Source organism: Lacerta agilis, chromosome 1 (genome assembly GCF_009819535.1).
Source record: "Lacerta agilis isolate rLacAgi1 chromosome 1, rLacAgi1.pri, whole genome shotgun sequence".
In the NCBI taxonomy this organism is placed as follows: domain Eukaryota; kingdom Metazoa; phylum Chordata; class Lepidosauria; order Squamata; family Lacertidae; genus Lacerta; species Lacerta agilis.
The window spans coordinates 110,639,139-110,783,317 of NC_046312.1; the positions used below are offsets into that span (position 1 = coordinate 110,639,139).

At 45.2% G+C, this 144,179-nt stretch overlaps 1 protein-coding gene across 4 annotated transcripts; it reads right to left on the minus strand.

The window, feature by feature from the left end:
• Window positions 1–573: 573 nt before the first annotated feature.
• On the minus strand, window positions 574–93,574 carry UBE2E3 (ubiquitin conjugating enzyme E2 E3). Of its 4 annotated transcripts, none has more exons than XM_033167092.1 (6): window positions 93,448–93,574; window positions 91,585–91,787; window positions 88,969–89,019; window positions 7,716–7,848; window positions 1,977–2,124; window positions 574–1,091 (listed from the first exon to the last, which is right to left on the minus strand). In XM_033167092.1, exons 2-6 carry the CDS (start codon window positions 91,776–91,778, stop codon window positions 994–996), a joined length of 624 nt encoding a protein of 207 aa, XP_033022983.1. In that variant the 5' UTR covers window positions 91,779–91,787; window positions 93,448–93,574; the 3' UTR covers window positions 574–993. The 4 variants fall into 4 exon arrangements, with proteins under 4 accessions (XP_033022983.1, XP_033022967.1, XP_033022958.1 ...); XM_033167076.1 differs by lacking the exon at window positions 93,448–93,574 and adding an exon at window positions 92,797–92,952 and having other exon boundaries at window positions 574–1,076; XM_033167067.1 differs by lacking the exon at window positions 93,448–93,574 and adding an exon at window positions 92,797–92,951.
• Between the last annotated feature and the right edge of the window lie 50,605 nt (window positions 93,575–144,179).

Below are 144,179 nucleotides of genomic sequence, written 5' to 3' on the forward strand. Positions count from 1 at the left end.
GTGCTTAAGACTTAACATGCAGAGAACTGGAACAGCAGAAGGTTCAGCATGAGATTTGTCCCTCAGGAGCACCAGTCAGAGGCAAACTACAAGTCTAGACAAGAGCAATAGACCTCATGCTCGGGTTTTTACTTTTCCCCTCATGCTGGCTTTCTGCTTGTGGGTGGGGGCAGGGTGGGCACCTGTCTCTAAACAGCCCTGCATTCTAACCTGCTGCGGTATGCTTTAGATTTTTAGCTTCAAATACGAAAACAAAGAAACTATTCCTTTGGGGGGGGGGGAACATGTTTATTTGTGTTTGAGATGATACAGTGGATGCTCTCTTCTGAGCTACAAGGTGGGGGCGATGGGAGGGGAAGGGGGCGAAAGGAAAAGAAAGAAAGAAAGAAAGAAAGAAAGAAAGAAAGAAAGAAAGAAAGAAAGAAAAATAGAGGGGAGGGGGAACCCTTTCATTACAAACCGACAAAGGTAGAAGTTTAAAACAGTTTTCACAACAGCATGTACCACATATCGGAAATAGATCTGGGCTTAATACAAATGACGTAATTTCCTAGTAATCTACAGCTACCTTTAATAACTTCATACAGATAATGAATTAGGCTAAAATGCACTATAATATTTGGTTGACTTCAGGAACGGTATCCTTAGTTACATCACAAAATACATTTTGATATCCCAAAGAAGCAAGACTTGCAAGTAGGCGTTTTAAACATAACTAATCTACAGCTACAAAGTTCTACTCTGGATAGCGTTTACCTTTTCCTTTCTGTTTCCTTTTCTTCCCCCCCCCCTCGTGGTTGGGGAGGGGAGGGGTTGGGGGGGGGTCAAGGGAAAGCGATATCCCCGTCTTCGAAAGGATAAAAGCAGAGAGTAGAATCAGTATAACATATACACAGAAGTCCGTATTGTAAAGGCTATAAAGATCGGTTGCACACTGCAGGGGGCTGCCTCCGTGCACCTTGGCGCCGCACACCAAGCAGTCGGGGGCGTGGCTTATGTCGCGTATCTCTTGGTCCACTGCCTGGCTATCCTGTCATGCTCGGCTCTGTTGGTCAGGTACTGAGTAGCTATGCTTCCTACCAGAGGATCAGCTGCAAGAGTTGGGTGCATGGGGAACGGGGTGGGGAGAGACGACCGGGGAAGAAATGGGAGAAGAAGGAGGGAGAAGTCACGTCAAGATCAGAGACACACCATCACAATATTTCGTCTCACCACACTTGTTTCCAACCTAAGCTGCAAGGCAGAACCTCCTCAAGCATGCATTGTTCAAAAGATAAGGTGCCGGGAGGAGGATGTGGACCCTTCCGGACAAGAAGCAATTTTTTTTGTGTGTGGTTTGGTTCTCCAACAACCTCTTCCTTTTCTCTCTCAAAACTCTCCCCTTCCCCTGAACATTTCAAACTGCAATTTTGTGGAATGGTGCCCCCAGCACTCTCCCAAAATTCAAAATGTCCCCACTGGTCCAAAATGGTTGGCAATCCAAGTCAATCATCTACAGCAGCCTTTCTTATTCCACCTTTTTAAAGTAAGTTAAGAGCTGGACAAACCTAGAACTTGGTACATGGGAAGGTATCTCAAAGGCTTTGCAAATTTTGTGATTTAATCTTGAGCAAACTGGGAGCGCCGAGAGTGCATTCTGCCATTAAACTGAATGCAAAGTCTGAATCTGCAGCCAATTCTACTTCAAAGTCCAGGTATTCAGAGGTTTAAACACAATCTGAACAAAGAGGATCCGTTTCCAGGCCACCCTGTGTAAAAGGAAAACAACCCACCTTTTCAACCTGAATTTATCTCATCCCGGTCTGATCCCACATTTATGTAATTGTTTACACAGTCAATGTACTTTGAACAATCTCCACCCCCCCCCTTTTTTTACAACTGAGGGTAGGAATTGTTTTGACTCTGCTTACTACCCAATTAGTAATTCCTGTCCTTTCAAAAATAAAAAAACCAAACCAAACAAACCATTGCCTTACCAGGATTGCAGTCTGTCAAGAGAGAACAAATAGACAGCAAGACCTTTGAAATAGTTAAAGCAGGGCTCCAGTTGTCTTTCAGAATATCCAGACAGATGACTCCTTGACTGTTGATGTTGCAGTGATAGATCCTAGTGCGAAACGTAACCTAGAGGTAGAAGTGGGGGGTGGGGGTGGGGTGAATTGCAGGTGGGGGGGGAGAGAGAAAGAGAATCATTACACGCTCTTCATGCACAGCTTGTCGCCAGCTTTTTGAAACCAGCCTTGAATTATTCACCCTCTGTGGGAGAATTTTTTTCCCCTATAGACCTTTCATTTCATTTCATTTTTTTGTTGCCGCCGCTCATTCTGTGAGGCTCATCTGAAAAGTGGTTCCCCGCCACTGCCACTTTTTCAAGCAGCTGTCTTGACTCATGTTTGCCATGTAGATCTCAGTGTTAAAAGCTTTATTGCGGTCCCCCCTTCCCCTCCCTGGCAGGCATACAGCATTTTGAAACTCCACTTTGAAACCACCACCACAACATCATCATAGGGAAATTTATTTTGTATTGTCCTTCTGTGCCTGGGAGGCAGTCAAAACTGGCACTCAGATGACTAGCTCCGTTCCATTTCAGTGCATGTTAAGGCCAAAACATCAGAGAGAGAGATAAAGTTATATAAATTTGCTGTATGATCGCTGCAGAGGAGTCTGGGGTTTGGGGAGAAGTGGGTTAAGGAGCCTGTGTGCAACTAAGCCAGTCCATTTAAATTGTTAGGGGAAGTTTAAGTCAATAGTTCAGGGTGGCTAGAAAATAGCTGAAGACAATACAGTCGTACCTTGGTTCGCGAACGCCTTGCGAGTCGAACATTTTGGCTCCCGAATGCCGCAAACCCCGGAAGTGAGTGTTCCGGTTTGCAAACGTTCTTTGGAACCCAAACGTCTGATGCGGGTTCCGCATCTTCCGATTGGCTGCAGGAGCTTCCTGCAGCCAATTGGAAGCCACGCCCTTGGTTTCCAAACGTTTTGGAAGCTGAACTGACTTCCGGAACGGATTCCGTTCAACTTCCAAGGTTACCACTGTAATAATAATAATAATAATAATAATAATAATAATAATAATAATAATAATACTATTTTATTATTTGTATCCCACCCATCTGGCTGGGTTCCCTAGCCACTCTAGGCAGCTCACAGCATATATAAAAAATTGTAAAACATCAGACTTTAAAAATTTCCCGATACAGGGCTGCCTTCGGATGTCTTCTAAAAGTCAGATTTTCAGTTGTTTATTTCCTTGAAATCTGATGGGAGGGCGGTTTACAGGGTGGGCACCACTACTGAGAAGCCTCTTTGCCTGGTTCCCTGCAACCTCACTTCTTGCAGTTCTGCCAGAAGGTCCTCAGAGCTAGACCTCAGTGTCCAGTGACAAGCACTCCAGGCGGCTAGAACCATCAGGGCTGAGGGAAAGGGCCAACTAAGGTTAGGTGTGCCTGCCAGGGGGCAAGGACATTGGAAGATTCAGGGCGGACAAAAGGTAGAATCATAGGATTGTAGTGTTGGAAGGGTTCCCGAGAGTCATCTAGTCCAACCCCCTGAAATGCAGGAATATTTTGCCCAACATGGGGCTCAAACCCACGACTCTGAGATTAAGAGTCTCACACTCTACTGACTGAGCTTCATGCAGCACATAGTTGAACTGTGGGATTCAAAACCACAGTATAGGCAGTGATGGGCACCAACTTGGATGGAGAGCAGAGGAGCGAATCAGGCCAACATAGGTGCTTGTCATGGGCTCTGGAGGACGACTACATATTTTCCAAGTTTCCCTAGAGTGATCTAGAAATGAAATGAACATAATACTGTTCACAATACTTTGGAACAGGAGATCACACACACACACACACACAGACACAGAGGTTTGCATGGGCATAGGGACTATTCTACTGAACCCTGGATAGTCTAAAACTATCACATGATCTGTCTGGAAAGAATTTTTTTTTATTTTATTCCCATGGGGGACTTTCACAGATGGAACAGGGAGCTGCTCGTCTTCAAAGGACTTCAAGAACACTTATGTTTTCCCATTAGACGGCATCATTATGTGTGAGGCCCACCACGCTCTAATTTGTGTCATCATTCTGCTTTAATTGACTTTAACATTCTGTACAAACCCAGCGCAGAGTTGAAATGCATTAGTTACAGAAGGAATACTTTATGGCACAAAGGGTAATCCAAACTCTTAATGGCACCGCACGCTGAAGGAAACAAACAAACCGAAACAGCAGTCCTTTCAATGGTTCCCCCTTTTTCTTTTTGCAGAGAGCGGTGCTTTGTAAAATAGTAATAGTAATAGTAATAATAATAATAATGCGTAACTCTGAGCAACTTCGTTCTGTTCCAAATTCAAGACCAGGCTCTTTGGCTTTTGAAGAACTGTGAGGACAGAATTCATTTCCTCCCTTTGCTAGGCCACGTGGGGACAGATGGACAGAGAAAAAGATCTACTGTACACGATCCGGATAAACGCACAATTAGTTCCACACACAGGCTACCCTCTGCTGGAACAGACCAAAGACCTCTCTAATTTACCATCCTGTTTCCTCATTTTTTGGAAGTTCGCAAGCAAGAAATGATGGCAGAGTCACATCTAAAGGGGCCTTTGGGTTGGGGTCCCCCCAAAAAAAACCCAGTAGCACTCCATGCTGCATGGCAAACTATCTAGGAACTTTTGAAAGCAAGCTTATGTGTGGAGGGTTTTTTGTTTGGTTTTTAAATCAAAAAGCCCACTGGGGATACCAAGTCTCTTGGGTATGTCAAAAATAGCTCTTTGGATTTCAGCCAGAATATACAACTTGTTAGACAAGGCACAAGACGGCGGGGGGAGCAGAGGTGAGGAGTTGGGATCTCGGTCCCTTGATTTCTGCGACGTGTCTTTCAGCAGATTAACGAGCTCCGCAAACCTAACATTTTGTCTTATTTGTACAACAGCAGATTTCTGAATCTTCTTCATCAAACATCTGCTACGCAGCTGCAATTTTTTAAGCAAACATTTGTGCTGGCATAAATATCTATACGATATGTGCGAGCGCATGAAATTACACTTGGGACAATTTTGTGTGTCGTGTTTTCCATATTCCCAGCCCCCCCCCCAAAAAAAACAGGGTTAGACAAACAAATCACTAGCATAAACATCGTTTTGCAAATGATAAGTGATTCCAGCACCAAAGACTTAAATGCACACAACTTTAGTCTTGTAGCTCTGCACAGGGTTGGGGGAGGGGACAAGTATCTTCGGGGGGGCATGATCCATATTGTGTCCCCTGCCCCCCTCCCCGCACCTAAGATGGGTTTCCAACTTGGAACAGGCAATAGCCATTTCTCAAAAAGTATGCTATACAGTGGTACCTTGACTTACGAATTACTCAACATACAAATTTTTCAACTTACGAATGGACATCCGTTGGCGGTTTTAGATGGGGTTTACTCGACTTACGAATTTTAGATGCGGTTTACTCGACTTACGAATTTTTCCGAATTTTTCGTTTCCAATGCATTCCTATGGGGAAATTGCTTTTTCCGACTTACAAATTTTTCGACCTATGAATGTGCATTCGGAACAGATAAAATTCCTAAGTCGAGGTACTACTGTACTTAAGTGTAGAGCTATTCAAGCATTATTATATGTAGTTTGGCCCTAATTTTCAATTGGTAGAACAGCATTAAGACCAGTATTCCTTTTCAATTTTTTTTTGATAATTAATATCAAGATGCAGTTTTTGAAATAGAAGGTTCCATTCGTTAGACCTTGCTCTTCCAAGTGATTTAACCCGCCTTGTTGCAGAAGCAAAACAATGATGACAGATTTTGACAACAGTTACCAGAAATATGGGTGGAAGTCAAGCAGTTCTCCATAATCAAAAGCACATTATTTGAGATTAATGAACAACTTTACAATTCAGCATACATGTCACAAACCCTTAAATACTACTGCAACCAGTGGGACATAAGGGACTATACAAGATTTCACAAAATATCCTATTGTCCTCAACCTCTCAGTTTGCTAATTGCTTCGTTTGGGTTTTCCTAATTCACGAGTACTTTCGAGTCTATTCACACTGGTACTTTTCTGTTCAGGTCACGTGAATGCCAGCTAAGTGCCAACGAATTGTGGTCAAGATTGCAGCAGGTCAGAGTTACTTTCAGTTTTAAGTTAAACTGCCTAAAGGTAAGAACTGGCTTTCAACACCCTCCTTATACGTTTATGGGAACTTATCAAAATCTCTGTAATTGGATCAAGTGGTCCTACGATGTTGCTTATGCAGAAAACGATGATGATTGACACAAGTCACTGCATAACCTTCAACGGGCCACTGCAGAAAACCAGGATGTGTGTCACATGCACAAGATTACACCCCACATCTTTCGGGGCTGTGGCAAAACATGTGTTTTTGGGCACTGTGCTCTCAAGAGCACCCCCCCCCCCCCAAAACAAGATGTCCCGATTGAATCAGTGCAGTTGAGAGGTATGGTCACTCTACTAACTTCAGTTGCTGAAGCTGCACTTTAGCTTGCTAAACCAAGAGTTTGACTCCATTCTCACATGAGGCCGAGGCTCTTGGTTTAATAAACTATACTTGCACATGAAGCCTGATCGCTCCTCCCCTAGAGAGAGGTGTGGGTGGGAAACAAACCAGAAAGGATATAACTTAATGCTACAGCCGAACCCAGCATTGCGGTTTGTTTTGCCCTAACAAACCACTATTGCTTGCCTGCCCTAAGCCATGGCCTGGTGTTGACTTATTGATCGTATCTTGTTAGAGTGGAGGCAAACCTCATGATCCCAGGGTTCAGACCTAACACTAAGCTGTCCCCTTCCTGCTTTACTTACCTGCCTGTGTCAGATAAAGAATGAAGTAGACGCAATTGGGACTGTGTGCACAGCATGGTTTATTTATGCTAATAAACTTAGCTTGCCATTAAGTATGATGGCCACAGAGCACAAAGTTAGCTTAGTTCAAGCTGGCTGTTACACTTCATTTCATCTCAGAATTTCCCTGCTTTATGTAGTTAACTCGCATCGCTCTAATAAAGCAACTGCTTCTTTGCAACGGTTAATTTTCTGTTTCAGTTCGAGGCAGCCGAAACACGGAGGTTTAGACCGGTGTTTCCCAAACTTGGGTCTCCGGCTGTTTTTGGACTACAACTCCCATCATCCCTAGCTGGCAAGACCAGTGGTCAGGGATGATGGGAATTGTAGTCCAAAACAGCCGGAGACCCAAGTTTGGGAAACACAGGTTTCTCAGGGACTCTAGCACACTAGGCAGTATACTCACCTGATTGAAGGCTGGTAGGAGATGGGGAACTAAGAGGATATTATTAGCCATGGAATAGAATCACAACCATAAACATTCCCTAAACTATCTAAGGGGGGTGGAGGGAGATTAATAGCTACTGGCACACTAACAAAATCCATTCCCCCCCCCCTCAGGAAATTGCCAACCCTGAGTTGTAAGTTCTGCAACACACTGAGTGCAAGTTAAATGTGGATTCTTGGGTTGCATATTGTACAGCTTGGCATGGTCACCGGTTTATTTGAGATCCTGGGCTACGCTTGAAACTTCAGAGCTGCGGAGTCTTCTCTTTCCCCGACAGTCAAATGTGCAGGCGTCTCATGAGCACTGGTACAAATGTGAAGAGTGGAGATACATTCAAGGATGGAGAAGCTGCATATAAAAATACAGAGAGCCACAAATGCTTACCTTTGGTGGTTTAAATGGATAATCGGACGAAAACGTGATATCCAGAAAGAAGACACCACCTTCATACACAGAACCCGGGGGACCGAGGATAGTAGATCTCCACTCGTAAATGTTATCGCCTTTAGGCCCAGCACTGTTGAAATAAAAGAGAGAGGGGGATAAACAGAAAAGTGATCTGGATAGTTCCCAGGTATTGATAGTCATTACTCATTTCATTCTTAAATTCTCATCAATGACATCTGTTGTCATTGGTGTGGAGCTTTCGTATGAGTGTGCTATGAATGAAGGAAGGGCGCGTCAACTGTGCTTCTGCCAATGTTTTCAAACACAAAACCCATCTTTGTCTTTTATGATATTTAGCTCTGTGGCCTTTTCGTCTGCTGCATTTTCCGGTGCGTGGGGCATTCATGAAAGAAAGCTGGGGGGTGTGGTGTGAGGAAGAGGGAATGCCTTAAAACACAAGGACTACAATCCAACACAGGGAGGGGTTAGGCCTACTTAAACCCATTCATCCACCCCTCACCATTTACGTCCAACCTTTTCTTCAAGGAGCTAGCGGCAGCGTGCATGGGCTTATCCCAACTTATCTGCACAATCCTACAAAGCCGGTTAGGCTAAGAGAGAGAGTCACTTGCCTACGGTATATCCAGCAAAGCTTCCAAGCTGAGAAGGGATTGCAACCCAGGTCTCTCTGCTCTGGTCCAACAAGACTGCAATCCTATGCCCATCTGCCTGAGAGAAAACTCCACGAAACACAGCAGTACTTGCTTTTAAGTTAACTTGCCTAAACCTGTGCCAAAAGGTGCAAACCAGACACAACTGAACGGCAAAAACAACAACCTCCCTTCGAATGGCTCTCAGCTGTAAATTAGGGCTCAAAGGCAACGATGGGGAGCCAGTGGCCCTCCACTTGTTACTGGACTCCAACTCAACATCATCCCTGGGAGATTTGAGTCCAACCAGATCTGACATACCAGGGATATCCCAGTCCTGCTCCGAGGTAACCAATGCAGACATTAAAAGAAGGTTTTCTTGCTTGATCCTGCACTGCTCTTGCGGTTTTGCCATACAGTCAGTTCCAAGTAGTTTCCCTCGGGTCCTAAAATACTACAAATGCTTCTTGAATTTGTTCACTCGCTTCCTGAAAAGCCTCCCTTGACCTCCAGAACGAAGATCTGGAAGAGTGGTGGTCAGATTCCTCAGACCATCGCATTATCTGACAGTGAAAGCACCGGCGGTGGGAGTGGGGATATTATACAATCTAATATAGTTCCGCAGGCCATTTTGGATCCCAAGTGCCTGTATAATATAGTTGATCAGTTTTATAGATATGGACAGCTATTAAAGGATCCGCCCAATACTTATTTTAAGGCTTAAGTGCTCACCGCATTACAATAATGTAGCAGCAACGATACCACTGTTAAGCTACCCCCCCCCCGAAAAGCCTATTTTGACAGAGGAACCACTATTTTTATAAAGGAGGCTGCAAAGTTACTGAAAAAGCAACTTAACATTGTAAGAACATCTACATTCATAAGAGGGCCAAATGTCCGCTCTGCTTCCTTCCTTTTTAACACTGATTCAAAAACAGTTTCCAAAAGACTTCACCAAGTAACCATTTTTTTTTAGAATAAGGCTTCTAAAGTATTGTTTATCACAAATTTTATATGGAAGCATCAAGGCGGTCTTACGAAGCTCCCTGTTCAAGATTTTTTTACACCTCTCCCTCCTTCCCAAATAAACTCTTCTGCTGTTATGAAATATGACTGGCCCTCCATGGCCCTGATGCAATCATAGTGCATTAGTGACAGATTTCATAGAATCAGAGAACTGGAAGGCACCCTGAGGTTCATCTAGTCCTTGGCACTATCAGGAACATGCTCTAACCAACTGAGCTTCCCCAAGTGAGCCAGTGTGATGTAGTGGTTAAGAGCGGTAGACTCGTAATCCGGGGAACCAGGTTCGCGTCCCCGCTCCTCCACATGCATCTGCTGGGTGACCTTGGGTAGTCACACTTCTCTGAAGTCTCTCAGCCCCACTCACCTCACAGAGTGTTTGTTGTGGGGGAGGAAGGGAAAAGCGAATGTTAGCCGCTTTGAGACTCCTTCGGGTAGTGATAAGGCGGGATATCAAATACAAACTCTTCTTCTTCTTCAATGCCACCCACCCTGTTGCTGATCGGAGGGGTTATAGCACAATGAAAGCAGGACAAAAAAAACACAAAAAACAGAACGAACCCAGAACATTTGTGGTATGCAAAGTTATGGGATTTCTGCACCAAGTTACAAGATATGTTTTGAAGGGAAATGAAGCAGTCCAACTGCCTCAAAAAAATAGTATTGAAGGCAGGATCATGAGCATAAATCATGAAAAAGATGTCTGAAGGAAAAGGCTCAAGTGTTTTATTTCCAGGAGTCATTTAGAGAAACCTATCTGGGAACAGAACTAAGTTGATAGTGAGATGGGAACAAAAGGTAGTTGGAACGGCATAACAATGTTTATTGGAGGCGGGGGCAAAAGACGAATGGACTCCTTTACATGGATTTGCCATCCCAACCTCTAGATCAGTGGTTCCCAACCTTTTTTTGGCCATGCCCCATCTAAGCATCTCTAAAATCCTGATTCCCCCCACCCCCTGGCATATAATTTTTATTATTCAAAAAGTGAACTCCTATTCCCATGGAGGAAGTCTAAAAGGGACTAAACAAGCTTCCAAAGAACATGGCATCCATGAAAGAGAAAAAATAAAAGAACGAAAGGACAGTTGCAAAAAAAAAAAAAAAATCACTTAATAACTCATTCTCAAATTGCTCCCTGTGGGGCGTGTGCCCCACGTTGGGAACCACGGCTTGAAATCTAGGCTCGAAATCTGGAAAGAGAGTGGGGTACAAAACTCCTGCAAAATGACTTCTGGGACACCTTGCTGTACCCTGTTATTCCACATACTTTCAGGAGTGGGTGATCCTTTTGTGACCCGGACGATATTAAGACCACAACATCTGGTAGTACAGTGGTACTTAATTCGTTCCAGAGGTCCGTTCTTAACCTGAAGCACCACTTGAGCTAATGGGGCCTCCCGCTGCGCCGCCAGAGCACGATTTCTGTTCTTATCCTGAAGCAAAGTTCTTAACCTGAAGCGTTATTTCTGGGTTAGCAGAGTATGTAACCTGAAGCGTATGTAACCTGAAGCGTATGTAACCCGAGGTACCACTGTATTTCAGAGCAATCAACAGTTGCTGTTTAAACTGTGCAACCTTGACAACAGAGGTGATTCAAATATACTCAAGGAGAATTAAGACGGAGAAGGGACAGCAGGGCACAATGCCTAAGTAATTCACAGGTTGCTCGGTTAAATTACCGTATTTTTCGCTCCATAGGGCGCACCTCATTTTTAGAAGAGGAAACAAGGGAAAAAAATATTTTTCTGGTTTTCTCCTCTAAAAGCCCTGGTTTTTTTGAGGATCAGCTAAAAGTTTTGCAGCTTATTTTGCAAAGGGGGAAAAGCAAAGAGGAAAGGCCCCATTTTTAAGGGGTTGAACTCACATTTCTGCAGCTTCTAAAGGAAAGGGAGCCTTTTCTACGGTTTCCAGACAGATAATCTAATCAGCCAGTCACATGTCGCTGGGGAAAAAAACAACCTCCCTCTGCAGCACATTCAACAAAGCAGGGTGGGACTGAAAGGCAGCTGGGGACTCTTTTATCTCTCTCCCGATCTCTTGCTGATCAGCTGCTGAGCGGGGTCCTTTCAACACTCCCTTTTCTCTTTATAAAATAAAAAGCATGGTCCTCTTTTGGCCCCCGGTCAATTCAGCTCCAGGGACCACCATTCGCTCCATAAGACGCACAGATATTTCACCTTACTTTTTAGGAGGAAAAAAAATGCGTCTTATGGAGCAAAAATACGGTATTCCACCCACGTTTCTTAAGTTTGCTAACAGAACAAAACAGCAGAAGCAATAATGCAAAAAAAAAAAAAAGGTTGGAGAAATGTAGAAATATTTAAATCCCATGCACAGGCCATCCGGTGCTCCAATTAACTCTTTGACACCCATTAAGCATATATCGTTTAATTAGCATTAGGCTTGGAAGTCAAATTTCAGTGGAACAATTCAATTTTGGCACAGGTTTCCTTAATGGCTATTTTATAGCTTAATGCAGAGGTTCATGCTCCTATATCATCTGTCAGCTACCTTTCCTTCAAACACACCTCTAATAGCTGGATGCAATTCAATCAGTTTAACGAAACAGCTGAATTGACTTAGCAACATATTTCAGCCAAATTAATCAGTCACAATTAAGGTTACAGCCTCTAGCCGTGTGCCAGACTACCTGGTAATCACTCAAAGAGTCAGAACAAGGGCATCTATCAATTAAATAGTCAAACATCTAAGAGCAATAATTCCTAAGTTACTATTTACAGTCATCTACTGCATTACCATTAGTGCCACTTAAAATTACAAGGGTTGTTCCTAGAGGGGGAAAGTCTACTGGGGGGGGGGGAATCCATGTATTCTAACCTGGCAGGTGCAGAAGGCATTTTTTTCAGAAGCCTGACACGTCTGCCTAATACCAGACCTGTCTTCAGATGGATCAGGGTGATAGTATTCTTCCCCACTGCACCGTGAAAAAGGATGCAGGTGGCGCTGTGGTCTAAACCACCGAGCCTCTTGGACTTGCCAATCAGAAGGTCGGGGGTTTGAATCCCCACAACAGGGTGAGCTCCCGTTGTTCAGTCCCAGCTCCCGCCAACCTAGCAGTTCAAAAGCATGCCAGTGCAAGTAGATAAATAGGTACCACTGCGGTGGGAAGGTAAATGGCATTTCCATGCGCTTTGGTTTCCGTCACGGTGTTCTGTTGCACCAGAAACGGTTTAGTCATGCTGGCCACATGACCCGGAAAGCTGTCTGTGGACAAACGCCGGCTCCCTCGGCCTGAAAGCGAGATGAGCGCCGCAATCCCACAGTTGCCTTTGACTGGACTTAACTGTCCAGGGGTCCTTTACCTTTACTGTGATTTCTGTGGTAGTGGGAACCAGGGGAAAATTGAGGTATTTGAAATATCCAAAATGCAATAGCCCCTGATCCCCAAAAGTAGGATTTTCCCTCGCCCTTCCCAACTGTAGTCTGAGGCACCCTTGGGTTCTCAAAGCTTATCATGGGTCCTTCAAGGAGAACAAGGGTAAACCTCCTTAGAAAGAGCTGCTGCCCAATATTCCTAACATCCCTCAGTAATACACAGCTGTAGGACGTGTGCCCTGGGGTGAACTCTCAAAATGCATGTGTCAGGGACTGGCTGGATGAGGAGGAGTGGTGGAAGCCGCCTGAACAAGAGCCCCCCAGGGAAAGCGCAGAGGAAGAGGATTCGGACCCTGGCTCCTGCTGGTGGGAAACCAGTCAGAGGAGGGGGGAAAGCTGGGAAGGGCTGGAGGCTGGCAGCTTGGAGGAGGAGGAGGAAGAGGGGGAAGAAGAGGAGGAGGAGGAGGAGGAGGAGGAGGAGGGGGAGTTTGGATTTGCTATCCCGCTTTATCACTACCCGAAGGAGTCTCAAAGCGCTAACCTTCTCCTTTCCCTTCCTCCCCCACAACAAACACTCTGTGAGGTGAGTGGGGCTGAGAGACTTCAGAGAAGTGTGACTAGCCCAAGGTCACCCAGCAGCTGCATGTGGAGGAGTGGAGACACGAACCCGGTTCACCAGATTACGAGTCCACCACTCTTAACCACTACGCTACACTGGCTCTCAGGAATCAGACTTGACAGCTCCACCACAGAGCCACCCTGACAGGTTCTCTGCTGAAAGCCTGCAAACACCCCTTCCCTCCCCAGAACAGGGTATCTGTTGCATGCCACAGAGCAGAGAGCCAGGCGGAAACAGAGAGGGTCCCTTGGGGCTCGCCGTAGACGGAGGGAGGGGCCTGATACACAGGGTTGGAGAGTGAAAGTTGGGGGGGGGGAGTCCAGGCAACTGCTTCGTCTAGAGAGAAGCAACCCTTAGGAGTCTCCATGGGTTCTCTGTTCTGCTTCCTTAACTGTAAGTTGACCGGCGTGTCACTGTCTTTCTCTGTTCTGCGAACGGCCTGTTCTCCCTGTCGGCTCCCTGACAGCATGCAGGTCGCGCCAGCGCCTTGTGTGAACTGGGTGTGCACCCCCAGAACCCTCTGCAATGCACAGACAAGTGAATGTGGACATGGCTCCCTCGAGGCAAAACGTCAGCCCTTTAAAGCACAATGAAACGGCACCGGATTCCACCACACAGTGAGCTTGATCAGGCTCGGCTCTTTGCCCATGTAAGCCCTGCACTGCCTACCCAGACTTGGCAGTGGTTTTCCAGGGTCACATGCAAAGGTCTTTTCCATCACCAACCACTGGAGATGCCGGGGACTGAACCCATGTGGTCCCTCTTCCTGCTCCGCGTGGATCCTATTTGATTTTTATTGATGTAACTTATACCCTGCGTTTGCTCTCCGTTTTTAGGAGGCCTTTGCAGGTTCATAGAAACGCTTCCTAATTCAAGGGAGCTCAATGCTGCCTTTTCGCAACCGAGCTTATCTCCCACAGAACCATTCTCTTGCAAATGCCTGCTGGGATGGGGAACCGGAGACATTGTGTGCCAACCCAATGCAAAGAATAAGATGTATCGTATGAAGAGGTGCCACAGAAAATCACTGCCATTCTAAGAAAACCAAATACACTCCAAGGCTTAAATCTTTACTTTGGAGGTTTTTTTTTTTTTTTTTGGTTTTTTTTTGCCTCTTTCAGGATCTCTTTCTGTCTGCTGAGAAAGAGTGCAACTAAGCCTAAATCCATGCCTAAAAATACAGACAATCTTTGCTTTTAGGGAGACAACCGTAAAACCATAACAATGAATGCAGCCTCCGTACCTTTCCTATCCCTTGCTGTCAGTGGTGTGGCATGGGAAGGGCCAAAGGGTCAGTTGCCCTGGGCACAAAATCCCTAGGGGTGCGGAATTTCAAAAGAAAAAGAAAAAAAGTATCAATAACAAATAAAAAATAGCTCTGAGAATGGAATGGAGTGTCCTGGAAAGAGGCATGGAACTGGCTGGCTGGGAGTCTAGAACAGAAGCATGAAGCGCTGCAACATTTAGTTGCAGGCCCTTCTTATAAAGGGGTGGTGGTGGTGGGGCAAAGCTAAGGCCTATTCTGTGGCCAGGATAGCAAAAATCAAATGCGTAAATCCGACGGCATGGTGGAAGTGTCAGGCTTTTCCCAGGTCAATCACAAGAATCTTCCTACACTCTCTTGTTCCAGAGTCAAACTCACGGCGTGGATTCGGGAGCTGCTGTCTTGGAAATACTCCGAAGTGCAGAAGCTCTCTCTGGAAAAGAGTGTGAGGGTTTGTTCCCAGTTGCTGGGCTGTATTGAGCTGGTGTGATTCGGGTGGTCTGAAATATTATTAAGACAGCTGCAGCTTGAGTGGCTTACTGGACCTTGGCACATGCTGGAAAGAACAGTTTCTTGTTACAAGAGAGCTTTTTCCAAAGGAAACTTGTAGGATATATATATATATCCCAAGCATTTAGAAAGACTGTAATGTGTGCTTGTAAAGCTCTTAAGAATTTTCCACTTTTTAAAATGTTCTTATTCAAAAACCACTCCTGATCCCAGAATTCCTTAAGCACTTAAGTGTTACCTTACTAGGTTTAGCCTAACAATCAATCTGGTTCCATTTCTGACAGCAGTCGGCTAGATTCACTTGGGAAGCTCACCAGCAGGGCGTGATTTACTATGTTTGTATTTATTTTTTTACAAAATCTTCAAATTGCAGAGTTCGAAGGGACCCCAAGGGTCATCTAGTCCAACCCCCTGCAATGCAGGACTCTTTTTGTCCAACGTGGACAAAAACCTACAACACTGAGATCAGCAGCCTCTTGCTTTACCAACTGAGCTATTCCAGGTCGATGGGATTATAACTCACTTTACTAAGAAATTGTACAGGGTAAAAATCGAAACATTAGAAACGAATGCAAAGCAGGCAGTACGTTCAAAGTACAATTAAAAACATTCACAAAGCAACGAAGTCAGAAATGAGGTTCACAGACCAAGGCTGAATCGAGACAAAATTTAAAACACTGTGAAAATGCTTTTTAAAAAGTCTTAAAATATATATTGAATTTGCCATTAGCTCACCATTGCCATCTAGTGTCACGTTTGTATAATGCGCTTAAAACACACTTAAAACTTTATATTTGCAGCTGTATAGCTGAGTCCCCAGACCTAAAATGCTGAGAGAAAGGGCAAAGTATTTGTTTTGGAAGGCAAGCAGCAATTGGGACAGGCAAACTTCTTTTGCCACATTCTTGTACTCTTTTTGTAGGCATACTGTGATCTGGCTGCCAACACAGAAAAGGCTCTGCCCACCATGCATATCCACCGCAGCGCAGATGTCATGCGGGAGGGAGACGTGCAACAGGCTTCAGAAAATCATCGCAGAAGACGGGCAAATCCATATTCTTTGTTGCATTTATCTCCCCGTTCCTAGTTCATCCCGAAACACAGCTGAGAGACGGAGCCTGGCCCAAGGTCACCCAGTGGGGATTTGAACCTCTCCCAACTCTTAACCCGACACTCTAACAACTACAGCACACCAACTCAAGGGATCAAATTAATATGACTGCAACAGCACACATGTGTTTTTGTCCGCAGCATCTGGCTATCAGATCTGGTTACACTTCCTCTGAACGCAGAGAGTCTATATAACAATCAGGGCTAGCAGTCAGGCAGATCTATCTGTAAACCTGCTTAATCCTTTTTTTAAAATGCCATCTATTATGGTGGCTGTCAGAACCACCTGTTGCAATCTGATTGAACTGCAAACGGTGTCTCCCCCACCATCCTTTGAAGCATCTATCCCACTTCTTTTTATTTTGCATTGTTTTGCTGAATATAAAAAAGGTAAAGGAGCCCTGGACGGTTAAGTCCAGGCAAAGGCGACTATGGGGTTGCGGCGCTCATCTCGCTTTCAGGCCGAGGGAGCCGGCGTTTGTCCACAGACAGCTTTCCGGGTCACGTGGCCAGCATGACTAAACCGCTTCTGGCGCAACGGGACACCGTGACGGAAGCCAGAGCGCACGGAAACGGTGTTTACCTTCCTGTCGCAGCGGTACCTATTTATCTACTCGCGCTGGCATGCTTTTGAACTGCTAGGTTGGCAGGAGCTGGGACAGAGCAAAGGGAACTGACCCCCGCCATGGGGATGCATACCGCTGGCCTTCTGATCGGCAAGCCCAGGAGGCTCGGTGGTTTAGACCAGTGTTTTTCAACCTTTTTTGGGCAAAGGCACACTTGTTTCATGAAAAAAATCATGAGGCACACCACCATTAGAAAATGTTAAAAAAAATTAACTCTGTGCCTATATTGACTATATATAAAGTAATTTTTCAATTTTTCCCACGGCACACCAGGCAACATCTCGCGGCACACTAGTGTGCCGCGGAACAGTGGTTGAAAAACACTGGTTTAGACCACAGCGCCACCTGCACCGAATGTGCTGGATGGATATGCCAAGGAAGAGTTCTGTGGCATTTAAAAGCTTGCTGAAACAAACTACTATCATAAAACAAGGTAGCATATTGCAGCCACAATAAGGGACCAGCCAGAACCAGTCCTGTATGGGCCCAGTGGAGGGCTGTGCAGACAAGGCAGTGTTGGAGAAGACACTGGGTAAAGAGGCTGGTGGCCGCAGCATGGGTCGCAAACAGAGTTTCCCGTTTTCACTCCGGTAGCAATCTCACTGTCTCACTTAGTCCCTCTCCCTTGCGTCGGCATGAGCGCTCGGTTGCCTGCGTGATGACAGACCAGTGCAAATACAGTATTATGTGCGCACACACATATGCATGACGGGGGCGTCCAGTGCATGGTGCTTATCTTGGGGGTTGACTAGTAGACTGGGGCAGAGATCAGCAATAAAAAGCATGCCACGCCAGACAGGTTACCTTGCGATAGCGCAATTAAACGCTTGTCAGCTGCGTTTCATCTTTAATAATTAGACTTAAAACCCAAGAACGTTTCATTATCACATAATAGCTGGATTAGGATAACAAAAGGGTTGAAGAAAGAAAGAACGATTCAGCCCTGTGACCTGACAAAGAGGTTGGAGGCTTTGACGGCAATTACTATTGTGAGAACCTGCCTGGGCCCAACAGAACGGGAATAATCCGGGCAGATGTCAATTGTGCAACTACAAAGAGGCTGCTGACCAGCCCCTGCCTCAGATGCAGAGACTGAAAGCGCCCCAAAGCCATCCGCAGATCGTCGCTGGCTGCGCGCAGGCCTCATTCACTGAAGGCCGGTGGAAAGGTCAGGATGTGATCTCCTTCTTAGCTGTAGTTAAGAAATTGAGAGAAGGCCAATGGAACATGTGCTTCCTCCCCGCAGCCCACGCACAAGCCTTCAACAGCGGGGCCAAGTGCAAGTATGTATGTATGTATGTATGTATGTATGTATTTATTTATACCCCGCCTAATCTGGCTGGTTTTCCCCAGCTGGCATGCATACTTTAGAACCCCTCCACGTTGGCACGTTCTCTTTTTTTCCTACTTCCTTCAAATCTCTCCTCGAAACCTACCTTTCCGATTAAACCTTTGACTCAGCCCCTTAATGCTTACTGGCAATGAAGAATGACTGCCCTAACTAACTGCACATGCAATTCATTTGATCGGATCAGCTTTCCAATTTCTCTTTATTTTTCCTGCCTCCCTTGCCTTCCCCCAGTGTTAATTTGGACCTATGACAAAGCCAGTGTGGAGTGCTCCTGTTCAGGTTTCCCGCTATCTAGCTACAACCTTTCCCAGGATACTCCATTCCCTCTCTTCCTATTTGACACATGCCAAATAGCCAGTCAGCATTCCATTACCACAGAGCATGCTTAGTCTCGGTTGCGCTGTTTGGCCTTCTCCAAAAATGGGGATTCCCCAGAGCCTACTAGTACTTCCATGAACTTCTGTTTTTGCTATGTAACCAGTACTCAGAAGATGAGTATGCCATTAACACGGGGCAGTGTTCAAAATTCGCCAGGCACCAGGTGCAGTTTGCATCTGGCTGTTGGCCTCCTGCGACCAAGTGAAGATGCCTGGGTGCCAGGATAGCGCCTGACATCTCCACCACCTGAAGGCGTATACGCCTGGGGGGTCCTTGGATCTTGACTGTTTTGGCACAATAGCAACACATCCTGCAGAATTCTATCCGTTATATTTTATCTGCACAGTCAGAATGAATTTCAGGAACCAAAAAGTCATATTGAAAAATACGGCTTTCGAGCCGTCTGGCCCCCAAATGGCAACTCGGCATTCCGTTTTGGTGACTGTGATCCTGGTTTCAGGGACCATTTGGAGCCTAACTTATATATATATATGAGTTTCTAACACTGGTATGGGGGTAGCCTGCATCCCCTCCTGCAAATAATTTGCACTCCAACTCCCATCAGTTTCAGCCAGGAAGGCAAGTGGTAAGAGATGATGGGAGCTGTGGTGCAGGAATATCTTCTGCAGGGCTACCCTTGTGGGGATTCCAAGCTTCTCTGGCAGTACTGGGCATTGCCATGTGGCAGCGGCACTCACCTGACCTCTGGTTTGTGCGGTCGCTGAGGCCACCGCCACCCTACAAAGCCATCTGCCGCTGCGGCTTCCAGAGCAGGGACCCGTCCTCTCATTCTTCGCAAAGTGCCATGCACACAGATGGCACCCTATAAATAAAGCTTGTGCCGGGAAGCTGCTGCCAATAATGCCTTCCCAGAGCATGTGCTCGCAATGAGAAAGACACACATGCTATCATCAAAAACTACAAGCAGCTCTCCTTTATACATTACACTCGCCATGCAGTCGGACTTGTTCCGCACAGGGGACAAAAGACGTTTGCAGCATCCGACATAGATGGTCCTCGCAGTGTCTCACTTCCTAAAATTAATTAGCCTTCCTTAAGCGGACTGGTAAACATGTGTTTCATGCCGGTCACTTGCTGTTGTTATTACCACCACTCAATATATTTATTAGCCACTTTTTTGCCACGGCAACTCAAAATGACTTACAATTATTTCAAACAAATAGCTCAGTCTAGTAGAACGTGAGACTCTTAATCTTAAAACATCCCCGCCCACTTACAGAGGCCATGGATAACTAAATGCCAGGAAATGATTTTGCCTGGTACCTAAAGATATATGACAACGGAGCCAGGCGAGCTTTCCTGGGGAGAGCATTCCAATTTGCATTCCTGATTGTTCAGATGACCTTAATAAAGCCCTTTCCTAAGGCACATTAGGGACGTGGGTGGCGCTGTGGGTTAAACAACAGAGCCTAGGGCTTGCCGATCAGAAGGTCGGAGGCTCAAATCCCCGTGACGGGGTGAGCTCCCGTTGTTCGATCCTGCTCCTGCCAACCTAGCAGTTCGAAACCACGAAGTGCAAGTAGATAAATAGGTACCGCTCCGGCGGGAAGGTAAACGGTGTTTCCGTGCGCTGCTCTGGTTCGCCAGAAGCAGCTTAGTCATGCTAGCCACATGACCCGGAAGCTGTACGCCGGCTCCCTCGGTCAGTAACGCGAGATGAGCACCGCAACCCCAGAGTCATCCGCGACTGGATCTAACGGTCAGGGGTCCCTTTACCTTTAAGGCACATTAATAGCCCCTTAGGGAAGCTACCTATAGCTACTGTGTTGGAGGCTGTATGCCTCTGAATATCAGTTGTTGGGATTCACAAGCAGGAAAAGTGCAGTTGAGCTCTCAGGGTCCCTCTTGTCCCACATGCATCAGGGTCCCACATGCATCAGGCTGGCCATTGTGAGAACAGGATGCTGGACGAGACAAGTTGTTGGCCTGATCCATCTTCCTATGGATTCTTAACTAGTTGTTGTTGTTGTTGTTCAGTCGTGTCCAACTCTTCGTGACCCCATGGACCAGAGCACGCCAGGCACGCCTGTCTTTCACTGCCTCGAGAACACTGTCCAACCATCTCGTCTTCTGTCGTCCCCTTCTCCTTGTGCCCTCAATCTTAACTAGTAGGAAAGGTTGAGAAGTTCAGCACAAACTTCAAGCTGCATGAGGTCATTTCTATTTTGCTCACAGTAGAAACTTGCACCCTCCCCTAAAACATGGTCAAATCTACCAAGGGACCCTTTCTGTTGAGGACAAGGGGAATATAATGGCATGTGCTGCTTGAAAAAAGAGCAAATATGACTGCTGATCGTCAAGTTTTGTTTATTTGCTTATGCATGTCAAATACGGTGTGGAATTATCAATATACCAACAGCAAAAGGGAAGTATGGGAGTCAATATACATGCATATAAATGTTGTCTTTTATTTTTTAAAGAGAGAATAAAATAATCCACAAAGATTAAAAACCCAGTTTTGACCCAGAAATCATCTTCCCTTTAATAACTGGGACCTAGTTTTTACAAATAAACTTGGCCATGTTTTCTGTGTTGTTAGGGTTTGGATCTGCCATGGAAATCGAGACAGAGAAAATTCACACAAGTTCCCCAAGTGTAGGCAAAGCAAACTTGGGGGAGATAAGACTGCTAATGACCAGAAGATTGTTTTTTTGGGGGGTATACAATTCACACACACGGGGTGTGCCTGACCTAGGAGCTCTGACCCGAAGAATCCATGGTAGCAGCCACAAGGAATGATGAATCGTGTTTCAACAAGAGCTCCAAGTTGATGTTATCTCCGGGCCTTCGCCCAACCGCAGATTACACAGAGTGTTACGTTGTTAAGCAAGAATTCTTGGAGGAAACAGTGCTGGTGTCAGTCCTTTAAGCTAGCAAAGCTGTTGCAAAAGTGTGTGTGTGTGTGGGGGGGGAGACGTGGTATTTTGGGATGTGCTATCAGCGGCAGTAACCTTCTTAAAATAAAGTTGCCTCTACAGCAGGAGGAACACAAGGCCAAACTGGTTGGGGGTGGGGGGGAGGTACAAAGGAAAAAGAATGATTATCTCTGAATGAAAATCAGAGGATAAAGCTGTTCCACAACATTTCCCCTTGACTCAGCTTAGTCTACGCACACTTTCTGTTCGTTAGCTGTTGGTGTGGATACAGCTGACCAAGTCAGGCCCAATATCACCAGCTGGCACATTTGGGGAGCTGCCGGGTCCCCAAGAGGGCCCATTCGCACTGAATCCAGCCCCAGACCCTCCAAGTGGTCATCCCGGTTTCCGATTAGATCGCAGAATGTCCCACTTTTTTCTTCGGACGTCCCTATTTTCATTGGAGAAATGTTGGAGGGTATGGAGTTATGTGACCCCCCCCCCACAAGCCAAGGAGTTAAGTAACTCTAAAGCATTTAGAAGACATCTGAAGGCAGCACTCTATAAGGAAGTTTTTTTAAAAAATGTTTAATGTTTTATTATGTTTTTATATATGTTGGAAGCCACGCAGAGCGGCTGGGGCAACCTAATCAGATGGGTGGGGTATAAATATGATGATGGAATAGGAAGTCTCTTATTTCCATCAGAGAAATGATGGAGGGTATGCAGTCCCAGGTCCTCCAAACCATGTAGGTAGGTCCTCAAACCGCCATGTAAATTTCCCAGAAGCACTATGCTGGGAGCTCTAGGGGCTTCTGAAAAACCCCAGCTCTTTGCTACCCTTAGTGCAGTGCTGCCACAACTATGCCACAGGAAGCCCACAGCAGAGCAATTCCCTCAGGGCTCAAATTTGGATACCAGTAAGTCAAATGTAAAGGACCCCTGGACAGTTAAGTCCAGTCAAAGGTGACTCTGGGGTTGCGGCGCTCATCTCACTTTCAGGCCGAGGGAGCCGGCGTTTGTCCGCAGACAGTTTTTCCTGGTCGTGTGGCCAGCATGACTAAACCGCTTCTGGCGCAACGGGACATTGTGACAAGTGCCGGGGCGCACGGAAACGCCATCTGCCTTCCTGCCGTAGCGCTGGTATGCTTTCAAACTGGTTGGCAGCAAAATTTGGAGCAAAATAGACCCCGTAAGGTAGGCCCACTCTCGCCAAGGAAGCAGAGTTGTGCAAGGCCAGAACTCCTGAAACAACTGCTGAAACTGCAGTCATCTGAACGTCCCATAAATGTACATAAATTCATTCCATTTATATCCATTTGTTGTTTTAATGTGTTATAAACTGCTTAGAGATTTTTTTCTTTAAAATATAAAGTGGTAATGAAAATAATAACAATAACAACAACAATAATGATAATGATGATGATGATAATAATAATAATAATAATAATAATAATAATATTTTTATTATTATTATTTCACTGAGGAAACATATGGCCCCTAGACATTGTGTTGTGGTGACCGTAACCCAGGTTTAAGGTGCCATTTGCTGATTAGCTTATATATTTGAGTTTCTAACGCTGCTCAAACCTTCCAACAGCTTAATGCCACCAGCAGGTCTCGTTTTATGAGCCCAAAAGTGATTTTAGTGCTAGGTAAACGACAGGATTTTGTAAGCATCCCAAGCCTGTTTGGATGCCAGATCTAATAATTACTTTTCAGAAATGTGACCACTAAAGTATATGTTTAAGCAAGCAAGATTTCAAAATACCAGTATTACAAACTCCCGGCTCGGGGCTGCTTCTTTAAATATAACATTCAGCAGTTCTTTATACAGCTGGCGCTGTCTATTTAAGTCAAAGGCGCAACACAAACAGCAGCTGAACAGGAACAATTATTTAGCATTTCTAAATCATTCATAAAAGACGCTGGCATATCGGAGTGCCGTTCAAAATACCACAGTGCTTGCACATGGCATTTAGCTAAAACGTCTAGAAATTGTTGCTGGGAGGGTGAGAGTGGGGAATCCCATTCCTTCTCCTTATTTATGTTATCCGCACAGGTGTTATTGTTTCTAACAATGTAGAATAAGTTTCAGCAAAACACATTGGGGAAACCCTAAAGACCTTCCTTGGTTCTTACAAAGAAAGACACACACACAAAGCAATCAACCCTACAGTTTTTCTTCATTCACAAAAAGAAACCATAATATATTTGACAGCTCAGCTCTGCACAGCAACCGACAGGAATGTATTATGTAAAATGCACACACTGCTATCCATTAAACCAATTTTTTACACTAGGAATTTAACCCATTTAGTAATATTGTAGTTCTTCAGGTAGTATTTTGGTTTATTTTCATTTTCTTGTTTCCCCAGTCATAAGGTCAGTTTGCATTTTTTTGCATTTTTTTTAAAGCCATCACACACACAAAATCATTTTTATGCACTTTTTTTCCTAATACACACATTTTTGTATTTAATTTCCCTTAAAAAATACATTTTAGCAAGCTTCCTAATATAATGCAGGTATATATTATTTTCACGAATGCATCCATTTTTATGTGCATTTCCTCCAAATGAATGTATTTGTTTGTTGGAGAACCACGCTGCAAAATTTTAAGGGGTGTGAATTTCTAAGCATTGCCACATTTCCATTCCCATACAGTTTCGGGATGTGCAATAAAATGTGAACTGAATCAAATCTCTCCCTCATTGCTAGAAATAGCCCATAATTTCAAGATGCGCCAGTACTGTCAGTGTAAGGCAAAGCATGGACAAGATTATGCGCTGTGGCATTTTCACTAGTGCAAGCAAAATGTCCTGGGATACCAGGGCATTTGAAAACATTTTTCACTGAAGCTACAATTCAACCACAGCACAAATCAGCTATGGGTGGGAAGGTACAAGGGTTTAGAGCAGGGGTCGGCAACCTAAGCCACATGGGCTGGGAGCGGCCCACAAGTCTTGTCTAACCGGCCCGTGGTGACCCCTGCCCCCCCCACCTACCACCCGCTCTTACCGGTGCGGCGTGGCACAGGGAATGACTTCCAGGTTGATGGCGCCTGTGCACATGCGCATAGACGCTCATCCGACCCGGATGTGCGCCGGAAATAGCGTGTGTGCACACGCTCTGGCCCATCCTCGGACGGACGGAGCGTCGACCGGCCCATCCTCTGATAAGGTTGCCGACCTCTGGTTTGGAGGCTCTTGGCAAACCCCATTCAACACCCACAGCATTCTACCCCGACTACAGTAATCTCCAGCAATGGTGGACACCAGGAGCAACAAAACAGAGGTCTTGAAACCAAAAGACACGAAAATGACATTGGTCAAGGCCCCAAACACCCACAAGCTGACACCCAGTAACATGCCATGCACTAACCACTCAGTAAAGGTAAAGGGACCCCTGACCATCAGGTCCAGTCGCGTCCGACTCTGAGGTTGCGGCGCTCATCTCGCATTACTGTCCAAGGGAGCCGGCGTACAGCTTCCGGGTCATGTGGCCAGCATGACTAAGCCACTACTGGCGAACCAGAGCAGTGCACGGAAATGCCGTTTCCCTTCCCGCCGGAGCAGTACCTATTTATCTACTTGCACTTTGGACGTGCTTTCGAACTGCTAGGTGGGCAGGAGCAGGGACCGAGCAACGGGAGCTCACCCCATCGCGGGGATTCAAACTGCCGACCTTCTGATCAGCAAGCCATAGGCTCTGTGGTTTAACCCACAGCGCCACCCGCGTCCCTTATCTCCTGGTGGTGCAACTGCACATCACCACACCCTTTAACTCACAGACATCCGTTTGCTCGTGTATCACAAAGGAAACAACAGAGGAAAGACCCCTAAACAGAGGAGCGAAACTGAAAAACTTAGGGCCACCAGAAATCGCAAAATGCTGACTAGGGACAGGATATTAAGTTGCTCATGCTGGCATCAAGTGTCACGACTCCAACAGCTGTCCTCTTGCAGGTGCACCTGCCTCGTGTTTACAGGTATGTTTCCTTCCTGCAAGGTGTGTAAAGGACAGGTGATATCATGCCAGCATCTTTAAACACCTGGGCGCATAACCCCTGGCAATCCTGGCTGCACCTGGGTGCCCTGATGCATTCATAACCAGAGTTTAAAAGTTCTGGCAAGTTGCATGTTTGTTGGGAGAGGCGAACCCCATCACTGCAGGGTTATGTGGCAACTGTTGTGGATAAAGTGTGGAGCTCATGGAACGTGTTCTGCGTTTGCTATGCTGATTTCTGGACACTCATCAATAAGGAATGAGACAGCCATAGGGGCAATCAAGTTTAGCTACCCCTGGTGTTTACAATTAATGGGGTTTTGCATCTGAATCTGTGATTGACAGGTTTTTTCAAGCAAATGCTCTCCTCTCCTCTCACCTCCCTGAAGTTAAGAGGAACAAATCTCCCTCTTGCCAGTTGCACCAGCACCTAAAGCTAACCCCAAAATTTCAAAATCACGATGATGCTACAAAATGCATGGTGGTTCAGGAAACAGGGAGAAAACGAAGCAATATAAAACAGATGAAGATGCGTCAATTAGGAGATGTTTTTCACCCCGCATAAATCAATGGTTATGTTGCATTTAGTGGCCCTTTGTTGACGCCTCTCAAATGTGGATGCTGGAAAGAGTGGCTTTAAAAGGTCGGCTGTTGGATACAGTCAGGATTAACAGCATACATGTCAACAGAACGGGCGAGTGGTTTCTCACACAGACATTGGGAAACACTGATCCAGCCAATGATGCCAAACCTCCTGACTCTAAGGTGCTACCGAAAGGAATTTATTTTTTTATTTTTTTATCCTGCTATGAAAATAGTTCTGAAGCTGCACTTGTGTGTGTGTGTGTGTGCGCGCACACACACACACCAATCCCCCTCCACTACACAACCATGCCCAATCCTGACACAGAACCTGTGCCGAATCCTTCTAGTTTTGCTTAAACTGCTTGAGCGGTTGTAAAGTTGTCTGTAACCACCCAGGCTGGAAACATGCCTTTTTTTGCGGGGTGGGGTGGGGAGGGTTTAAAAGGAGGGGAAAGGAAATGAAAGCTGACATATCCAGCACTGACAATGACACAGATGCCTTTGCTAGAAAGCCAGATGCTGTAATTCATAGTACAATCACAGCCACAGAGATTTCTAGATACCCAATGCATTTTTTTTGCCTCTCTCAATATAAAGAGAATTTTGCATCAGCATAATGTAACCAATCTTACATGATCTTTCAAGAGCTCCCTTAACAAAGCCACCCTCCAACTTCATGTTCAGCTCCACATTAAGATCAAGCATGAGTAGAACCTATCCAAATAATATAAAGGAAGTAAATAATTAGAATAATAATTGTGTTAGATGGCTCCCCCTGGGGCATCATATAAACAAAGGGCTCACTAACTAATATTAATGCAACTTAAAGGAAGCACAAATAGGCACTTTAGCAAAGTGCGGCAAAGATATAGAGTTTAGCGTTCATTCCCCACGTGGAAAACAATTTGTCACCACGTTCCCACAATGGATTCAAGTTGCTACTTGTGCGAGCCTCCAGCCAATGCATCACGTGGGGCAGAATCCAACCAGATGATGAGCTCAGCACTTCTGAGGCAAACTAAACAATGCTTAACTTTGCTCTTAACAACAGATAGTCGTCAACTAAGTTTTCACTCAGAGCAGACGTACTGAAATTAATGGACCGAACGTGGTTATTTTAATTAATTTCAATGGGTCTACTCTGTAAGTAAAACTTGGCTGAATACCACCCGTTATCTGCCGCTTAGTAATATACTTATAATTTTTTAAAAAAATAAATCCTGTATAAATTGCTAACTTAATCCCTCTTTCAAGTCTATCTGCATGGGCAAGTACTTAAAGACAGCTGACCAGCATTCGAACACAGTACTGGCCTTTTAGATTTCTTCTCCTCTTAGCAGTCCTTTTGCCTTCTTACATTTTGCTTTGCTTTGTTTGCAAGTCCCATACTTTATTCCACGAATGCGGTGGTGTTTTATGTCCTGCAAGCTGCTGCCTCTCGAGCGTGTTAGGAACTTGTGACCAACCCTCGCTTCTCAAAACAACTTGGGAGGACGGCTGCCTTCATGCCTTGCTTTGCAAGCTTCCCATGGGTAGAAGCAGAAAGGTAAGCTGCAGTTTATGGCTTGCTGTGAATGTGTTGAACACACACACACGCTACTCCCTGCTAGCACAGAGCTACGTCAGAACCAAGAACAGTGGTTTGTTTTGCTTCAAACCATGATCACAAAAACTGGCCGGCGGAAGGAAGATGTTGCAGCTGTTTGCAATCTGCTTTGCGGGGAGGTTTCTCCCACTTTGCACGTGGACCACCTGAAACCCTTTAAAACTATTAAAATATACATCTGTTCAAATAGGTGCGGGTAACACCTGATTCTACCTGGAAGTACCAGTACTGATATTCTGGCAAATTGGAGCTGTTCTTAAGTAACATTTATTACAGCATCGGGGTGCATTCCAAAACCATTAAAAACAAACAAAGGCACCTGGAGATCCGTCATTAACATATCTGCTTCATTAAGACTTTACATTATTGTCCCGCTAAAAGATGAGGCCAGAAGCACAGGTGCTCAGAACTAAACAGAAGAATATTAGCATTATTTAGATAGGTTATTTACTATGATATTTTTTTAAAAAAACAAACAAACAAAAAACAACAAAACAAAAACAAAACTCACTTGCCTAAGTTAGGCATTCAGCTTATCACAGCTATTTTGCTTGCTGCTAAGAAAATCCAAGTAGTCTATCAATACCGTCAGCTAAAATTCCACCCCAAACTAATGGCCTACAGCCATCACAGCAAATTGAAGGAGTTCCAGCTTCTACAGCCAACGTGTGTGGTTTTCTGCTTTCCAGAGACACTGAAGACTGTCTGTTAGCTTGGAGCCTACCTTTCCTATGGGGCTACGTACAATCTTATCATGCACTTGCTATGAACTGGCACGTCTGACAATCGCATCCGAGTACAAATGTGCAACCGGTGTGCACAGAATTATATAAAGATTGCACGGCCTTTTGCAGACGTAAGTACTTTCTGCATTAGGGAACACACTCCCCCTTCCAACCTGCAACACCCGAGGTTGAAAGGGGGAGCACAGGGGAAGGCTTTGCAGGCTTCCCAAGCACTTCTCCTTTGCACCTCTGGGTGCCTGATGTGCAAAGGAGAAGGGAGGTGTTTGCAAAGCCCTTTACAGTGGTACCCCGCTAGACGAATGCCTCGCTAGACGAAAAACTCGCTAGACGAAAGGCATTCGCTAGCGGAAGGCTGTCTCGCAAGACGAATTTTTCAATGGGCTTGCCTCGCAAGACGAAAAAATTTCCGATTTTTCTTTTTTCTTTTTTTCGTCAAACCGCTATTCTCTCGTTGGTGCTTCGCAAGACGAAAAATTCGCTATACGACAGCACTCGCAGAACGAATTATTTTCGTCTTGCGAGGCACCACTGTATTATCCTCCTCTTTCTCCGCAATGCTGGAGGTGTAAAGAAGAAGGGGAGAGAACTGTAAAGGGCTTTCGATTCCTCCTTGCATAGCTGCTTTCTACCTCCTAAATCGGAGGTGGAGTCAGCACATAGCTGTCAAGTTTTGGATTTGAAAATAAGGGATCAGCAGTCTCACCTATCCTGGGGACAGTCACATGTCAGTGGTGGGCGGAGCCAGAAGCAAAAGTGGGCGGGGCAGCAATGTAAACTCCAAGCGGGCTCAGGCTCGGAGTGGAGCAAAGAGGAGGGCAGCCATGTGCTCCGCGCGATGGAGCCCCATCGTCTTCTTGTCTGATCCCATCAAAACAGGACAGGAAGCAGCAGCTGCTCAAAGGCAGCCAGACTCTGCCCGCCAGCTAACCCTATTGGCCGGCTGAGGGGCTCGGCGGCAATGGATAGGGGCTGATGCAGGGGGAGGAATACACCCCCCTGTAAGCACGGGAAACGGCTCCCACTTGCTTTGAGGGCTGAGGCTTTTCTCTCCAAGTAGGCGAGGTCTTCTCACCCAGTCCCTGGCCAGCAGGGGAGGAGCTGCTTCCATTAAAAACGGGAAATTTAAGGGAAATAAAAAATAAGGGAGAGCAGCGGGAAACTGCTTAAAATACGGGAGAATTCCGGGGAAAACGGGATACTTGACAGCACTGCATAGCTGCTTTCTACCTCCTAAATCGGAGGTGGAGTCAGCGAGAGCCTTAGGAGACATACAGTAGTGACTTCAAAGTAGGAGGTTAGCTGGCCACAAATTAGGGATATTCTAACAGAGTAATTTCTCAGCGTTCAACTGGATGTTGATGGTTCCTGTATAGCAAAGTCACGCCGACACTGTCTTGGCCAAGGGAAACAATGGGCAAGACAAACACCGATGATAACACGTGACTGTCTCCTATCATCTTCTGCCTTCGAAACAGGGTTTGATATTATTAAAACAGTGTCATCAGATAAACGAGAATCGTAGCAGACACTTGTTCATTTTAAAAAAAGAAGATTGCCAGTGCAACTTTTGGATGCTTCAAAAAATTTCCCCAGCTGCCAAATGATAAGGAAGAGAGGGGGTGCTTCGTGTTTGTTTTTCAAAATATGTATTAATCCCCCAGAGAAATCATGAGCGCTAAGCCAAACCACAGTAGCAGCAGCAGAAGCCAGAGAGAAGCGCTGTCTGTGCCCATTATTCTTGCTTTGGCTTAATGTTAAAAGCAAACCGGGTCAAAGTCAAAAGTACATGTATCCTGTGCTGCCTACTCTGAATCCTCAAAGGTTTTAGACTGAAGTCTTTCCCAGCCCTGAACCCATTTTAGACAGAGAATTTAGAAATGCTAAGTATCAACCTGTCACTGTGCTCCCCCCCCCACTCCACGTCCCTTTCTTGGGGGCTGACACTGTGTTTTACTAAGCTAAGCTGCATGATGTATTGCAGGCACTGCAAAACTTGCTCTATTTATTTTTGTTAAAGGACAGAAATGTCAGCCAACCATTTAAGCATAATTACCCTGCTGCAATTAACTAAACTTTCAATTTAAGAAACCACAACCTTGTTTTTGTTTTGTTTTTGAGGGGTAGGTACAGAAGAGTGGCGGGTGGCGCTGTGGGTTAAACCACAGAGCCTAGGGCTTGCCGATCAGAAGGTCGGCGGTTCGAATCCCCGCGACGGGGTGAGCTCCTATTGCTCGGTCCCTGCTCCTGCTAACCTAGCAGTTCGAAAGCACAAAGTGCAAGTAGATAAATAGTTACTGCTCCGGCGGGAAGGTAAACGGTGTTTCCATGTGCTGCTCTGGTTCGCCAGAAGCAGTTTAGTCATGCTGGCCACATGACCCGGAAGCTGTACGCCGGCTCCCTCAGGCAATAAAGTGAGATGAGCGCCGCAACCCCAGAGTCGTCCGCGACTGGACTTAATGGTCAGGGGTCCCTTTACCTTTACACAGCTTTTACAAAAGTTTTTTTAAAAAAATTAATTTTATTAATGTTATATTATTACAATTGGCAGCCAGCACCATTAGTTTTGGGAAGTATTTTTTAATCTTCTTGGATTAACAACAGCTTGTTTGTTCTCATAGCAAATTAATTTCCCTCCCTGTGTATCAATAGAAACTGCATAGGTAACTACATGTTGTTTGATAGAGATAGAGCTAGATCTGGAACATTGGCGCATGCACGAGCACATGAAACCAAATGACGCTTGTTTGCAAGAACAAAAAACGAGTGGATTTTGGTTTGGCACTCTGGCGTGAATCAACCAGAAGATGCTCCTTTTTTCAGTCCAGTGCTCTGGCCCAGCCTGCTGATTTGCACCAGAGCACTACGCCTTGCTGCCTCCCACCACGGCATGAAACCGGGGCGCCCCAGGATGAAGACAAAACACGGGGTGCCCTCAGAGAAAGCACGGCCATCCCACTGAAAACGGGGTGCTTGGCATGTATGGTGACTGCAAGAGGAAGAGGGAAGGAGTGGAAATCTGCCCTCTCTCATCTCCTCCCTCCCTCCAGAGGAAGCCTCTGCTGGAACCGAGTCCTTTCCGTGGACATAAGTTCGCAAGAGGGCAGGTCTGGACCCAACCCAATATATAGCCTGTATTTTGCTTGACTTTGTAAGTTTAGCCTGAGAACAAACCTGGAAGTAAATGCTTTCGTTTTCAAACACGCCTTGGAAGTCGAACGCCTTCCGCCGAGTGTGCAGTGGTACCTCTGGTTACGTACTTAATTCATTCCAGAGGTCCGTTCTTAACCTGAAACTGTTCTTAACCTGAAGCACCACTTTAGCTAATGGGGCCTCCCACTGCAGCTGCGCCCCCAGAGCACGATTTCTGTTCTTATCCTGAAGCAAAGTTCTTAACCTGAAGTGTTATTTCTGGGTTAGCGGAGTATGTAACCTGAAGCGTATGTAACCCGAGGTACCACTGTATAAGTTATTTTTCTCAACTTTCTTTATTAAATTTGCAGAACGCCCTTTGCGCCTCGGTTTTCGAACGTTTTCAAAACTCAAACTGTCTTCCAGAACAGATTATGTTCAAAAACCGAGGTACCACTGTATCCATCTACACAGAGATACTTATCTGTATAGCCACATTATACAGAAAGCTGGTGTACTATAGTGGCTAAGAGACTGAGCACCAAATCAGAAAGTCCTTGGTTCAAATCTCGCCTCTGCCATGAACTCACTACACGGTCTTAGGCAAGCCACTCTCTCTCTCTCTCAGCGCCAGTTCCCCATCTGCAATATGGGAAGCAATAATAATGGCTCGTCTTACAGGGCTGTTGTTAGGATTCCAGCTACTGTAAATGACCCACACGAAGTACTATGAGTGCTATACAAATAATACAGTCATATTCTTGATATAAATGTTCCAACTTCTGTCTTACAGCAAAAACACAACGTTCAGATTTCAGCATACGCTGCGGATTCAGAGCTGCGGAGATCATAACCAGTGGTTTCAGTGAGCTGGTAGTATCAGAGCTTTGCGTCCTTTGCACAGTAATACGCATTTCTTCAGAAACTGGGGGCAAAACAATCAAGGTTTCATCCTGTGGAACATATACAAATTTGTGCACCGTTTGCTTGTTTTATTTCTGCTCATTGCAGCAAGGGGCAAGGAGTGATGTGAGGCACCACATCGCCCTACACGAGGAACACTGTTTGGGCAGCCCCTTTCCTGTCCCCTCCTGCCACTCCTTGAGAAAGACCTTTGTGACCTGAGGGAAAACAGAAGAATGGACACCCAGGCCATGGAGCTCCCGGAGAGAGGATTCTTTGCCCAGGTTGTTCTGTATTTATACCATTTGTTTGTTTTAACACACTAAAATTATAAACCCCCATGAGACAAAGGCAGTGTATAAGTGCAATCCATCCATCCATCCATCCATCCATCCATCCATCCATCCATCAATCAATCACTGGAACACTTATCCCCCTCCCATTCCTGGTTTCTGACATTTCACAAAAAGTCACCCCTATGGTAACACATACTATACAAGGCTTGGGGGGGGGGATCAGAATTGTGCGTTTAGACCTTTCTAGAATTGTTTCTAATTTGACTCCACGATAATGAAACTTGCCGAAGGGCAGGGGAAATGCAAATGCTGGGCTCCACGCAGAACAGAAGCCCACTTGACAGCTGCCGACAAAGCCAAAACAAATAAATAAAACTTCCTACCTTCCAGAAAGATCGGAATCAGTTCCTGTATAAATCTCGGGCAAGGACGAATTATTAGTTTCCTGGCCTGGCCCAGAAATATTAGCACAGCCTTGCATTGCAGTCAATGGAAACTTGCCAGTTTCCTGCCAGCAGTGGGTTGGGTTTTTTAAATCCTTTTTTCTTTTTCTTTCCCAACAATGGGGAAGTCTGTTCAGAAAGATGGAGAAGGAAATCTGGTAGTGGGGGCCGATTTATCCACCCCAGCCCTGCAACTAATGTAAAGCTGGACGGCTGGTACTTTGGCATGGAATCCGGCTTATTCTACCGCAGTGGAAAATTGAGGTACAGGACTGTGAGCTAAATCTCCTGCCGAGCCACCTTCTGATCCTATAATCCTATATAGGTATTGAAGGATGTTGACAAGCTGGAACGTGTGCAGAGGAGGGCAACCAAGATGATCAAGGGTCTGGAAACCAAGCCTTATGAGGAACAGTTGAAGGAACTGGGTATGTTTAGCCTGGAAAAGAGGAGAGTGGGAGGAGATACGATTGTTGTTCAGTCATTCAGTCGTGTCCGACTCTTCGTGACCCCATGGACCAGAGCACGCCAGGCACGCCTATCCTCCACTGCCTCTCGCAGTTTGGCCAAACTCATGTTAGTAGCTTCGAGAACACTGTCCAACCATCTCATCCTCTGTCGTCCCCTTTTCCTTGTGCCCTCCATCTTTCCCAACATCAGGGTCTTTTCTAGGGAGTCTTCTCTTCTCATGAGGTGGCCAAAGTACTGGAGCCTCAACTTCAGGATCTGTCCTTCTAGTGAGATACGATAGCCATCTTCAAATATCTAGATACGATAGCCATCTTCAAATATCTCAAGGGCTGTCACATGGAAGAAGGAACAAGCTTGTTTTCTCCTGCTCTGGAGGGCAGGACTCAAACCAATAGCTTCATGGCTCCAGGTCATGGTGAGTGAGGAGAAAGGTTAAGCATGAGCCTGAACCTAATCTTGAGTGAGTTCAGCATGGAACAGAAGTATCAAAAAGATACAGCGGTTGCAAGTTCCTCCCTGGGAGGCATCCTATATCTTGCAAGCCTGGTCTATTGTACTGCTGTCTGAAATTAAGAGTTGCCTGGAGAAACTAGTTTTACAACAGTACTCCCTAGAAACTGAATAATAAATTACCAGATACCTTGTCAACCTCTCTGAATGGCAAAACATGGGCTATACACAGAAAGATGCTCTTGAACCACGTAAGAACACTCCTGCCTTTCTGGGAAGTGGAAACCTCCACGTTTCGATTTCCCTTGGGCTCTTACAAGAATTAGAGGCGATTGGACTTATATTTCTAAATGAGCACAGGACTGGGCTGTGGAACTGGCTTACTTAAAATCCCAAGACTTATTTGGGGAGGGGGGGGAAACCCCACGATATACATATTTCTTTTAAAAATAAATAAACAGTCCTTACATTCCTTTTTCTTGTTCTTCAAGAATGCTGGAAAGACCCCAACTCCAGATGTTGACACTTGGAACAGGAATAAGTGTCGCTTTCTGCTGGGTTTGAGCTAGAACTGCTGGCGAATCCAGATTTATGTACGAATTTATTAATCTTTTAATATACGCTGTGGGTATTGTTTAAAATAACAAACGGAGCTGAGCCGTAGGAAGGAACGCCAGCAATGCTTTTAAATCACTTTAAATGCCTAACGGAATATATGGGCACTAAATAACCTACTATTGAACTTGTCTGCACGGGGGCTTTTCAAAAAGAACTTGTCATTTCCTTCAAGCGGGGAAGCCCAGGCAGAAATAGCTGTTTGCACTGCGACAACCAGAAGGCCGAATCAAATACAGTTGAGATGAGCCGCCACTCTTTAATACATTCCTATGGAGGATCAAGCTACACATTGTGTATAGTGAGAGAGATGAAGAGCTGAGAGACTTCTGCACTGTACTACTTCAAACTGCAAAGGGAAGAAAAAGAAATGTTTGGCACCTTTCCCTGCGGGGCTAGCTTACTACATGCAGGGGGTTATGTTTAAAAAACGGGAGAACATTGAAAAAAATACAAGCGCATCACCTGTAGTCTGGGGTGGCCGTGTCCAAATCTCTATGATCAGAGATACAGCTCATATGATACTTTGTGGGAGGGAGGCAACAGAAGTGGCAGAACCACATAAGAACACCCCTGCCCTTCTAGAAAGTGGAAACCTCCATATTTCGATATCCCCTGGGTTCTTACAAGAATTGGTCGTTCTCACGTACACCGGCCATGCAAGTAGACCGAGTGTCTGAGCTCTCAGGTTTTCCCACAACTGAGTCAGGTTTCGATTGTCAGAACTGTAGCAGTTATAGAGTGTCGTCCTCGGACCAGGGTTCAAATCCCCACTCGGGCATGAAACTCACTGGGTGACCTTGGGCCAGTCACTGCCTCTCAGGCTACCCTACCTCGCAGGGTTGTTCTGAGGACTAAATGAGGAGGAATTAAATGAGCTCCTCTGAGGAAAAGGTGGGGTTTAAATGCAATAAATAAAAGGAGATAAAAAGAAAAAGAAAGAAAGAAATTAAGCCTCAAGACTATCCTGCAACTTTCTGAATAATGTGCTGGAATGGCTCCAGAAGAACGCTTGTAGACAATAACCATAGTCAATCCTCTATATATCTATAAGGCTTATTCCCAAGGCTACAGTGGTTTCTAGAGAAGATATGGAGAAAGCCATGAGGGACTATTTATCTGGTCATCTGACTGTGGTTTTTTTGTTGTTGTTTTTTGCAAACTTGCAATCCTACAAAGGCTTTAGGCTCTGCCTTGTTAAGTCATTACATTATGCGGCTTCAGGAAAATGCTGCATTGAGAAGCAAGCTGTGTAAATATTCCAATCTGTATTTACATTTGGTAATGTTGCCCTTGCCTTCTGCAGAGCAACAGACTCTTGCCAGATTTCTAACAGGCATGTGAGGACAGTTTGCTTCTTAAAGAGTGCCTTCTTGCCATATGTCAAGAGCAGAGGAAAATTGAACCTGTGGTTTTTCAGTGACATCATTCATTTATTTGTGGTAAATGTTCCAGCACCCTGCTAATTGGGTTATAATATCATGTCCCACTAACAACATTGACAAGGGTGGAGCTGCCGTCATCATGAACAAAACATTATTATTATTATTATTATTATTATTATTATTATTATTATTATTTTGCTTACATTGGCTCCAAATGGAAATTGTGGTGCTAATGTGACAAAACCTGTAGGCAAGCAGTGAAGATGAAATAAGGAAAACTTATTTACAACCCACAAATATTCAACAGGGTGGTGGAAGAAACGGCAAAGGAGCTGGTGAAAATGGTACGGTAAATATGCTAAGGAAGCCCCCCACAAATAGTGTCAGCAAAAGGTCCCTAGCACTGTGATTCTCTGTGTGTCTACTCGAAGTAAGCCCCTCTGATTTCCTCCCAGGTTAAGTGAGGACAGAACTGCAACCTCAAATTTCTTTTGTCAGCAACTTACGTTCAAGACAATTCTCAAGAGAATTCAAACAACCTATCTTGCACATTCCCAAATACTGCAGGCAAACAGACTAGCAGGAAAGCATAGGATAGCAGAATAAGATTATCAAAGTAGTTTGCTTGTTTAATATAAATGTTGTCATGAGGGTTTCTAGTGGGCCAAAAGGAAGGGTTTAATCATAAACCTAAGTCATAGTCAAAGTAGTACCATTGAAATAAATGAATTGATTTCCTTTAGTCTACTCTCAAGTAATACTACTCTCATTTGGATATTGCCCAAATGAAATACTAAAAATTATATGGATAACTTTTTATTATAATAATTTTTATTAAATTTTACAATTTTATAGCCATCCATTCAACAACTCCCCTCCCTCCACTTCCAGGGTTCTTTTAATTTGCCCACCATTCCTGCATATTTTTATATATCCATCTGATTCAGTTCTCCCATCTTACATCCCTTTTAAAACGTTATACTGTTGAGTTTACCTTAATACTGCCCACCAATTATGCGGAGAATCTTAGGAAATATAGTGTTCTGTTCCTGAGGGCTGACTCCGTCTTTCATTTGTTTTGAGGATTATTTAAATGCCACTATCCCAGATGTCGTAGTCCTAAATTATACAGCGTGTGGTAGGTAGGTCAAAGAAGGGGGCAGAAACGTAATACAAATTGAGTTTCCACACAACCAGACATACATGTGCATACAGCAGGGTTGCAGTTGTGTACACACCCTCGTCCACAAAATAAGAGGATTGTTGAATATGGTAAAGGTAAAGGTAAAGGGACCCCTGACCAATAGGTCCAGTCGCGGATGACTCTGGGTTTGTGGCACTCATCTCACGTTACTGGCCGAGGGAGCCGGCGTACAGCTTCCGGGTCATGTGGCCAGCATGACTAAGCCGCTTCTGGCAAACCAGAGCAGCACACGGAAACGATGTTTACCTTCCCGCCGGAGCGGTACCTATTTATCTACTTGCACTTTGACGTGCTTTCGAACTGCTAGGTTGGCAGGAGCTGGGACCGAGCAACGGGAGCTGACCCCGTAGCGCCGACCTTCTGACCAGCAAGCCCTAGGCTCTGTGGTTTAACCCACAGTGCCACCCGTTGTATGAGCACAACCTACATCTGTACCGGTATTTCTGGTGATTGGCATGCCACATAATCCCAGCTCTGTACCAATCACAATTTAAAGCAGATATAACATTTGCTACATTCACAGGGCAAGTAGCAATGCAAAAGCAAACCATATCCATATCTCATGCCTGACTCTGGCTCCAGATCATCAACCGTGCAGCCAGATTGCAAAGAAATGCACTGTGTTGATACAATGCTACAGCTGCACAAAAATGGTTGTTGTTGTTGTTGTTTTGCTCCCTCCTTAAAAAGCCAGGAATCCCTAGGGCTAGATGAGGACCAGTATAATGTGTGCAGGTGTCCTAAGCATTTTGTCAATTTAAATCAAGAATGCAGCAGAGACTTGCCAGAAGAGAGACGGGGATTAGAACTTTTCTGCAGTACAGTACAGTTCCTTCCAGGAAGGAAGGATGAAGTCTCGATATAGGTAGGACTCTGGTATCTATACCCAAGTGGAGGAAGTCAAGTGAGAGACATCTCCAATGCTGCAATCGTTAGGCTTGCCATATGTCAGGAAATCCCCGACATGTCCTGGTTTTCGAGTGTAAAAATGGCATCGGGGGGTGGGGTGGGGTTGCCAAATCTGCAAAATGTCATGGAAAACCCAAGCATATGGCAATGGAAAAAGCAGCGAGCTCAAAAGCTTAACAATTTTGGTTGGTTTCTAAAAAAAACACTGAACAACTTTGTGGGTGTCATAAGTTTAACTTTTTTTAAATATGGCAACCCTAGCAATCGGTAGCTATGATGAAGTATGACGTGCATGCAAAAGAATGCACAATTTTTAACCCCCTAAAGAATAAAGCAACATGGATGGCTGCTTTGGTTTACATTTTATGAGCCACGACCATTTCCACCTATATATGGCGGCCCCAGACAATTCCATCATTATAAGGAAGTTAATGGGACTTTTAGTACACGGCTTATGCACACGGTCAAAAGGAAATTCAGCTTCTGGGTATCTGCCCATCAATCTGTCCACAAGCTGGGGGATTTTCTTGCAGCAGACATAGAGAAGTGAGGCTTCTGTGCAGCTCCAAGCCATATCTCTCACCCAATGCCTGCACCCAAATCTATTTAGGAGGGAGGATGGAAATGTCAAAGCTCTGAGGTTTCTTGCTACCAGTTAAAAGGCCAGGAACTCAGCCAGGTGTCAAGGTGGTGCTGTGTGGCTCTAGCAAGGATGGAGTCAGGTTCTGCAGGCACTGCATACAGCAGCAAGGGTCAGCAACCTTTTTCAGCCGTGGGCTGGTCCACCGCCCCTCAGACCATGTGGTGGGCCGGACTATATTTTTTTTGGGGGGGGGGAATGAACGAATTCCTATGCCCCACAAATAACCCAGAGATGCATTTTAAATAAAAGCACACATTCTACTCATGTAAAAACACCAGGCAGGCCCCACAAATAACCCAGAAGTGCATTTTAAATAAAAGGACACATTCTACTCATGTAAAAACACGCTGATTCCCAGACCATCTGCGGGCCGGATTGAGAAGGCGATTGGGCTGGATCCGGCCCCCGGGCCTTAGGTTGCCTACCATTGTCATACAGTTCCCTGGAAAAACAGGAGATGTTGCCAGATGGCATCCAAGATCACCCTCAATCTCAACTTCAATCTTTGATCTTCTTTATTTTGAAACTAGCAGCATTTGCATTATCCCAGGACCTGTTTTTTCAACACCTTTAAACTGATCTCTGGCTGGCACCAGTAATTTCCTACATCTGCAAGTCTCAGATTTCAATCTGGCAACTGTTCACCATTTGAACATTAAAAAATAAATAAATGCCATACTACACACTTGTGCAGGACTGCAAGGAGATGAGAGGCCGATTCCAATTACAAACCTAGAAGAAAATACCAAATCGGTTAACTGTAAAAGGGAAACGTGGGGCATTACATTCTGAACAATTGCAGTCCCTTATTATTCAGTGAGAGATTTCACTTTCTTGGGTTCCATGATCACTGCAGATGGTGGCAGCAGTCATGAAATTAGAAGACGCCTGCTTCTTGGGAGAAAAGCAATGACAAACCTAGACAGCATCTTAAAAAGCAAAGACATCACCTTGCCAACAAAGGTCCGTATAGTTAAAGCTATGGTTTTCCCAGTAGTAATGTACGGAAGTGAGAGCTGGACCATCAAGAAGGCCGATCGCCGAAGAATTGATGCTTTTGAATTATGGTGCTGGAGGAGACTCTTGAGAGTCTCATGGACTGCAAGAAGATCAAACCTATCCATTCTCAAAGAAATCAGCCCTGAGTGCTCACTGGAAGGACAGATCCTGAAGTTGAGGCTCCAGTACTTTGGCCACCTCATGAGAAGAGAAGACTCCCTAGAAAAGACCCTGATGTTGGGAAAGATGGAGGGCACAAGGAGAAGGGGACGACAGAGGATGAGATGGTTGGACAGTGTTCTCGAAGCTACTAACATGAGTTTGGCCAAACTACAAGAGGCAGTGAAGGATAGGCGTGCCTGGCGTGCTCTGGTCCATGGGGTCACGAAGAGTCGGACACGACTGAACGACTGAACAACAACAACAACAACAAATTATTCACGTGCAGCTATTAAATACACACGAGGAAAAGCAGAAAGTCCCATCCAAGTGAGTGAATGGTTCCTTCTTGGCTTTCATCCCAGAACTGCAGGGAAAACCCAAACAGTTACAAAATTGCTTTAAAACAAAATAAAAACAACCCGGACAGCAACTCTCAAAGGCCAAAGCAGTTTTTAAACGTGGTCAGCGTTCTAAAGCAAGAATGGGTGGCGCTGACCGTGTCTGCTCCCAAGTGAAGTGTGCGTTTTGAGAAATTTCCTGACTCACGTAGGGCTGGGCAATCCAGACTTTTCTCCTTATGGCCTCTGCTATCAAATCACCGCAAGATTCAGTCAAACAGGGTGGGCTACAACTTACACACAGGGGCATTGTTAGTGAAAATTTGCAAACATCATTCTGACCAGCTTTGCAAGTTAAAAAAAAAAAAGTGTAACAATACAAGCAGCTTAAAAACAAAACGTAACAAATATCTGAGTAGTGCACCTAAGCAGTGTGAGTTAACTGTAAATATAATTTAATTTTTCTTGCTGTAGACGGAATACATCCTCGGTATGGAAAAAGGTGTGTGGTATTAATCCCCCAAGGCTTCTGATTTATTTATGCCACATGTAAGTAAACAAACATTTACATAAGCCTTTAAAACAAACAGGTACAAGGAGGAAGCGTTTCTTATTTGTTTCTCTGAGCTTCCAATTGTAGCATATCCATATAAGTAAAGTCCTTTTTGTTGCAGAATACAAAGTAATGCCATGCGCAGAATATCACTTAAAAGGGACAGTGCATTTGCCTTTTAAAGCTTTGCAAAAAAGAAAAAAGAAAAAATGCCCCAGAAACCTGCAAACATCAGAACTCCCACAGGGTAATATTTTGGATAGATACAACATTTTCGAAAATGCAATCCTGCACATAAATGTGAGGTTATATATTCATTTGCACAGAGTAACACTCACTCAAACGACTCGTTCATTTGTGAAAGAATCCCAGCCGCGCCAGGAAACATCTGCTCCTCTGTAATAAAACTGACCAGAGCCAAGCAGTTTGAAGTGCTTGCTGTTGCCCAGATAGCAATCGGTTCGCAGCCAAACAACATGCAATGAACTTGCCTGGAATTATGACCTTGACAATTACAGGCCACATAAGGCAAATGAAAGGACCCCCCCCCCCTTTGATTAAGGCCTGCGAGTACAAGATGAACAAAATCTCGCTACCACTGCGCAGATGAAAAGCTACTGAATGAGATCTGTCGCGGTTCCCCCGCTGCCTTTGTCTTCAGAAGAGATACGTCTTCAATGGCTATTAGGCAAAAAGATAAATACAAAATCTTTGTGCCCAGAGGTGGCAAGACTCTTGAGGACTAGATGCTAGGGACAGACAACAGCATAGGCGCCAGGTTTTGCCCAACTTTGAAGGTGCTCGTCGCACGTGTGTGATGTCACGCACACGGCACACGCTTGTGATGTCACGTGGCAGGAAGGGGCCACAAGGCCTGCCGCATATGGGGCCCTGCCACAGGTCGGAGAGGCCTGACGAGGCCAAGCCCCTCCAGATTGGGGAGCCCCATCCCGATATATTTTGGGGGGCTGAGGTGTCCTCAGTCCCACAGAGTTGGCACCTATAGATGACAGGATTGCGGAGTTGAGGGAAGGAAAGTGGTTGCCTTTGTGCACCACTTGTGAGCTTCCAAAGCCACCTGGGGGAAAGGTCCAGAGCTCAAGAGTAGAGCTCTGGCTTTTCATGCAGAAGGCTGCAGGTTCAACTCCTGGCATCTTCAGGCAGGGCTGGTGCTGAATTCTGGTCTGAAACCCTTGAGAGCCACTGCTTGTCAATGTCAACAAAGCTGAGCTAATTGTACCTGTATAAGGCAGAGATACCTATGATCTTATGGTGCTGCAAGGAAAATCACTGGTGAGATAGACATTAGCCTAATCCAACAAGGCAATTCTGAGCATTTTTCTGTATGATTTTTTAAAATAAAAATATCAAACATGCTTTTTCTAGGAGGGGTGTATTATTTGGATCAGTATTGGAGGGGAATACTCAGCCTCTCTATGAGCATAACTGCTGGATATGGGACAATTTCGATGAAAATGCAAAGAAGTATTATCTGTACCCAAGCAAGGGTTGGACTCCCGAGTTTTTATGCAATGCTTGGTCAACCCAGAGGCTTCCTACTGCTTGCCCGTGTTAAAAACCCAGCTCTTCCGCCTCCTGGCTCAGCCAGCTCAGTGGCAGGGTGAGTGGGTGTTCTTCCTGGTTGCGCCCCCCTCAGAATTCTGTGCCCCGGGACCACCGTCCCTCTGCCCACCATGCTACGCCACTGGCCAAGTAGCAGGTGAACCCATCAACGCTACTGCTGCTGTTGTAGCAATGGAGAGAGAGAGAGAGAGAAGGGGTCAGGGGAGAGCAGGAAGTGGGGCAGAGGGAAGGAGAGGTGGGTGCTGGTGGTGATGTCACAAAAATGAGAATGGGGAAGCAGCAGATGGTCTGGAGGCCACTGATCAGCCCATGGCAGTGCCCCCCTAGGCTCTCTGGTGTCCATGCACGCAGCCCAAACAGACTTTGCTCTGTACATCCAGATGCTGGAGCAAGACTACCCCTGCTCCCTGCTCACACTGTGGCCATAATTTCTGAGGAAGGGTAACTCTTTACATCTCTATTACACTACAGCTTGAAGAGGGTTCTGGGGCTCTGAGGTTTGACGAGACTCAGGGTCATGGGTTCGAGACCTAGATTGAGCAAAATGATTCCTGCATTGCAGGGGGTTGGACTAGATGAACCCTTGTGGTCCTTTCCAACTCTAGAGCCAGTGTGGTGTAGTGGTTAAGAGCGGTAGACTCGTAATCTGGTGAACCGGGTTCGTGTCTCCGCTCCTCCACATGCAGCTGCTGGGTGACCTTGGGCTAGTCACACTTCTTTGAAGTCTCTCAGCCCCACTCACCTCACAGAGTGTTTGTTGTGGGGGAGGAAGGGAAAGGAGATGGTTAGCCACTTTGAGACTCCTTCGGGTAGTGATAAAGCGGGATATCAAATCCAAACTACTCCTCCTCCTCCTCCTCTTCTTCTTCTTCTTCTTCTTCTTCTTCTTCTTCTTCTTCTTCTTCTACAATTCTATGGTTCTATGATTTCAAAGCTCAGAAAAAGTGTAGTTCAACAAAGAGGTGTCTCTGCCCCAACACCTCCTGCCTACTCAAAATGGTTATCCTTACATAAACAAGCCTGTGAGTCTTAGTTTCTGGGAAGAGGACAATTAGAATTTAAGAATAATGCTGGATGGAAGCAGGTGAAAAAGAAGAAGCAGAACAGCTAACTCACCCTTAGAAGAGCAATAGAGACGTTTTACAGCCTCCGAGGGAAAGTGTGCCAACCGATTTAAATTACAAGGCAATAAAAAAGTGTGAGAAATGAATTTTGCTCTTCGTTGTGCTCCTCCCTGCAGATCTCTTATTGCCCTTACTCAGCAATGTCATAAAGAAGGGAAATGAAAACAACATGCAGGAAATAAACCGTTTTAACCATCTAACCCACTTCATAAATGGGATTTAACTAACCGCCATGTTAATCATCACTTTTAAAAACAGTTTTCCCCCTACAAACGTGATGCCAAAGCCTTTGGAAAATATAATGAAATTTTTCAACACACTTAAACTAAAAGCATTAACTGCAGCTTGCCAGACAAACAACTAAACTGCAAGGATGCGTATGAGCACATGTCTGAAAGACCAGCAAACTCCACTTTAAAGAAGTGGCTACTGTTCTCCATAATGCTTATATGAGAGACTGAAAAGCAGAAAGATAAGCAAGCAAACTACCTTTCAGATTGCAAACACTTTCCAGTCTGGTCACCTGCAGCTGATTTTTAAACACCATAGGTGACCACATGAATGGCTCTTTACAAATCCAAATTTTAAAAAAAACACCCAAAAACTAAAATAATAAACAAAGGAAGCAAATTTCCAAGAATTCACAAATATTGACATTCCCTAGTATAAAGGCAGCTTCTATTTGCATTTGCAACCAACACCTTCCTCTCCGCTGAATGCCTGGCAGAGAATTTAAGATGTTGATAAACAGATACATTTGCTGCTTCTTATCTACTCTAAACCTTAGCACATGTGAAAGAAAACCCCAGCGTAGGAGGGGAGAGAAGGTCTCCTCTCAAATGCCCTGATGTTTCGAGAATCCTCTTGTTGTTTCTTACCATCTCTCAACCTCATTTCAAGTGAGAGGTCGGAGGGAGGGAATGTTTGGGGCTGGGCATCCTCCTTGCCAAAGGCCTGGAGTATCCTTTCCTTTGACAAGCAGATCTGTCCACACACCAGATCCAAAGTCTTTTCTGTTTGTCTTTGGAGCTCAGAGTGAACTGACTATGGAGCTCTGCCTCTGGCAAGAGATGACCATGACCAAGTCTGCCGTTCTGTCATTCACTCTGTCACATCGACTGAGGTTGCTGCGCCAGTGCACAGGATGCGAGAGCAGAGTGACAACGGTTAAGGTGACACAACAGATGCTTGGGGAGGCGAATACCTGCAAATCCCTGGCTTCGGCTACAGCATTCCTTTGACAAGAAACTTGGAGCGTGTGTATTTCCTGTTTTGGACTACCTGGATACCAAAGACAGGTTTTATAAAAATTTAGCACAGGGGTGGAGAGGCTCCAGGCCAGGCACTGAAGGCAGCCCTCCCAGCTTTTCTGTTTGGCCCTCTGAAGTCTCCTCAAGCGATGACTCCGACCTCCCTCACCATCCCGGTTATGTGTGCTCTTCTAGTCTTAAAACTGTTCTAAACTCTTCTTTGTCAAGGTGGAGGTGTCTGTATGTGTATGTACAGAAGCCTCCAGCTTTGCATGGCTGGAAGCATAGGCTGGGCGCGGATGGCGCTTTGGGTTAAACCACAGAGCCTATGATTTGGCAATCAGAAGGTCGGCGGTTCGAATCCCCGCGACGGGGTGAGCTTCCGTTGCTCTGTCCCAGTTCCTGCCAACCTAGCAGTTCGAAAGCATGTCAAAGTGCAAGTAGATAAATAGGTACCGCTCCGGTGGGAAGGTAAACGGCATTTCCGTGTGCTGCTCTGGTTCGCCAGAAGCAGCTTAGTCATGCTGCCACATGAGCTGTACGCCGGCTCCCTTGGCCAATAAAGCGAGATGAGCGCCACAACCCCAGAGTCGTCCGTGACTGGACCTAATGGTCAGGGGTCCCTTTACCTTTAAGCATAAGTGCCATCTCGTGCTGAAGATTGTGGGTGCCCACAACGAAGGGCTTCAACTTTGCCCTTGGACTTTGGGGGTGGCCCAGCCCCCCAAAATATATTATTGTGGGTGTCAAAGCACCCACAGCCCCCTGGAGTTGGTTCCAGTGGCTGGAAGGTAGCCTGCTCAAAGGCAAGAGGTATACGCTTTGTTGCTCCACCCATTTTGGCCTTTGGCCCCACCCACCGGCCTCCAGGCTGTAAAAGTGTTCTTCACACCTGATATATAGAAAATACATGGTACAACCCCATATGGAGCGTACCACTTCAGAGTGTGGGGGAAAACTGCATATATGAAGGCTCTCCCCTTCCAATTCGCACATCCCTGGAAGGCTGCCCACAGGCTGGAAAATGTTTCTCTGTCCCTGATGTGGAGGAAATACATGGTACAATCCCATAAGGAGTGTACCACTTCAGTGGGGGGGACTGCATATATGAAGGTTCCCCCTGCCCCCAAATTCATACATCCCTTCCTGTGATGGACATCTAACATGTCAACAAAAAGTATATCCTTCTTCCCCACAAAAATGTAAAAGCAGGGAGTTGCTAATCCCCCATAAAACAATTTTTTACCCTCCCAATAATGACCCCTTTTCACTGCACCCACCAAATTTTGGTGTCAAAGGGGAGAACTTTCAGCTCAGCCTTAACTAAAAGCAATTTTCAGTGTAATCTCGTACATTTATTCAGAAGCAAGTCCCACTTCAATCAGTGGGATTTACTGCCATGGAAAAAATAAGAGTTCAGGGTTGCAGCCTTAGACAACAATTGATGTTCAGATTCAGTGTGGTTTAACAGATGTGTTTCAAGGCTCAGTGACATTTTAAAATATCTCAGGCTGAGTAGATATAGCAATATCATCAGGTTAATTTACTGTTCTTTCAAGCAAAGAAGCAAGTCTCATTGTCTGTTTCGGTACCAGCTAAATAAACTCTCCAGCAGGGTGGAGTGATTTAATTCCGTCGTGATTTAAGACACCAAGTTAAAAGGGAAAAAAGGACTAACTCGTGTTACTGCCCTAAATCAGTTTCCCTATTTCGTCATTCACATGTTTCCTAAACAAGCAACATGCTAATTGGTTGTAATAAATATTGAACCACGTTGGTTTGCATCTAAACAGAGCCTTTATGCTGCCTAGGAGCATCGTCCAAAATATCTGACCACACAACCAACATCTTTTTGCACTACAGAATCATATACGGGAGCCAATTGCAAAATTTCTGTTTGGTAATGTCTGCGTGCTTACATGGTTACTAAGCCAGTTCACAAATGTAATGGCAAGGGGCCACAGTCGATCGAAGAGTTAAGTACCACTAAGATACTTAAATAAACGTGGCAAGCTTGTAATGAAACCCACAACAGCTACGAACCTGAATATATTTCTACTTGACCTATTGGTGAGTTTGTGCTCCCTTACAAATACAGAAGTATTTGTGTAAAATGTGGTCTATAAAAATTAACTGCCTGTGGCTACTATTACCATGAATCCTGCAATATGTATCCTTCCACCCCCCCCTTCCAAATCCACTGAAGATCCTCACATAGTCAGTCACTGAAACGTTCCATGTTAACTTTCCTGAGCAGCGAAAGGGTACGAATTCTGCCCCCGTAAAACCACTGTGCCCGCTCCTCGCTTAGCCTATAACAGATCTACCTAATAAATGTTTAAACCCATCTTCTCAGTGAACTGTATACAATCTACAGAGAATACTCCTCCCTTCCCATTCCGTAAGACATTAATTAATTCACTCATCTTTAAACATATGTAAACTAGTCACATTTCCACATTTCGTCTAATGTTCTGTATCGCTCCTGGTCAGCCTTTTACCTATTTTATAGACAGATACAGTATATGAGTTGTGTTGTTAACTCGGTTTTATCTTGTCCTGGAACCAGGAGTGGGCCAAAGCATTTTGTTGCCTGCATTGTTAAACTATACAACTTTTAGATGAAATCCAAAGGCAGCCCATGTTCAGTGATGTTTTTAATGTTTGATTCTTCATTACGCTTTTATAATTGTTGGAAGCCTCCCAGAGGGGCTGGAGCAACAGAGTCAGTTGGCCGGGTTATAAATTGCTGTTGCTGGTTGTTGTTGTTGTTGGTGGTGGTTGTTGTTGGTTGTTGTTGTTGGTTGTTGTTGTTAACAGCTCTGGCCTCCCGAGGAAGAGTACAGCCACAGGGCTCACTCAAGAGGATGCCCTCAGAATTTGGCGCCTGAGGTGATTCCCTCATTCTGCCTCAAGGTTGGCCTGGCCTCTCTCTCACCAGGAAGGCCGCTTTAGGGAGATAATACTTTTCTAAAAAGAGGGCAATAAATAAGTAACTATTTTCAGAGATCAAAACAACCAGTAAGTTGCAACCTTACAACTGGAAATAAGCCCCATGGAACTCACTGGGACTTACTTCTGAGCAGACATGCACAGACTACACTGTCAAAGTGTCGCCGTTTTGTCTCTCCCATGTCAATCTTTTCACTTCTTTGATGCTTAGCTCTGTTTCCACCTCTCCTTGTCTCTCTCTCATCCCCCCCCCCCCCGGCCCAGTGACTTTTTCTTTTCTTTTCAGTTATACCTTCACAGGGATACATAACATTAAATGCGAAGCTTTAAGCATTTCAAGCATGTAATTTTTTTTTATAAAAAAAAACCAGACGCTAAAACAGGCGCGCTGTGCAATCATGCTTTGTTCCTCTCAGTCTCTCACAAATGCATAGCCTTCCCATTCCTCCCGCAAAAAAGCACTGTCAGCCTGCAATTCCTCTCGCTGCCTCTTTCGCATCTCTGCGGGGTGTGGGGGGGAGCAAGAACCACAGAAAGCCCCTTTTTACTTTGCTTCTGGTTTTGAACATAACTTTGGAAAAGGAAGCACCAAAAGTACTGAGTCCAATTAAGTAGCAAGAAGCATCTTGGAAGAGCATTCCAAAAATGCTTAGATTTTGGGACAAAGGAAGCTCATTGCAACAAGAGCAGGTGGCATTTGCCCGAAATGAATATTGCCCTCCCACTTATTAGTTGTTCCTGGCATCTGTGATTCAAAAATAGAGGTGAGGGAAAGGCACAATACAGTGGTTCATTATAGAAAAAGAAGAAGAAGAAGAAGAAGAAGAAGAAGAAGAAGACGAAGAAGTTGTTACAGGTTTTGGCCCAATGCATTCTAACAGTCCCCAAAACTTCCAGCTACTAAAAGCCCTTTCAGTCTAGTCACAGATGAACGGAGGTTGCTCATGGTTGTTCCTCAGTAGTGAGAGAAGATGCTCAGTGACTTATTGTATTTTTCCATGTATAACACGCCCCCATGTATAAGATGACCCCTATTTTTGGGGACTCCAAATTAAGGAAATGGGGGGAGATTGCCCAGAGTTGTTGAGCTTTTTTTGGGGGGGGGGGCATCACAATAATTTCTCAACCGCCTGACCAACGCTGCCAATTGCACACCTCGACAAAGCCACCAATGGCCCGCCCAATTGCCACCGCAGCAGCCAATCGTCAACAGGCCTTGCCGCAGCCACCAATCACCCGCCCAGTCGCCGCTGACAATCTCCTGCTCACGGCTGCCACCAATCGCCAGTCCCCCCCCACCCTGCACTATCTGTGTATAAGGTGACCCCCAATTTTTAACATTTGTTTATAATAAAAATAATCTTCTTATACACGGAAAAATACTGTAAGTTCTGAAGGCTGTGCCTCAGTTAAGATGCTCAAAAAGAGGCAGGACAAGCTCGGTAGTGGCGGCATTGGTGAGGGAAATAGGGACACTTGAAAAGTACACAGGGAGGGTATGGTGAGGGGTGTGGTCTGGGGGGGGAGTCCTGAGGGCCAAATATACAGGTCTGGAGGGCTGCATTTGGCCCTGGGACTGAGGTTCCCCACACCTGCTCTTATCCGTTCAGTGAAACACAGTTCTCCTTCGGAGATGATGTGGTGCCTTAAGTGCAAGGGGGTCTTGGGGTCTGTAGCAAAGAGTCCTGCAGATAAGAATTCAGAGTCCTGACTGCCTAGCTGGGTCCTCTTACGCCGGCAGAAATAACAGGCAGGCAAGCTGCGCCGACAGAGCCAGAACACGAAGCCAAAAACCAACAAAAACAAGCGAGCATCAAGTTCTAGCAATACCAAATGAGCAGAATTCCACCCTTTTTTTAAAAAAAAAAAAAAAAACCATACAAACACTAAAAGTGGGGGGGGATTTCTTGCCATGCGGAGGCATTAAAGATCAAACTGAAGCTGTTCTTGTTCTTGTTGTTTGATTCAACTCCCCATTTCCCTGCAAACTTTAAAATATATGTACTGTATACCATGCCTCCAGGTCTTTTCTTTTGCAGCGCAGCAGTGTCAAGTGCAACTACCCTTCTTCCTCTCTAAGAAAAAATGGAATCAAGGCAGCCAAGGGAGCGGGGAGAGAGAAGGAAGAGCTGTGTTTATGCCGCTTGTAATTCAAGATGGACTGGTGGCCTTGGGTTGCCTTCGGTCTCTAAGGAGAGATACCAGCTGCCTCATTTCTTCCAAACTCTGCTAATAACGGCTGGGCCAAGCAATTCCAACAGAGAGGAGGAAACAGAGCTGCCCTTCTATCAGAATAAAAAAAGAGTTTAAAAGACCCACTTTGAAACAAGGACAATAATAGCTGTGTAATCTAGTCTTCTCTGCTTTGCTTTGGCTTTCCGCCTCCCTTTTTGGAAGTGCACCTTTTCTTTTCTTCACCTTAAGCAGAGGATTGCTCATTTCACCTCAAGGAGGAAAACTCAAAACCCCACCGAAAAACGAGCAGTAGGGGCCATATAGCTATCAGGTTCATAGGAAGCTGCCTTACATCAGGGGTCAGGCAAGTTGCCATCGCCAGCTGCCCAATGTCCTCACTGCTTGACAAGACAGCACAAGACGACAAGCCGTTGCATGCAGGAAACCTTTAAGTAGTCACTTGGCAAATGGTCACTTGTAAGAAAGGTCAGAGTCAAGTCAGCTGCGGTACAGAATCTCACCCACCCACCCGGCCAGCCAGCAAAGAAGGAAAGTTAGGGTAGGGGAGCCCTCCCGGGCACCCAGCAGCATAACTATGACTAATAATTCCTGACGTATCACCATTCTCACATACGAACCTGCCTGGGTTTTGGGCAGAGAGTTTGCATTCGCTGTTAAGGCAGTGTCTGGTGAGCAGGTGTTAACAGGTACAGGTGTACAGGTGCAGGTGTAACACTAAACCATGGCTAAAATAGAGTACTACTGTAACGTGCTCCACGTGGGGCTACCTTTGAAGGTGACCCGGAAACTACAACTAATTCCAGAATGCGGCAGCTAGACCGGTGACTGGGGGCGGCCGCCGAGACCATATAACACCGGTCCTGAAAGACCCACATTGGCTCCCAGTACGTTTCCAAGCACAATTCAATGTGTTGGTGCTGACCTTTAAACCCTAAATGGCCTCAGCCCTGTAAACCTGAAGGAGCATCTCCACCCCCATCGTTCAGCCCACACACTGAGGTCCAGCTCCGAGGGCCTTCTGGCGGTTCCCTCACTACGAGAAGTGAGGTTACAGGGAACCAGGCAGAGGGCCTTCTCAGTAGTGGCGCCTGCCCTTTCGAACGCCCTCCCATCAGATGTCACGGAAAAAACCAAATATCTGACTTTTAGAAGACATCTAAAGGTAGCCCTGTTTAGGTAAGTTTTTAATGTTTCATGTTTTATCATGTTTTTAAGATTCTGTTGGGAGCCACCCAGAGTGGCTGGGGAAATGGGTGGGGTATTAATAATAATAATAATAATAATAATAATAATAATAATAATAGGAAAGGGAAAGGGAGGTGGGGTCATGCCAGAGAAGGGAAGGAAGCAAAGGGAGTCTGGAATCTGTCAATTTGCAAAGCATCGTTTGCAGAGAGTCAGCATTAAGCCGGCACCAGATAACAATGGAAAATAAGTGCCTGTCACTATTCACATTGTGAAGACCATCTAACAACAGAGGCACATGGACCACTTTTTTTTTTTTTTACATTCATACACCATGCGTGGGAGGCCTTCTATTTTTTTTTTACAGCGGTCATGAATGAAAAAGGTCACAATCTGAGCCTTTCAGCTTCCCTGGCTGCTAATGGCTGCATTACTTACACAAGGCTAACGGTGCTGCCCACTCTTCCTTCTCCTTTCCTCAGGAGTTTCTTTCTGACATCTGAGTTACTACCCTTCTCAACTTTTAAGCACTTCGGGCAACAAAAAAAGAAGGCTGCTGTCTACACTTTAATTTTACAGTTCCATTAAAAGGTGACCTGCAAACAGAAAAAGAAGAAAATCATGGGACTTTAGTATTGAGTGCTGAATGCCCCTCTCAATTAAATGAGTATGGAAAGCAGTCAGTCCACTGTGAAGGTGAAAATTCAGCCATTTGTTCCCTACAATGAAATGAATGAAGGCTAAATGTGTTTTTGCTGATACCGTTGACCACAGCCTCCTCCTGGAGCATCTCAAGGAGGTGAGAGTTGGCAGCCCTGTGCTTCAGGGGTTTCACTCCTCCCTCCAGGGCCACTTCAAGAAAGTAGTTCTGGAAGGCTACTGCTCAACACCATGGGAGTTGTCTGATGGTGTCCCACAGGGTTCCAGCTTGTCCTCCATCCTATTTAACATGTGAAGCTCCTGGGAACTGTCATCCGGAGATCTGGAGTGAAGTGTCATCAATATGCCGATGCCACCCAGCTCTATTCCCCCTGCTCCATCTGAAACAGGAGAGGTAGTTCTGGGGTTAAGTTTGGTGCCTGCAGGCTGTGATAGGCTGGATGTAAGCAAAAAAAGGAACCCTGAACCTGAATCCTGAAAAGACAGAGGCGTTATGTGCTCCAAGTTCTCACATCCAGAAGGTGTAAAGATGGCCAGTCCTGGCAGAGACTGCCATCTCCCTGGAAAGAGCAGGTTCACAACTTAGTGAGTGCTGCTTCTTTCAACTTTGTCCCTGGAGATTCAGGTTGTCAGACTTGAAGTCTTTTTCTAGTGCTGGCTGGTTCACCTATTATGGTCCTTTTGGGACAGAGACGGCTTGGCCACAGAATCCCATGCACTGGTAGCTTCCAGACTGAATTATTGCAATGTGCTCTACATGGGACTACCCTTGAAGATGATTCAGAAACTTCAACCGCTCCAAAATTCAGCTGCCAGAATTCTGGCCACGGTTTTCTTTAGAACACATGTAACTCCTGCTTGTTTTTGTTTTGTTTATTTGGGTTTTTTTATATAAAAAAGCTTAAGTATTTAAAAGCCCCAAATGGCTCACGAAAGCTCATACCAGCAACTAACTCAGTTGGTCTCTAAGGTGCTACTAGAAAGAATTTTCAAATTTTTTTTAGCTTATTCAGAGGCTAAATATCAGACACACATGCTTCAAAGTACAATTTTTGTGTCTGTTTGTTGCCACTGTTTTCCACAATGCCCTGCTTCAATTCCACTTTTAAAAAGGTTCTCCACCCTAGAGTGAGCTAGCCAACACATGGCCCCAGAGTTTAGGTCGCTTACATGCAGGAACGAGTCCCAAAGTCATCCTGCTGCCCCAACTTGTGTGGAGCATTTAAATGGGAAGTGGAGTTTATGCGTAAAAATGCTTAAAATCCCTCCATCCTCTTCTTCGTGGTGAAGGGGGCAGGTTTGCAGGCATAATCTCACATTAACTTTCTATAGTTTCTGAGGGATTCGTTATTGTTCCCTGCTGAGAGGAGTGTGCACATGTTTATAAAATAGTGCGTATGAATATATATATCTGTGTGTATACATACATCTAAAAAATGAATTTCAACAGGAAATATATCCTCCCAATGGGATATATAAAAGTGCGTACATATATGTGTGTTTATATATATTCATTCTCCCCTTAGTAGGAAAAAAAGGGAATAAAATACAGCATTTTCAAAATCCAACACAAAGTTTCTTTATGGCCTTAACTACTCAACAGGCAGTCAAACATATTCCTAGCAGACATAAAAACACACTTGGAGGGGAAAAGGGGAGGAAAGAAATGTACAAAGTTCCTGGCAGAAATGATTCCAAAGGACAAGTTCTAAGTATTTATACATGCGCTGTGAAGAAATTGTTAGTTAACAAGCCCATGGCAAATTTGCATGGCTTTATATAGACTCTCATCTTGGAAAGAGCTGGAGTGGGTGCCAGGGGAGAGGGGAGAGAAAGAGGCATTCAGGTTAACCTCCTTGCCTGCTCAAAGGGCTGGGTGAATTTGGTCAAACACCAGGGCCACAGGCTAGTTTTAATTAACTGCCAGCGGAAACCCGTTAGGCAGAAACGCACACCCCTCCAAATGTATAAATCAACCAGCACTGCTTCCTCCGTGTGAAAAAAACGGGAATGGAGAGTTTCCATTCCAGACACATAGATATAGGAGCCAAAGCCAAATCTGTAAATGGGAAAACTTAATTCTTTTTCCATGGGCCAGTTTAACTCTGAACATGCTAAAGGGGTGTTTTATTCAGCTGCCATCCGCTGCACCATTCAAACCACAGGGGTAGCTAACCTGCGGACTTCTTCAGTGTTTCCCAAACACTGCTTTTGGGCTACAATTCCCATCATCCCTGAGCACTGGTCCTGCTAGCTAGGGATTATGGGAGTTGTAGTCCCAAAATAGCTGTAGACCCAAGTTTGGGAAACCCTGCTCTAGATGTTCCCGGACTACAACTCCCATCATCCCTGACCACTGGCCATGATGGATGGTACCGATGTGGGGCCACTGGTTCCCCATCTAGAAATCGAATCAAAACAGTTTTATTCTACAGTTTATTATTGTTTATATTTTGAATTAGATATATGGAGGGGCACCAAAACCTTTTAAGTGCTTAGGGTCATTTAATCCAGCCCCGAGTTGCCCGTACACATTTCTCCTACTGTATTTGAAACCTTGGGCAATAGGCAGCTGGCAAATTGGATGCCCAACTGAAGTGCGATGGGCAGAAGGATGTGTGGCTGCCTTTTGCACTTCTCTTTCTTATTAGTGTCAACATTTTGCTCCCCCCCCCCTTTTCAGCACACATAACACCCTTTATCCCTCCCCTTTTCGACCCCCCTGCGGTTTAAGGTACAAGACCCTCATTTGTCAGCACTCAACAGTAACAAATGCATCATAGGGAATAGCTGTGGGCATGTAGGATGTGGCCATCTGCCATTGCAACAGGAGGGAAACGTGCTCCCCCATCTTTTCGCCCGGGGACTCCTAAATCATGCAAATTGCCTCGCCACGTGCGGCTGCAGATGGATGGGGGCTATTAAGCTGGGGCTGCCCCCAAAATGCGACATGCCCACATTGATCAAACAGCCAAGAATGCAGAGGCTGGAAGAGAAGTGGTAGCATTTTCCCCGACGCTTGTGAAGTTCAGTCAAACGGAACCACAATTAATGGAGTGTAACTATGACACAAGTCGACATGTGGGACTCAGCAGAGCAGGGTCTATGGTAAGGCGGAGGTGTCGAGGGGGGGGGTCCCCTCCCGAGGCATTTGCTGCTTTCCACAATGCAAAGCACGGCCGGTTGTGTGGAGAGCAAGTGTGAAATGCATTCTTCAAATGAGAAATTACACGCAGAGGGAACCGCTTTAATCATCTCGGATTTGAGGGGTGGGAAGGTGGTGGCATTGCAGTAATTTTCTAATACGAATGCAAGAGGACCGGATCCTGTTTATCCCCACAGGCAACAACTCCCCCCCCCAAAAAAGTTTGTTGCTGTTGTTCAGTCGTTCAGTCGTGTCCGACTCTTCGTGACCCCATGGACCAGAGCACGCCAGGCACGCCTATCCTTCACTGCCTCTCGCAGTTTGGCCAAACTCATGTTAGTAGCTTCGAGAACACTGTCCAACCATCTCATCCTCTGTCGTCCCCTTCTCCTTGTGCCCTCCATCTTTCCCAACATCAGGGTCTTTTCTAGGGAGTCTTCTCTTCTCATGAGGTGGCCAACACAACACCCCAAAATAATCTACGCTAAATGACGCAAGTGCTACAACTGCAGCAGGAGACAATTCAGCAAGGCAACATGAAATTCTTAGGCGCAGGGTTGGTTTGCATTTGAAACGTTTTCAAAATATTGTTTTAGCTGGGCGTAATAGACCACTGTAAGATCTGACACACAGCAAACACAGAGCTTCAATTAAGCAGCTGGCAGGCAGCCAGGCCCAGATAAAAAGGCCCAGCCTGTCACTCGCTAGACAATATATATGGCTATTTTGGCAGTCCAAATTGAATGTGATAATTGAGCCATGACGTATTAAAAAAGACACATGCTTTCGGAGGGAAGTGTTCTGGAGCTCTCAAAACTAGATGGCACTTTGAAAACCAAGGCGCAGCGGGACTGGAAAAAGGATGCTGAAATCATGATGCAATTCAGCTGGCCGTGTTTCAGGTCTCCCAAAGCTACTCTTCCTCTAAACAACAAAAACTGGGACTTGGCTCTGTGTGTGTGTGTGTGTGTGTGTGTGTGTGTGATGCAGAGGTGGAAAACCTCAGCTTTTCTGCCTCTCTATCTGAGTCCTCACAACCCCCCCCCTCCTTCACTGGCGCAGATTCACACTTCAGTGTTTTTGACTGTACTTAATTTGACTTTCATTTGCCTGGAATGGACACCGAGAGGTGTATGGGAAGAAACTAGCGTGCTGTGTAAAGGTAACAAGTATATTCCTTGTTCTTCCCAACTTTGATTCTGGCCCGGCCCATGTTCGAAATTAGCCAGGCGCCAGGCACATTTTGCAGCTGGCTGTTGGCCACTTGCGACCAAGTAAAGATACCTGGGTGCCAGGATGGCACCTGACATTTCTACCACCTGGAGCTGCATGCCTGGGGATCCTTGGATCTTGACTGTTTTCACACACGAATGCCCCGTCCTGTAGAATTCTATCTGTTATGTTTCATTTGCACAATGCGGCTGAATTTCAGGAACCAAAACGCTTTTTCTGTGCAGCCTGAGCAGCAGCAGTGAAAAATGTTATAGCTAACTGTTGTGGCTTGTCTTCGCTTGCCCCACTCCGCTGCCCTGCTCACGGTTGTGAAAAATATTCTGATGTTGTGAATGGCCTGTGTCACCACTACAAAACAGGTAAAAGGTAAAGGGACCCCTGACCATTGGGTCCAGTCGTGTCCAACTCTGGGGTTGCGGCGCTCATCTCACGTTACTGGCTGCGGGAGCCGGCGTACAGCTTCCGGGTCATGTGGCCAGCATGACAAAGCCGCTTCTGGCGAACCAGAGCAGCGCACGGAAACACCGTTTACCTTCCCGCCGCAGTGGTACCTATTTATCTACTTGCACTTTGACATGCTTTCGAACTGCTAGGTGGGCAGGAGCTGGGACCGAGCAACAGGAGCTCACCCCGTCATGGGGATTCGAACCGCCGACCTTCTGATCAGCAAGCTCTGTGGTTTAACCCACAGCGCCACCCGCGTCCCACAAAACAGAGGTAGAAATAGGCTAATATATGTGTGGACTGTTCATGGATAAGGTGACTTTTCTTCTTCAAGTTCTCAAAAGCTCTAAACCTAGCTCAAGGCTGTCCTCTGAACTAGCCAGATGTTTAACTGATAATCAATCACAGTCAGTCCATCATTTGAAAAATAAGAATTGCCCCCAAATGGCAACCAGACATTCCGTTTTGGCAACTTCAACCTTGGCTTAAGGAGCCATTTGTTTGGCACCTAGCTTATATACCGGAGTTTCTAACCTCGGAAGGTTCCACAGAAAGGAACGCAGCCCTGGCGATGCAGAGGGCTCCCCAGCCCTGGAATAACCTGAGCTCCTCACAGAATGAGGGTTTAGGATTCTTCGTGGCTGGCTTAGCTGCTCATAAGGAAACCACATTCCCACAAGCACTCTATTTATTTTGAGGATTCACCTTAAAACAACACAGCGGTTCGCACAGAGAATACATATATCACCAAAGTCGGCGCTGAGAAAACAGATGCAAAACACGGCCTGGCTTTTATTTGGTATGCTGTCCTGGCAGAGCACCGCCGTCTCCCTGCGTGGTTTTCATTAAATAATGCAAGGATACAATAATGAAGAAATGCGCTAGAAAAACACAGGGCTTTTGAGTTAACACCAAACAGTTGCGCAAAGACTCTGCCTTATTGCCATTAGTCAAATTTGTCTGCTGAGATGGATGAGTTTCCTTCTGGAATAAGAATTGCGGGAGAGGCTGGCGCTCACATCCCAATAGCCAATTTAATATAAAAAAAAGGCTATAAAAGGACAGTGTGTTAGCTATGGGAAAGTAACAGTGAGTGCGAAGGGTGAATAATTCGGTGAATCGAGAAGGCGCAAAGCAACCATGTAAGAATATAAGAAAATGACAGGGGGGGTTGAGCAGGAACTCGGGGGAGTTCTTTTACTTTTTTAAAAGTTTATTTATTTATTTTGTCCAGGCGGGGGCAGAGAGACTGGAATGGATATACACCCAATGCCTGAGCCAAAAATCCACCTATATCTGTAATCAATAAAGTTGTGGCCATTTCTAATCCAGATCATTGTCTGCTTGAGTGAGTTTATTCATCACAGCTTACATTTAGCCACTGCAAGGGGTGTGGGTGTTTGGCAATGTGACTGGGCCCACAATAAGCAAGCAAACAAGCAAAATTCACGGTGAGTTCTCCCACCTTTTCGTCCAGAAAAAAAAAGCCCTAAGGCATCAAGCCGAAGGTCCATCTGATCCGACACTCTAGTGGCTAACCAGATGCCCACCAGAAGGACCTGCAAACAACAGCATTCTGCTCACATGCGATGGCCCAGAAACTGACATTCACAGGCAATACTGCCTGGGACAGCAGAGGCAGTATTGATGGCTACTGTGGCAAAAACAAAACAAAAAATTCTTTCCAGTAGCACCTTAGAGACCAACTGAGTTTGTTCTTGGTATGAGCTTTCGTGTGCATGCACACTTCTTCAGATACACTGAAACAGAAGTCACCAGATCCTTATATACAGTGAGAGGGTGGGGAGGGGTATTACTCAGAAGGGTGGTGGGAATGGGTGATCAGCTGATAGGTGTGGAAAACCTGTTGACGACTCTTAACGACTGCAATTAGTCTTGCAGGGAAAGGCAAGGGGTGAGATGGCTAAAGATAGCTTTGTTATGTATAATAAGATAAGAATCCAATGTCTTTGTTCAGACCAGGTTTCTCCATGGTTTTAAGTTTGGTGATTAGTTGCAATTCAGCCACTTCTCTTTCTAGTCTATTTCTGAAATTTCTTTGTATTAAGACAGCTACTTTGAGATCTTTTATAGAATGTCCTGGGAGATTGAAGTGTTCTCCTACTGGTTTCTCTGTTTTGTGATTCCTGATATCAGATTTATGTCCCTTTATCCTTTGGCGTAGGGTTTGGCCTGTTTGTCCAATATAGAGAGCTGAAGGGCACTGTTGGCATTTGATTGCATACACAATGTTGGAAGATGAGCAATTAAATACTGTGGCTAAAAGCCATCGTGGGGGCAGCTGATGCCAAGAAGCCACCAAGACATGGGGCAACTACACTGGCTCAATTGACTGCTCTGATGTGTTGTGGGCATAAAGCAGAGCCTCTTCATGCAGCCCGCCCTCTTCCAGAAAAGGTGCCGAAGTTGTCTGTGATCTGTCGCAGCGTTCAAATGACATTTCAAAATGCCAGGCTGCCTGGGTGCCACAATGCCAGCCATATCCTCCGAAACAGTCATAGACCGTTTTTTCCATGTGTGGCCACACTGAGACCATGACCCTGCAAACGAGGTAGGTGCTCTCAATTAAAATTTGCTAAAAGGCTAGAATAAAAATCCCAGTTTAGCTCTTGAAACAATGTCTAACAGCACTGTCCCAATAACATATTGCTCATCTGCTGTCACGTATATCTTCCGGCGCCAACAATAAGCGCAGGTATGGGCACTTCCATTGAAAGGTTGCATTCTTCAGGATGCCAGCATTTGTGTCCTGTTCCTCATGCTGTCTGGGGCTGCTGGGAGTTGTAGTTCAAACCACCGGGAGGGCACCAGGTTGGCAAAGGCTGGTGTAGAATCAGACGGGTTCCCACGTTCCTAACATGGTACTGCCGCATTTGCACAAACCTGATTATTTTCTGCAAGGATTAAACAAAGGCTGGATAGCTCAGTTGGTTAGAGCTTGGTGCTGATAACACCAAGGTTGCAGGTTCAATCCCTGAATGGGATGAATGTGATGGCTGCATATTCCTGGATTGCAAGATCCTCGGGGTCCCTTCCAACTCTGCAATTCTATGATCCTATGACATACACACAAATGCATGTCCAGGCCAATGGGTTTAAAAAGGGAAGCACACCTGTTGATAAGGAGGCCATCCGTTTGTGATGCTTTCTAAGATTAATGTCACTAAACTGGAACAGCTAACAACATATGGAAGCACAGAGCAGCAGCACACAGAGAAACCATTGCAAAGCTATTTCTTTTCTTGGCATCTGAGTCCACACGAGGTTGCTAAAAAACACAAATACACAAAGCAGTGTCTTTCCACTGTCAGCAAAGGACAAAGGCATCCGAATCCAAACACTGTGGCCAGTCTAAAGCAAAGCTCAGAGGGGAGGGGGAATTTTACTTCTGCGTGTCATTCCTCAGTCTCCCCAAGGAAACGGCAAGCTCAGAACTGCTGGAATTTAAACAACAGCTGAGGGAAGAGGCAGGGCGGAGGACACCTTCAAATCGGGACGTGGAAACTGAAGCAACTGCATGCAGGGCCCACAACATTAGCGGGAAAGGGCCGAGCTTTTATTAGGAATTTGTGGAAGCGAAAACAAGGGCTTTAATAGGAACCAGGAAGCATATGACTTGCAGCACCGAGATGATGATAATATTTTGAATTCCTCTCCTCTCCGGACAGAGACTCTAAAGTTCTTGCAGCGAGGGGGCATTCCGAAAGAGCACTGGGGGAATGGCACACTTTCCGCAGAAAACTAGGAATGAAAGCGTAGCTGCAAAAGAGCTGCGCAGCTGCTGAGACTGTGGACGGAGAGCTGGGAAAGGCTTCTGACATTATTGCCTATTTGCGCTTCGCCCTTGCTGTGCCACTTCCGCTTCGCCGCTGGAACACTCCCGGTCAATATTTCAGCCCATTCAGAACGGGAGCGGCAAGCACTTCGCTCGGCATCCCTTCTCCAGAAACAGTTGCGAGTGCTAACCAGTTTTAGAAACTCAGATGTATAAGCTAGGCGCCGAATGGCTCCGTGAAACCAGGTTTGCAGTCACCCAAACGATACGCCTGCTTGCCGTTTTGGGGTTCGAACGTCGTATTTTTCGGTACGGCTTTTTGTTTCCTGAAATTCACTCTGAAGGTGCAGATAAAATATAACGGATAGAATTACACGGGATGTGTTGCTAGTGTGTGAATACAGTCAAGATCCAAGGATCTGCAGGCATGCACCTCCAGATAAGAGTTGCTAGGGTCCCTGAGGATCATTTAGTCCAACCCCCTGCAAAGCAGCTGTCCCACATGGGGATTGAACTTGCAACCTTGGTATTATCAGCACCATGCTCTAATCAACTGAGCTATCCAGCGGTCTGCTATCCATCCTGGTGCCCAGGCATCTTCACTTGGTCACAGGAGGCCAATTTCAAACGCTGGTGCTAACGCAACCGCTAGGAAGTTTCATCTGTAGACAACAGACTGCCCATTCATCTGCAAACACTTGCGGAAAAGAAATAAGGGGTTTTGTTGGTACATTGACCGGCACTTAACTAACAGGGCTGAGGACAAATGAAGGTGTGGGACTCTTGAAGAGATGACCTCTCAGCAGGCTGCATAGGCTGACTTCTTTTTCCCTGTTCAGAACTTGGCGAAATAGCAATGATTTCTTTCTCTTAAGAGTAAAATTGAAAAAAAAAAGCCAAGGGCCACATTTCCTTCTGGGCAATGTCCCAAAGGCCTGGTGAGCAGGACCGGGGCTGGGGGTGGGGAGTGTAGCAATAAAAATTGTACATTAGGCTGGTTTCCACAGAGTCTCACACACTCTAACCTCCACGCAGGCAAGCAAGAGGTGTTATCGAACTTCAAGGGCACATTCTAGTCAGGTAAAAACTCTCAAGGAGGATGTGAAGTTAAGGTAGGTGAAGGGACATGGCTGAAGACGGGATGTGGTCTAGGGAGAGTCCCCAAGAACCAGACAGATAGTCCTGGAAGGCTGCATTTGGCTCCCGGACCTAAAATTAATATATATGTTGTCCTATTATACAGATAGGGAAGACTGAGGCTCAGAGATGAACAAAGCCAGTGAGCAAATCAAATATCTGAGAATTCTTCCGTTCAAAGGCAAAGTGAGTCAATTCTGGCTCTACAGGTGGAATAGCAAAATATTATAATCAAGTGCACTGTTCATTCTTTGCATGCTCTGCCATGCTGTTTCTGCCCCCCTTCCACTGCCCTCCACTCTAGTCATCCACTCTAGGTCTGCCCAGAGAAGCAAGCCACTATATCTCTCCGTCTCAGATTCCCCTCCCCGGTTTTACCAGGTAATAAAATTGGTCCACCTTACAGAGTTCTCAAACTTTCTATCCCAGAGCCCACTTGAGATAGGTGAAAATTACTGAGGCGCACCAGTCCAAATAGGGACACGAGTGACACTGTGGGTTAAACCACAGAGCCTAGGGCTTGCTGATGAGAAGGTCGACGGTTCAAATCCCCGCGACGGGGTGAGCTCCCGTTGCTCGGTCCCAGCTCCTGCCAACCTAGCAGTTCAAAAGCACGTCAAAGTGCAAGTAGATAAATAGGTACCGATCCAGCGAGAAGGTAAACAGCATTTTCATGCGCTGCTCTGGTTCACCAGAAGCAGCTTTGTCATGCTGGCCACATGACCCGGAAGCTGTATACCGGCTCCCTCGGCCACTAACGCGAGATGAGCGCCGCAACCCCAGAGTCGTCCGCGACTGGACCTAATGGTCAGGGGTCCCTTTACCTTTACTTACCAGTCCAAATATGGTGGGCAGGTGCAAGGTGCAATCACATGCCAGTGGCTGGCATCATTTTCTACTAAAACCTAACCCGCCTTTGGAAGTCGCTAAATTCTTTGCCATGGCACTTTCCTTTTGGCAAGCTCAGCTTTTGCAGAGTACAGATATTGGCTCTGGAGGTTTTGTGACTCAGCCTCCCCGTTTTAGGCAAAATTCGATGACTCAGAGTCACTCTGTGGAGAAGGCTTTTCGCTGCGCAATTCCCCTCCCCACATGTGTCTCAACATATTTTTACCCATCTCCTTCTCCCGTTCTTCTTTCATACCTGACTTTCACACACACACACACACACACAGCTAAATTGCCAGTTTATTTCATCTCTGGTCCTTTTCCATTCACTTCTTCCTCCTACAACCAGTTTCCTCTCTTATCCCCTCCCTTTCTATTCCTTCCTTATTTATATAGTAACATCCGCTTGCCACCTTTTCTCTCTGTTTCTGACTTCCTCAACACCAGCTTTGCCAGGAGCTGCTGGCGTTGGCATTGGCCCAACCAAAATGCTACGGCAATGGCATAGCTAGCGCACAGGGCAGGCTGTGGCACAGAGACCTACCTGAAAGTGGCCCAAGGCCTATAGGCAAGGTCCTGGCACACTGCATGAGTAAGTAACAACGCTGTAAAGATTATAGAGTGCTAATTGCACACAAGGCCTCTTCCCAGCGCTAAAGCGCTATAACAATAAAACATTATTTCTGAGTCCATCTGCCTCCCCCTTGTCTAGTGCTCAGCCTGTCTGCAAATGCGTTTGTCAGCCACCGCCGTAAAAAATGATTATGTAAGACTACTGCTATTACTGCAAATTCAACATCTATTTTGGCTTAAATATAACTTAACAGCTAGAGAAACAAGGCACCGCATCAGCCTAATTCTGCATTACAATTCTGCCTTAAGGTGATACAAGTAAACTGCAATCCTTTAATGCTTTAATATCAAACATTTTCCAACCTTCTGCCGACTGAAACAGCATGAAGCATAAACAAGTTAAGGCGGGAATCTTCCCTCCCTCCCTCTTTGGTTAGGTACATACCCACGTTCTCTAGTTTTGACACAAAACCCCAGTCTTTTTTTCAACATGGAGTTATTATTTATTTGGCACTGTAGACCAGAGCTTTCCAAACTTTCCACGTTGGCGACACGCTTTTTAGACACGCATCATTTTGCGACACAGTAATTCTGTTTTACTAGCAACCCGGAGGTTCAGCTAACCCCTTTCCAGCCCCGGGAGGAGCGTGGGAAGCATTCGCACGACACACCTACACACTGCAGGCGACACACTGTTTGGAAAGCTGTGCTGTAGACAGCAGGGGAGAAACAGGCAATATATATATTTTTAATATCTAACTTAAATAAATGGTGGGACAAATGATCTCATGATCTCTAACACAGAAGTCTGCCCTGACGTTAACATGTTTGTATCTCAGGCTAGTCTTCATTGCTCATATCTACTCCATTAGCCTCAAAGCAAAGGGAGATGTTTGGTCTTTCAAGTCAACTGGAAACCAGCCAGGGCCCCCAGATATCCAGTGTGGAGTAGGTTTCCCCTCTATCCCTTTACCCAGCTATCAAAAGCTATATACAATCAAGTGACCAGTAAAAATAAATTTGTGGACTAATAATTTTAATGGACTTGTTTATGAGGTAGCAGCATCCTTACACCAACGTTCAGTCCTGGACTTACAACTCAGGCAAGTTCAAACTCTTTACCTGGAGTGAATCCTTTCCATTGACCCTTCGGCCAAAGATTCCTGAGTGTCTACCATGGAATCCTTCGTAGTGTTTAGCAAAAGAAGAACCTGGTCGATCGGGTCAGTGGTCCATCTAGTCAAGCATACTTAGGGACCTTGCCATATTTCAAAAAGAGAAAACCTGGAGGAAATTCGCCAAATTCTAGGGTTGCCATGCATCCAGATTTCCCCGGACATTAAAGCGATTCCCACCCAGACACTGTTTCCGACAGCCGAATCCCAGCTGTGTCCGGGAAATTCCGGGTGTATGGCAACCCTAAGCATACTGCTCTCGCAGAAGCCAACCAGATGCCCATGGGAAGCCTGCAAACAGGACCTAAGCGCAACAACAGTCTGCTCACCTGTAGCTTCCAACCACTGCATTCTGCTTCTGACGAGCGGAGACGGAACATAGCATGGCTAGTTATCCTCTGGGAATGTTCCCGAGTCCCCTTTAAAACCATCCAAGTTGGCGGTCACCTCTTATCCGAATGAATCCCATAGTTTAACTATGTGCCTTGTGAATAAGTACTTTTGTCTGTACTGAATTTTCCAACATTCAGCTTCACTGAACTAATAGGATGCCTATGAGCTGTGTGGCTCTAGAATACACAATTGTGCCTGCAACCGTGTTCGAAATTAGCCAGGCGCCAGGCACGTTTTGCGACTGGCGCGGGTCCAATTGCGACCAACTGTGGAGATCTCTGGATGCCCAGTTGGCGACTGGGGATAACAAGAGGTCACTTAACAGAAGGATCTGAAATATTGTCATTGAAGCTTGAATTTGTTTTATTCTGGGTTGTTTTGTTCGATGTTTCAATGTGTAGCAAACCGCTTTGAGATTTGTTCTTTAAAATATAAAGTGGTATAGAAACAACAGCAACAACAACAGCAAAACAAAAACACATGAGTTTGTAACACTGGTTCTGGAGAACCCTGACAAAAGTCAGTAGCATTCCAGAGTTGCAGGACTGCCATTCCTGCCCTAATAAACTCCCAAGGAGCCTCATGTTCCCTGTGTGGTGAAGTGTAGTGTAATGTTAGTGCGCTGTCGAGAGCGCTGGGAGTAGAAATTGGGAAAACAAGGTTCAAATCTCCACCGAGCCATGAAGCTCACTGGGTGACCTTTGGCCCAGTCACTGTTCTCTCAGGGCAACCTACCTCACAGGGTTCTTGTGGGGGTGAAATGAGGGGGGAGACCCACGTACACCACCTTGGGGGAAATGGGAAAGACAAATGTGATAAATAGCTATATAAGCAAACAGTATTATCTACAAAAAAGAAAGAGATCTAGGGAGTTTTAAAAACACTCAGATCTCTATCACTTGAATGTGTGTGTGTATGTGTGTGTGTGTGTGTGTGAGAGAGAGTGTGAGTGAGTGAGAGAGAGAGATTACCTGAGATTCATTCAGATAGGATGAAGTGAACACTCTTTGGGCATATTGTGTAGCTGAAATTCACCAGGCAAGGAGCGAATCTCAAAAGCTGCTGCTACTCTTGTCTCTTCCGCTGTGTGGTTTCGTTTTCAGTTTACTGTATTTAAAAAAGTTGCTGGGGGAAATGTCCACGTGCATATGTGCGTGCACAGAGTGGAGGAGAGTTGCCCTTCTCTCTGGCACAAAACACTTCCTGTAGTTACCGCTTGCTGTTACGCTTTACAACATTCCAAGTCAAGTTCATTGCTCAAGGAAAACGGCTTTCCCCTCCCCACCTGGTCTGCCCTACCCTTTGATAACAGACACGACACACTCGAATCCCAAGCAAGTGGTTCTGTTGCCGTCTTGCAAACGCTCCATTTGCCCGGCTGCAAGCTAGAGGGGGTATGCATACACACAAACACACACACACACACAAACAAACACACCTATATACATGGACAGAGACACCGCTATCCGATTCCACACCCAAGGGATTGAGCACCCTTCTCTCTTTGCCCGGGGATTTCATTTCGGCAACAAAGACCTCGCCGCCACTTTCCCTTTGGAGCGAAAGAAAGCTGCGAATCAGTCAAGCGAGGCCAGAGTGCAAGGACCTCCCACCAAATAAATCATTGGTGTGCTCATGAGCTTTGGTGCACCTATGCTAGCCTTTGCTCTATGAATGTTAGTCTCCAATGAGACGGAGGCTGGGAACGGCGGAGAGAGAGAGAGAGAGAGAGAGAGAGAGAGAGAGAGAACCAGCTGATCATCGTCCACTTCATCAAATACTCCACAAGGCTATCTGCTTCCAAGAGCGAGTCAACAGTAGAGACATCCATTCTTCCACTTCTTCCTTGCTGTTACGGGGATTCATGCCTCTTATAAATCTACCACTCCGACGTATTTCAACTCCAGACTCAGCAAACAAAGAGATACGTCTCATTTTCCATCGTATGTACCGTGGGTGGCAAGGAAGAGATCGAGGCACTGGGGGCAGCGAGATATGAAGTCAAAAGCCTGTTGCAAACGCATGGAAGAATAATTTTATTTGGATAGCTAGTCAGCTTGTAAATTAATCTGCCTGGGGAAAAGAAAATCCAGCGAGGAATGCCCTTTAAATCCAACGGATTCCCCGGGAAGTGCTTAACTGTTTCTTTCATTCTCGGTGACTTGGACGAGACTCGAGCAAGCCTAACTCTGACAAACTATGCTAGATAAGGACAACCATTTTTCATAGACGTCAGGAAGAAAGTATGGAACTATCGTTGCTCAATACCTCACTGCAACTGAGCCGAAATGCATGTAGCTGAAGCACAACTTCCCCTGTTTAACTCTGCCTCCGATTCCCTCTCCTTCCTCTCTCGCCTTCCTTTCTAGACTGTTAAACCCCTTGCAGTGGGGACCCATTGAGCTCTGTAAAGTAGTATCTACACGAATGGCACTATAGAGATATTTAATTACCAGCATATATACACATGCAGAATGTTCATTTTTGTTCAGAGTGCTGCAGAAACACGCAAATCTGCTTAATCGGAGGTGACAGCAAAGATAGAAAACATGCAGAAACAGATTTGCCCCAAAGCCACAGGAGAGTTCACAAGTTACACGCAACAAGTGTCCAATCTGTGTATGCAAATAGTTGAGCTGTACACTCACATACGTGGGATACACAGGTGGCGCTGTGGTCTAAACCACTGAGCCTCTTGGGCTTGCCAATCAGAAGGTCAGCAGTTCGAATCCCCGCAACGGGGTGAGCTCCCATTGCTCGGTCCCAGCTCCTGCCAACCTAGCAGTTCGAAAGCATGCCAGTGCAAGTAGATAAATAGGTACTGCTCTGGTGGGAAGGTAAACGGTGTTTCTGTGCGCTGCTCTGGTTTCGCCAGAAGCGGCTTAGTCATGCTGGCCACATGACCCGGAAAAACTGTCTGTGGACAAACGCCAGCTCCCTCGGCCTGTAAAGCGAGATGAGCGCTGCAACCCCAGAGTCTTCTGCGACTGGACTTAACTGTTGGATCCTTTACCTTTACCTTTTTACACTCATATGGCTATTCGCATGTAACATTCAATGAGTTTGCAGTCTAGTCTTGTTCACACAGATACTGTCTCTACACATGTACAAGTATTTGTGTAGGAAAAGTATATGTTTGCTGATCTGCACAGCTCAACCATCTTGTATGCAGGTAAACTTATGCAAAAGACATAGACCAATGAATATAAGATTTAAGACAATGGTTACTGCACACCAGAACTAGAACACACGTAGAAGACACATCCAGTGTACTGAATTCTATGCAACAATTATTTATTAAAGCACAATCCCAAACGTATTTACCCAGGAATAAGTGCCTTTGAAGTCAGTGAGATTTGCTTCTAAATAGGCATGCATAGACTTGAGCTGCAAGGTGCACGGCTAACCAGTACCGGGAGGATTTTTGCACAGTCTGATTTTGCATATGAAAGATAGATGTCAATCAATCTTGACGTGAAATGGAAGGCTGGTACTATAAGCATGGATTTGAAACAAGCTTTGAAAATGCTAAACTGTGTGGCTCTTCTCATTTTTCTGGCCAACTACCACCCAGCAGACAGTGTACTAATCTAAAAGGTTCGTTTCCAAAGGTTAAAGAGTCTCTCTTTCACCCCAAGCCCTTCATCTGAAAAAAAGGGGCTAATGGTGACCCACCTCACAGGCTTGTTGTAAAGAATAAGCAGGATTTGACTTCAATTGCTCTGCCCATGGGAGAGAGGATTAAATTGGGGAAGAATGTGTCTTTGGCATTCTTTCAAGCAAAAATATGGGATTAGGATACTGAGGAATGGGTCCCCTTTTGTGAGCACAATGCTTTCTGTGTATCTTCCAAATCTCTCTCTTAATCATTTGCCTTGGGCCTGTTCAGATGATAGCTCACAAAATATATCAGATGTTTCCTCAAAGTACTCAGTGACAGATCCGGAGCCCAGCCTTGAGCTCACAGGCTCAGCCAACTGTGAGGAGAAGTGAGCAATCAAGCCCGGAGATCACTCATTTTTTAAAAAAAAAATACCGGTAAACACTTGCTGGATTGCATATCTTGGTTGTTTGTTTCTTCCATGGCCAACTCTAGGCTCTTTCTTTATCCCTCTCGCAGAACAATCTCAACAAACTTTACAAACTCAACGATTGAGGCTACAATCCTGTAGACCTGTGCCTGGGAACTGAACTGAACAGGACTTCCTTCTGAGTAGACATATAAGATAGGTTTGTGCAATAACGCACAAAGCACCTTACAGTTCTGGTCTAATTCATCTTCATTTACTCAAGAGTAGGCCCACTATGTTAAATGAAGCTTGCTCCATAGTGCTCGACTAGGACCAGAGAGTTTTTCATAATTAATGTTTTTATATTCTGTTGGAAGCTGCCCAAAGTGGTTGAGGCAACCCAGTCAGATGGACAGGGCATTAAAAAAATTTATTATTATTAAAAACAATATTATATTGTTGTTATTATTATTATTATTATTATTATTATTATTATTATTCTCCTTCATGGATCACTGCCTTGTCGTGGCAAGGGGGCTTGAATGACTTAGAGAAGCTATGAGCTATGCCGTGCAGGGCCACCGAAGATGGACAGGTCATAGTGGAGATATCACCTTGCCAACAAAGGTCCATATAGTTAAAGCTATGGTTTTCCCAGAAGTGAGAGCTGGACCATAAAGAAGGCTGATCGGCAAAGAATTGATGCTTTTGAATTATGGTGCTGGAGGAGACTCTTGAGAGTCCCATGGACTGCAAGAAGATCAAACTTATCCATTCTTAAGGAAATCAGCCCTGAGTGCTCACTGGAAGGACAGATCCTGAAGCTGAGGCTCCAGTACTTTAGCCACCTCATGAGAAGAGAAGACTCCCTGGAAAAGACCCTGATGTTGGGAAAGATTGAGAGCACAAGGAGAAGGGGACAACAGAGGACAAGATGGTTGAACAGTGTCCTCGAAGCTACCAACATGAGTCTGACCAAACTGCGGGAGGCAGTGCAAGACAGGAGTGCCTGGCATGCTCTGGTCCATGGGGTCACAAAGAGTCGGACACGACTAAACAACAAATGTAGGGATGGCGACGGGGCGAGAAGCACACTTCCGTCCACAGGCCATCCCTACAAACCACATTATTATTATTATTATTATTATTATTATTATTATTACCCTGCAGGGTTGTTGGGAGGTTAAAATTGGGAAGGCGAGACACATGTACGCCAGCATGAGTTCCTTGGGAATAAATGAAACAGACAAACAAACAAACAGCCTAAGAGGAGAGCCATTTTTCAATTAAAGTATTTTTAAAATGCCACCACTCATTTTCAGGTCACACGTTTAATAGAAATGATGTGCAGAACAACACAAACACATTTATTGTGGCATCCTCCACTTGTACCCCCGGCAGCTTCATGTCAACATAATCCTATATAAACAACCACTCATTTATCCCTGCATGCCGTTACCTGAGCATTAAGTGGAGTGATTCTTTAAAGCCAGAATCCGAGGCCCACACACACACAGGTAAATTCTAAATACTGTATATCAGAATCCAAAAAAACAAAACAAAACTGTGAACAGCTCCGGGGGGGGGGGGGGCCTTTATTTATTTAAAGATATTTAACCTGGAATTCAGTCTGAGGACCCTCAACGCAGCTAACGCCATCGGTGATGAAATGAAAATGAAAAGCGAGAATGAACACAGCAGATTTCAGACAGCACAAAAACAACCAAAACACAGAACAGGAACTGCAAAGGTGCAGAGCATAAGGTTCTTGATCTCGGGTTCGAGTCGAGCCGCACATTGGGCAAAAGAATCCTGCAATGCAGGGGATGGGCTTCTGACTCTACAATTCTATGATTCTGAGAACTTGACTGCCTCCGGCCTGTCTGGGGGGAAAAAGCCACTTATAAGCCGCTCACCAAAAGACGCGTGGCAAAATGATGAGGCTGCATCTCTGGAGAGGGTTTGGCACAGCCGAAATGGCAGAACTGAGAAAGCCCTTGGGGTGGCCATGCCTTCCCCTTCGCCCATGTGGAGTAACACCTGCTAACCAAACCAAACCACTCACACACTCTGACCAAAGCCAGTTTCAGCACCAGACGAAGTAGGTTAGAAGAAGAAGAAGAAGAAGAAGAAGAAGAAGAAGAAGAAGAAGAAGAAGTGTTTGGATTTGATATCCCGCTTTTCACTACCCGAAGGAGTCTCAAAGCGACTAACCTTCTCCTTTCCCTTCCTCCCCCACAACAAACACTCTTGTGAGGTGAGTGGGGCTGAGAGACTTCAGAGAAGCGTGACTAGCCCAAGGTCACCCTGCAGCTGCATGTGGAGGAGTGGAGACGCGAACCCGGTTCACCAGATTACGAGTCTACCACTCTTAACCACTACACTGCTGGGGCGGGGGGATTTTAAGGGTGGCAAAATCAGAAGGGCAGTTTTCCACCTCTGGACGTCCTTCTCCCAAGGCCAAGGGAGGGGGAAGATTTTACAGTCTTAAGAGCATGGAGATGGATCAAACTTGCAGAGAACTGTTGTTGTTAGTTAAGGGTTCCGGGCAGATTTTCCTTTTGCACCTTCTATTTTAACCAGAACCATTTAAAAAAAAAAATACCCTTAGCCATTGTGTAAGCAGGGTGGGGTATTTGGAGCTGAAAGTAGGGCAGGGGGCAGAGGAGGACATTTCCGAGAAGGATTCTCTTGAAGATGGCCCTTCTCTTCTCCTCCTTTCTGTGCCCCCCTCCCCTGATTTCAGCATATGTCTTTTTTTTAAAGCCTCTTTGCACTCAGCAGTCTTCCAGGTTGGTGCATATAAATAGCAGCCGCCCTGGCTTGTACCTGGAGAATCGACGCTTTCAGCAGACCTTTGGGTGCCCCTGCTTCAGAGCTAATCTTAAGTCTCCTGCCGTTCCCCACGTCCCTTCACTTTTAGCATTGTCATCCAATTTTCCAAAACGTTACTGGGGGTTAAGAGCAATTTGTCTGATTCTTTCATGGAGAGGAGACAGCAGAAAGAAGCTCTTATTTTTCCATCTCATTCCCCCTCCCCTAACTTGGCGAATACTTCCCTTTCCCATCCCACCAAGATTTGTAAAAGTTCTTATCATTCCTGACCCTCCAAGTGTCCCTGTTTTCCAAGGACTGTCCTGGATTTACAGAAGCTGTCCCTGTTTCTGATTTGATCCCAGAATGTCCTGCTTTTCCTTAGGTCATCCCTATTTTCATGGGAGAAATGTTGGAAGGTATGGAATAGGACATCCATATTTTCATCAGCTAAAGCTATGGTTTTCCCAGTAGTAATGTACGGAAGTGAGAGCTGGACCATCAAGAAGGCTGATCGCCGAAGAATTGATGCTTTTGAATTATGGTGCTGGAGGAGACTCTTGAGAGTCCCATGGACTGCAAGAAGATCAAACCTATCCATTCTCAAGGAAATCGGCCCTGAGTGCTCACTAGAAGGACAGATCCTGAAGTTGAGGCTCCAGTACTTTGGCCACCTCATGAGAAGAGAAGACTCCCTGGAAAAGACCCTGATGTTGGGAAAGATGGAGGTCACAAGGAGAAGGGGACGACAGAGGATGAGGTGGTTGGACAGTGTTCTCGAAGCGACTAACATGAGTTTGGCCAAACTGCGGGAGGCAGTGAAGGATAGGCGTGCCTGGCGTGCTCTGGTCCATGGGGTCACGAAGAGTCGGACACGACTGAACGACTGAACAACAACAACAATTTTCATCAGAGAAATGTTGTCATCCCAACTTTCATGTTTATTTTAAATTGTTAATTTGTTGCAAAGGTCACCAACAATATTCGTTAAGTATTTTGAGGTACATGTATATTTCTTCCTTCTGAAATATAGATGGATGGATGAACGGATGGATGGGTGGATATCTCCTTTACAGCCTGGCTATTAGGTTTGTCCATCCCGATGTCAGGCCTGAAAAGCTGCAGAAGTATATTTAAAAGCACAATCTACGCGTGTACACTTGGTAATAAATTCTGCTGTGTACAGAGTGGCTTCCTCTCAGGTAACTGCACACAGAATAGCAGCCTTAAAGATTTTCTCGTCCACTGCCAAAATATTAATTCAGTTTTATTGGGTTCTTATATGCTAACCCAACCCACATTTTTGTCTTATATGCAGGGCTACTTGCTGAGGAACAGGATAAATAAATAAATAAATAAACCATTACGGTGAGAAGCTGCAGAATAGTACAGTTACGTTTGGCGTAATTTTAGAGTGTTTTGAGCTGAAATGGCACGAACTTTACAAATGGAAATTTACACTATTATTATTATCATTGATACAATTGGTTAGTAGTTGCATTGTCTTGCTCAAGGCAACCCACTAAAATGCACTGTTATATTATGCATGAAGAGAGTTTGCCTAGGGCACAAAATACCCTTACCTGATTCTGACCACACACACACGCAAATGCACACACACACAAACCCCCTAGCACTTAAGAATTTGGTGTCAATGAAGATGGCTAGGTTTCTACCTCCACTGAATGCCAGTTGATGCAGATCACAGGTAGGGAGAATGTTATTACATAGAATCATAGAATTGTAGTGTTGGAAGGGACCCCAAGGGTCATCTAGCCCAACCCCCAGCAAGGCAGGAATCTTTTTGCCCACGTTCCGCTCGCAGGCTTCCCATGGGCATCTGGTTGGCCGCTGTGAGAACAGGATGCTGGACTAGATGGGCAGCTGCAGGGCTGTTCTTAGGTGTTTCATGTGGCCCTTCGCATGTGACTGATGAAGACCGAGACCTAAGTGTGGCAGGCCCTGCCCAGTGGAACTCCCTGCCACTGGAGGTTTGGCGGGAATCATCCCTTCTTTCTTTTAGACGCCTCTTAAAACCTGTGCTATTCAGAAATGCAAATTTCTTTTTTGCCCACCACTGGGCAAGAAAACCACCACTGGTGCTTCTATTTATGTTGCTGCTAATTTCTTTGCTGTATACCGCCTGGCTGTATTTTTATGGAAATGCGGGCTATAAATATTTCCATAGATAAATGTTGCTAACCATCACACCTCAGACAGACAGAGAACGGGATTTTCATTCTTGATCTACAGTATCTTGAGTTTCTAACACTGCACTGGGCTACACTGAAAGGCTGTTATAAACTGGACTCAGACCATTGTCCCAGGTGCAATATTAACAGTGGACTATGCAAGACTGCCCTAGGTCAAGGCAAAGGTAAAGGACCCTTGGACGATTACTCTCTCACCCAAAGCCCCCTCGAGGTGCAGCATTTTATATATCTGGGTTATTTTTAGCTCACTTTTCAACTCTGTCAGATCCCCAAAGCTGGGTTCAATTAAAAGATTGTGACAACACAAATAAAATTAAAGGAAATATTATGCTAACGGCAAGGGGGGACCTGAAATCAACTCTCATCTCCATCCCGCCTGCCGCTGTTTTCCATCTGCAGCTGCCTTTGAATTCAAACTCCCGAACTTTCTGGTCCAGGGGTGGTGATAGTGGGGGGCAATATTTGGACCAGTTAGATACTTAAAACAAAGCAGCAGAAGAACCACAGAAGAAGACGGCACAAGGCAGAGGATGACATTATGGGGGATAATGGATGGAATCTGCATTGGAATGTCCACAGGCAGAACTATTTTCATTTAAAATCTTTTTAAAATCTGATGTTTCACACAAAACAAGCCCCGAGTCAGAAAGAGCTAACTTTTTTTATGGCCAGACATGCTACTGCCCAGTCACATCTATGGTAAAATTCTAGACTTCTCCACTGATTTCTATGGGCAGTTCTTCCTCCCAACCTGGCAGGGGGGGCGGGGTCAGCATTTAAAAATGGTTTTTTTCCAATGGTTTTCTTGTTTCTGTAGCCTTCGCCAGCACTTTGAAATGGTTCCAGAAATAAACCGGCAGCCAATCACTTTTAACTTGAACTGCATCTTCCCCACCCCAGCCCACGATAAAAATTTAATAATAATAATTTTATTGCTTATACCCCGTCCATCTGACTGGGTTACCCCAGCCACTCTGGGTGGCTTCCAACACACATAATAAAGCATTAAACCTTAAAAACGTCCCCATACAAGGCTGCCTTCAGATGTCTTCTAAAAGTTGTGTCTAGTACCGGGGGTTTTTTTTGCTCCATAAGACGCACTTTTTTCCTTCTAAACAGTAAGGGGAAATATCCGTGCGTCTTATGGGGCGAATGGTGGTCCCTGGAGCTGAATTGCCCAGGGGCCAAAAGAGGATCATGCTTTTTATTTTACAAAGAGAAAAGGGAGTGTTGAAAGGACCCCACTCAGCAGCTGATCAGCAAGAGATCAGGAGAGAGATAAGAGTCCCAGGCTCCCTTTCAGCCCCGCCCTCCTTTGTTGAATGTTCTGCAGAGAGAGGTTGTTTGTTTCCCCAGCGACATGTGACTGGCTGATTAGATTATCTGTCTGGAAACTGTAGAAAAGGCTCCCTTTCCTTTAGAAGCTGCAGAAATGTGAGTTGAACCCCATAAAAATTGGGCTTTTCCTCTTTGCTTTTCCCCCTTTGCAAAAAAAAGCTGCAAAGCTTTTAGCTGATCCTCAAAAAACCAGGGTTTTTCCCTTTGCAAAAAAGCTGCAAAACTTTTAGCCGATCCTCAAAAAAACCAGGGCTTTTCCCTTTGCAAAAAAAGCTGCAAAACTTTTAGCTGATCCTCAAAAAAACAGGGCTTTTCCCTTTACAAAAAAGCTGCAAAACTTTTAGCTGATCCTCAAAAAAACAGGGCTTTTTGAAGAGGAAAACCAGAAAAAAATTCTTGTTTCCTCCCCTAAAAACGAGGTGCTGTGAAGATTAATAATAATAATAACCATCGTCATCATCACTAATGAAGGGATATGAAACTCAAAACACTAAACACAGGCCCCCACCTAAGAAAATGGCAACAGTGCAGTTTCACCCCGCTTATAGAGGAAGAGAGGAGCTCTGTCTGAAGACACTGTACAAAACAAGATCCAATAGGGATTTTTTATTATGATTATTTTGAAAACACTGAGCCTGTCTTGGATAAAATATGCTCTAATCGTTCCTAAGCGTGGCAAAGTGAGAAAGACCCTCCTGATCTCCAAGCCTTGTCAAGTCTGCTAAATTAATAACTCTCTTAAAATTCTATTAGGCATCTAATTGCCTCGGAATTCTACTGTGTTTAGTATCTAGCACCATAGCTACTCGCATTAAGTACTAGTTACCCTGAAGGACTAAGAGGTGGCAGAAAGGGAGGCACAGTGCCTAAAATAAAATATTTGATTGTCGCAGCCGCTGCTCTACTAAATGGCATCTCGCTCCCTTTTTCTTCTTTTCCCGAGTTCGCTGCTCCAAAATTTAATCATCGGGTCCCTCCCCTACACGCCAATAAATCACTTACTAATAATAGCTATGGGTAAATAAAGGCCATCGTTACTTAAACACATCTTTAAATGGCTGTGACGCATTGATTTACCTTCCGAAAAGATTAACGATGAAGGAAGTCGCAGTTTGAACAGACAGTCCTGCCACCGGGATCGGCTAGCTAAGGGCTTCATCCAGCTCTCTCTTCCAAAGGATGGTTCCGCTACAGCTGCGCTTCCCAAACTGTTTTTGCACTACAACTCCCATCATCCCTAGCTAGCAGGACCAGTGGGTCAGGGATGATGGGAACTGTAGTCCAGAGAGCCACGTTCGGGAAACACTGTGCTACAGCAGCAAGCCAAAGGCCCATCTCTACCATTGGGCAGTTGGGATGTCCTTAGGACGCTCACAACCCTCTCTTTCCTCTGCCGTTCTCCCGCCTTCCATCACTATTCCGGAAACCAGCAAACCCTGCTTTTGCTCATTCCTGTCAGCAAGTGTGCACTGACCCGGAAGCAGTACATTTTTTAATACTGAAAAGCACACACTCTTTCGTACGCACGCTCCAATGTGGCGAGACCACCTCAACCCTTATTCGAAGTTTCCTTTCTCCACCCTCGCTCCCCCAGGGCAGAATGCAAGCGTGCAAGGAAAACCCCGTCAAGCAGTATTTTCACAAGTGCCAATAACAGATAAACAGGAAGCCCTTTGCCTCGGAGAAAGCACAGACGGTACCATTTAGAGACAGCTCCTGTAATCGGGAACCAGTAAGTGTAACAATAGGCCGCGATGGCAGCTGGCGGCATTATCTGTCAAAAAATGGTTAATGACCCCTTTTATACATAGATACACACTGTGCATATTTTAGCCACCTTGATAGCCAGTACTAAATTTGCAAAGAGTCGTCTCAGAGAGATCGAGACCATTCTGGACTCACCAACCATAGCAATTTCTGGACTTGCAGATGTAACTCGGAATTCCTTCACCTCAAATAGCCTTTGAACTGCGACTATTCCACAATTCTTCGCAAGCCTATAATTTGGTGTTGGATGCAAAATCCGATGTCCAGACAACACCAGCATCCATCTGGCGATCCGTCCAAAGTTTAGCACGTTTGAAAGCCATTCATTTCAAGGGGGAAACTCTTATCAAGCATTTAACGACCTCGTGCAACAAAATCAATGGGACTTAGAAGAACTCAAGGCATGAAAGTATGCTGAGAGTTCCAGGTTAAAGTTTCTTTATTATTTCATAGATCTCCATTCCCATAGACAGCAGAAGTGTGCAGACAAGTGAGCATGCCCAAGTATCCTTAATATATATATATATTATATTATATATTTGCTTAATATATAAAAGCCCCATCATTCAGCTCTTCCTTAACATGGAGTCTGGATAATACTACCAGTGGCAGAAAATATGCTTTCTATGCAGAAGGTTCCTGATTTGGTCGGTGTGACTGGGAATGCCCGACACACACCCCCCATCTGAAACCCTGGAGGGTATTATTATTATTATTATCATCATCATCATCAATTAAATTTGTATACTGCCTTATACCCAGAGATCTCAGGGCAGTTCACGACACAAAGTTACAGCATACGAAGCACAAAACACATAATGAAAATAATCAAAGAACTAAATACACAATGAAAATGAAAATAAAAATGAGCCAAATATAAAAATAACACAAACAATTAACAATACTAATATATGCACACTAATAACAAAATATACTCCCCAACAAGAACAAAAACCCTAAATAATACGTCAGGCCACAAATACAAAAATCCTAATCCTAATAATAATAATAATTTATTATTTATACTCCACCCATCTGGCTGTGTTTCCCCAGCCATCCTGGGCGGCTCCCAACAGAATCCTAAAAACACGATAAAACATCGAACATTAAAAACTTCCCTAAACAGGACTGCCTTCAAATGTCTTCTAAAAGTCAGATAGTTGTTTATTTCCTTGACATCTGATGGGAGAGCGTTCCACAGGGCGGGCGCCACCACCAAGAAGGCCCTCTGCCTGGTTCCCTGTAACTTGGCATCTTGCAGTGAGGGAACCACAAGAAGGCCCTCGGAGCTGGACCTCAGAGCCCGGGCTGAACGATGGGGGTGGAGACGCTCCTTCAGGTATATTGAGCTGAGGCCGTTTAGGGCTTTAAAGGTCAGCACCAACAATTTGAATTGTGCTTGGAAATGTACTGGGAGCCAATGAAGGTCTTTCAGGACTGGTGTTATAAGGTCTCAGCGGCCACTCCCAGTCACCAGTCTAGCTGCCACATCACATAGTCTAACATTTAACAACAATTTAAAACAACCCCACCCTCCAAAAAGAACAGCACCCACCCAAGTTAAAACCCCATCCCTGTTAAAAACAATAATTTTAACACAAGGGGGCTGTGTTATCCCACCTTTTTCTCCAAGGGGCTCAAGGTGGCATGAATGGTTCTCCCCCTCTATGCTTAATCCCCACAACAACCTTGTGAGGTATGCCAAGACTGAGAAGGCAGTAACTGGCCCAAGGTTACCCAGTGAGCTTCATGGCCAAGTGGGGATTTGAACCCTGGTCTCCCAGGTCCTAGTCCAACACTCTGACCGCTACACCACACTGGCTCTTTCAGACAATTCTGAGCTAGATAGACCAACAATCTGACAGTATAAGGAAAGCTTCCTATGTTTGCAGAACTTGTGATTTTTAGTTCAGCGAATCGCTTTTGTGAGCCTATCCATCACCATTTTCTGGACAGCTGTATAATACTGGCAATGATCCACTGGCGCTGCAAACTCCTGTCACAACTGCTTAGATGACCAAATGCCACAGCTGCTATCTCTAGTCACTATTAGAGCGACAGCAGAGATCCCCACAATCAAAGATCATCTCAGTGGCACGTTGTTTTATGCGCATGCGCTTACTCACAAAAAAACGGGGAGGAAACTAAAGGAAAATATATTTCCTTTATACTCCGGAGAGAATAAAGTGGGGGGGGGGGAGGCTGGTGCTTCAAAGACGGCAGAACACAAAAAAGCCAATTCGGAGTTTGCTTTCGAACTGCGTTGTCCAAACAGCAGCACTGTTTTTGAACTCTTTTTCCCTAGCAGGGAACAACAACAACAACAAAAACACGTGGAAACCCGTTTCCGAAGGAAGGAAATTCCACAACAGCATTCAAGGAATTGACTTGCATTTTTTTGCCAAGTGCAAATTTCCCCTAAGATGTGGGTTCCAAAAGCTTCCTCCGAATTAAATGCCATTTTCCCTTGCAGGCTGCTGGCGCTTAGGAAGAAACTCCGCCCCCACCCCCCCAAAAAAAGAAAGAAAGTGTTGTTACACTGCTGTGAAAAAGAGAAAGAGAGAAATCCATCTAAATGATAGGGACCTGACCAGCGTTAATTTAATTTGTATTGGAGATCAGGGTTGGGGAAACCCAAGGCCTTGAATACGGCTGCAGAAGTGTGGTTTTTTTTTTACAATTCTACATGCTCCACACATTCGCCCTTCAGGTTTAGCCGAGATACAAAGGAAGCCACATTAAGCAAAGTCTGAGGACAGCTCCTGGATGAGAAACTCCTGACCCTTTTCGTTTTTTATGAGAAGAAGGGTTACTTCCTTGCTCGGCTATGATTACTAGGGAAGTGAATGGCACAGATTTCCTGTCAGCCTTTGGTTTAACAGGCTTAGTGTATCAATTGAATGTTATGACCAGCTGTCGAGGAAAACGCGCTTAAGCCCTGGATGTCAGGCAAAAGGTTGAATCTGAGTGCCCGTGTTCCGCGGGCAGAGAGACGAGTAAAATATACGTGCTGGGGAAACAGCGAACTGGGAAACGCTACAACAATTTTGCAGCAGGCTTGGTGGTCATTTTAGGGCAAGCTAGGAGAAGGACAGGGTGCCGGCAAAATATTGCTAGACTCCAACTCCCATCAACCCCAGCCAGGGCAGCCAATGGTCGGGGACGATGGGAAATGAAGTCCCAGCAATTTTGGGAGGTTGCCATGGTGGCTATTCCTGCGACACGGACTTACTTCTGAATAGGCAAGGGTAGAATTGGGTGCTTGGTATAAGTTCTGTGTTCCCAAACCGTTGTGCCTACACTGCAGGGCTGAAAGTCCAGCTTTTCTAAATTGTAACTGAGCTGATCTGAATAGCTGACTTTGGATGGATGGTGAGACCTTCGCCTGCCTTCTGTCCTCTCCCGGTTGTTTCTCAAAGTTCAGCTGATCTTATGTGGCCACTCTGATGGGAGGCAGCCCACAGCCTGTTGAGCTCCATTCGAAGTGGCAAGTCAACCTTTATGAGGCTACCAGCGGCTTTATATTGACTGGTATCATAAAAGCACCCGAAAGGTCTGCACTGAAAACTGTTTAAAACCTAACTCTTCAACACTTAACTATGCAGATTGTGACTGAGCAGGATTTTTCCAAGAGGTTGTGCCTAAAACACGCCTCAGGATTCAGTTCTGGCAGTTAAGTCCAGTTGAACTCAATATGTTTTAGTTCAGACAAGAGACACACTGGATTGCAGTCTAGGTTCTATTTTTTAAAACCCCACATTCACAACACTGAAAGTCCACTCCCCGTCCCAAATGCTGACTTGTGCCTTAGGGCTCACCCACAATTTCCACTTTATTGCATCATGAACTGATTAATTCTGCCCAGTAGCACCTTAGAGACCAACTGAGTTTGTTCTTGGTATGAGCTTTCGTGTGCATGCACACTATCTGAAGAAGTGTGCATGCACACGAAAGCTCATACCAAGAACAAACTCAGTTGGTCTCTAAGGTGCTACTGGAAAGAATTTCCTATTTTGTTTCGACTATGGCAGACCAACACGGCTACCCACCTGTAACTGATTGATTCTGCTATCTTTTATTGTTGTTTTGCAGGCGTGCCTTGCAAAAATCTGACACAGCTCGGTTAAGCAAAATCCCCCACGTTCATTTTATAGTGGACATGATGGTGTAAATTAACCCCTGTTTGTGGAATAGTTGGCTACTACTTCTGAAACGGGTCTGAAGGCCAGGAAGTGAAGGGAAAGGAAGCACAGAGAACAAAAGCACATGGAAAAATATAAGGGCAAAAACCTATACCAAGATCAGAGAGTCCATATACAGTACATACATGCACAATCCCTGGTCTCAGATCTAATGATGCCAAAGTTTCATGACCTTTAATTTTTGTTTCGCTTCAGGTGACGAGGCAGTGCTAAACCAGTGGCAACAGATTAGATGAGGGCCAATAACTCCATCCAGACAAAACGGAGATTCTGCTGGTGGGTGACTTGCCTGCCGCCATGTGTATGCCACGCTCAACAAGGCTGCACTCCTCCTGTACGAATGGGCTTGCAGTTTGGGTGTTAGTGGTATCCACTGCCCTGTCTTTGCCCCTGGAGCACAGACTGCCATCTTGGGTTAATGTTCCAGCTGCGACTCAACCTGGAATGAACATGCCTGGCCTCAGGGATCCATGCCCTGGTAATGCACCCTGCAGAAGGCATTCTGGAGGAACCACAACTGGCCCAAAATACAGCTGCCAGGCTAGGCGGTTGTCATCACATTACACCTCTCTTCTGCCAGTTTGTTCTGCCAATCCCAACTCCCAATTAGATTCTGGGCTAAATTCGAAGTCGTGTTTTTGGCCTTTATGGCTTGAGGACAGTAAACCTGATGGACCACTTATCTCGTCTATACTCCTAAGACAGTGTTTCCCAAACTCGGGTCTCCAGCTGTTTTTGGACTACAGTTCCCATCATTGATGACCACTGGTCCTGCTAGCTAGGGATGGTGGGAGTTGTAGTCCAAAAACAGCTAGAGACCCAAGTTTGGGAAACATTGCTCTAGTCTAAGATGTTCAGCAAAGGGCCTTCTCCAGGTGTCTGTGGTGTGGGGAGGAGGCCTTTTTAGTGGTAGTTCCTCAACTGGGGAATGTGCTCCCAAAGGAAGCTTGCCTGGCACCTCCTTCGTTGTAATTTTGGCATCAGGCAGAAAGCTTTCCCCTCCCCTTAATGTTACAGGAGGGACTTGTGTTCCCTTGAACACGAGTAGAACCCTCTATGTAATCATGGACAAGATAAAGCAAAAAAAAAACCAAGCAAACAGGAATAGAAGCCCACTGCAGATGTTTCCAACACAACACAAGGATGGTTGAGGAGCAAGGGAGGGCAAGACAGCTTCAAGGACACTGGGGTGGAGCTTGCATGTGTATCGCTCTCCCCATCCACACTCTGAGCATTCACACAGTCAACGCCTTATTGGCTCGTGTTTCCAAACCAGTGTGGTATAGGGGTTAGAGTAGAGGTGAGGAACTTGTAGCCCTCCAGATGTTGTGGAACACAGCTCCCATTAACCCTGACCATTCATTGGTCATGTTGGCTGGGGCTGCAGGGAGTTGGGAGTCTGGCAATGTCTGAAGCGCCGCAGGCTCCCCATCCCAAGGTTGGAGCATCAAGACTCAAGACTGAGAAACTCGCAAGTTCAAATCCCCACTCAGCCATGAAGCTCACTGGAAGAAGTGTGCATGCACACGAAAGCTCATACCAAGAACAAACTCAGTTGGTCTCTAAGGTGCTACTGGAAAGAATTTTCTATTTTGGGTGACCTGAGATCAGTCACTGTCCCTTTGAGCCAACCTCACAGGGTTGTTGTGAAGGTGAAAGAGAAGTGGGTAGAGATAGCAGGACCTTGAGCTCTGTGGACATGAATGCAATAAATTAATTAATAAATAAAAAATAAATTAAATTAAAAAGAATGGATTTATCTCCTTGACACGTTAAACTACTGCTTGCAAATGTCTTGGATGCGCATCTGCAAATAGCCAAGATGGAAAAGGCCAGTTCTCTCCAAGTGTCGAGTACAAAGAGGTCAAATCAGGTGAAACAGAAGAAGCTGTTACATGGGAATGTTAAGTGGATGGCGGGGGGGGGGGAGTGAGAACGGAGCTCAAAAAAAATCCACACAGAAACTGAAATCTAACAGCAACGCTGCCAAATTTGGGGAGGGGTGTATGTGTGAATATAGCTCTAGCTCCGACAAACAAATAAACAGCAAATAAATAAATTGCAAGCCAAATTGTCGGCAAAAAAAAAACCCCACTGAATATTCACGTTTGTCAGATAAAGGGTATAAACATAATTGTATTATGGAGAAAGCCGCGATGTTTGCAGTGCTGCTAGTCGGTGAGGAAAGCTACGGTAAATTATCCCCAATTACATTTACCACAGTGGCTTCCTAATTATACATATAAACAAAATAACACACAGCAACCCCCGAAGTAATCCAATCATTTCCTTTGCATATTAGTATCGTTCTGGCACAAGAAGAAGCCAACCTTCCTCTTACCATTTGTGATTACTTTTTAGCTCGGACGACGAGAAATCACTCTTGGCAGGATCTAACTGGGTTTGTTGCGAATCCCTATTACCCTGAAACGCTGGAGCTTTAAACAATGGAGAGACTGGTTTTCCATTCAAAGCAGAGCACTCTCCCCGTCCCGCCCCCCCAATACCTCACTTAGCAGTAGTAAAGTTGTGAGCAGAGTTATATTGCTACCCAGCTTCACTTTTAATGACTGAGAACCTTCCCACCCAAGTTCTGGCATCGTAAGACAATAAATATGACGTCGGCAATTCCAAACCAAAACGTTCGCAGTGCACCTGGTGTGTCTCTGCATTGTGCCAACACAACCTACAAAGTGCAACAGTTTCTTCTCGCTGCTCTGAATTCAGGGCATTTGCACGGGGTGACGCTAAGCAGGCTTTTAAATCTGGAATGGATTGCCTGCGACGATAATTAATGCAAGACAGAAAGCAGAGAGAGAGCATCGTTTTAAAATCAGATGGAAATGCTAGTCAACTGTGGCTTTTCATCCCATTTGCAGAAGCAGAACGGGCAAAAAGGCAAAGAGGCCGTAACCCTACCCGATGCTGTGTTAACAGCCGAGAGGAGGAACCGCAAGCAAGGATGTCCTGGGTTCGAATCTCACTTTGAACACAAGCTCACCAAGAAAAGCTACTATTCTGAGCCTCGCATTGGCGGTACAAGGAACAGCGCCCTGCCTTTATTGCTGTAAACATTCTGAGCCTGTCGCTTAACGGTGAGGATGTTGTTTAATGGGGTAATGTCTGTGATGACGATTTCATTTCACAATCTCTGCAACGTGCTCTGCGTGTCTGAAATGCACTATACAGAAATGCATTTTTTTATTATTATTATCTTCCTATGGTACATTTTGGGCGCCGGTTCCCAGGCACAAAGCGCCGCGCAATTTCTAAAAGCTGCCCACATGTGCAAATTGCAGCTTTTGCCAAAACACGCCCCAGAAAAGGGATTTCCAGTCATTGCCCGCGAGTAATTTGCAAACAGTAATTTGCTGTTTATTTGCACACAAGGGCCCTTCATAAGGCACACATATTTATATACTTGGGAAGTGGTTTCTGAAGACAAAATGCAGTTTACGAAATGGCCCTTAAAACCGTTTAAGAACACGAATGGAAGACACCCTGAGCTTCCAAGGTACTGGCAATTCCCTAACAAAACAGCTCCCCCCTTTTTATTAGGGAAGCTTCACTTTTATTCACCTCTCATTTCTCACAGAGAACAAGGAACTTTTTTTTTTCCAAATTGCTAGTGTGGCAGCAGAATCCAACGGCCTCTTTTTTATTTAAAAAAACAAAGACAAAAAAACCCAAAAGAGTACAACCCTTGTTAACAAATTTGTATCCCGTGAAGGAAGCATTCCTTCCCATAAATTACGGCGGGAAATCCCAAATATTTCAGCATTTACGTTCTCTTCGCTTCAAGCCTGCAAGGGGGCACAGTGTCCACGCTTACCATTTTAACCGGGAGCTGTTTATCAAACTTTCCAAGTAAGCTGCTTTATCAGAGACCTCCCTTAAGAAGCGTACACACTAAAACTGTATAGAGAAAACAAGAACTACTGACAGACAAATATATGTAAAATAATTATCGGCGGAAACACATTAAAAAAAACAACCAGTCAAACTTTTACAAGTGAACATAGGTAAATTTCCACAGATTTCTCCACTGTTGTCAAAAGACCTGCAGAATTCCAAAAATATGGCCATTGGTTCCACACTGGGGACTATACACTGATAATCACCTGGACTCTGTGAGTTCTGTATACATCACCAAGAACATAAAGAGAGGAAGGGCCTCACCAGGGTTTTTTTTGGGGGGGGGCGGGTTGGGTAGAGATCCTAAGTTGACCCCTGGAAAGCATAGCGTTCACAAAACTAAGAAGTGCAAGTCTGTTTGGGTGGGCAGGGCATCCCAAGAGGCAGGAGAGAGAGACTATCATTCCCTTAAAGTCCTCTGGAATGAGATGTGGAGGGCAGAAAGAGAATCTGCATAAACCAGACACGCCATGTAAGGTAAAAAACAACAACAACAAAACGTAAAGGACCCCTGGGCGGTTAAGTCCAGTCAAAGGCGACTATGGGGTTGCGGCGCTCATCTCGCTTTCAGGCCAAGAGAGCCGGCGTTTGTCCGCAGACAGCTTTCCGGGTCATGTGGCCAGCATGACTAAACCACTTCCGACGCAACGAAACACCATGACGGAAACCATGACGCCGTTTTTATCTTCCTGCAGCAGCAGTGCCTATTTATCTACTTGCACTGGCGTGCTTTCAAACTGCTAGGTTGGCAGGAGCTGGAACAGAGCAACAGGAGCTCACGCCGTCGCAGGGATTCGAACAGCCGACCTTCTGATCAGCAAGCCCAAGAGGATCAGTGGTTTAGACCACAGCGCCACCCTTTCTTCCGAGACCTCTCTGCATAGACCAGACACACCATCTAGGAGGGCTGGGGGGCCGGGCCCAAAAAGAAATTTCAATGAAGGAGCCGGGCCCCCTCAAAGTTCCACGGTGGTATGCTGATTTTGCGGAGCCCTGTCAATCGCGGAGGCAAGAAGGCACGCATGGCATAGACAGTGGACCTCAAGGATATTTACCCCTGGATATTTCTCATACTCCAGGAGCTTTTTAAAAGACAAAGAAATATCCGCTACCGATTCCTCTTTTTAACGTTATCATTTCCTTCCTGCACTCTCTTTGCTTTCAAGGAAGAACAAGTATGCAGTTTATTGTCATTTTATTATATATTTATCCAAGTTGCATGCCGCCCTTCATCTGTAGATCTCAGAACGTAAGAACGCAAGATTAAAAACACAAAATGAATAATAAAAACAAGAACAGAAATGAACCCACAGACCAATAAGCCCCCCCACCCCTCTCACCGCGTGCAGTCTTACTGTAATCCAAAGTTCTCCAAACACATGCAGTGCATCAAACAGAAAGGAAGGGTGGGAAGAACCACATGCACTGCCCAGCACGCTAAAATCTACTTTCGGAGAAGAAAATACTTCTTTCCCTGGTGCAACGTATCGTTCACCGCCAGTATTTGTGTGGCGTTTTCCCTGTGTGCTTGAAACACTTCGCGTAGGTTATAGCTCTTAACAATTTTCAGGTTACCACCCCAATCTTGCCATTTTGCCTTTAAATTAACTGTTTATGCTACCTGATGCACCCCCACTGCTACAGGGAAACAGGACTGCAGCTGTGCTGCGCAGCAGGGAAGGCGGACCAAAGGCAGAGGAAGAAGAGTTTGGATTTGATATCCCGCTTTGTCACTACCCGAAGGAGTCTCAAAGCGGCTAACATTCTCCTTTCCCTTCCTCCCCCACAACACACACTCTGTGAGGTGAGTGGGGCTGAGAGACTTCAGAGAAGTGTGACTAGCCCAAGGTCACCCAGCAGCTGCGTGTGGAGGAGCGGAGACGCGAACCCGGTTCCCCAGATTACGAGTCTACCGCTCTTAACCACTACACCACACTGGCCACACACCACACAGGGGAGTGAGACGAGGAGAAATGGTCCAGAGAGGCTGCCTCTGCCTCATCTCCCAGTTCAGCTATGAATTTAATAAGGCAGAGCATCAATCTGCAGGTTGAAGACCGCCAACTTCAGCCTCGGTGAACTTTACGAAAACACTGCAAGTTTGCAAGAACGCAATATTCTGGGGTGGAGAGGTTGCAGGGGGGAGAGCCAGAACTTAGGAGAGCATCTACCATGCATGCGGAAAGGAGGTTCAATCTGCAGTTCCTCCAGGCAGGGCTGGGAATTCACCCTGATAAGTCAGTTTAGAGCTAGATGATGGCAGGGCCAAGTCAAGATTCAAATTGCGGCTCTCTAAGCTCATAGCTCAGTCTCTCTACCAGCAGCCTCAAATGCATGTGGGTTTCTTTCCCTCTTTAAAACGTTCTACCATCACCCCGCTTTGCTGTTTCCATTATAGCAGGGGTAGCCAACTTCCAACAGACTGCGATCTACGCATAGAGTTAAAAACTGGCAGTGATCTACCCCCCTTTTTGGGGGGGGGGGTTTCAAGTCAAAGTTGTTGAGCTTCTTTAGGGAGGAGGAAAGCGACATTGAGCTTTTTTTAGGAAGGAAAACCCTGTTTTTGGTGATTCATTTAGGGGTGCAGGGCAAAGATGTTGAGGGTTTTTTTAGGGGAGCCAAAGTTTTTTAGCTTCTTTGGGGGGAGCCACTGATCTACTGGTGATTTACCACAGACGTCCAGTGATCTACTGGTGGTTCACAATCTACCTGTTGGACATGCCTGCATTATAGGATGCCAGACCAGATATGTGATGTAACCACACAGCAGTAACACAAAACAACCACCACCACCACAACAACAACAATCCACACAAATGCAACAACAAAGAACAGACTATCCGACCTGTTGCAGCAAAGAGCCGGAACAAAGCTCAGAATAGCGCTTGACCTGCCCTGCAGGAGTCAACCCTTTTGTCACCAATTCCTAGCATCAAGATGTACTTATTTATTTTGGAGCAGGTAAGAAAAGCGATAAAAGAGTCCGCTTGCGCCAAAACACAACAGCAACAACAACAAAAAAGCCACTTAGGCTCTGACAGCTATTTCCCCCAGAATCCAATTAAAGAGCAATCCTCGCCAGAATAGTGCAATATTCTCACACATGAAGAATGCTTCCAATATACTGGTCACTGTAAACTGCAACGCAAACAGCGGGTGTGGAGGACGGAAGCGTACAAGAATTGATCAAGAGCAAAAAAGTCAATAGAGGTATCCAGCGCAGTTCAGAACAACTTTTATTTCCCCAGTCCCAACACTGAATATTCGAAGAACACATCACAGTTTTGCTTGCTGCACACACATGCACGACAACTGACCAATTTCTCAACGAAAGGCTGAGCCGGCGTTCACTCTTTGTGGAGATCCCCTAGAGTTCTCACTTTTTAAAAAAAAAAAAATAAAGGAGACAAGCATTCATTCATTCGCACCAACTTGCCCTTCTCCTTTGCTAAAAGCTTCCACCGCTCCCAAGAGTCTCCGAGTTGCGTTTACAATGCCTCTTTATCGCAGGACTCTCGTCTGCCCAGAAAACCAAACTTCCAGATGCTGCACTTACAACTTTCTTTCAAAAAAAAAAGGAAAGGGGGGGGGGAAGCAGAGCACAGTCGCAAAAAAAAAAAACCCAATAACCCAGAGGGTTGCCTGTTTTCACTTCCAATTCCAACACGCCATTCCATAAGCCTGAGCTCTCCCTAAGCTAACGAGAAATCCCGTCTATAATGACAATTTAGCTTATGCAAACAGAACACTTGTCAACAAGGGCTACTATTTCCAGCAAGTGTGACACCTACCCTGTGTAGCTAACAATCAAAGCTTCATGGTACGGTTCCATCCAGCATCTGGCTACACTTGTTCCTCACACAATTCCCGAATTATCTTAAATCCACTTACAAACATTGCAGAGCGACACATCTGTCTGACGCCGCGCGTTCCTCTGTTCGCACTAACTCCCCGCCCCCGCCCCCCCCCCATTTCTGCCCTCGTTGGCACACTCACTCCCCTCCCCCCCACAGCCACCCCCTCCCCCCCAAAAAAAATCCTTAAGTTTGGTCAGTTTCTCTGTACCTGCAGTTCGGAGGTGGGTCCAGGGTTATTTCAGCCAGCTCCTTCTGAATCCTGTTGGCAAAATGAGAAGAGACACAGAGCGTTTTTGCGAGAGCCTGAGGAATATACCGGGGAATTACACTGCCCTCTACCACCATGCAGTTAAATGCAAGATTGGTTTTGCTTCAGTAATGCTAACATGGCTGCTTCCTCTTTGTTCTCAGAGGCATAACCCAAATCCCAGAACAGAGAAAAAACTTTGCAGCTTCCCTTCTTAGCTGTGACGGTAAATAGAGCATTTGCACCTCAGCCAGGTGGGAATTGCCACCGAGCCCTCAGGAAAGTGAGTCTCAGGGATTTTCAGCCGCTCTTTAGAAGGCATTTTTTCTTTTTAATCTTATATGCAAATGAGACCCGGGAGGGAGGGGGAGGGGAGGAAAACAGAAGCATATTTGAGAATGACTTTTCTACCAACATTGCCTGCGAGTTGTAGTCAAGGACCCTTTTTTTTCCTTTCTTTTTCTTTTTTGGCAATGGTTCTCCCTGCTGCCAATAGTGACTTTTAGCATTTCGATCACCTTGGTATATATGCAGCCAGGTGCCTGGAACTAAGCCGTGACATCCTTCTTCTGCTTTCTCTCCTCAAAGCCACGAAACGTTTTTCTTTTCTTTTCCTTCCCAGAAATCCCGTAAAATAAAACAAACACTGATCTATCAGTTGTGATTTCAGCCCAGATGGTATCTCTGGACAGCAGTTATAAAGATGCTTGGATCCCGAGAGAAAACGTTTCACCAGTTTTGCTACAGTTAATAGAAGTCATCAAAAGAAGGAAGCTTTTGTCATTTTGTTCCAATAACAAAATATTCTCTCTCTCTCTCTCTCTCTCTCTTTTGAAGGGAGGGGGATTTTACTGCTAATTTTACAAAGTTCGGATAATTTATGCTTTGCCTGTATGGTAGTAGATCCATGGCAATGACAAATGATTTAGATGTAATTGCTCTGGATTTGTACCATACATGAATTTACACAAAACATCAGGTCAAAGAACACACAAGGCTAAGATTTTACAAGATCAAGCAGGATATTAAAAGAATCACTCACTGGATTTATGTATCAGCAGTAAACTTACTATTATAAATACCTAGTAAGCCGCTAGCAAAAGTAATCTTAAATCCATCAGAAGTTGCACAGAAGATCCACTTCTTATCATTTCCCCTCCCCTCAACAACTGTACAGTACGTACTTTTATTTTCAGACTTTACTGTTTTCGATTTAAAAGCAGCAGATGGTAAAAAGCTAACACGCCCCTCAAGTCATTTTTGCAGGACTTGCCCACCTGCAAGGCGAAGCTTCAGAGCTGCTAATGAATGTGGAGTTTGGCATCAGCATATTCCAACACGCACCCTCCAAACATATAGGGCCCCCTCTGAAATAAGTGTCAAACACTCCTACCGACTTTGTGGGAGATTATTGCACCCTTAAATACCTTTGATGCCATTTGTCAGATACACTACTGGAGAGTGCAACGCAGATTCCTAGCTAAAAGTGAGCTTGGAGGAAATGATTACTGGGTTATCTCCAAAGAGGCAGAGATCAACAAGGCATTTTAAGTTGGCCCAATTCAGAAGGCTGCTAAAAGAAAATTGATCCGTGAGTGAGGATCTTCAGAAAGCTGCAAATCGTAGATGCACAGAGGTAGCCCCTATCAGGTTCCTCTCAAGTTTTCGAAACTTTCAAGATAGAAGGGCCGTCATTAATCTGTAGTTCCGATGAGGTAAAAGGCACTCAAGCTAGCACACCTGCTTGCATTTCAACCAACCAAACAAAAAACCCTTCTATGCATGAGGCTCCAAAAAAAGCAAAAACGAGTCATTTTCCGCCAAGTGCTCTTAAACAGCATCCAACCCAAGCCAAATGATGAATCACCCCATTACCTCCCATCCCCACCAAAAGGAAAGAGTTAAAGCATTCCGATCCAGGTATGAATGTACATGGATGTACGAACCTCTCGTGATGACGCCACGTCGCCCAGGGGAAACTGGAGCTGCTCTACAAGTGGGCAAAGTGAATCGAAGCAGGGCGCCCCCCAGCACACACAGTGTGTAAAGCAGTTCACAACTCGACTCCTCACTAAACACACTCACTTTGGGCAGCGCCCAAGAATCACGGGGTCAACCCAACAGCGCAACGGTCACAACTCTGCCTGGATCCATTCAACCGCCATCGCTGGCGTGGTGTCAGGAAGAGACCTCTTAATCCACGGACTATTTCCATGTGGGTCACGCCATCCCAACAGGGAATAGCAACATCTCAAAGTCTAAACAAAACAAAAAATTATTTCCAGTAACACCTTAGAGACCAACTAAGTTTGTTCTTGGTATGAGCTTTCGTATCTGAAGAAGTGTGCATGCACACGAAAGCTCATACCAAGAACAAACTTAGTTGGTCTCTAAGGTGCTACTGGAAATAATTTTTTGTTTTGTTTTGACTATGGCAGACCAACACGGCTACCCACTTGTATCTCAAAGTCTGTTAGTTCATCTTAAGGACCTTCCCTTGTTTGCAAAGCAAGCAAACAAACAAAAATAAAACCTACTTCCCTCCAAAGTTCCTACCCGCTGTTTGGGACAGATTACCTTTTAGCACTAGTGGAGAGCTTGGCAGTCGTTTTGCTGGAGAGTTTGGTGTTTTTCTTCTGCTGGGTGGCAGAAGGCTTCCTCTCTTCTTGCTCCTCGGGTTCAGGAGCTGGTGGGTCCCTCTGATCTGCATCTGAACTCCCACTGCTAGTACTTGGACTTTCGTCATCTGACCTCTGCCTGTCACTGGACATCTTGGAAAACTTTCAGGGAAGGAGCAAAGGAGGGACAAAAAGGGAAAAAAACACGTCAATTTCCAAGAAAATAAATATGACTTAGTTATACATTTGGTGGCCAAGACTATTGAAACTATACTCTACTGTAATTCACCCAAGAACAACAAATCTTTTGATTCCTCTTTATTATGACTGTTGTGTTGATTGTTGATGTTACATTTCTCTCCTGCACATAATAAATAAAAATCAGTTCCACCCAGTGAAGGGCTACATCCCCTGCCATCTGCAAGCATACTTATTTGGTGCCCCTTAAACTGGTCATGGTGAAGATTTGCATGGGGGGGGTATGAGTGGGGGAAACAGGGTTGACCAAAATAACGTCTCAGTTTGAGGTTCCAATGCAACAGTTCCAAGGTTTATGAATTTTTTTAAAAGATTTTTTTTAAAAAAGGATTTTCTCCTCCCACCTCCAAATCCTATCATGCGTCCTCCCCCCACCCACAACACACTCCCCAATTCTTCAGACAGTACGTCAATTGTCTACTTTGTTCGGAGGCATGAGGCAGATTTAGCAGAGTACTCAGGCAACTAGCATTAATAACTTATGACACGTTGTAAATAGCAGAGGCTTGCCAAAAAAAATAGGATCCCCCCCCCCTTTAAGTCAGTAATACCCTCTAAATATTTACACTGGAGCAGAGGGGGTCAAGGCAGGCATATCTCCTCCTTTCCCCCCCACCCCCAAGACTTAAGCCGATATACAAATTGGGAGGGGGAGTGAGAAATAAACCCCCCCACCAACACCACCCACTCCCTCTTGTTTCCCTGTATTTAAAGGGCTGGAGAGGATTTGCTATTTCAGACTCAAATGCTTTTCTCTCCGTCCAGAGAAACCCGCGAGCTCGGGTTCTATTTACACGGCCGGCAGCAAGAATTGCATTTGGTCACCACAGAGCAGGAGGAGGAGGAGGGAGAGAGGGAAAGGGGGAGAGGGAGAGAGAGAGAGAGAAAAGAAGAAGCATAATTCAAACTGCACCTTCTGCAAAGCTTTCAACGCCACCGAGTCTTGATCAGTTTCTACAAAACAGACCGACATATTTTTTTTCTCCTGCCCCCTCTAAAAAAAACACATCCAGGGAGGCTCAGATCGGAGGGCTTGGAATATTTGTATTATATATATTCTATTTTTAGAAGAAGAAGAAAACCAGAGGGTCCTCGTCGGAAATTGCAGGAGGGCAAAAATTGCAGCTCTGCTCCCCCCCCCCCCAACCGCGCGCTCCCTCTCTCTCACACACACACAGAGAGAGAGTCGTCGCCGTCTGCCCCCCCCCCCCGCCTCGGCTTTGTAGGAAGAGCCGAGCTCCCAGCCAGGAGGGTATGGAGGGGCTGCTATGGCAGGAGCCTCCCCCCCCCCGCGCGCACACACACACACTACCAGCGTGGTGTGTGCACACCAAGTGAGGCGTGAACTCAAGTCTCGGCTCTGCCGGCCACCGCCAGGCAGCAAGCGCTGAAAACAAGAACAAAGCTCCCTCTACCAATCTCTCTTTCTTCCTTCAAACACCCCCCCCCCCAACCTCGGGCGCCGCGCTCCTTTTCCCCTCCTCCTCCTCCTCTCCTCTCCTCCTCCCCCCACCATGCTCGCCCAGGCTCCTGCTGCAGCCACCTAACCCGTTTCTCCTTTTACCTTCGCAGGCGTCCTGTCCCGACGTTAGCTCGGAGGGGGGAGGGATGGACGGGAGGGGGGGGAGGGCAGGGGAGAGAAAATGTCCTTGGAGGGGATGGAAGCAGCCCCGGGGGGGGGGCGTTGAAATAAAGCAGCAGAGGAGGCTCTGTGGCCGGGCAGTGTGGAACATTGAGAGTCGGAGCGGGGGGGTGGGGTGGGGGGGGGAGAGTGAGTGAGTGAGTGACTGAGAAAGGGGGAGGTGCAGTGCGGCTCGATGGCCGGAGGGTGGTGCTGCAGAGGCCTCCTAATTTATTTATTTATTTCCCCTTTGCCGCCTCTCCTCCCCCCCCCCCACGCCCCACCACCAATCCCCACCTCGCACCGTTTCCTCTCCAAGCTAGGTCCCGCGGCGGAGTAGGGGGTAACGTGGCTCGGGGATCAAGAGCTCCCTCTTTCTCACGCTTCCCCCCCCCACTCCCCCGCCCTGCTTTCCCCGGGGGAGGAAAGGCCGGATGGAACGAGGCAAGGATCGAACGTTCCACCGCCTCCGCCCCCTTGTGTCGCTACGTTCGGCTCCAGAACGTTGCAGTCAGCAAAGTTCCAAACGGAGGAAGGAGCGGGCTGCGGGTTGGCCGGGTGTGTGTGTGTGTGTCGTTGTGGGAGGGGGGAAAGAGTTGACAGGGAGAAGGTGGCAGCAACAACGGTGGGGGGGCGGCGGCGCTCGCTCGCTCGCTTTACTCGGCTGGCAGAGCGCGCGCGCGCGCCCCTGTGGGCCGGGGCGCGCGCGCGCTCTTTACCTTTGCAGGGTGCCTGCTTTCCTCGGTGCTGGCCAAGGACAAAGAGTTGGTGCCTGTGCAGAGACACCCCGCCAACAACAACTTTGAACCCTGGCTCTTGTTTTAGCAATGGCTTCTGGAGGCCCTCGTCACTCCCCCTCCACCCCACCCCTAGACATCCCATAGGGGAACACTTAATACACACACAAACACACACACACACCGCTCCCATGTTTGCCAGCGGCGGCAGTTATTGCGGGTATGTTGGGTGGTGGGGGGATAACAGCTATCAATGGTGGCGGTGAGCAGGGAAATCGTGAATCTGCTGGCTTGAGCTGACAGCTGCCTTGCGGTTGTGATGAAATGGGCTGAGGAAGAATCAGCTCTGTTACAATCCATGTTCCTGTGGGCATCCCCAACTGCTCTTTCTAGAGGTGCCTCCTAAGCCTGCGAAGGGGATAGCTGTCGATATGGTAGTTATCTGTTCTCAGGGGAATAAATAAAAGTCTAGGGTCGAGTAACGGAGAGGCCCACTTTGCTGTGCAAGGTGAGCTCTGAAAAATACACTCTCAGCCAAACTATTGGGAGGTGAAGCACAGGCTTGGGGCTTCAGAAAGGAAAAAATAGAGGCCTGCCTAACCAAAAGTTGCTCAAGTCCATCTTGCCAGCTCAATATTTCTGGTGGGTCAGCCTGTCTGGGCACTGCTATGGATACAGAGAACCAGTGCTTTTTTTCTTTAAAAAATGTTTAGGGGTACTCTCATTTTGACTCAAGAAAATCACCATTTTATAGTTCAAATCAGGAAAAATAAATACAGTAAATGGACAAAAGTGCAAAGATTCACAAAATGTTTAGGGGTATGTGTCGTCCGTCCGTCCCCCAGAAAAAGCACTGTAGAGAACAGATCTTCTTAGCTCGGTTGGCTAGAGCATGGTGCTGATAACGCCAAGGTTGCAGGTTCGATCCCCCTACGGGACGGCTGAATATTCCTGCATTGCAGGGGGTTGGACCAGATGATCCTCAGGGTCCCCTTCCAACTCTACAATTCTTCTTCTTCTTCTTCTTCTTCTTCTTCTTCTTCTTCCTAACATGCTTACACAAAATATTTCCCCAGAACTGAACCTAAAGATGTCACACTTCTGCTGTTCCACATTGGGACTCATTCTCTTCTCAGGAAAGCATTTTGTTTCCTGCTACTCCACATATGAAGCATCTCACCCTGAATGAACTTTCCTAGCTTCATTCAAGAACCCTTGGATTGTACAGCTGAGGACAGGGGTTGTCTTAACTAATGGAGTTTTGATCTGTTTGCTTTCAAACAAAGAAGGACAGGGAGAGAAGATATCATGGCATCATCATCATCATCATCATCACTTTTTGTCCAAGTTCAAAATCCATTTTCCCCCATAACACATTGTATTTCATTCATTCATTCATTCATTCATCCATATCTTTACTCTCCGCCAATAAAATCAAGGCACACCAATAAACTCAAGGCAACGTGCATGATTTGTCTCTCTATTTAGACAAACAATACAGAACATTCTAAACCTGCATCCAAAGAGCAGGAGCAACACCCTTAGGCCTGGCCAGGGGCAAAGGTCTTCACTCCTGCTTCCTGCTCTGCAGGCAAAAGCGCTAAAGACAGAATTGCTAAATTTGTGTCTACAAACATAAATTAGCATATGTTGATTCTATGCAAATCTGGGTCCTTTTTTGTCCTCCTTTTTTGGTGATGCATGCTTTGGGAGCGGGGGTGGGGGGACGGGGGTTGTGAAGCCTTAAGCGCCCAGCCTATATTCATCAAGCATTTACATGCACAGCCAAGGCACTGAGACTTGTACCGTACATCTTAAAAGCTGCCACCTGCACACCACAACCTGTGTCTAAGTGAGCAAGGAATTCTAAGGGTGAGTACGGTCTATAAAGTGGGTAATGTGCAGGAGTGAGTGGCTGCAAGTCCCTTACCCACCCAACTGAATGCCTGGATTAAAAAACAAAAAACAAAAACCACCACTTTAAAAGGCTTGTTGGAAAGGTAAGAGCTGCAGCAGGTGCCGAGGAAACTACAGAAGCGGTGCATGTCTGCTATTCAGCTCGCCCACTGTGCTAGCGGATGCCAGCACAAGGAATAACGCTAGTGCAATGGGGCTTCTTCCATCCTCTCCTACAAGTCCCCCGTGCCTCCCCCCCAAACCTGCTCAGGAGAACCTGCAGAACAGCACACGGGGTAGAAAGGGGGAAGAAGAGGAAGGGAGAGCATTCTGTCTGGCAAGCAAAAATGCCTGCACTGGCCAAACGCTCCTATTAATGTAACGTTGAATTCCACCCCAATTTCTACATCCTCCTGATGAGATGAGATCTTGAGGCCCTTGACCCCCATGCAATCTATCTATCCACCTCTTTTCTTTTTTTCTTTTTTTGCAGGCCACAGGTGCACACATACTTGGTCCACAGTAACAATTCCATATGGGGAGGGGGGTTGCGTGTGACATGCTCAAGAGTCCTTCTCCCTTCCTTCTTGTTGCATGTGTGCAACCAAAGCCTGTGTCAATGGTTCCTAAAATATTTTAGCCCCATAGGTTGGCTTGTGCTCATCTCTCCATGGACCCCTTTGTCCACCACAGTTCTGTTGTATATGCCAAATGATATGAGACAGAATCCTCTATCTTGCCAGCATGGTTTTCTGGGTTCACTTCAGATCGAGGGTAGAAGATGCAAACTCGGGGAGTTGTTCTCAGGGGGAAACCGGCTGTATAGCAGGCCTCAGCACAACTGTCCTGCAAGGTAGGCCATTATTCATGTTGGCATCTGCAAGGGTTGGTATTGCTGGGCCAATGTCATGACTCAGGGGCCCACTCCGGCCACCAGAGCCCTGTGGCCCTGATCCTCCTCCACTTGACCGCCTCTTCACTCAACTTGTCGGAGCAAGTGACAGGAGCAAGGTAAAGGAGCCTCCTCCTCTTTGGGACTCAACCACTCCCTTGCTGGCCATGTAGAAAGGATGAGGAAGAGGAAGGGTCATGTCTCAGTGGGTAGCAGAAGGTACAGTCCCAGAAATCTTCCAGGTAGGGCTGGAAGTGTATCAGCCTTTCTCAAAGTTGGGTTCCCTAGATGTTGTTGGACCTCAATTCCCATCATCACTGGTCCTGGTAGCTAGGCATGATAGGAGTTGTAATCCAACAGCATCTGGGACCCAAGTTTGAGAAAGGATGGAATACTGAGTGAGGTCAGCAGTAATTCACACGGCATCAGTGAATTTAAATATTTATTCTAAGAAACAAACAGCTCAGAAGACCAGGCCTTGTGAGCACAGCAACTCTTCCTGGTAGATCTTGCCCCAATGGGGCAGCTGTGAGGACTGAAAGTCCCTGTCTTCCCACAGTTGCCTAAGCTCCCAAGTCTTTCCCAAGCAATTTGAGACTTCGTCAGAGTGTCTGTCTCTGGTCCACCCTCTTCATGCCTCTTCTGGTCCTGGAAGAGCAGTGGGGAGGGGAGCTGGTTGCAGCAGGAGCAGGAAATTCCCTGGCTTCTTCAGTAGCCTGTCTGATCTCTGCTTCTTGGGCCCCTCTGCTGCTGCGTCTGGACTTCTCTCTGCCACAGCCTCTTCCTGCTCACTAAGTCCTGTTCCCTCTTCAGCTTCTGACACCTCCTCCTTCCAGTCAGCTCCCTCTTCTCCCTCTGACCACTCATCATTATCCCACCACCAGTCCCCTGGCTCTGAGCCTTCTTCCCTAGAAGGGCAAGTGAATGAGCAGCAGCAAGTAGAAAGGGGACCTACAGAAGCGTCCCCCATCCCACCCCACCCCAAAAGCTTGGAAGCAGCACTGGCAGTTCTCATTTGCATGAGTAGGAATTTGAAACCAGGGCTCCATACACCAAGCCTCAATTTTTAGCTGAGGTCTCCTAAGGCTAAGGACAACTGTGCCCCAAAGCAAATTAATGTGAATGAAATATTAATTTTGATAATGAAGTAATGGGAACTTGACTATCATGATTAAAGGATGGCTAATCAATTATGGAGCAATAAAGCAATGTGCCGTTTGTGCTGGGGGGTGGGGGAATCATGAAATGTCACCAGGAGAATTGTGCTATTAGTCATGATGGGAAATAATTTCCTTCCTTCCCAGCTATGCATTCCGCATTCTGATTATTGTGGCGTCGATGTACAATGTAGCCTAATGATAAACATCTGCCATAGATCTGCTTAAAAAGTTAAGTGGCAGTGTTCGGAATCAACTTTGTTCCCTCACCTCCGTTGCCTTTATCCCTTTGTAACTCTGTGTTTCCTTGCAGAGAGGTAGACTTTCATAGAAAACTACCTCTGTGATGCCAACCCTTTAGCTGCAGCCTTCGGAATTAAACCTTCAGATTTCCAGCTGCTCTGTTGCTTTTCCCTTTTCCCAGTTTTTGGGTTGCCCCAATTTTGCAAGACCCAGTTACGAAGCATTTCTGATCACAGGTTTGATAATAACATAACCTATGCCTGCTTTATTTTTTTACCTTGCATTGTGCAGTCTGTCTCAGCTGTGATAGTTACAGGTGGGTAGCCGTGTTGGTCTGCCAGTCGAAACAAAATAGAAAATTCTTTCCAGTAGCACCTTAGAGACCAACTGAGTTTGTTCTTGGTATGAGCTTTCGTGTGCATGCTCATACCAAGAACAAACTCAGTTGGTCTCTAAGGTGCTACTGGAAAGAATTTTCTATTTTGTTTCAGCTGTGATACAGTATTGGATATCATTATATCTATGCCAGCTAATGTTTTTTTTGGGGGGGGGTTAAGTTTTTAATTGCATTGTGTAGTCTGTCTCAGCTGTGAGAGTTTACGATATTGGATGTCGTCATATCTATGCCAAGTATTTTTGTTGGGGAGGGGAATTAAGTTTTAATTTTTTATTTAAAAACCCTGCAGGGTTGCTGTGACCCATTCATTGCATAACCTGCTGTATTCAATGTGAACTACATTGCAGGGCTGTCATAAGGCAATCTCTGCCATTTACAGCCCATCCCAGCCTACACTATGGAGTATTTGCTTTGGAAGTTGTATTAGCAGGATGTGTGTGGGGTGTGTGTGTGTGGTGAAGTCTCGTACTGAATAGGATCAGACAGAGTGCAAACTCTTTCTTTTGCTGCAACTTCAGGATGGGGGAGTTGGGGGAGGGGGCCTGGTAAGTGTGCATATGACAGTGCCCAGTCTCAGTAACACGGAAATCTTGCGTTTCTCCATTGATTTCTACCAGCAGCTCTTACTTCTGCCCCTGGGGGTGTTTTAAAATAGCTTCTCAGTGTGAACCAGGAAGTGACCTATCCAGACAGTGGTTTGTATGTGTGTGCTTATGTCCTCCTCCTTTCAGCTGCTCCATTCAGTTCCCCTCTCCCATTTGCACAACGGGGGGGGGGGTATTCAGTCTGTGTGTCCCCCACCCCACCCCACCCCGGCTGCCACTGTCCCAAAATGAAAAAAGACATTTTGTGGGGTAGTCCTGCAAGCCTCCAGATTCTCCTGAGTTTGCCAGCACCCACTTGTTACACGAATTCTAGACATACAGTAGGTCCAAGCGGTTTTGCATTTGCCCCACTGCTTTCCCCTGGGGAAAAGGGTTCTTTACCGCTGAATCAGAACCAATGGAAATCCACAGAAAACCTGATGGTTGTTTGCGCCATTCCAGCAATAGAGAGTGGGTTTCCCTGGGGGGAAGTGACAGCAGCAGGGCAAACAGAAGTGTGGACCAGTCCTATCTTTGGCATGGCTGCTGTGGAGTCTGTTGTGCAGAGGTCAGAATCGCATTCACATCCATTGTTCCATCCACTCTTGCCTCTGGCCCTGCCCAGTACTGTCATGAGGACCCCCGGAAGCGTGCTGATGAAAAAATGCTGCCCTAGGTTCCCACCCCTGAGGCTGAGTATTAATAGAGTCTCCACTTAAAGAGCGTCTTTAAGCTGGTTGGGAGGGAGGGAGGGAGGGGTCTCAAGCCGAACTTCGGAGGACTTTCAAGGGAAACCAAAAATAACTTAACAGAACTAAGTACCTTTTTAGAAGGTTTCTGCGTATTGCTGGGTTGCCGTCAGATTTCGCCTAAAGCAGAATTCAAATATCTGAGGAATATTAAGGGCAAGCCAAAAATATTTCAACGAGACAAGCAAAACTGTGGGTTGGGTTGGGGTGGGGTGGGGTGGGGGGAGTGTTGTCACACATCCCTGGAAATAAGCTTCGAGACACAAGCATAAAACATCATTGGATTCATAATGTCAGAAACTGCCTTATGTCTGAATTAAATACACTGATGTCTGAATTAAATACATTCTTTACATTATTCATGAAACAAGAACATTGGTTCGTGAATTGCCTCTACCTGTAGCATTTAGGCAAACTCTGCCTAGTTTATCAAATTGGCAACGCCACCCTTGCCTAAATTTAAGAAAGAGACCTGCAGTCTTGATTAAATGCCTAATTCACAAAGGGGCATACTGTTTTAACAACCTAGGCAAACACATTGTTCATTTCATGAATTAAACAAAGGGGGTTGGCTCCTTTCGTGATCTGTGCAAAGGAAATATCTTGTTCTAATAGCAAACTCATTATCCAAGTGCCATTTTTATGTAGGCAAAATGACAGCGCAAGAGGCGGGCTTGGGAGAACCCCAAGTTTTAAAGACGTACAAAAGATACTTTCGCAGAAGGCCTTAAGGGGTGGGCACCCAAAAACGACCTAATAAAGACTGAACACTAACCCCTGAATGCCTGTCGAGGGCTGGGGAATGGGATGGACTCTCCTGGAGAAAGGTGAGGCTGGCCGGCTGAAAGCAAGCACAGGAACACTCAGTGCTGCAACACTTTGCTGCAGTACCCACGTTTCTAAGTGCTATTGCAAAAGCTTTTCCCTTTGCACATGAATATACCTGTGCTCCTAGGGTTTCAGCCAGACAGGACTATCTGATCTATGCAGGCAGAAACCTTCTCACTAAACACTGGGTGGGGGCCAAGAATATAGCAGAAAAGCAATATCACATCTCTCCACCAAAGAGAGTCCTGAATCGGGGCTGGATTAACCATTAAGCAAAATGAGCAAACGCTTAGGGCATCAAGGAAAGGGGGTACAGTACAGAAAATCCCCATTGCCGGATTTACCATGGACCATATGCTGCAGCTGAACCAGGTTCTACAAAAAAGGCTCCCACAATAAATGGAAAAATTACACACATACACACACAACACAAAATTATTATTATTATTATTATTATTATTATTATTATTATTATTAGTGTGAAATAGGTAAAATAGAGATTTATTATCTACATTAATCTTGGGAATACAGCCAAGTTAGAATCTGGTAAATTGGTCCACTGAGTTACCACTCATATTTATCATATCAGCTATCTCATTCAGTTGTCCACTGAGACAAAGTGAAGCAGTTCTCCATACAGTGTTGCTTGGGGTGTTTCTTCAGATCTGGGTGTTTTTTTTTAAAGACCTTGGCAAGAATTTTGGAGAGAACTTTTCCTTTGGGGGCATTTAGGGGGAGCAGAATGTTAACCGCATAGATTTTGGAGGCAATCAATGTGTCAACTTGTGTTGAAATCATACATGCATCCCTATGAACTTGTCACGTCATTAATTTGGATACCAAACGTTGTTTGTGATAACCGATAAGGGAATCATCCTAGAGTTTCATTCTATTTATGACCGATTCTAAGGCATCATGTAAAAAGTGACTGTCATGGACATAATAGTGTGATTACCGTACTTTTCCATATATAAGACTAGGTGTTTTTTTCCTTTAACAATTATGCTAAGAAAAGGAGGGTCGTCTTATACATGGGGCAATTTCCCCCCATTTTCTTAATTTGGAGCCCCCCAAAATAAGTGGCGTCTTATACACAGGGGCGTGTTATGTACAGAAAAATACGGTATGTTATTTTAGGTTTCTTATTGTTTACATTTTGAATTAGATATATATGTGGGGGGGCACCAAAATCTTTTAAGTGCTTAGGGCCTCTAAAGGTCTTAATCCAGCCCTGAATCCAGAACATATACGTGGGAGTCTCAAGCAAGTGCAATTATCTTTGCAGCAAGAAAATTAATTCAGCCTGGGGAAAGGGAATGGGCTTCTCCCCTGCTGCGCATTTCAAGTATGGGCTTGACACTTGGGAGCCATCATCAGCTGTGCCCATGAAACTAAGCATGTGCCCCCGTTATAGAGAGAGAAGCAGCGGCTGGCCCAGGTGTCTTGCCTCCAACGCTTCAACAACAGTGACCACTGTTACTGAGTGATAATGTGTGCGGTGCTTCTTAAACTCTTTAAAGTGCTGCCGTATAAACGATGGTATTTTGGTGGCGGCCGTCTTTTGCCTAACATGGGGCTCGAACCCAAGACCCTGAGATTAAGAGTCTCGTGCTCTACTGATGAAGCTATCCCAGAATTCCCAGGCTCCCGTTTCTCCCCAGACCTAGCTCATCTGCATGATATACATTTAAGGCACTCTTACTACACCACTTTCAAAGTCATGGAGAATCCTGGGAACTGTGGTTTGTTAAGGGTGCTGGGAGTTGCAGCTAGGCGACGTCATCAGCGCCCTTAACCAACTACATTTCCCAGGATCCTTTGGGGGAAGTCACGACTGTTTACAGTTACGTAAGTGCACTCAGAATGTGACCTTAATTGTTTTTCTTTACAATGGCTTTTTGGAGCATAAGTTGTTGCAGTCAAAGAATTGGGGGGGGGGGGGAGAAAGAGCTGATGTTTGCTCAGGTAAAAGTATAGCACAGGCTAAGGGTTAATGTAAACACAGTGCGACCATGCAGCAGAGCCTGTGCTTTGTAATCTCTAGATTCCTATGTCCAGTCTTGGGTGCCTGTAGTTAGAAAGAACCTGGCAGCAGGTGATGTGAAGAGCCCTGCTCTCTACCTGAGAGACCCCAGGGAGCAACTGCCAGTCAAAGTCCGCAGACCTGGACTAAATGAACAAGCAAGCTGACCTGGTTATAAGGCAGCTTTTGGTGTTCGACTGCAGCGTGGAAGAACAGCAAAGGCTTGTATGTATGTATGTATGTTTGCTTGTTTGTTTGTTAAAAAGTAGGCTTCAGAGAATTCCCAGCTCCCCACTACAAGCAAATTGCCCCTGAGACGAACAGTAGAAAAATTCCTAGCATAAACAGTATCTTGGATGATGAGCAGCTTGGGCATAATTAGTAAGCGAGACGCAGGACAATATCAGAAGTCTATCAGTCAGCAGTGTGAGAGCCTTTCGTTCAGCTGATGGTGCCAAATGAGACTTGGGAGATTAGGAGGAAACCCTGAATGTCAGGATTAAGCATTTGGAAATGTATTTGATCAAAGGTGAGAATTAATGATGCAGCTAGGCTCGAAACTCTCGCGCTGCTTTTTCTGTGCATCAAATCAAATGCGGCGCTGCAGCCCTTTCTCCCACCAGTCCCTAGGAAGGATCCCACATGACATTTGTCTGTAATTATAGGGTGCCCAAAATTGGGGGGGGGGGTAAATGAGAAACACAAAAGCATTTATGAATTAAGATAATTACCGGGGGGGGGTATTATATAGATCCCAGAATAGAGAGGATCCTTATTGGTCAATTTCCCCATAAACAGTTACTGCAGCTTAACAAACGGTGCCAAGCTCGCAGCTGGTCAATGGAGAGATGTACGAGACAAAACAGAGACAAGGATTCCCAACTAAAGAGGTTTTTTTAGACTCCCCTAGAGCTATTTGTGAATGTGAACATTTAAAGCAGGAGGTGGGGCACCTTTCACAGCCCAAGGGCCACTTTCCCTCATTGGCAACCTCCTGGGGGCCATTTCAAAGTGGTGGGTGGAGCCAGAGTACAAAAGGGGGTGGAGCCAGAAGCAAAAGAAGGCAGAGCAATGGATGTGGTTACATTCCATCGACACAAAACGGATTATGGTAGTTGAAGGACACATTCTAGCTAGGTAAAAGCAGTGGAGGAAGCCACAGAGTGGGGGCACTGAGCACTGAGTGGGTGTGGCTCAGAGAGAGTCCCAAGGGCTAGGCAGAGGGTGCTGAAGGGCTGGACAAGAAGCTCCTCACCGTTGATTTACAGCACTGGTTCCCAACTCCCCTCCCCTCCTACGGACCAGTTGAAAATTGCCGAGGGTCTTGGCAGACCCTGATTCTTTTCTGCCTACCTTTGCAACTGTTGTGCACTGCGCCAGATGTTGCATGATTTTCAATTGTGTTTTTGTTACTTCTTTTCTTTCTTACTTTGCGTTTTATTGTGTTGCAGTCTGAACTGTGCAGAATTCAGATTGCAAGTGTCCTTCACAGACACACCACGGGCCACCTGAATGAAGCCCGTGGGCCACAGGTTCGGAACCCCAGAATGACAGTCTTCACATCCATGTCAGGCTTCTCCAATGTTTTGTCCAGAAGACTAGTCACTGTTGGGTCTTTTAGCTTAGCCCTCACTTCAAATTCATAAAGCAGAAGCAATTTGTTCGTTGGGACTTTGGCAGTGGCATAGCGGGGATTGTCCTGGTTGTCCTGGATGTAAAATTGTTAAGGGCACAGAATTTCAACACCCAGTGCTGCCTCAATACAGCTGCATGCTTCTGTTGCTGGTGAACCAGGAAGTGACCTCTCCACACAATGGAATGACTCTTCTTTTCTTATCTCTGTGGCTGCAATCTCCTGGGTAATGTGGATGCCATTAGGCAGTTGATTGTGCATGTGTACTCTGTCCATTTCCCTCACTCCCACCCCATTGCTCCATGCTGCCCCTGGCACTGGCAACCCACGCTACGCCACTGGTCTTTGAGCAGATCACCAGTTTCCTTCAGAACCTTCCCAATCTTCCCACATGTCTGGATGCAGAAGGAGAGAGGCTGCAATAGAGAAGAGAACTGTTTTCTAAGCAGTGAACCACTTTCTTTGAGCCTAGGAAAACAGAGCTGGGAATTCCAGTTTATGATACAGTACCATTTCCTTTTCACTACTTTACCGGACATTATCATCTTTGTGGGGAATGCACAGCTACTTACTTCAAGGGCAGACTTCAGGCTTGCAGGATCTGCTTTGTGTTTTACTAGATCCCTGAGATCCACCAGCTGGGGCCAGGTGTAAAAGATATAGAGTTAAAGACTATGGTGCCTTTGAGCAGAGGCTGAGGACAGGGATTTGTCTTGTGCAGCAGAGCTCACAATCCTTCCACATGAAAATCCATTCCAGGTTACACAAAGTTTTCTTCATTTCAGCAGTTTAATTCATTTATTTATTGGCAGGGGAGAGAGAGTCATTCCATCATTGCCAATGTATATATAGTTATTTGCTTGGTTGTTTATTTAAAGCGTTATTTAAAGAGTTATCCCTTTCTTCAGCCAAAAAGCAGCTCCCAGAGTGGCTTACAAATGTCAGTGATAAGAGAGTCCTTGTCCTCAGGCTCACAATCTAAAAGACACAACACAAAAGGGGGGAAAAGAAAGAAAAAATATTGGATGGGAGGAAGGAGGGGGAAAGCAAACTCAGGCACTGTTCCTTGGTTTTAACTGTCAGAGACAAACATGTTTGCCGATCTGCTGCAAGCAACCTGGAAATCTACCAGTAGATTCTGATCTACTTTCTGCCCACACTTGACTTGATTCATATAGCAGCACATCATTATGGCACCACACCTATCCAAATCATAGAAATAACCTCTGCAGAGGTAACTAAGAGTGCATACAAATGTCTATATTTTGAACAGTGAACCCGCTGTGGAAGCACAAGCACGGAGCTTAGTTCAGTGTTGTAACATCATCATGATTTTGCATCACACCAGAATGAAGCTAACTGTATGCAGCACGGACTGGCAGGAACCAGTGATGTCACTAACCCAATTTTCCCCATCCTCCCCATAATAATCCCACCACACACACACACTTTAAAAACCATGCAGAAAGTGCCAGGTTCAGTCCCTAGAATTCTGAGCTGGGAGGACCAATGGTTCTTCTGGCCCTATGCTAAGTAGCTTATTTGGGTTGTTTAAAGGGGAACTGAGTGTACATGTTAAATCGGGTTCTACCATGAGTAAGAGCACGTGTTGCGATCGGGACGTGGCAAGACACATCCCTTCCTGTGGGGGTGGGGCCGGCAGCCGGCCTTAGCAGCTATAGGACAGAGAGGTATTGCTGGGCAAAGCTAGATGTAGCAATTTGTGATGGACAGCTTAGCGTCCTATATATTCCACTGCACGCAGGGTGATCTTTCTCTTGGCTTCGAGCTTCTAATCACCCATCCCACCCACCCGCCCCTCTTTTTCTTAGGCCTCTGTGCTTGACCTTGCAACTGCCTGTCATGGGGTTGTCTGCTTTTGGGGCAGGGGCCCAGTAGGAATTTGTCCATCTGGCTGATTGGCTGTTGCCATTTGGTTTTGCCTACTGCAGTAGCAACTTGTCACAACTTGTAAGGTTGGCGGTTAGGCATTGGTTCCTGTGTGGATTGCTGGTATGGGCGGTACCCATCCAGAATCATGATGATGCTGGGAATTCCGTTAAAGGAATCCGGCGACTCTTATGCTTTGTCCGAGCCCCCGGTAGGGGTTAGGGCCGTGGCCGAGTCCCCAGGACCATGGGGAGAGGGAAGCGTTGTTTCCCCCCGCTCCTTAACTCTCCTCAGCGGCATTCTCCCAATCGCTGGTTTTAGGCTAGCCTCTGTCCCGGTAGGACAGTAGTCTGAACCAATGCCTACGCAACCACTCACCGAATTTGTATTTAAATAAAGTTGTGGCCTAAATTATTGCCAAAAACCCAAACAAAAATTATATCTCCTGTGTCAATTCATTGGGGGGGGGTGACTTGAGGTCCTCGATACGCAACAAACAAGACACTTTCGCAGTTAACAAAAAGTAAGCAACCTATTTTCCATTAGATGTGAGGAATAAGCCTGAATTAGTGCTCGGATTGGTAGCAAGGATTGCTGTCCTTTCCAAACAGAGTTTTGGAAGGCTTATTCCAGGGAAGGAAAAACCACACCAAGTATCTTTTCTAAGATATGTTGGCAGTATGGAATTCTGTAAAAAGCAGCTTGTTTTGATCGTGGATGCACAGCCTCCTGGTGGTTTAAAGAAAGGCCAGTTCAGACAACCCATTGGTGACCTTACATTTGTTCTGCGCTGAGTTGTTTCGGCAGTTCAAACTGACAGCGGCTTTATCCGAAGCAGGAGTTGGTCCCTTGTGTGGAATTATGTAGATTCTGACATGTGGCACAAATCCATGCATTTGTTTTACCTTCTGCACATGCAGTGGGGATCCACTGTCAATCATGGCTTCCTGTACATGTTGAAATAGCTCCATATGCAGTCAGTACACATCATGACTAATGACAATTTCTGCAGTTTCGAGTATCTGTGTCTTCTGCAACGGCCCTGAATTTGTGCATGGCAACGCAATCATCTGAGCCCTCCGTGTTGTGCCTGGGTCTCGATTTCTTATACTACCCTACCCCACCTTTTTGGAAGCACTCAGGACCACTTTACCGTGTGCAAATTCAGTCTGGGTTGGTAGGAAAAATCAGCATGTTTGAATATAAATGGGTTGTCTGCCTAGGCCTAAAAGAGAGTTTGTTGTATACATTCCCTTTGTCAAGTACTCCAGTTCTCTTTATGCAGATCCATGAAATCGAGAAAGATCAAAGTCTGCTGTGAAGATTCATTTCAGCTGTAGATATGCAACCTTTAAGTATACCAAAATGTTTATGAAACAGAGCTAAGTGAGGTAGTTAAAGAGATAAGCCCAACGGTATCTTTCTGTATCTGTTAAGTAACCTGATACACACTAAGCTTAATTCTAGCATTTTTTGATGTCACCTTTCAAAAGACTATTGAGCAGAGGTCAATTGAAAAGGCCAGCCTTGATGTGATTTCCCCATACTTAATGTCACACATTTATGAAATGCCAAGCTGATCCAACACATGCTTATTTATATCAATTAATACTTATTCATTTTATTTTTCCATCAAAATCCGGAAAGATTTTACTGATCAATGCCAAGCTGATTCAACACATGCTTATTTATATCAATTAATACTTATTCATTTTATTTTTCCATCAAAATCCGGAAAGATTTTACTGATCAATTGAAGATAAAGGTTCCCCCCTTGTTGTCTAACAATACATGAATAGCAATCCTCTTTAAAGGACATAACGAGTGATGTCACTTATGCACCAGGCAGTGCACATTTCAAACTTATGACTCTCCCCGATGAATCCTGGGAACTGTAGTTTGTTAAGGGTGCTGAGAATTGAAGCTCTGCAATGGGTAAACTACAGTTCCCAGGATTCTTTTAGGGGAAGCCATGTGTTTTAATTGTACAGTGGTACCTCGGGTTACATACGCTTCAGGTTACAGACTCCGCTAACCCAGAAATAACGCTTCAGGTTAAGAACTTTGCTTCAGGATAAGAACAGAAATCGTGCTCTGGCGGTGCAGCGGCAGCGGGAGGTCCCATTAGCGAAAGTGGTGCTTCAGGTTAAGAACAGTTTCAGGTTAAGAACGGACCTCCGGAACGAATTAAGTGCTTAACCAGAGGTACCACTGTATAGTGTGTATGCAGGGGCAGTCCTAGCCAAAGCATCAACTGATGGGTCACAAAACTGCATCCTAGATGCAGAGAGCAAGCAAGGGATACAGAATTTTGACTGATCCTTCTTCTTGCAACAAAAACTGTCCTTTAGGAGTGTTATCCAAGAGCATTGGTGCAAGCTAAGGTCGATGTTTGCTATCGCTGCATAGGAAGTGAAAAATCACTTGCAGAGCTGGAACAAATAGATGATTGATTCCCCAATCTTGGGGGACCCCAGACCTGAAAGCATATGCCTCTCACCTATTTTATTATTATTAACACTTGTATTTTCATATGTTCCAATAAGAACTCAACCTCAAAGAACCGGAGGGACTCATAAATAGGGCAAATAGTGGGAATTTTAGGAAATCAGAGAGCTCTCAGGCATGCACACACTCTGTAGGGATGCAGTGACTGAGAAGAGGTGTTCTGAATAGGTAGATGGCTAACTTAGTAAGGACAGAGCAATGGAAGGAGTGGGCCTGTGGCATCAGCCGCATCCTGTTGCTCCATGTGGATACAGAGCTCTTCACCACCACTGCATTCTCCCCAAAATGCTATCTTCTCTCCAAACTCTTGCATTCCACACACACCTAGCTTGGGGGGGGGGATCTCAGTTCCTCAAACCTCTTCTCACATTCTTTGCTCTCTTGACCACAGGCGATGGTCGGAGGAACATAAGACCTGTTACACCAGAGACTGGGTATGTGTTTATCTCCTAGGCTGGACGGCTGCTGTAGTTCTGATGCAATGATGGATCTTGGGCTTGAACATGTGTCTTTGGCTAGCTTTGTTTTGCAGTGTTGAAATAAGCAAGCTCTGCAATAAAGCCTGTTGCGTCTCTCCTGGTACCAGAGTGTTCTTTTCAAAGCTAAACATCCATTCCAACAAGGCATTCTGTTTAGTGCCATGACTTCTGCCTGCAATACGGGACTTCTCCTCCTCTCTCTGTACAACCCCTGCCACCTGAGATCTGCTCCAGAGGTATGGGACTTGGATAAGATTGGGGCAAAGATGTGAAGAGAGGTAGTGCCATGACACAGGTGGAAATCCTTGCACTCATAGGATGACTTTGTTGGATACAATCCAACCCACCAAGTTCATATAAGAGTATTAAAGGCCTCTTATAGAGGATGAGGAAGAAGAAGAGGAGGAGTTTGGATTTGATTTCCCGCTTTATCACTACCCAAAGGAGTCTCAAAGTGGCTAACATTCTCCTTTCCCTCCCCCCCCCCCACAACAAACACTCTGCGAGGTGAGCGGGGCTGAGAGACTTCAAAGAAGTGTGACTAGCCCAAGGTCACCCAGCAGCTGCATGTGGAGGAGTGGGGACGCGAACCCGGTTCACCAGATTACGAGTCTACCGCTCTTAACCACTACACCACACTGCATGAATACATGTCATCACTCAATACAGAAAGAGTATACATGTGTCAATAGATCATAATACGTCCAGCTCTCTGGAGCAACTTTTCATGAGCCTACAGAAAGGAGGAATAATTGGAAATTACCTTCTCTCTCTCTCTCTCTCTCTCTCTCTCTCTCTCTCTCTCGCTTTTAGCAGGAGTGTCCACTCCAGAGGATCTGTTTTGGATCCATTTGTTGATGAAACAGCACTCTTCATTTTCTAGCCAAGGAATCACCACAACGGGTGGCTGTCAGGTCCATATGGCCACTAGAAATAATATGTGATGCACACAGCAACTTGATTGCAAGGCCAGTGTGGCACAGTGGTTAGAGTGTCATGCTGGGACCTGGAAGACCAGGGTTCAAATCCCCACTTGGCCATTAGGGTGGCCTAGGGCAAGTCACTCACTCTCAGGCCAACCTACTTTGAAAGGTTTGCTATGAATAGAAAAGGAAGGTGAGGGAGAACCATGTACTCAACCACCTTGAGCTCCATGGAGAAAAATACAGTATGGGCTTGAAATGCAATAAAGAAATAAAGAATAAATAAATAACACAATCCCGTGTGTTAGGCTGAAGAAATTTGGAGCGCACGATTCCTGGAGAAGCACAGCCTCTTGATTAAGCAACCACAAATAAAAGTTTCACAGGCATCTAGATAAAGAAATGCAACCCGTGTGTGAGATCACATCGTGCTGCAGCTTAGTAAACAGATTACTAACGAACTGAACCAAAGGTTTCACAATACTGTTAGCAACAACATATATTGAATATGAGACACACATATATATATTTTTAATAGCAGTTTTACCTTTTGCATTCTGAGGGTTGATTTTGGGCATCGTTTCCCCCAGGTGTGGAACCATTTCATGCTAATTGCTTGCCTTGCTTTAAGGCAACCCTGTGTGCCGTTTCCTCCTGCATAGATCTACAGCCATGCATGATTCCAGAAAGTAACCCCTGGATGTTGACTTTACATCACAACTAGCTCTTAGAGCACAGAACAATTGAGGCTCTTCTTTGCTCTAAGAGCTGCAGTGAATTGCTCCATTAGCTCAGCCGATAAAGCTTGGGGGGGGGGGACGTAAATGCATGACTGCTTTGTTTTAGCGTTCAACTTTGTGCATTTGAGTCTAGACAAAGGAAGATGGCTCCAGTAGCGCCGACACTTTGAAAAGGACAAGAGAGGGAAGGGAAGCGTTTTGTTTTTAACAGGCCCACCGGGAATAAGGGGGAAGAAGCATTATATACGATCCAGCCCAAAATCAAGCACTTTTTAAAACCCGGAATGGCTTCAGTGGCGGAGATATAAGCACGAGCTTCTTGGAAACCTTTCAAACTTCTTTGGAAAGCGGCTCAGCAATAGAACAAGCTGCCAGAACAGATTCTGAAGCTGTCTTCCTTTGAAGGCTTTGAAGAGAACTGGACCTACCATGGGGCTGAATGAGGCATTGTGTGTGTGTGTGTGTGTGTGTGTGTGTGTGTGTGTGTGTGTAGCAATGTTGAGGGATGTATGCCAAGAGGCTTGCCTCGTACTTCCTAAACTAGGCTGCTGTTTTCAGGTGCAGTGAAGCCTGTTGACCCATCACTGCCATTCCGGTACAGTTCTGTATGTGGAATAGGAGAGAGGGGGACTATTGCCTCTGTTGCTTCAGGCAGCAAAATGTCTTGGGTCGGCCCTGTTTTCCATAGATAGATACTTATTTATTATATAAGACCAGTGGTTAGAGTGCTTTGGCTACCTATGAAGCTTGTTATGGGGATAAAAAGAATTAGGGGCAAACCATGCATGCCACCTTGAGGTGGGGGTGATAATGTATTGGTTTGTTCATTTATTCATTATTATAAAACTATGCTACCCCCGATCAATATTCCAGGGCAGTGTGTACATCACTGCAGATAACACATTATTCAAAGCCTAACACAACACAAACATCAACAGCCATAATTACATGTTGGGGTAGACTGAGGAAATGTACAGATATGGGCGATTAAAAAGGATCTTAATCTGGCAGCACAAATACTGTAAAGTAGGTGTAGGGGTTTTTTATGCTGCCCATTTAGTTTCAGAGCAGAAGGTTATTCTGAATGACTTTGTGAGCTCCTTCCAGCTAAAAAATTAAGTAGGCCTTATAAGAGGAAGTTAAGGAAACCTGGCTTGGTTAAGACAGGGATGGCTTCTCCAGATGATCATAAAAAGGTAAAGTTACCCCTGACCATTAGGTCCAGTCGCAGACGACTCTGGGGTTGCGGCGCTCATCTCGCTTTATTGGCCGAAGGAACCGGTGTACGGCTTCTGGTTCATGTGGCCAGCATGACTCCCATCTGCCATGGCCAGCATGGCCGAAGGTCAGGGAAGCTGTAGTCCAGCAATGTTTGGGGACCCACAAGTACCCTATTCCCAGGCTAAAGCTTTAGTGGACGCAGCATTGGCCAGGAGGCCTGCTGAAATAATGCAGGAGTTCCCACTTTTTTCCTGGTGCACAGGTCCTGGTGTCTGTGAAGGAGGTCATGTGGTCACAGAGACATTTCATTCTCCCTTGTTGAACTTGGGAATGCAAGCACAAAATGAACCACAGAAATCTGCCCAGTTCCCAGTCAACAAGGGAAAACAAGCGAGTCTTTTGGCACCTGAAAGACTAATACATTTATTATGGCAGAAGCGTTCACGGACAAGAGTCCTCTTCATCGGTTGCTTTAAGTGTTTTCCTGCGTTGCAGCTATAAATACCACAAGATTAGGGGGAAATGGAATGCAGGGAGCACGGACAATGTCATTATTAAGAGTGACCATTTGCATAGAAAGAACATGCTGGTGATGAATACGCAAACACCCTGACATTGATAATGAACATGTGTCGTGGGAGATATACACACCCCAATTCAAACCACTCAACCTGAGTGAACCTCCCGATCAGCTGTAATTCAGCAGTTTCACAATGAAGTCTCCCTTTGAACTTCCTTTGTTCAAGTATAGGCGCCTCGAGACGAGTGGCAATTTGCCAAGAGGTTCAGTTCTACCACCTGTGGCTTCAATACAGGGTGGGGATGGTGGTTTTGATCGCATGTGTTAATTCACTTACCAATGCCAGGATGTTTGTGTTGTCATTTACACTCTTCTTGAATGGTCCCTGTGAATAATGTAATTGTCACTGTCAATACCTTCCATATTCCGTTTTCCTCCGACCTTTTAAAATCCGCTATTCCTCAGCCACATTCAGGGAAAAAAATATCCAGTGAATCTGATGATGTGGTTTGCAAAAAGCTTCTGCCACAATATGTTTGCTAGTCTTTCAAGGTGCTCAAAGTTTCTTCATTGTTTTCGCGGCAACAGGAGAACATGGTCACCACTCTGGGATTAGTCACAGAATCACAGAATTGTAAACTGTCATCTAGTCCAGCTCCTTGTAATGCAGGAATCCTGCCCACAGCCGTCTCTGGGTGGGCTTGAACCACCAACCTTCTGCTTAACAGCCAGACACGCTGACCCATTGTGCCACCAGAGGGCAAATAGTAGAGTTGGAAAGGGGTCATCTAGTCCAACCCCCTGCAATGCAGGAATCTCTCACCCAGTGTGGAGCTCAAACCCATGACCCTGGGATTAAGAATCTCATGCTCTACCAACTGAGCTATCAAGCCTTTGAGGGCCAGTAATAAAAGAGCATACTCATGACAGCAGCCAATTCCCATTTTAGGAGTGATCTCAATCTCTTAAAACCAGTGGAAGCCATAGACACATTGCACTCAACTACCAGAGTATCATAGGTCTGTGAAATGACAACAGCCACCTTTTAAATAATAGTAATATTTAACATTTGCACAGCACTTTCATGCGTTCAAAGCACTTCCCATTATCTCAGGAAACCTTATAGCAATTCTGTGATGTAAAGCAAGCTTTTATCACCCCCTGCTTTGCATTTGGTTGTGAGCTGAGACAGAAGTCGTGCGCACACCACACATTTAAAGCACACCCCCAAGAATCCTAGGAACTGTGGTTTCTTTTAGGGGTGCTGGGAATTGTAGCTCTGCGGTGGGTAAACCACAGTTCCCAGGATGCAGGGACGGGTGCTCAAAATGTTTGGTGCATCTGCAGCCTGTGTCTTATAGTTTGCCTAAGGCCACTTAGAATATTCATGGTGAGGATTTGCCCCAGGGACTTCCCATCTCATAAGTCATTCCAGCCCCCACAGCTCACTAGTGATGCTGATGAAGTTTGCAAATTAGAGGACTGGAGAGAATACGACTTTTTGCAGCTCATAAAACTGGCCCTTGTTATGAGTCAGGCACCCTAACTCTGAAACTCTGGCTTTGTTTCGGATTGCTAATGAGACATATTTCAAGCTGACGTCAAACCTTTGCAACTGCAGAGTCAGCATTAATAAGTAGACTAAGCTGGCAAGGCTGATAGTTGCAGCTTGACCTAGACAGAAAACTGTCCTTCCTTCCTTCCTTCCTTCCTTCCTTCCTTCCTTCCTCCCTCCCTCCCTCCCTCCCTCCCTCCCTCCCTGATAGCTGGATTTTAGTCCAGATTCCCATTTCAACTTCTGTTGCCCACTCCCACAATTCCCATTTCTATCAGAAATACATTTACCAACATCAGCTTCTACTTTGGAGAAGGAGGGCTTAGAGCATGGGTAGGCAAACTAAGGCCCGGGGCCGGATCCAGCCCAATCGCCTTCTCAATCGGCCCACGAACGGCCCGGGAATCAGTGTGTTTTTACATGAGTAGAATGTGTCCTTTTATTTAAAATGTATCTCTGGGTTATTTGTGGGGCCTGCCTGGTGTTTTTACATAAGTAGAATGCGTGCTTTTATTTAAAATGCATCTCTGGGTTATTTGTGGGGCATAGGAATTCGTTCTTGGTTTCCCCCCCCAAAAAATATAGCCTGGCCCCCCCACAAGCTCTGAGGGACAGTGGATCGGCCCCCTGCTGAAAAAGTTTGCTGACCCTTAGAGGATCCACACTGCTGGAACAGGTACCTGCTGCAGGTAGCTCCTGTCTGACAAACAGGTAATGAGGGCCCTTGCCTGGTTAATTCAACCATGGAATCCTCCATTAGATTTTTAACCCTCGCAGACCAACCTGCAACACTATGTTTTAGTGACGCTGGGGAGGGGGAGGGGTGGACTGACCCTAATAGGTAAGTATTTGTGTGGGAACAGAGCATCATTTTGCAATTGCTCATTATTTCAGAGATCCCATGGTGTCCTTTTGTTTTTGTGTGCAAATCTCTTCTAGTCTGTGGATTACTGAAGCAAGGAAAACCAGAACGGCAACTCTCATAGTCATTCATATTAATCCAAAGTTTGTGTACACAAAGAGAATATCAATGTGTGTGTGCGGGGGGGGGGGATGTGTTGTTGTTGTCTTAAAGGCATGCAACAGTTTTATTTGTAATTTCCACAATTATCATTACAGATTTTGAACATTAATGGCAGGGTTTTGCCATATTTCAAACAGTGAAAATCTAGACAGAAAAGTTGTTGAGCTTCTTTTGGCAAAGTTGTTGTTGAAGACGTTTTTGAGCGATTTTTAAGGAAAACTGCCAACATAGGTTGCCACGCGTCTGGATTTTCTTGGACATTTTCTCCCAGACACTGCTTCCAACTGCAATATTCTGGATATTTCCGGGAAATTTTAGATGTATTGCAACTCTAATTAATGGTAACAATGAAATCATTTTAATCGTCATGCAAACATAAACCAAGATCTAACCTTCCTTCCTTCCTTGCTTGCTTCCTAGAATTCAGTTTCTCAGATTTAATTAAGGAAGATTTCTGGCACTTTTTTGCACAAAATAAGTTGTAAATCTGTGTTGTTAAGAACTTTGGAGTTCAGTGTTCTGTAGCTGAAACGCTGGCTGCCTTTATCTATTGCCAAGGACGTCAATGATGCATCTATAAGAGAGAATCTCATTAAACTCTCGAAAAGATTTCTCCCCAATTCATATTTGATTATGTCGTGATGCACAAGTCATTCCTCAGGCCATCGATTTAGGAAAATATAATCACTGTCTGCCAGCAAGCTCTCTGCAACCAAAGAACAAATCCCACAAGGGTTTGATGGGAGCTTGGCTCATTTCAGGTGCATTCTAATGAACACCTAGGAGGGTCAGCTTTGCATTTTGTGAATTTCTCTGAGATGACGCCCTTATCTGAGGGTGAGAAATAATTTTCCACCAAACGAAACGTAACTTTTGATGACCCTGAAGTAAGAATTAGAGGAGCCCACTCAGTCAATCAGGTGAGGGAACCACAAATCAACAGCGTGATGACCAGTGTAAACCATGCTAAAACCTGTGGGTATATTAATTAATTAATTAATAATAGGTTTTTTTTTCTTTTGTGAATTTTTTACCCTTCCTTTCCTTTTACTGTGGTGTATGTGATTCCCCTTCTCCACATTCCTATCCTCATAACAACCCTGAGAGTTAGGCTCAGCTTTATGGCTGAGTGGAGATTTGAACCCTGCTCTCCCAGGTTCCAGACTAGCACCCTAACCCTGTCTCAGTGTTGACTCTGGTTTGCTAAAGTTTGGCCAGCTGAAGTAATAAATTGTCTTCAGTAAACACAGACTTCCCATAGTCTGGCCCTGACCACGGTATCATGCGACAGGGACAAGAAGCTAGTGAGAATATCAACATCAGGCAAAGATAATATGATGGCATTAAAACACTGGTATTAATACTCAACCAAGGCCACTACAGAATCATCCCCTGAGGCCCTTCTTCATGTGCCTCCTCCATGAGAGGTCCGAAGGGTGGCAACATGAGAACGGGCTTTTCTGAGGTGGTTCCCTGTTTGTGGAACACTCTCCCCAAGGAGATTCAGCTGGCGCCTTCATTATAGGCCTACATCTTTAAGCACCAGGCGAAAACATCCAATGCCCTTTTAACATGCATTGCGGCATGGGGGATTATGGGGTTGTCTTTATTTTTTTTTGTTTTCGTTTTGTTATTTTTTATATTGTAATTTTATGTCGTGAACCTCCCTGAGATATATGGTTATAGGGTGGTATACAAAATTCATAAATAAATTAAAATTAAAATAACCACTTGTATAGCACTTTGAATTGTTCAGGGCGCTTCACACACGCTATACTCCTTACTGCCAGAGCCAGCCCAAGCATGAAGCAAGGTGAGGCGACTGCCTCAGGCGGCAGGATACCAAGGAAGCAGCAGATCCGGCCGCCAAGGAGTGTGCCTCAGTTGTTCCTGCCACTGAAGCAGCAGCTATGCATTTCTTGGAAGCCTGATCTGCTGCTCCTGTGGATCCTGGCCCCCGCTCACTTCCACCTCTACAGCGGCTTCTTGGCGAATAAGAGGTGCTGCTGGTCTCCTTCCACCTTCGTTCCCAATGTAGGTCTTTATTCCCCACCTTGACCTTCACTCACTCCTTGTTCCCTGGCCATTTTGTGACTCACCTCAGGTGCCAAAATGTCTTGGGTAGGCCCTGCTTACTACACCCTTGTAAAGTAAATCAAGAGTATTGCCTCTTGTTTTATAGATGGGGTACTGAGACATACACACACACACACACACACACACACACACACAGGAGAGGACTTGCCCAAGGCTGTCCAGCGAGTTTATAGCAGAGGGGAGATTTTAACTGAGGACTTCCCACTTTTTATAGCTAAATCCCTTAGCTGCACACAACACCAGCTCAATGCAGCTGACTTGAAGATGACTGAGCTCTGATGTGTTTATGGATCATGTTCCATTACAGCAGCAAGTGAAACAGAGAGAGAGAGAGATGGAGGGAGGGAGAAACAAACACTGTCAACCTGAGGCAACAGAGGCAGAGGTGGCAAGTGCAGTAATGACTGACAAAGTCTAGCAGTGGCAGTGAGTGAAATGAATAGACTTCGTGGTTTCCTGTCAGCTCCCTTTCCCATGGAATTCTGGTTTGCTTTCTGACATAGCTGGTGTTCCCTGGCATGGCCCCCGTTTAATAAAGCTCTCTGCCAAAACTTGAGAAATCCCTCTGGGATTCCCTCATGCATTGTATGTCAGCCGTGTCTTCCTGTGGTGATGTCTTCTCATTTTCTCAGGCTGTAGACGTAAAGCCCGGTCTTTTTATTACGTCCCCTTAAGCAGGGTTGGGGAAACTTTGACCTTGCAGACATTGCTAGACTCTGGCTCCCATCATCCCTGACCACTGACCACACTGGCAGGGGCTGATGGGAGTTGTACTCCAATGAGTCCCATTGGGAGCAGCCTTGTCCTCCGGTATAGCAGTGATGGTGTTTTGCCAAGTACAATTGTAGGAAATTCCACTATATCTCAAGTAACAAGATTTATTTTATTTTTTTACACGAGCTTCACATCTCCTATATACTATATGGCACCCACTTTCGGTATTTCACCTACTTCATGATTTGATGACATTTTGGCACTCCGGGCCAAATCTAGCATTTCTTTTCATTCTGATAACTAATTGCTAAACTGAGAATGAAAGAAAATAAAGTAGATCTTATTGCCATCATGCTTCCTGCTCATAACATACTTTGCGGTTTGTAACACAGTGTCTTAAATAACTATTGCACTTGCATGTTTGTATATTTTTATGCTTTTGGACAGATCATTCTGGTACAAAATGTAGTTATGGAAATTGGGGTCAGTAAACGCATGCAGATGTTTCAGGGGAAGGGAAGGAGGGAGAAGGCAACAGTTTTTCAGTCACACTCTCAAGCACACATGCACAAACACACACTGCAGATGACAATTAGAGATGAGTATATTTTTCCTTCTGTCTTCACTTCACTGATTGCACAGGACAGAGATGTGGATCCCTGACTTGAGAGACAGTCTTCTTTGAAAGCCTGTATCTGTCCATTCATTTGTTGTTCAGTCGTTCAGTCGTGTCTGACTCTTCGTGACCCCATGGACCAGAGCACGCCAGGCACGCCTATCCTTCACTGCCTCTCGCAGTTTGGCCAAACCCATGCCTGTAGCCTCGAGAACACTGTCCAACCATCTCATCCTCTGTCGCCCCCTTCTCCTTGTGCCCTCCATCTTTCCCAACATCAGGGTTTTTTTTAGAGGGAGTCTTCTCTTCTCATGAGGTGGCCAAAGTACTGGAGCCTCAACTTCAGGATCTGTCCTTCTAGTGAGCACTCAGGGCTGATTTCCTTGAGAATGGATAGGTTTGATCTTCTTGCAGTCCATGGGACTCTCAAGAGTCTCCTCCAGCACCATAATTCAAAAGCATCAATTCTTCGGCAATCAGCCTTCTTTATGGTCCAGCTCTCACTTCATAGACAAGAGATAACATCATCTGATGGTGTTTGCCTCAGATTTACGCTTGCTCGCCTTATGCAACTTTCCCTACTTGTCTTATCAGACTGCTTTCTCTTGCATAAGATTATTAAAAGTTTGGCTTTGATCTTCAAGCAGGGTTGCCTAATCTGCTGCATCATCTGCATGCTGGACATGTAATTCTCATGAAGCAGATGAATACAAGGGAGATTTGCATTACTAATGTTGGCAGTGCAACTGTATGTATCTGCCTTTTCCAGGAAACAACAACACTGAAACTTCTCTGGGGCATATTTGCAACGCACAAAATACATGCTTCCTCTGTGATGACCCTGGAATCCGGAACGGACATGGGGAACCTCCAAACTGTCACTATTTTGTGGGAGGGATTCCTGTGTACACCAGAAATTCAAGCCTGCACAATTAAGTTAAATTGAATTAAAACACTTTGTCATCCCAGCGTAGGGGTGGGGAAACTTTTTGGGCAGGTCTTTATCTCCCCTCACCCATAGGCCAACTCTGACAAGTGGGCAGAACAAACCACCCGTCAATTATCTGACATCACAGTGAAATCAGGTGACTGATTGGCGGGCAGCCCCGCCCTCCTGCCAAAGTTGGCTTACAAGGGTGTGGGGAGGGGTCAGCTTCACCACTGCATTTCCCACAGCAAACTTGCTGGCAAAGCAGTAACCCCCAGGAGCGAACCTTCTCCACACCAGCTTTGAGTCTCATCAACCCACAGAGGTTAGAACTGAAACTTGAGCAAACCAGATTCTTCCCCCTCCAAAGAAGAGAAGAAGAAGAAGAGTTTGGATTTGATATCCCGCTTTATCACTACCTGAAGGAGTCTCAAAGCGGCTAACATTCTCCTTTCCCTTCCTCCCCCACAACAAACACTCTGTGAGGTGAGTGGGGCTGAGAGACTTCAAAGAAGTGTGACTAGCCCAAGGTCACCCAGCAGCTGCATGTGGAGGAGTGGAGACACGAACCTGGTTCCCCAGATTACGAATCTACCACTCTTAACCACTACACCACACTGGCAATCCTTGGGCCTGAAGAATGTTCCTCATAAATCAGTTTTCAAATGAAATGTGATCCTTATCACAGAGGTGTGATGGACACTGAAGTGAAGTGAGGGAAACCGAAGTAAAGAATCAACAACTATTACTGTTGTTGTCATTATTATTATTATGGATCATAAAAGTGGGAAGTGTGATGCTCTTGGGATGTGTTAAGAACATACAGTGGTAGCTCAGGTTTTTGAACATCTCCGTTGACAAACATTTCGTTTTTTCAAATGCCATAAACCCAGAAGTAAATGCTTTGGTTTTCAAACGCGCCTCAGAAGTCGAACCTGAAACACGGCTTCTGTACTGAGTTTTCCGTATTGAGTTTTCCGTTTTGAGGCTTCAGTACTGAGTTTTCGGTTTTTGAATGTTTAGAAACTTGAACGGTCTTCCGGAACAGGTTACGTTTGAAAACCGAGATACTACTGTATAAGATTAGCTCTGGTTGATTAGGCCAATGACTTATCTAATCCAGTATTCTGTTCACACGGTGGCCAACCAGATACCCATGGGAAGCTCACAAGGAGCACTTGAGTGCAACAGCACTCTCCACACCTGCGATTCACAACATCTGGCACTCAGAGGTACACTGCCTCCGACAGTGGAAGCAAAACACAGCCTTTTGTGACTAGTAGCTGATAAGATCTTCTCCCTTTCAATTTCTAACTGCAATTTTTTATTGACCTGTTTTGACAACGGTGTTTTAAATAGTTTTGTAAGCTGCAACAAACGCTAGGGAAAGTAGGGCACAAATATTTCCAGTGAGTTAAAAACTCTTAAGTGAAGTTTCCTAGAAGTGCAGTCTTGAGATCCACAGGAAGCTACACTACAGGGACTTCACAAGTTTTCTCAGCATGGCCAGAGAGACCAGGTCTGTTTTCCGTTCTTTCACTAAGCAACTTTTCTATTAGTTATTTAGGAACACTCCAACACTTTTGTTGGCAAAAGCGGACAATGCATTTTTCTAACTCTGCTCCTGAAGCATGAAAGGTTCCTTTCTGTTCATTTTCACCTTACAAAATAGATATAGAGTAACTAGCCTAAGACATTGTACCTGGTATGCTGCAGCAGAGATTTTCTGCAGTTTTCAAGGAGAGTTTCTCCAAAGTTTAAAAATCACAAAACAGGCAGACAGAGAGTGTGTCTTCATGACTTAACGTTGCCATAGCAACACTATAATAGTGCCTTATTATATAAAGATGCCTAAATGTGCTTGAAAAAAGTTATACAATAATTAAATATAATGTAGTCTTTGGTGCCAAGAATTGAAAAATGAAAATCCAAGCAAAATGGGATGTCAGCATTCAACACAGCCCTTTAGCACAGTTACCCCCCCCCCAATAGTTTGCTTTGATCTGCCATGAAATTATGTAATATACGGATGAAATTTTTTCCTGATTTCAGAGAAAGATGCTATTGTCTACAGCCTCTCAAGCCTTGACTTTATTTTGAATGAAGTATTCTATATAAGTAGACTTCCCTTATTATACATGATAGAATACTCAATCTTTTGTTGGTTGGTAGCTCAGTGTTTGCTAAATAAAATTTAATTTAAAAGGATGCCTGTGTTATCTTTATCCTCAACTCTGTGTCTTTTATAAGTATTTTTTTTAAGTCCTCAAAGATATTCTGATACAACACAAGCTATAAAAGTATGATTTTAAAATAGTGTTGCATGGAGAGCTTTGTTGTTGCGGTGGTGGTGGTGGTTGTTTGTTGTTGTTGTTTGCTCTTGGTTTTTTATTTTTAAAAAATTGTGTTACAAAACATCTAAACAAGGAAAAGTGCATCTATCACCTCGACTAAGCAAAATATTACAATTTGATTTAGCTATTCAGGAGTAGGATCCCAAAACTGGTTGGAGACCTTGAGTTATGAATGGATGAATCTGTCAATTTTGGTTTCTCTTAATCTCTTCTCTCTCTTTCTCTCTCTCAGTTTTAAATTCAGTTTTCCACAGTTCTACATCAGTCTGTGAACTGCTATTGTTTTAAGTCCTCATGCAAATCACCAGCAGTATAGAGCACATTTCCCCTAATGATCACAATTTTGCAGGGGGGTTTCCCTAATGTAATGCATTCTTGTATGTTATTTTCACGGCTATATACATTTTACCCTAGTATACACATTTTTGTACCTGTTACTTGGCTGCCAAACTGCATTGCAAAATTCAGTTATGGGCAAACTTGAAAGGACGAATGGCTGTACTTTGTATTGTATTGCATGTCGTTTGGGCATTTGAAACTACGGATGAGGGAGAAATAGGATTTTGTTTGCGTCTTAATGAAAAACTATCCAATTCACATATCTCAAACCAAAGCAGAATTATCCTTTGAATTCCTCCGTTCTCCAAATATTGTGATGCTCCTCTCCAACCAATGTTTACAAAAATGCATCCATTAGGGGGAAGTATGTACAAAAATGTACGCAGGTGGCGCTGTGGGTTAAACCACAGAGCCCAGGGCTTGCTGATCAGAAGGTCGGCGGTTCGAATCCCCATGATGGGATGAGCTCCTGTTGCTCGGTCCCTGCTCCTGCCAACCTAGCATTCAAAAGCACATCAAAGTGCAAGTAGATAAATAGGTACTACTCCGGTGGGAAGGTAAATGGCGTTTCCATGCACTGCTCTGGTTTGCCAGAAGCGGTTTAGTCATGCTGGCCACATGACCCGGAAGCTGTACACCGGCTCCCTCAGCCAATAAAGCGAGATGAGCGCTGCAACCCCAGTCGCCAGCGACTGGACCTAATGGTCAGGGGTCCCTTTACCCTTTACCTATGTACAAAAATGCATGAAAATACTGTGAAATAAATATATTATACTAGGGGAAACTGCTTGCAAAAGTGTATATATTAATCAAAACTGATAATGTTGCTTTTAAGTTAGCTGCTGAGTGCTTTGGGACTTTATGCTTTCAATGTGTAATGTTTTACATACGTTGGAAGCTGCCCAGAAAAGCTGGGGCAACTTAGTCAGATAGGCAGGCTACAAATATATATACACTTTTATTTTTATTTAAACTGCATACATATTGGGAGAAGTTTGCACTACCATGGAGATGAATTTTCAATAACATTTTCTTTTAAAGTAGTTATAAGCGCTGGATAGCTCAGGCGGCTAGAGCGTGGTGCTGATAACGCCAAGGCCGCAGGTTCAATCCCCATATGGGACACCTGCATATTCCTGCATTGCAGGGGGTTGGACTAGATGATCCTCAGGGTCCCTTCCATCTCTTCAATTCAATGATTCAATATGTACCGGTAAATTGCCAATTGGTGCAGCAATGTGGATGACGGAATTTAAGGTTGGAAAAAGGAAAAACGGTACAAAACCAAAACTGACAGGTTTGTCCATTGCCATTTGAAATCCTTCAAAGGGTATCCAGAACTTGTAACGAGAGGCAGAATAGGAACAAAACGTAGCAAAAAAAATAAAAGAAATAAAAAATCCTGGGTGTTTCTGTTTTCTTCCAATTTGTTCTCACATGCTCTCCTCCCCACCACACGGCAAATGAAATGCTCCTGTAGCATCTGATTCCAGTTTAGATAAGATTCCTGTGGCCCCAGGAATTATTTCCCTGTTATCCTTCACCATCTGTTTCTCTTCATTCTCTTTCTATAATCTTTGTAGCAGCCATTTCAATTAATTCTGGCACGTTTCCGTCCATGATATAAGTTGCGCTGTGAATTTCTTGTGTGGCATAGTGTCCTTTACTGTTTATTTTTAATTTCCCTGTTTGTTTATCTGGTTAACCGTCTTTGCCGGGCAATTTGTGGTTAGATGCATTTTGGTTGTTAGGGGGCGTTCCAATGCAGTTAATTCGTGAAATAGATTAGAGCAGCAGTTTCCAACATTTTCAGACCCGAGACTCCATTTCCACCCCAGTCTACAACATGGGACCCACTTTATGTCCATTTTTCTTTTCATCTTTCTCTTCATCTCTCTTCTTGCTGCCCCAATCTTTCCATTACCCCCCTCTCTTTCACCTCATCTTTTTTTTAAAAAACAACTTTTTAGAAAAGGCAAAATAAAACTACAGTTCTCTCTACTGCAGGTTTCCTCAAACCTGGCCCTCCAGATGTTTTTGGCCTACAACTCCCATGATCCTTAGCTAGCAGGACCAGTGGTCAGGGATGATGGGAATTGTAGTCCCATCTGGAGGGCCGAGTTTGAGGAAACCTGCTCTAGTGTGTCTCACTTTAGGTGGGTCTTCGGCTCAGTTTGGGGTTCTGATCTACCAATTGAAGATCAGTGGATTTGATGTCTTGGCCTACTCAGAAACCTGAATGGCAAGGGGCGGAGGGGCATCCTAAAGAAATACTCATAACTTTAGGATGAGGGATGTCACCAGTGTCCGGCAGGTCACAAACCATGAAATCAAACCGGCATTGTGAGGACAATCTTCCAGCACTGATGTTTGAACCTGATGTTTGGAGGCCCCTGGAATCTCCTTCAAAAGCCACACCCTCACCAGTCCTGCTTTGCACCCACCTCAGGTGATATTGCCTGGCTGGAATGAGTCCTTGAACTCTGGCAATGTTTCCTGCTTTCCTGGATGCAGGATAGAGACATACCGTGTTTCTCCTAAAATAAGACACCGTCTTATTATTATTTTTTCCTCAGCAAAACATAGTATGGCTTATTTTCAGGGGATGTCTTATTTTAACCGCATCGCATCAGTATGCTGCATAGCCACGCCTCTCCAGGCTGTTTTAATGGGAGGTGCCGCATCACTATGGCTTATTTTCGGGGTATGGCTTATTTTCGGGGAACGGCTTATATTTCGCAAATGCATAGAAATCCTGCTATGGCTTATTTTATGGCTATGTCTTATTTTAGGAGAAACAGGGTAGGTGTGTGAAGCTGAAGAACCTACCCTAGCGTACAAGCGCAAAATTCACATCTGTTGCTCTACCCACTACGGGCATGCCCACCACAGGTTTCCCAGAAGATATAGTGGCCCTCAGGATGAATGCTCGATAAACAGGCTTATCTGAAAATGCAGATAAATTTAATTTCCTGGCATTCAGAAGCAGAAGAGAAAAGGCTCCCAGGTTTAGTCTTCTCCCCACTGTTGAAATAAGTTTCGTTAGGAAGCTGTGATTTCTCTTGACTGCAGGCTGTAAAATAGGAACTTGCTACCTCTATTATCTAAGACATCACCTCAGTGGCGGAGCTTCATTCTCTGGCACTGGGGGCGGGGAGCAGGCGGGGGTGGGGCTGGCATGCACCCCGGGGCCGTGACACGCTGCCCAAAGGGACGGGGCATGTATACTGGGGCGTGGCGTGCGTTCTGGGGGCGTGGCGCACAGCCTGCAGGGCGGGGCACCCAGCGCAAGCAGGGGGGCAGCCACGATGGAAACCCCCCAGATCGCACCAATGGGGGCGATGCACTCCTATCGCCCCCACTTTCCTCCGCCCCTGCACCACCTTCCTGTTTTAATCACATTCACTTCCTATTCAGTTACATTTAGGCCGCAACCTACCTGGGAGTAACTCCCGGTGAACTGAGTGGAACTTGCTTCCATGTCTATATGTACGCAGGATTGCCTGTAGAGCAGTATTTTTGGTTGAAAAACACTGCTGTAGAGCAGTCAATAAGCAATCTTTCGTTGGTGGGCTGTTTTTGCACTGAAGATTGCCTCTAAAATTTCTTTCTGAGTGCTGAAATCACCCTGAAAGGAAGACTTCCATGCCTGTGATAGAGTTACAAAAACCTATTTTCAGTTCAACTGGCTCGCTTCTTTGTCTGTTCCAGGCAACCCTCCGACGAACGGTTCTCCTAATGACAGTGCAATGCATTCTTAGGCTGTGGCTAAACAGCTTCCACTCTGCATCTTGCATGTATTTCTTCCCCACGCTGGCTTGGACGATCCCCATCCTGTAACATAATTAACTCCTAATTCGGCCTCAAATACGGTGACTTCAGCATCCTCTGCTTAGTCTGCAGGAGATGCACAGCTGTGTCCTCAGAGTGATTGTGGCCAAGGGACGAATGTGGCAAATGCTATTTATACCAGAGGGACGCCATGCTAATGGGGATCTTGCGGTGGAGAGAACAAGATAGCTGGCGGACTATGTTGCTCACAGAACAAGGTGCTGGCATTTTGGATAAACACAACTGTCACCGTCAAAGGATAGGAAGCAGCGGGCTAAGTAACTGCTCTTTTGCCCGTTATAGTCAGCTTTTGCTGTGGCTTCTGACTCTAAAGCCGCAGTCTTAATCTCACTGAGCTGGGAGTAAGCCCCATCGAATTCAATAGGATTTACTGCTAAGCAGACACAGTTAGGATTGCACCGTTGAGTTGTCTTTCTTTTCTTTTTAGAAAATAATTCATTTTGAGTTTTTAGGTTACATACACAAGCACCGGTAAGAGTTCTCATCCTTTCTGCTTCTGTAAGAACTCAGTTGTTAAGTGCGGCAGCAGCCAAATGTTGGAACTCCCTGCCAATTGACATCAATTGACAGCTTTGCTGTATTGTTTTCGGTGCCTGCTAAAAACATTCCTCTTTAGGCAAGCCTACCCAGATGCTAAACAACGCTCATGTGAATTTCAATCTTTTTGTGTGTGTGTGTTTTAACTTTTTGTATGTTTTAAAGTATTGTAACTTGTTACTGATTTTATTGTTTTATATCTTTCTGTAAACCACTTTGAGGTTTCCTTTTAACGATCAAGCAGTGCATAAATTTCACGAAATAAATCCCTCTCTGTGGGTTGTATAACAGGAACAATATTGCATTCCCCCCACCACCCGTCATTCCTTCAGAAATATAAACCTGGCTGAAGGTACATGGAAGTAATTGGCACTGGTAATATTGGAACATGGCACTTTCACAGAAAAATGCTTAAAGCATCTATTGAAGTGCTGTCTGAATGTTCCGCATTCCCTTGCTAATCTGTTTGTTTGCTTGTTGTGTCATTTAATTTATAAACGACTTCACAGGAAACATCCTGAAATTATTTAGCAGTAGAAACAATGTCACACCAAAAGGGTTGTTTTCATACACTTACTTATGTTCCCTCCACCATTTGTTTTAAGCATTGGAGTGATCATGCTCTGCGGTGGAGTATGGTATATTCGGTTATCCGGGTTTATCATCCTGATGAGAACTTGGCTATAAAATGCATGCATTTACAGGAGGAGAATAGGAAACATGCTTGCCCATAAAGCCCAGTTCAGATCTTCTTTCCATGCACCATGCTCTGGTATATATGCAAATAAAGTGGAGGTACATCATATTAAATCAAATGTCAATAAAGGTCATTTTTGCACAATAGGCCCAAACTGGACATTTTATTTTATTTTATTTTTAAACTAAATCAGCCCGTCTTAGCTGTTAATGACAAGGTTCTAAACTTGTTTTGCTGCAGCAAAATAGCAGTTACCCCCTCGAGAAAATGGGTCTGCTTAATGCATTATACCTTCATAGCACATCCAAACCATATGTGCTCCGATATTGTCCAAGTTCTCTCCCACACAAGAACGACATTCGTACACGACCACCAAAATAGAAGTCTCAAATGCACTTCTTAGTGTTAAACGTGAAAATGCCTCTGGTGAGAGATACGTGCATGGAATCCAATGCATGTCGGCCCAATAACATGCAGAGTCAACCTCTCCACCCCAGTTTTACCAAACAATGGTTGCTGGGCCTCAGTGCGTTAGACACCATACATAGCTGAATCTAACCAAAACATCCACCAACAGATTGACAGGTGCTACTTCACAGATGTCAGGAAACCCCCCTCCGCAGGGCAGGTAGCATCCCGGGATCGTTTGGAGTACAGGGACCCTCCTCTGCTATTTACCAGTTCCTCCTCCCCCTCCTCCGCCGGAAGCGACCATTCCTCTAGTGGGGAGGGGGAGTTAGAGGCAGGAAGGCGGTGCAGGGGCTCGGAAAGGATTGCAGAGCCTGCACGCCGAGGGGATAGCGGGGAATGGGGTCAGGTTCCCATGCTCCGAGGGCGCAGGCAGGAAGGACGTGGAAGGGGGAGGCGGGGGTTCAGAATCCTGCGCCTCTTTTGCTGGACAAAGAACCGGAAGGGGTCATTCCTGGACTCTGCAGAGGGATGAGATGGACGTTTGAACTTTTGCTCCACTGTATATAGTTTGCACAATAAAGAACTTAGTTTTTAGAAGTTCTGCTTTTGGCGTCTCTCTCATGAGCAACCACTGAACGTCCTTACAACAGAGATCCTCATCTGGTGTGGTTTGCCTGATCTGTGAGTAATCATCTATGTCATTAAACTTTGGTTCAACATCCCCACAATTATTTGGCTATGGGGCCCAATATATTTCTGCAATTAGCAGCTAAGTGTCCTGGAAACTGGCATGCGTCCTAAAGGAAGAAAATGTATCTGTATTACCTGATAGTAGATCGCAATTCGTTATGCAGTAGGAAGTACTGAAATTAATTATACCACACAGTAGTTTCAAATGGTAACTATAAGTAAAGGGTCGCTGAGCATTAGGTCCAGTTGTGTCCGACTCTGGGGTTGCGACAATCATCTTGCATTACTGGCCAAGGGAGCCGGCGTACAATTTCCGGGTCATGTGGCCGGCATGGCGAAGCAGAGCAGCGCACGGAAACTATAAGCTACATGCCTCTATATTATGGAGCATGCATGAAGTTTCTTTTAAAAGCAAGGTGCATCAAAGCAAAGAAATGCCAAGAAATGTATCTCTTGACAAACCTATTTTTCCTAAGGTGCTACTGGAAGGATTTTTTATTTTATTTTATTTTTTGTTTTGACTATTTTTCAAAAGAACCCTTGCTTAGAAAAAGTGGTGGGTTGTTGTTGTTGTTTTTATTGAGCTGGTTCTGTATCCATTAAACTCCAACAAAGACATTTCCAGAACAGGATAAGATTCCTAAGAAACACTAGTATAGCATCAGAATTTTTGATAATTCAGGGCTGGAATGTGCTGTAGCTGAGGCAATATTTATATATCCCAAAAAATATATTTAGCTCCAGCGTATGTGAAGTGGTTTTCTTTCTTTCTTTCTTTCTTTCTTTCTTTCTTTCTTTCTTTCTTTCTTTCTTTCTTTCTTTCTTTCTTTCTGATTGCATTTTTACAGTTTACATTTGTATTTCAATACCCAAAGGACTGGAGACTTCAAAAAAGCAACTCTTCTACGCCCACCATCTTGTTTAATTCTTGGATATGGAGCAGAAGTGTGAACTAATCTGACTTCATTAAATAGTATAGCAGATAGATGTATAATATATTTTGGAGGCACTGACATCAGTGTATTGGGATTTAAGCAGAAGATGTAATGTACTTGCATATTTGGAATGTGTTCTAGGGAACTGATTAAGCCAGGGTATTAAATATCTCGCATATCCCACAATCACACCTAGCCATATAAAACAGAGCAATTTCACTCATACGGAGGGCCAAAAAGGCCTTGAAAATATCTAGACAACTGCAGCTTTGGAGAAATTGGAATTCTGTCTACAGTGATCCAGGACTACACATTTAATCAAGGGTATGTACACAATATCTCTTTCAAGTCCATTCAAGGCACATTATTTCCCTCAAAGAATTCTGGGCACTCAAATTTTTAAGGGTTGTTTGGAATTGTAACTCTGTCAGGGGTAAACTACAGTGCCCAGAATTCTTTGAGGGAAAGCATGTGTTTTGAATGTGATTTAAAGGTATAATGCATACACAGTGCAATCGAGGTCCTTCCAAAACATAAAAAAAATCAGCCCATCTTGGCTGTTACTGACAAGATTCTTAACTTATTTTGCCACAGCAAAATAACGCTGTTAGCTCTCTAGAGAAAACGAGTGTGCTTAATGTTTGTGCTTCTGCTCAGACAAGCCAACTTTGTTCCAATTAATTTTTGTTCTCTTACAGGGTGCTTGTTGCTTATGAAAAATAATTTACCTAAACGAGCTTAGGACTTGATCTTCACCATATTGACTAGCAAGGATTTCCCATTCAGGTGAGTGAAATATCCTTTCACTCCATTGTGTTTGGCTGGGCCAATCCAAGTCATTTTGGCACCTGAAGCGAATCACAAAATGCCCACCCCCTCCGCTGCTAGGGCAAAAAAGATGAGGAAATATCTACATCAGGGACATGGGGGAGGAATAAAGATCTACATCAGGATCTGATGCCCCTGTGGATCCTGCCACCTGAGGTGGTCGCCTCACCTTGTCTCATGGGTGGGTCAAGAGTGGTGCTTAGGAATTTGGACTTGGAAGTAAGGTCCTTGGGTGTATCTTGAGACCTCCTGTAGAACAAGGGAGGTGGTGTGAGAACCATGCAAGATTCTGAGGGCATCCAACTGTCATGACTAAAGTCTTTGAAGGCAGAAACTGGAAAGTGCTAGAAGATTCTGGAAGATTCTAGAAGGTTCATTTCTGATGCAAATATTGTTTTGACTATCTCAAGGTCATGCTGAGCCAGGAGAGATAAATTCCTGTATTCAGTGAGTTGTGCGCGCGCTCTCTCTTACTTTCATTTGTGTCTTGTGTGTCTGAATTTTTTCCTGAAGTTTTTTGTAACAAGCCTTTTCCTTTTAGTAGAAGTGTTTTCTTTTGACCTTTGACTCTGTGTGGTCTTTTTATTTACTGCAAGACACTGTCACCAACATCACAGCCTTCTTGGCTCATTGCAATCCTATTCAGAGTTACTAGAAAGTAAATCAGTCCCACTGAAATCATGTCTAAGTAAACATAAATAAATAAAATGTAGAATTACCGGGGAAGAAATGGAGGCAGTGAGAGATTTTACTTTCTTGTGCTCCATGATCACTACAGATGGTGACAGCAGTCACGAAATTAAAAGACGCCTGCTTCTTGGGAGGAAAGCAATGACAAACCTAGACAGCATCTTAAAAAGCAGAGACATCACCTTGCCGACACAGGTCTGTATAGTTAAAGCCATGGTTTTCCCAGTAGTAATGTATGCAAGTGAGAGCTGGACCATAAAGAAGACTGATCACCGAAGAATTGATGCTTTTGAACTATGGTGTTGGAGGAGACACTTGAGAGTCCCATGGACTGCAAAAAGATCAAACTTATCCATCCTTAAAGAAATCAGCCCTGAGTGCTCACTGGAAGGACAGATCCTGAAGTTGAGGCTCCAGTACTTTGGCCACCTCATGAGAAGAGAAGACTCCCTAGAAAAGACCCTGATGTTGGGAAAGATGGAGGGCACAAGGAGAAGGGGACGAGATGGTTGGACAGTGTTCTCGGAGTGACTAGCATGAGTTTGGCCAAACTGCGGGAGGCAGTGAAAGACAGGCGTGCCTGGCGTGCTCTGGTCCATGGGGTCACGAAGAGTCGGACACGACTGAACGACTGAACAACAACAAGAAGAAGAATTACCGGTACTTTGCATGTCTTCTGCTCCTTATTTGGGATTACAGGCTGTATCTGACAAAGCAATACCCAGATTAGATCCATGGAAATCAATGGTCTTGTTAGTGAAGTCCATTGGTTTCAGTGAGTCTACCCAGTATGATTCAGTTGGAAAACAACCCTATGTCTATTTCACCAACACTTTAAATGAAGCACGCTGCTTCATTGTCAAATTCTTCCGGTACCGCTTCTCTTTTTTTTTTTTTCCATGCCCATTAGATTTTGCTTTCTCTTTCACAATATTCCTCTTCGTGAGCTGATTTTCGAAACACCTTGTACGCTTCAGTGCAAAACTTAAATAAAACGATCCTTTACAGAACTGCCAATTGCTTCTTGCAGGTGCCAACTTTTCTGTCATTGGCGGCAGAGAAAATCTTCAATTCCAGCCACCCCATCTTTCCACAGACTGTGATAATAAAAAACAAAAACAAAAAAACTCTGCAAATTGGGATCTATCATCTTTCCCCCCAGAGCATTAATAGCCTTCACTGGGGCAAAGGAGAGAGATCTGAAAGCATGACAAATTGCTTCCATATAAGCAGAGAAATATGCCAGTGTCGAAAGAGATGGGGGCAAGGTGCAGGCTGTTTTCCTGATATGTCTGCCAAAGACATTGGAATCATCTATGGGGGGTTTTTTGAGCTTGTATTGCTTCTATGGAAAAATCCCTCTAATAATAACCATCATCAGTAGCCATAGGTTGCATTCAATGTTGCACTAAGGTGACCATTCTGTCAGTGCAAGGATTTCTCCTTGTGCGAATAAAATTTATCCTCCTCTCCTCTCCTCATGTGTCCCTTTAAATCTGTTCTCAGGGTTTCTCTAACCCTCTGAAACAGATTTGAGGATGGCATCAGACACACATAGGGTAGAGAGGGGAGAGAGGCAGGGGAATCCCCTTACACTAGTGCTAACCTCCGTACTAGTGCAAAAAGGTAGTTGAATACCACCCAACAGTAATATTTATTGATCATCTTTCCACAATGGCTTCCCAAGGTAATAGGGCTAGTTCAAAAAACATTTTGCTGCCTGAGGAGAAGCTGATGTCACCCATCGTCATGAGATAGCCCAAGAATGGAATAGTCTTCTCCATCACACCTGAGGCAGAAGGTGCACCAAGGAGGCAAAGAACAAGTTGTGCGCATACACATCTCTGCTGTCTAACAGGTGAATGGCTCTGGAGGAAAAGTGGGGAGCCCCTCTTGCCATTGCCCCCCAAATCTTGCTGTGTGGGCAGAGCCATAGCTAGGTGATCTTGCAATCCTGGCAGAACAGTCCAGATTACACCCCCTACCCACTGACAAATTAGTTCTTCTTTCCGCCTCTCCTCCACCCATTCAATTCACCCTCTATTCAAATTCTTTTCTTATGAGGCAATAATCAATATATTTATCTATAGATATATTTATGGACATATTTTAAAGCCAATTTTGTGCATGCGCCCCCCCCCCCCCGTCGCCTGCGTCCCTGGCGGGGGCCCACCTCACCACCCCCTAGCTATGGCCCCGCGTGTGGGTTGCCAATGAAAACACCAGTTCAAACAGAACAAGGCCATTACTAAAACAGAAGTAGGAAGTAGATTTTTAAACCCACCAAAAGCCAGGTGAAACAAAGCTTGTCTTTACTCTTCTAGCTGGGAAAAGAACAGTAAGAAAATACTATTCATATAGGAAACACTTGAGAGCTTCATTCAAGGGTTAAGGTCCCTTGCGCGCTGTGCTTTGCGGGAATCAATAATGCAGAGAACCAGCCTTGCCATGAAATGGCTTGACAGTATGAGCCAATCAAAATCAATAGGAGGGGCTTAAGGAAGGCAAGGTTGTAGGAGAGAGCTGGGGAAGGGAAAGCGGGTGGAACAAAGAAGCTCAGGAATCAAACATGTTCCATAAGCTGTGGAAATAGAAACAGGATTTATTTCCCTTTCACGTTTTAGAAGGGTTACTGGGTCTGGGATTCCCCACTAGAGTGAGAAGATATTTTTATTTTGTCAAGATAATAATAATAAAAAGTTGCAAGGCATTTTCAGGACAGGAAAATGTCCCCCAGCATATAAGGTGCTTTCAGAAGGGTGTTTATTGCAGGATTGGTGCTCCTCATTGTGGCGATCACACAGGGTCCCCGGTCGTTTAACGGACTATTGATCCCTGTGCCACCACAGTCCCGCTATCCCGCTGCCACCAACCAGGATCCCCTCCCTGGTAATCACTGAGTCCAGTCAGGTTTTTTAAATTTAACCAAAAAGAACAAGTTTATTTTTCACACAGTAACAAGCTTATGGTTTCGAATACAGTGCTTTGCTTACATTCTTAGATAATATCTTGTCAATATCTCTTTGCTAGTTCCAATAACTATCCCTAATGCCTCCTGTTAATTATTCAACCTGCTCTAGCTCTGCTCATTGACTCTATCTCCCTCTCTCTATCCCTCTCTAACTCAACTCAACTCAACTGACTAACTTCCAACCTCTAACAGCCTTTTTCTATCCTCTCTAACTGCCATCCTTCCACACTCTAATTGCCTGGAGAGCTCCCATTGGTCCATCTCCTCCCTGCCAAGTTAACTCTTGGAGAACCTTTAGGGGTGAAACGCCACACTCATGTGTGGACACACCCTGTCACTATAACCTCGTTGACAAAATGGCTAGTACCCATATGCTCTTCCCTAAATGTGGGGTGCGGATGGCGCTGTGGTCTAAACCACTGAGCCTCTTGGGCTTGCCGATCAGAAGGTCGGCGGTTTGAATCCACATGCCAAAGTGAGCTCCCGTTGCTCTGTCCCAGCTCCTGCCAACCTAGCAGTTCGAAAGCACGCCAAAAAGTGCAAGTAGATAAATAGGTAGGAAGGTAAACGGTGTTTCCATGCGCTCTGGCTTCCATCACACTGTTCTGTACAGCCAGAAGCGGTTTAGTCATGTCTGTGGACAAACGCCGGCTCCCTCGGTCTGAAAGTGAGATGAGCACCACAACCCCATAGTCACCTTTGACTGGATTTAACCATCCAGGGGTCCCTTAACTATTTACCCTTTCACCTTTTCACTAAATGGAAGCCTTTCTTTCCTTCTGCAGAGGAGCTGATAAACACACAAAACAACAAAACAAACTTCAAATAATCAGCAAAACCAGTGAAATCTCACTCATCTATAAATCTAAAAGTAGCTTTGCAATACAGGCAATCCTCCCAACAGTGGAGTGTATACAAATTTCATCTGTCAAGTCCTCTCCTCTGAATAGGTCCTCCTATTCCCAAGCACCCTAAGACCTCGCAGTTATTTTCTGAGAGATTTTCTTCAAATCAAGTGCTGTGCAATAATTCTGCACAACAGAGGATAGTGGGAAGGTGCCGTTTGTTTTGCAGAGCGGAATGCATTTGCTTCTTTCCTTAAGTTATGTTTGCTTGTAAAGGCACGCAGCAGGAAAAAGTATCTCTGTGCACTGATGATTGGCTGCAACTAAATGCTCAAGACAGAAAAAAGCACCAGAAACATCCACAAAGAAGCTCCCAAGAGCAACAGAGACATGAACAAAACACACATACCGTGGCAAGAGAAAACAAATTGCCAGCTATTGTAAATCCTATTATTTTCTCAATGCGTCTAAATACTGTACTACCAAGTCTCCCACTGACTCTGCCAGCATGGAAATATAATATTATTGTGAACATATTTTCAAAATAATACAGAAGGCACTGGAGTCAAAGTAATTTTCAGAGCTATACAGAATATTATGGAGCCGGGAAGCCTTTCTCCTAGTTTTGATGTCAAAGTGTGTAACTTATTGTGAACTTTGAGTGCAGCACCAAAAAAATAAAAAATGCTGTGGGAGGGGTGCATATGCTGAGCTTTAAATTAATATGTTATTGGGGTCATAATGTCACTTTTGCTTTGCGTGAAACCAATGGGACTGGAGGCAGTGCAAAAACTGACTGTGACTTTGTGCGGCAGGCTGTTGTCCGGTGAACTGCTCATGCAGCTTGATCTCATCCATGGCTGTGCAACCCAAGGATCCATCGACCATGTTAACACACGGTTTTATCACCTGACAAAGGCAATTCAGATGGCTGTATAAACAGATGTTGGAAATGTAAAGAGAAAGAAGGAACATTTTATCATATGTGGTGGACTTGTCCAAAGGTAAAAGCCTTCTGGGAAAAGATATATAATGAGTTGAAAAAAGTTTTTAAAAATACATTTATCAAAAAACCAGAAGCCTTTCTACTTGGAATAATTGGTGAAGAACTGCCCAAAAAAGATAGAAGATTCTTTCTGTATGCTACGACAGCTGCGAGACTATTGCTTGCCAAAAACTAGAAAACACAGGACATTCCAACGATAGAAGAATGGCAGATGAAGATGTTAGACTATATGGAACTGGCCGAAATGACTGGATGGGTCCGAGAACAGAAGCAGGAGACGGTGGAGGAAGATTGGAGTAAATTTAAAGTATACTTAAAAAAAAATATTGTAATATTTGAAAATTGGAAAGATTTTGGAAGTAAATTGAGGCTAAGGTTTAAAATGAAAATAGTAAAATTGGAAATTAGGGTAATAAAAATAGATGATGTTAAAAAAGGTTAATTTCAAGGATTTTTAAAGCTTAATAATGTAGTTGGAAAACTGCTAAAGATGTAATATAATGAAATTCAACAAAGAGGGATTTGAGGAAGCCATGTAAACATGTGAGGAAGGTTAGGAACATTAAATTTTTATTTGTGTCATAAATTGTGATGAGGTATATTAACTCTGTTAATGTAAGTATGTTGTAATCCTTTTTTTTTCATTTGTTGAAATTGAAGAAAAATATTTTTTTAAAAAAATAATCAGATGGCTTTATAGTACTCGGGTAGGTTAAACCACAGAGCCTAGGGCTTGCCAATCAGAAGGTCGGCAGTTCAAATCTGCGACAGGGTGAGCTCCCATTGCTTGGTCCCTGCTCCTGCCAACCTAGCAGTTCGAAAGCATGTCAAAGTGCAAGTAGATAAATAGGTACCGCTCCGGCGGGAAGATAAACGGTGTTTCCGTGCGCTGCTCTGGTTCGCCAGAAGCGGCTTTGTCATGCTGGCCACATGACCCGGAAGCTGTCTGCGAACAAACGCTGGCTCCCTCGGCCTATAGAGCGAGATGAGTGCCGCAACCCCAGAGTCGGACACAACTGGACCTGATGGTCAGGGGTCCCTTTACCTTTACCTTTTAGACTGTCTTCAAATGGCTTAGTAACAACTGAGCTCCTGGCCATTTCTCAGGGCAAGGCCTATCTCTCTATCACCTATTGACCAGAGAACCAACCAGACCAGGGTAGGTAACCTCTTACCTTCCAGATGTTGTTGGACTACAACTCCCATCAGCCTCAGCTAGCATGGCCAACGGACATGGATGGTGGGAGTTGTAGTCCGGGTATTTAATGTTGGAGTTACTGGTTTCCCTGGGTTATGAAGTTGCATTATATTTATGTCATTGTGATTTTTCTCTTCTATTCTTTTGTTGTTTTATGTTGCAAACAACCCTGAGACAGATTGTATTAGGTGGTGGGTGAGTGCATTTATGTTTATTGTTATAAACACCGGGAGAGTGTGGCAGAATAGCCACTTCTGAACTAGGGATGATCCTAAATATGGCTACCACTGAAAATGGCAGTTATGCATGCATATTGTTTTACCCTCTGCCTCCATGAAGTCAAGGAGAACTTTGCTATATCCTGATATCACAATGTCTTACATTTCTCCACCACTGTCCCACAGTTTTGACTACCTGTGGCAACAGGGAAGGGTCATAGCTCAGGGATGCAACCTATGTTTTCCATACCCAAAGTCCCAGGTTCAATCCCTGGTGTCTTCTTTGAGGGCTAGGAAAGATTCTGTCTAGTAGAATATGCTGAGTTAGACAACCTTTCTGAAAAGATTAAAGACAAGCCTAAGTCGGAGTTCATCTTGAATTAGGAAGGCTTCAGGAGATATCTCGAGAACAGTTGCTGTAATTTAAACTCAGTAGCAGCTTTTGAACAACCTCTGTAAATAATACACGTAGAAGGAAAATGGCATAGATACCTATATTTTATTGCAAAACAAATAGACAAATGTATGCAACAGGTTTGAAATGAATGCAATGTAGAAAGGACGGGAGGCCAGATGCTTTGGAAGAAAATTTATTGTTAATTTTTTCCCCTGACTTTGGATGATTTGGTTTATTGATAACAACGAATTTAAGTTTGTGTTGTACATATGCAAGTAATCATAATAAAGCATAATAAAAAGTTTAAAAAAGAAAGATTCTATCTTGGAATTCCAGAGAAACAAAATGTGTTTGTCAAATGGAACCTGGAATCAAGGCCCTCCCTATAGCTAAACCAACATTTCTGAACTCTCAAGGTAAAAATGCAACATACCTCTCCAGCACGTGAGGTGCGAAAATGTTGTTCTTTCTTTCTTTCTTTCTTTTGCAAAAGGCAACCTGGAACCTTTCCAAAGTTTTCATTTTAAATAACGGGGGCGGGGGGGGGGAGGTCACACACACACACACACACACACACACACACACACAAAAAGACAGCATCAAATACAAAGTAACTATTAGCAGAATAAACAATCCCGAAGTTCACATAAGACTTTCAAATGATGTTTGGAGCCGAGCAAACAATAAAAACTGTATATTAAATAAAATTCCTAAAGACAGCTAATGCATCAAGCACACTTCAGCAGGTTGGTAATGTTCCTAGCAAACAATGCAAATTCAACAGCACGCCTCATGAATTATTCAACGCCTCGGTGCGCAGCGAGTGACTCCCCACCGCAAACATACAATATCCCGCCATGCCCGGAATGCTAATTTCACTGTCAATGCACAGCATATACATATATATATATATTCGCACCTAACTCAAATTTCAAGTGAAATGATTAAATATAGTGTGCAAATATTAAAACTGCAATCCCAGGTTCGCATAGTGACCCTGTAACACAAATAGCAAATAGCGTCTCAACAGACAAAGTTTGACTATCTCTATCGCATACCCACCAACATTTATCCGATGAAAATAGGGACGTCCTATTCCATCATCATCGATCATCATACCCTGCCCATCTGACTGACTGGGTTGCCCAAGCCACTCTGGGTGGCTTCCAACATATATAAAAGCGTAATAAAACTTTCCTACACAGGGCTGCCTTCATTTCTTCTGAAGATTGTAATTTACTAATCTCCTTGGATCAAGGGCCGCATAGCTCCATAACCTCCAACATTTTTCATATAAAGATAGGGACCTCCTACCATAACTCTCCAACATTTCTCTGATGAAAATAGGGAAGTCCTAAGGAAAAAGCAGGGCATTCCGGGATCATATCAGAAACTGGGGCGGCTTCTGTAAATCCAGGACTGTCCATGGAAAAGAGAGACAATTGGAGGGTGTGCAAAAGGGAAGGCCACAAGTTCTGCACCCTTGAGACAGGCAAAGAATAACACAAAGTTGAAATTCCCTGTAGAATACGAGAGTTGATGCAGCAGGTGCTTTTGAAGGAAGATAGAAGATGCTCCTGGCAGTCTGGGGACAACAGGTCTTATACCTTAGAGCGGGGGTCAGCAACCTGCGGCTCCGGAGCCGCATGCGGCTCTTTTACACGGCTGCCGCGGCTCCGGAGCTCTGGGGCGGATACACCCGCCCACTTCTCCAGCTGGCAGCAACCGCCCTCCAGCTGGCCGGCAGCCCACCCTCCGGAGGCTGAGGGCGCTGCTCAGGTGCGTACCCAGGATCACCTGGCCTTGAACAGCGGGGCAGCGGGGCTCGGAGGCTCTGGCGGGGAGCGCGCCTGAGGCGCGCACGCTCCTTCGGGAAAAAATGGAGCTGGGCGAGCGGGAGGGGGAACTTTGAAGACCCCGCCTCTGCCTCCGAAGCAGGCGCCCATGGGAGAGGCCACCCCCGAGCCTGCCTGGCGGGACCAACCCTGCCCAGCTCCGGGAGTCTTCCTAGCGTGGGAGGCGGCCTTGGGGCGGACAGGGGAGCTCCGGGGTCGGCGGGTATGTGGGACCCCATGGCATCCAGAGGCAGCTGGGAGGCGGGACGGGATGGGGGCAAGAAGGGGGCCTTCAGACGCGTCCCTGCATGGGCACTTGAGGCCAGGACTCCTCGGCTGGGTCGTGGGACCGCGGGGGAGGGCTGGCCGCGGTTCCTCTCGGAAGGCTGCTGGCTGCTGCGTCGAGGCGACGACGAGGTAGGCAGCTGCGGGCTGGGCCAGGGGCGGCGGGCGAGGGGGGAAGCCCTCTTTTTAAAAATGGTCGAGGAAGCGGTGCCTGTTTCCCTGCCGCTGCCTCCTTCGCTCCTGGTTCTGCTCACAGCCTCAGACCGCGCTCTCGCGGGCGCGCGTCTCTCTCCGCCCCAGAGCAAGGCCGGGACGTTTTGCAGTTTTTCCTCTGTCCTGAGTGTGTGTTAGGGGAGCCTTGACAAAGCAGCCGTTGGCGTGGAAGAGAGGAGTCCTAACTTGGATCTGTGTTCATGTGCAAAATCTATCACCATTGTCATTAAGGGGGCAGGGAACTCCCCTAAAAAGGTTTGAACACTATGAACTACTACAGCCACCTGTATGCAAGTCAGCACAAACATCACAGGCTTCTCTGGTGCAATTCTGTGCTTTATTTAGCAAGAGAGGAGGTTGGAAGAGGTGAACATAGCCTCTGGTCTGGAATATTAAGGGTAAAAGACACTAAGATTATTGTAAAAGCCAGCAGTCTTCAATAAGACTTGGGACAAACATTTAACACAAGTGTGCAGTTGAGGACTCATTTTTTTAAAAAACAACAACAACAAATCAAATATTTGTATGCTGTTGCAACCCACCTTGGATCAGGCTGTGACCTGGTAGTGGTCCCCAGGGTGGATAAAAATGAATGATTTTTTTTATTTAAAAAAATTGGATTTTTTTATTTAAATCGGATTTTTTTATTTAAATCGGATTTTTTAAAATTTAAATCGTATTTTTAAAAATAAAATGCAGTGTTATATTTGTTTTAAATGTCGCAATGGTTTTGCGGCTCCCAGGTTTTTTTCCCCCTTCGGAAATGGGTCCAAGTGGCTCTTTTGGTCTTAAAGGTTGCAGACCCCTGCCTTAGAGGCAGGGCAGATAGGGGCCTCATCACTTTGGAGGCCCTCCTCACTGGCACCCCTCTATGAACCCTAGCAGACTACTTGGCAGTGGCCACTAACAGTGGTGTTCTGGTGAGAAGCAGGTGACTTGGAGCTGCTTCCATTTACATTTCCCACAATGCTCCAGGTGACACAGTGTCTGAATGGAACTCCGGGGCACTGTAGGACACTTAAATGGTGGCATCTTCAAGCTTCCAGGAACTCACTGGAACATGGGAAAAGGGGATTCCAGGGCAGGTGTCAGCAGTCCATCATTTTGCTCCAGGTCCTCCTTGTTTATCTCTCATCTTCATCTGTCTTGCTGCAAAGTGCATTAGGGACAGCGTTTATGCAACCGTTGCTCTTTCCAATCTTGGGTGGCTTGCTAAATCCAGCAGTTGTGTAGAGAACCGATGAACTCGATTTCAAGTCTCAAGTCCCCGATTATATTCATTGGTGGAATTTCATTCCACCCCAGTAACAGCCCCTCAATTGTGTTCTAAACGTATGAGAACATCTTACATCTGAAAGAAGATACTGATGGAATATTTTTTCTATGTAGAGCTGCATGTCTTGATCTGATGTTGCAAAAAGAGAAATGAGGTGTTCAGATCAAAGCTTATCCCAACAAGAGAAATCATTGGGTGTGTGGGCAGACGCAATGTAGACATGTGAATCTATTCACATCACCCAATCAGGTGTGTTTATGCTGGTGCACCACAATTATCAAGGTAAGGATTGGCTGGGTGACTGGCTTTTATTTCAGCAGCGTGGAAATGGATTTCAGCCATTAGAGACGTTAATTCTCAAAAGATGGTTTCTTGCCTATGCACTTCCCTAACCTATGCTAATGATTCAATTGGTCTTAACTGTTTTGAAGACTAGGCTGCCCCACAGTGGCATGATGGAAAAGGACATTGGTGCTGTTTTATTGTTTCTGCTTGGTTCTTACAGTTTGCAAGCATGAGAGTCACTAGCATTTGGTAGCACCATTGATACATACAACTGATGTCAGATTTTTTCAGGATTTCTGACACTAAAAGATAGTTTATTGTAATAGGCATTCTCCATAGGTAAGGTAAAGGTAAAGGGACCCCTGCCCGTTAGGTCTAGTCGTGGACGACTCTGGGGTTGTGGCGCTCATCTCGCTTTACTGGCCAAGGGAGCTGGCGTACAGCTTCCGGGTCATGTGGCCAGCATGACTAAGCCGCTTCTGGCGAACCAGAGCAGCGCACAGAAATACAATTTACCTTCCCACCAGAGCGGTACCTATTTATCTACTTGCACTTTGTCGTGCTTTCAAACTGCTAGGTTGGCAGGAGTTGGGACTGAGCAACGGGAGCTCACCCCATCGCGGGGATTCAAACCGCCAACCTTCTGATCAGCAAGCCCTAGGCTCTGTGGTTTAAGCCCTGTTAATGTTGACTAGCCAGGTATCAGCATTGACTAGCCAAGATCTAGTTATAGGCAGGTAGCCGTATTGATCTGCCGTAGTTGAAACAAAATTTTTAAAAAAATCCTTCCAGTGGCACCTTAGAGACCAACTAAGTTTGTTCTCGTTATGCGCCTTTGTGTGCATGCACACTTCTTCTGAAGAAGTGTGCATGCACACAAAAGTGCATACCAAGAACAAACTTTGTTGGTCTCTAAGGTGCCACTGGAAGGAATTTTTTTTTCCATTTAGCCAAGATCTACTAAGCTTCAAAAAGGCAGGGTGCAGACCAGGCCCATGAAGTCAATGGAAGTTCTGCCAATAATGTGAAAGAACTCAGAATTGTATGTACTTCCCCCAGTGCTGTAACAGTCAAACTGCGAAATCGCATGAAATCTGTGGAGATGTCACTCTTCATTAACCAAGTATGAAGATTAAGCAATAAGGGGCAAATCTGGTTCAGATTGCATTTTCATGCAAACCTACTTAATTTGCACGTCCTGAAACAGTATGTGAACCAAAATGGAGATTTCATTTGAAACCCATGCTTCTTTAAATGCTGTGATGCTGTTCTCCAGATAATCTGTAGAAAAAATGTGCACATTGGGGAAAGTGTGCATTGAAATGCACGTGTTATTTTAGGCAACATACAAAAATGCATCGCATTAGGGGAAATTGCTTGCAAAATGTATATAATATGCAAAATTTCATACAAGTAAGAATAAGAATAATTTATTTAGACCCTGCCCATCTGGTTGGGTTTCCCCAGCCACTCTTGGCGGCTTCCAACAAAGATTAAAAATACATTAAAACAACAGTCATTAAAAACCTCCCTAAACAGGGCTGCCTTCAGATGTCTTCTAAACGTCAGATAGTTATCTTTTTGACATCTGATGGGGGGGGGGAAGTTCCACAGGGCGGGCGCCACTACCAAGAAGGCCCTCTGCCTGGTTCCCTGTAACTTGGCTTCTCCCAGTGAGGGAACTGCCAGAAGGCCCTCGGCGCTGGATCTCAGTGTCCGGGCAGAATGATGGGGGTGGAGACGCCTATGTGCCTATCAGGAGAAATGCACACAATTATGCTAATGAAATTTTTATTAGGACTTTTATTTAAAAGGAAACATGTGCAGAAATGTGGACAACAGATTTTAAGAGTGCAAAAATTAGAATCTTAGAGAAGCCAAAATTGTCATTCCTATGAGGGATTATTATAATTCTAGTGATGGCCTCACAGAAAGCTACATTATATCAAACCTGGCTACTTGTCTTATTTAGCTCAGTATTGTCTATTCTGACTGGCAGCAGCTCTCCTGCATCTCAGGCAGAAGGCTTCCCCATCAACTGGTTTGTTTGTTTGTGTGTTCATTTGTTTGTTTCATATACCTCCTTCCATCATAAGACCTAAGGGCAGTTCACTGAATAAAATACAGGATAAAAACAAGTGAATAAGTATAACAAAACAGCAAAACAATAACATCTCCACTTCCCACATGACTGTAGGATTTGAATCAGCCCAAGGCCTGGTTGAAGAGGAATGTTTTCACCTAGCGCCTAAAAATATATAATGAAGGCGCCAAGCGAACCTCCCCGGGCAGAGCATTCCACAAATAGGGAGCCACTACAGAGAAGACCCGTTTGTGTGTTGCCACCCTCTGGACCTCACATGGGGGAGGCACATGAATAAGGGCCTCAGATGAAGAACGCAGAGTCCAGGATGGTTCATATGGGGAGAGGCGGTCCTTCAGGTATCACAGTCCTGAGC

Excerpts from the sequence above, each read along its gene's own strand:
- UBE2E3 (XM_033167067.1), bottom strand. The coding sequence starts at position 92,856 with ATGTCGGTCTGTTTTGTAGAAACTGATCAAGACTCGGTGGCGTTGAAA. Across the intron at positions 91,788-92,796 it reads CGTTGAAAGCTTTGCAGAAG|TTTTCCAAGATGTCCAGTGA; the intron begins GTGCAGTTTGAA and ends CTTCCCTGAAAG. Across the intron at positions 1,092-1,976 it reads CTTGACAGACTGCAATCCTG|CTGATCCTCTGGTAGGAAGC; the intron begins GTAAGGCAATGG and ends CAACTCTTGCAG.